Source organism: Perissodus microlepis, chromosome 13, assembly GCF_051167445.1.
Source record: "Perissodus microlepis isolate ML-2025 ecotype Zambia chromosome 13, ASM5116744v1, whole genome shotgun sequence".
In the NCBI taxonomy this organism is placed as follows: Eukaryota; Metazoa; Chordata; class Actinopteri; order Cichliformes; family Cichlidae; genus Perissodus; species Perissodus microlepis.
In genome coordinates this window covers 21,255,503-21,399,681 of record NC_140473.1, presented here as the reverse complement: position 1 = coordinate 21,399,681, position 144,179 = coordinate 21,255,503, and the positions used below count along the sequence as shown (strand labels likewise).

At 39.7% G+C, this 144,179-nt stretch overlaps 4 protein-coding genes across 15 annotated transcripts; 3 read left to right on the top strand and 1 right to left on the bottom strand.

Moving 5' to 3' along the window:
* Positions 1–6,289: 6,289 nt before the first annotated feature.
* Positions 6,290–47,926, bottom strand: phactr2 (phosphatase and actin regulator 2). Of its 4 annotated transcripts, none has more exons than XM_084948220.1 (13): positions 47,607–47,925; positions 20,683–20,868; positions 19,766–19,840; positions 19,383–19,523; positions 18,176–18,424; positions 16,313–16,844; positions 15,917–16,095; positions 15,002–15,158; positions 14,581–14,636; positions 13,154–13,215; positions 12,716–12,853; positions 11,187–11,263; positions 6,290–8,442 (listed from the first exon to the last, which is right to left on the bottom strand). In XM_084948220.1, the coding sequence occupies exons 1-13, from the start codon at positions 47,746–47,748 to the stop codon at positions 8,427–8,429; spliced, it is 2,010 nt and encodes a 669-aa protein (XP_084804346.1). In that variant the 5' UTR covers positions 47,749–47,925; the 3' UTR covers positions 6,290–8,426. The 4 variants fall into 4 exon arrangements, with proteins under 4 accessions (XP_084804346.1, XP_084804349.1, XP_084804348.1 ...); XM_084948223.1 differs by lacking the exon at positions 47,607–47,925 and adding an exon at positions 40,288–40,397; XM_084948222.1 differs by lacking the exon at positions 47,607–47,925 and adding an exon at positions 30,356–30,581.
* Positions 47,927–49,349: 1,423 nt separating this feature from the next.
* On the top strand, positions 49,350–69,557 carry LOC146375116 (pleckstrin homology domain-containing family A member 1-like). 8 transcript variants are annotated; one of them, XR_014801909.1, is made up of 15 exons: positions 49,350–49,488; positions 55,622–55,855; positions 56,932–56,988; positions 57,096–57,141; positions 60,093–60,190; positions 60,637–60,768; positions 62,355–62,495; positions 62,819–62,887; positions 63,458–63,522; positions 63,656–63,719; positions 63,923–64,012; positions 65,118–65,191; positions 65,963–66,037; positions 67,117–67,359; positions 67,488–67,600. XR_014801909.1 is itself a non-coding variant. In XM_084947817.1 (15 exons), exons 3-15 carry the CDS (start codon positions 55,715–55,717, stop codon positions 67,717–67,719), a joined length of 1,284 nt encoding a protein of 427 aa, XP_084803943.1. In that variant the 5' UTR covers positions 49,350–49,488; positions 52,174–52,252; positions 55,622–55,714; the 3' UTR covers positions 67,720–67,820. The 8 variants fall into 8 exon arrangements, 6 of the variants coding, with proteins under 6 accessions (XP_084803943.1, XP_084803944.1, XP_084803941.1 ...); XM_084947817.1 differs by lacking the exon at positions 67,117–67,359 and adding an exon at positions 52,174–52,252 and having other exon boundaries at positions 67,488–67,820; XM_084947818.1 differs by lacking the exon at positions 67,117–67,359 and adding an exon at positions 52,174–52,256 and having other exon boundaries at positions 67,488–67,820.
* A 2,280-nt stretch (positions 69,558–71,837) lies between these two features.
* On the top strand, positions 71,838–100,857 carry LOC146375115 (serine protease HTRA1A-like). The gene is made up of 9 exons (XM_084947814.1): positions 71,838–72,888; positions 81,806–81,905; positions 82,491–82,695; positions 95,824–96,018; positions 96,107–96,139; positions 96,236–96,350; positions 98,232–98,295; positions 98,434–98,529; positions 100,177–100,857. Exons 1-9 carry the CDS (start codon positions 72,429–72,431, stop codon positions 100,343–100,345), a joined length of 1,437 nt encoding a protein of 478 aa, XP_084803940.1. The 5' UTR covers positions 71,838–72,428; the 3' UTR covers positions 100,346–100,857.
* A 6,637-nt stretch (positions 100,858–107,494) lies between these two features.
* wapla (WAPL cohesin release factor a) lies at positions 107,495–125,550 on the top strand. Of its 2 annotated transcripts, none has more exons than XM_084948548.1 (20): positions 107,495–107,860; positions 108,476–108,889; positions 109,051–109,759; positions 110,838–111,136; positions 111,334–111,464; positions 112,613–112,708; positions 113,926–114,087; positions 114,639–114,775; positions 116,179–116,290; positions 117,011–117,241; positions 117,740–117,851; positions 117,975–118,072; positions 118,357–118,433; positions 118,892–119,067; positions 119,395–119,510; positions 119,630–119,845; positions 120,548–120,749; positions 122,308–122,396; positions 122,513–122,608; positions 123,577–125,550. In XM_084948548.1, exons 2-20 carry the CDS (start codon positions 108,502–108,504, stop codon positions 123,640–123,642), a joined length of 3,513 nt encoding a protein of 1,170 aa, XP_084804674.1. In that variant the 5' UTR covers positions 107,495–107,860; positions 108,476–108,501; the 3' UTR covers positions 123,643–125,550. The 2 variants fall into 2 exon arrangements, with proteins under 2 accessions (XP_084804674.1, XP_084804673.1); XM_084948547.1 differs by having other exon boundaries at positions 107,496–107,860; positions 111,331–111,464.
* The last annotated feature ends 18,629 nt before the right edge of the window (positions 125,551–144,179 follow it).

Genomic DNA, 144,179 nt, shown 5'->3' with positions numbered 1-144,179 from the left:
TGGTGTAGATTATCAAATAATTGCTTCATTTAATGCAGTTGCGCTGCATTAACTCTCTTCTTTATGGTGAGCTTCCATGCCACTGATCAATAAATGCAGGCCCACTTGAACATTTCGCAGCTAAACAGCTAATCAATTGATCGAATCTCGTGCAGCCGCTCGTTTTCGCCTCAGCTAGGTAACCTTTCGAGATCCTGCAGGGTCTAGTTGAGGCAATTAATTCTACTCCCTATGACTCTTTGCAAATCACAGTCAGAGTGGAAACTGGAAACTGGCAGCACCGTGTGTTTGCATTTACAAATGGAGCTTGACACATTGAATAGCATTTGTTAATAAACCACTTGGCCTTTCTGTGTTCATGCTGATATGAGCTCTTCGTTTGGCCACTCGTCCATATCTGCTCTCTCCTCTGATTACACACCGGTGCAAAGGTTCAGGAAGCACAATTACCCTCGTCAAATATAAATTCTCCACAAATTCAATTATCTTTGTCCACATGGCCACCCACCACCTAACCCTTGTGCTCTCCTGTTCTCCTTCACTAAACTCTTCACCCATTCTTCTTTACTGCTCGAACCTCCTCCTGCAAACCACATCGCATCCTCCCTTTCTCCTCTACTACACTCCATTTTTTTTCTTTCTTCGTCTTTACCCTCTCAGATAGGCTTACCAGTGGAGTGGAAACACAGCAACTAATGACTCTCGAGCAGTGGAAAAACACATGAATATTTTGTGTGAAGAAGGCACGAATGTGGTGCAAAATCATATTCAAAAAATAAATGCAGAACAGAATTCACCCAGAAAAATGGCACTACTAAGAAAAAAGGGGTTTCTGTATGAAGAAAATAATTAAAGATCTCTGGTCTGCACAGTTCTGGAGGCACTTTTGTGCCGTGAAAGTTCTCCTTAAAGCATCCTTTAGTTAAATGCAATTTGAAGCAAATTACAATTCACCTGTCACCCACACTTCTTACCAATCAATTACCCTTTCAAAAAGGATTGCTCATATTACTTTCAAGTCTGTAGTGATGTTTCTTTTATAACCTTTCCCTCATTTTTGAAAGGAATGGAAATACTTTGAGAAATAGAACGACTGTAATATGAACAGAATAACAGAGCAAAAAAAATAAAAAATCATATGTTTTGAAACGTCAGCGAGTGTTAGACCGATGACTAACCCACCAACTTCCAATTGAGCAGACTGCATTACAGTCAGGACCTCCAGGCGGTATGCCAGGGATAAAAGTGCCTTCCTGTCCTGGCTGGGAAACTTCATTAAAGTGGGCTGTTTGTTGTGTGTGTGTGTGTGTGTGTGTGTGTGTGTGTGTGTGTGTGTGTGTGTGTGTGTGTGTGTGTGTGTGTGTGTGTGTGTGTGTGTGTGTTTTACAGCTAGTAAAAAGTGGAAACTTTTTACTCTCAGAAAGCAGGGCTGAGTTTAGATTTATGGTTTAGGTTTAAAGTTCAGGTTGAAAAAATGCAGCTGTGGCGAATAAAGAAGTCTAAGATAAAAGCAGGGATTTTAGAGACAAGCATCAGTTCTCATGAGTAAGACAAGTGTAAGTGTAAGTGTGTGTGTGTGTGTGTGTGTGTGTGTGTGTGTGTGTGTGTCTAAGATAAAATGAGAGGAGGTTTATGATCACTGTGTACCAGGAGTATCTTTCAAACACAGGCACCAGGTGCAACAGTTTTCCTGCTGCCCTCCTGTGCTCTATAAAAATGATTATCACTTCTGTCATCCAGGTCTCTTTGACCCCAGTTTCCTTCCATCACCAGTTCTCATTTTCTTGTCCTCTTCTGCACATCCAACTTCATTACACCCACTTCATATTTAAACTCTTGAAAGCACATACTGTCGTTGAGATGGATGGGACCTTTTTGTAACCCAGTAGTTTAAGTCAGTGTAATTATGCTGTCATCTTTGACAGTTTATCCAAACAAAGCCATATAAAAGATGATGAAATGAGGTGAGCTGAGCGTTCTATATTTTTTTTCTTATATCCAAAAAAAAGCTTAATTGGCACTAATTGCCACACTTTTAGGTGCATCATAGATGGTAAATTTCTCTCAGTGCTGCTCTTTGTAGCCTTAATGGAAACGGAGGGGGGGCAGTCAGCGTTTCAATTACTTTAGGAAATCTGCCACAAATGATGTAACATATTCAAAAATAAAACCCCACTGAGTGTTGTGCTCTTTGCGTTTTGCGTCTCTGAATAGTTAATTAGGAGACGCAACCTTCGAGGGCTCTGAAAATATGCTGCCAAAAAGCACCTGCAGGGACTACAGCTGGCAAGAGGACAGCAATGCAAAATAAAGGGGCTTCAATGAAATTACATATTATCCTAATATATTTGTGAGGTATGTGCAAATGCATTGCTTTAGGATGCCTATTGCTGATGCATCTCCGAGCTCCTCTGTTCCACTTTGTATGCACAGTTTGCACAACGCTTCTTTATTCATACATTTCCCTGTAATATACAACATCCTTCCAAAAGCCTTCCCTGCAGGGCAGGCTGTCTGGGTCCAGACATCACTTAATGCTGGCGAGAAAGCTCATGGTCAGAGAGCAGGAGGCGGTTACTGACCAACAGGGTGTAATTCTCTCAGCTGGCACCACTTTGCTGTCTCTCATTTAGACTCCTATCCGGTGGATGAATTATACCTTCATTAAAAACTCTGAAACTTTTGCATGTATGAACACATACATGCTTAAATTCCAAACCTGTGACATTTATTTTCTTTCCGGCAAAGAAATTTCATATTTCTCTCAGATTAGCTTTTTTTTTTTTTAACCCTCATTCTCTGTCATCTACTGCTGAGTCACAAAAATTCACCTGCCATTTTATTAGATACAACTGCTGTCCATCTGCTTGTTACTACAAATATTTAAACAGCACATGGCAGCAGCTCAGTGCATTTAGGCAGGTACACATGGTCAAAATGACAGCTCCAACCTGATGAGTACTGCATAAGCTGTTGATCTACTGGGATTTTCCCCACACAAGTATTTCTAGGATGTAGCGAATGGTCGAAAAAAGAGAAAATATCCAGTGAGCGTCAGTTCTCTGGGTTGAAATTACTTACTGATGCCAGAGGTCAGAGGAGAACGGCCAGACTGCTTCAAGTAGTTACTGAAATAACCACTGGTTACAACCAAGATGTGCAGAAGAGTATCTCTGAAGGGAGAAGCCAGTCTTGAAACAGAAGGGCTACAGCAGCAGCAGACCTCACTGAGGGCCCTTCCTGTCAGACCAGAACAGAAAACTGAGGCAACAGTTGAAGAATGTTTCCAGCACCTTGTTACATCTATGCCACAAAGAATTAAGGCAGTGCCAAATAAATAATAGATGTACCAACTAAAGTATTGGGTGTCCCTGTTCTCAGACAAAAAACAGTTGTGATCTTACTTCAGTGATAAAATTATTCACGACAAAAAAAGACAATGACAAAAAAACCCTTTTTGTTTAACTCTTTATATACAAAAACACTATACACAGTTTGGACACAACAGTAGCTGTTTTGAGATATATAACATTGTAGTACAACTTCAAAGATGAATTATTAATGTCAAACATAGAGTAAAGGTGGTTGGAGCTCATGTGAAACATCCTCTCCTCAGCCTTTGCTGCTCTGAGCACAAAGTAAATTCATTACTCTGACAGTTTATACATTACTGTATATCAGATTTATAGCATGATATTTGCTAAACTGCAGCAAATTACAATTTATTTTCACACGGTCAAGAAAAGATTACATGTTCAAGAAAAAAAAAGGGGTTTTGACTGCAGTCTGATTGTGGCTCCAGTCTGAAGTATAGATTTACATTCGGGAAGCAATAAAGGAAGCTTCAAGCACCACCAGCAGGAGACATTCTCAATGTAAACATTTTTATGAACTGGGGGAAGTAGACAGCATTACAAATGAACAGTAGCAGCTCAGGAAAAACAAGTGCCACTATGGCTGTCAAGAGAAATACCTTCTGAAATGCAGTCTAACTATTATTACGTTTTCCACGATCACTATTAACACTGGGAAATGTGGGGTAGGCTTGCAGCGTCTTTGGGTAACGTGACTGTTTATTTTACAGCTGCCGTACAGATGAGATGAAACAGATGGCACCCATTAACGTTTTTAGATGATTCGTTCTGAATCCTGATGAATTAAGTGGTTATAGCTGAACACCCACATTCCTAATTTCGGATAGAAATATGGATTTTTGCACAATATAAATGCTGTTGATATTCCACGCAAGTATTTCGGTGTAAGCGGTTTCAATATTAAAAAGCCGTTCTAAAAGCGATAACACTAAGCTTTTGCCTGGAGAAGGTTTCTAAATATTCTCATTTGGTAATGCTTCATTTTAACCTCTATATTTAGCACTGTTATGTACACCTATCAGCCACAACATTAAAAGCTGCTAACAGGTGAAGCGAATAATACTGATCATCTTGTTATAATTCAATGTACTGCTGGGAAATATTGGACTCTGGCCTTCACAACCCACTATTGCCAGGAGCCTCTCCCAGCTGAACAATGCACCCTGCAACTCAACAAAAACTAATTACAGGAACACAACGAAGAGCTCAAGACCCCGACAGGACCTTTGTGGGGTGTGTTGTAACGAGGCACCCCCAACCTGCAACCGACAGGATCTAAAAGGATTTGCAGCCAATGTTCAGATGCCAGACAACACAAGACATCCCAAAAGGTCCCGTGTCAATACCCTGATGAGTCAGACCTGTTTTGGCAGCAGAAGGAGGTCCTACACATGATTAGACAGGAGGTTGTAATGTGATTGATGAGTGTATAAATTGCTAAAATTATGTACAACACACTATAATGTAGCTTTGAGTAAATGCTAAGAAATTCCAAGTTTTTAATTTATTTTGATAACAATTAAAACTTTTCCTAACTGGTACATAATGAGTGATAACCCTGAATAACCAGTTTAATTGTAATTTTATTTGACTGTATACAGGCTGTAAATGATTAATAACGTGGGTTAGGCTACTCAACCATGGTGGGATGGGCAGCAGTGTGCCCCTAGCGAGGTCATCACCTTGGAGATAGTCGTGAGAGTTGTTGACCCACCCTCCCATTATGCAATTTATTAAGTTCACCTGGGCCACTCACACCTTGACACACTTGTGACCCCAATGAACCACATCTTGATTCACATCTTGGCTCATGTTACCCTACCAACACCTCCGATGACAGGGTAGGTTAGATAGTATGTTCAAGCTAAAGTTGGAAAATGGAATTTCTCCTGAAGTCGGATTTCCAACTCAGAACGAATGCGTTGATCACAAATCCTGTTTTTCCGACTTTACTACTGGAACACGCTCAACTCGGGAGTGATGCAAATCCAACTTCTGAGATAAATGGAAAGCAGTAAAGACTCTCAGGACCACCTCCAAAGACGCCTCTCATGCGAGAGATAAAATATTTTTATGAATCTAGAAAAAACCAAAACATCAATTTGCCTCTAACTCAATTGGATGTGTGACTTTTAATTTGTAATAAAAGCTCAAACTTCCTGGGTATTTGACAGCAGCTTTGGCTGACGGTGTGTACCGTGTTCACCTGTGCTGGAGCCACACCCAGGCAGACTGTAAGGGATCAAACTCATATTTACTTCCTTTCTTCAGCTGCTAGTTTTTATTTCCAAACTAATTAGCATATGTAAACTCTACATATATAATACACTCTCTCTCTTTATATATAAATATCTAAAACCAAGTATGATTATTATTCCTATGTAAAGGATTTCTAGTTTGTGCCGATTAGAACTGTGGATATTTGTAGAAATAAATCCAAAACCGGATATTCCAAGAGATCATTATCTTTCTCTACGTATGAAATAGGTAGGTTATTATTAAAGACTGTGCTTGATAAATTGATTAAAAAGCACCACTTTCAGGTCAGCTGTAATCACTTCTTTATCAGTGTCTGGAGAGGGTATCAAAAAATATTTAAAAAAAAACCAACACAATTTGATTTTAAAACATTCACATAAAAGTTGTATCATATTATATTGGTAGTAAAAGTCATACCAATGTATGCACATGCTTGCTATACATTCTGTACAGTACACACACATATATATGTACATGTATATATATATACATATATATACATATATATACATATATATACATATACATACATATATATACATATACATATACATATATATACATATACATATATATACATATACATATATATACATATACATATATATACATATATATATACACATATACATATATATACATATATATATATATATGTATATATATATGAACAACAACTTAGACATCAACATGAATACTGTTGCTTCTTTTTCATTGCTATACATCTTTTCACTTTACAACCCCCGCACATTCAGAAGCGGAAACAATCAATCTGCCCTTTTCAGTTACTATTTGGAAGAATGACGAGTGTTTGTGGAGGTTGGGGCTCTATTATGAGAACACCGTCTTTTGGAGGTCAGCAAGCTCTATCTGTCAATCACTCGACAGCCAACATCTCCGCTCTTCTCGAGTAGGCATGGGACAAAAATATTACTAAAGCTCAGACAAACATTCTGGCATTCTCGGAGAAAGAAAACACTTTTAATGGATCCTCTACATTTTTCCGAAACATGCATCTCAAGTATCTGGCAGTGCACGTAAAGGCAGCAAATCCACAAATCCCCCAAAATCCAATAGTTACCAAACCACCCGAGCCAGATTGCTAAAGAAAATCACAAATCCACACACTAGATGCTTCATAGCTCCACATTTAAACAAAGGAAATCCTCTTCACTCCGTTCAATATGGGATCTATTCAACCACATGAAAGTTGAAACATTTTCCCAATGATTGACCAAAACTGTATAATGATCTAAACTGATAATTTCTTATCGAAATAATTAACATGGCTGGAGATTAACTTTCCAAAAAGTGGAACAAATCCATCGAATAAATCTGATTCATGGTTAAAAAAAAACATGTAATGACACTAGGTAATTTTGCTGGATTCAAGATGCATGTTAAAGCTAGATGTAAAGATATAATCACAAAAGTCACAAAGCACTCATGTCAACATTTCTTCTTTTTAAATGTGTTCTAAAAATAAAGTCACTTGACTAAATTGCAAAAGCATGTTCAAGGAAATGAAAATTAAAGCACTCTTTCACTCTCTGAAAGAAGAGGGCAGTTCATTACTAGTGCTGAACCTCAGTGCCTGTTCTCTACGTAGTCCACCCAACAAAATGAAACCTGTAAGTGTTCCGACACCTACATACGATCAGGTTCCTGCTTTATCTTTGGCACCAAATAAAGAGCCAAGTAAAGCACCCCAGCCAAAAGCCTGTAATAGAACTAGTAAGAAAACAATGAGTACATCTCCTAAACAGCTAGCCCAGCACTTTGTGATTAGAGGTTCATAACCCAGCAGAGAATACATGGTGATATGTTATCATCATGTATCATCAGGAAAGTGTGCTGAGGGATTAGAAGTGGCCATAATGGGATTTGCACTTCAAAATTAAAGCCTCAGGTGGCTCCCTCAGCTTTAGCAGTTTTAAATATAACACTTGTGGTTATTCTTCAGCTATGTGCACCGTTGTCTTCTGTAACTCTTAGGATACAGCGACCTCTAGTGGCAGAACTTAAAGCATGTTTTTAAAAAAATGAACTGCAGTATTTCTGATTCATCTCTGAGGGGAACATCTGAGCAGAGGAAACTGCCTCTCCTCTCCTGTGATCTGTGACATAGGCACTGACATCAGCATGAAACTATCCAATCAACCCCACTTCCTGTACTAGGAAGTTGCCCATATTTGGCCATTTGTCAGTTACTGACAAGGCAAACCCTGGCAAGGACACAAACTCTACAGTACACTCACATTCACTACTACAGGGCTGACCAAAAACATACAAAAAAAAAAAAAAGAAATACACAAAATATTTTGTGTACCAGCTGGTTCTGATACTCTACAATAAATAAATCTAATCTGAGCACAATACACGCCACTATCCTGACATTGGATATGTGCAAATGTTTTATGGCTGCCATGAAACACACACAGATGTTATGATAGACTTAAAAGTTTCATCGGGGGCAACAGAGCTTTTTTACATAAGATATTCCGATGTGGTTCAGTAGGAAAAATGCAGGTGAAGCGAGTGTCACCTTCCTATCAATCGCTCTTCTAAAGTATGAGCGCACATCCAAGGTTTTGGAACTGGTTAACCCGAACGAAACACAGCCACGTTTAAATGTTGTAAAGTACACCTGTGCTTTTCCTGCTGCGACAAGACAAAAAGTCCGCTGTGAAAAAGGTCGACTGAGTTCCAGAATGAAGTGGACTGAGCTGAGCCTGCTGGGAGATGTGGACCAGAGAGCTTGTGGCGCTGACGTCGACGGGGCATTGAGGAGACTTAGGGCCGATGAAATCTGAAAACACAGACACAAAGGTTTATTTACAACAGAAGAAACACACAGACAGTATAATAGAAATACATGAATGTATTGTCATTTATTAGCAATTTCTACTAATTTAATTTTTACCAAGAATCTGACAGACACTCCGAGGAGTGACCTGCACAGTACCTGGGAAGAAACTTGCATCTGAAATCACTTTTCAGATCTTGAAAAATTCTCAAACACTAAACCAACTGCTGTCGATATAAACCAAAGCTCAGTGAACACTAGGGCTGCCAATTTTCATGTGAATTTCAAACTTGTATTTTTCTTTTTTAACAGAAATACAAATTACTCATCCGAATTCAAAGCAACCAACACACATAACAGACCACATCTTTAACTCCAGGAGGTGGGTGTTTACAAAATGCTTTGTCAGACTACATTGTGAGTAGTTTGTGCGATCAAAGACAGTCGGTAACAGCAGTTTGTGGTGAGTTTTTTGCTGACTGTAGACACTTAATAGTAATATCTTTTTACATAGTCGAGGCATCAAATAACAGAATGAGAATGAAATGAAGACATGGCTAAGCATTAAGCTGTCAGGGCTGCACTGAGCTGCGTAATCCTTGTGGTGTCGTCGGATCAAAAATGGTCCCTAGGTGAATGGCAAACAAGCATATGGGAAGGACCACAAAGCAAAAAATAGTCATGTGAAAAAAAGGATTATGTGCAGTCTTATAGAAAAACTAACCATTCAATAAACATATCACCATCTTAAATCATCTTTAAAAGTCATTGAACTTATCTTGATGCTTACCTAGAAGCAATAACTTGAACACTTGTTTTTCTGTATGACTTTATCACTCTGTCACATCATTGTGGAGGAATTTTATGGGATCATTGTCTTGCTGCATTGACCCAATTACACTGCCAGACAGATGGTTTCACATTTGACTCCATAATGCTAACTCAATGACTGTAAGGTGCCCAGATACTGTGGCTGCAAAACAAGACCAAATTCTCACTCCTCCATCGCTGAGACGGACAGCTGGTTCAGATTCCTTTTACAAACATGTGCTGCATATGTATCCAAACATCTATGCCACTGTGCTCCCTTGCAAAAGACAGTGTGTCCTTTGGTTTGTTCAGATGCAACTTTGGAAACCTAAGCCATGTTCTTTTAGAGGCTTCCTCTTGGAAACCATTCCAAACAAGCCATACTTTTTCAGCTTTTATCTAAAGGTACTGTCATGAACTTCAACATTTAACATGCTGAGGGCTGTAGAGTCTGAGGTGTAGCTCTTGGGTCTTTTCATGTGAATCTTCAGGTGAATTTGTATGAAAGATTGTGTTATTAACACACATCTAAATGCTCCACACCAGCAAACTTCTGCTTTGTTGATGATCACTTCATCAAGTGCATTTGATTTTCAGCCTGGCTGCTCCTTACCCTCTAAATTCCTAAGGAAGCAGTAATCGTGTAGATAGTTTTCACTGGACTCTAGAAAGAAACTTATTCACATCACTGTGAGTGAGATAGATTATAATATGAACATTGTTTTATCATGTACCGTTGCTACGTTTCAGCGTGTTATCAGGCAAAAACAGTCAAACACGAGTTTCCTCTATCTTTGAGCTGCGGCTGCTGGCTTTAGAATGATAATGGTTGTGGTGCATTTTAATTGAAGTGTTTTAACAATGGATTGAAATCTTGCAGAAAAGCACAAGTCTACAGGGTTTTTTTCCCTCTTCAAAAATATGGCACAAAGGAAAAACATTTCTGGGCATCTTAGAACAAATGACGCATTTCATTGATTTCTCAAAGGAAAAGGAAAATCGTGGACCTTCCTTCAAATGTTTCCATTGTCAGACTCAAAAGAAAGGAAGCGTTCTGCTCATCTTTTTTTTTTTTTAATTTCTTTACAAAACATACTTTTGGAAAGATTTCAGTTTTAACTTTGTCTTCTTAAAGCACGTGTTCTCATTCTCATCTCATTATATTGACTTTTGTAATGAATTTGCAGGTAAGGCATCCCCTCTGAGGACTTTTGCATGTGGACTATGTTTGTGCACTAGCTGCTTTTCCTCCATTTCCAGCCCGTGTACATTTTATATCAAAGTTTTCTTGTTCCTAAATGTTATCTTGACTTCTGTGGCTCACCTTTAATAGCATTTTTAAAGTCAGACAGGGAAAATTGCACCCTGGAAGCACTTTTCTTTCTCTTTTATACTCTTCTCCATGGCATGACCTGCCCCTCAGGCCTTAACAATTTAACACAGTCTTGAGGCAAAAACATTGCTGCCACTGCTGGGTTTTTTTTTCTCATTTTCTCTAAATTCATAAAACAAAGTATAATAAGATATGAGGAAATGACGGTGACTCAATGTCTCTGTTCTGCATGAGTTGCAGTAACATCTCTTCTCTTTCAAAAACATCAACAACTATGTAATTTCACAAGTTCAGAAAGAGGATGTAAACAAATATTGAAACATTTTGCGCTAGTTGTGTTTTTATTGAAAGGTTTATTAGTTCTTTTTGGTGGGCTCGGCACAGCGATAACAAATGAGAGAGGGAACCTAACCTTTATTGTCAATTAGTGCCTGAGGTAAATAAACTGGAGTCGACCCAGGAGTATATCGTGACTTTAATGTGGGACTAGAACAATATAAATATTGATCAATGTGACTAATAAACAGCAGCATTTACTGTGATAAAGCGCTAATAAAGCTTCAGAGTCGGCTTAAATGGTCAATGCCATTGACCGCTTAAGTACCTGGTGAACTGTTTGCTGTCTTCATGAACCTCCATCTCTCGGCTTTTAAACTCATTCAGCTCCTTACGGATAGCAGCCTGGGGGGCAGAACACACACATACAAAGACACACACAGAAAATAACATCATTAGAAGACCAAGGCCAACTGTGCCCCCCACCCCAATCACCTTTTCCAAGTAAGCTCATGATGCCTTTGAGCTGTTTCAGTGTGAAATGTTCAGATGCTTAAGGGCTCTCATTTGGAGCGTTTAAGATGTTTACAGATAATTTCCATAAATCTGCACAGCTACAGACTTTGCTTCGGGGAAGTAGTCGGAACTAATAGTATATGGGTTAAAAAATACGAGCAAAGTACACAGCAGCACAAATGATTATTCTCATTCATTTTAACTTATAAAATAATGATTTTAAAGGGATTTATTGTAATGTTTATAACCAACTCTTCCCTCAAGCCTTACATGAAAAGTTAGTTTTGTCTGTCGTCAGTAACATCAAGTACATCCATTTTTTGACCTGGTTATGCAGGTGATGCTGTGAAGTCGGAGGTTTATTTTTAAAGTTGTTAAGGATTTAGTTAGACGTTGCTTGCTTTATTTGCCTGTCCATTCTTTTATTTGACAGTAATGAGTTTAGATTTGTGCGATCAGAAATAATTTATATGTCTCCAAGGCTGTCTGCGGTGTGACTGGTGATGGAGATTTCACTGTACAAATGTGCAAGCAGACAGTTTACTTTGGTTTGTCCATGCATCGTTTTCCCTGTTGCCCTCTGAATGTGAGAAGATATCCTAAAATTGAATATACTGGATGTGGGCTGCAAGTCTCAAGGTCTGTATTTATGTGCTGTGCAGTTCTGAACATCAACAGCAGAGGGAAACCTTGACATAAAAACTGCACACTTTGAGGGTCTTTATTGTCTGTGAGGATATTTTGTTAAGCCATGCTAAATATTCATACAGTGCAGATGGCACATATATGCAGTTACATACTGACTTAGTTTGAGCTAGGTGAGTTTCATGTATATCATCAAGCATAAACACACAGAGAGGTTTAAGACCATAATATGAAACACAACTGTGTACGCAGAAGGCCGTCCTGTTGAAACTAGAAAAAAACCTGCAACAAACTAAGACCCATACATAAATGGGTTTTTGAATTTTGGCCTGCACAAGCTCTGACCCCAATCCACCACCTTTGGGATGAACTGGAACAGCGACTGCAAGCCAGGAAACATTTAGTGCCTGATTTTAATAATGCTCTTACGGCCCAGTGGGTTCAAATTCCTGCAGCCAAGATCTGAAATCTTTTCTAAAGTCTTCCCAAGAAGTCGAGACCACTATAAAAGCAGATGGTTGTTCGCCATATATGTGTGATTGCATGTCCACATATATTTTAAGTCTCTAATCACCAAAGTAATCAACATCACAAATTCACAAAATGTTCACCCTGAATAGAAACTGTAAAGGTTTCATCAAGCCCTAATAAATTAAATTATATCAGGCATTACAAAGCAGTCTACAAGAGCAGTACCTTGTCAGCAGGAGTAAGCCGTGTCCAGGGTTTGTCAGCTCGTCTGTCATAATCCTTGGCGTCCGTTACCTCCACATATTCATTAAAACGAAGAATCCTCCTAGCAACGAGCTCTGCCACCGTCGGCCTCACGCTCAGCTACACACAGATGAGAAAGGAGGAGAAAGTAGACAGTCAGTCGAATCAAATATTAAACTTCAAAATGATCTTCCCAGTATTTTGGTTTATGTCTCAGTTCCAGCTGTGTCCACTAGATGGCCTGATCTCTCTATATAAAACAGTTTCTTTCTACTACCATGACTCATAAGGTGGGGCAAAACATATTAGTAGCTAAATATAGACTTGCTGTGTACTTTCTGTTCTCTTATGTATGTATATGTGTGTGTGTGTGTGTGTGTGTGTGTGTGTGTGTGTGTGTGTGTGTAAAATTTACAGTACCTTTCTCGTGAGCCTCCTTTTAATCTCTTGCTTAGCTTCTTGCTCCTCTGCTTCATTCTTTTCTGCATGTAGAGAACCAGCAGATTGATTTCACACCTACTATGTCTGCAACAAGTTACTGCATCTAATTATATACACAAGCTATAATTTGCAATATTAAGCCAAGTGCATGGCTATGCAGCAGTGTGGCTGCCATTACGTAAACAAAAGCAAAAAGGCGAAAAAAGGGAAATCAGATGAAATCTGAACGGCAAATATTCTTGTGAAATATTCATTGAATTGCACCATATACACACACACACACACACACACACACACACACACACACACACACACACACACATACATATATATAAACAGCTTGGTGAGGGGGCACTGGAGAACTCAGTGACATCTAGTGGTCTCATCCAGATTGAAACAGAAGTCATGCAGGATTTATGACACCTAATCCTTCTTTCCTAGCACAACACATACATAGTGTTACTTCTCTTCCAGTGTTTAAAGGAACACACGAGAGCCTTGCATTATTTCTCGTGTGTTATGATGAGACTGAGGCTGTGTGCTGCAGACCGAAACGTTTTAAAGTCTGCAAATCAACCTTTCAAAAAATAAATAAAATAATTAAATCAGAGGATAAAGTTACACAGATACCCAGTAAAGCTGTTGCTCTTGCTCTTGACACTTTTACATTACATTACACACACAGTATTATATAATTTTACCGAATCTATTTGTAGATAAATTCTTGCCCACAAAGGGATGAACACCAGAAACAATATTTCGTAACTTCCTTATCGCTGTTATATATGTGGATATAACCACTACATGTATGGACTATGTGTATATCTGTTCTATTGACTGGGAATACAGGCATTCTTTTCACCTACAATAAAGCAGTATCATCATTCTATAATAGGGAAAGAGGTATCATGCATTTGTGCAGTTAGACCAAGAGCAAATATACTGATTGAAGTAATGGGCAATTCTTAAAACCATAAAAGCCTGCACGAATGACAAATTTGAACTAAACAGGTGAGACCATAACCGCTAGCAGGGTTATTTTATTCATGTTCAGTAGCATGACAAGCATGCTCGTTAGTGTGCGTTGGAAAACGAATGACTCAGACCAGCTTCTATCACTTCGGTATATGATGACCAAAGAAAATCCCCTCACAGTGTGATTGAACACATCACTCCACCGTGGGAGACACAAAGCTGCTAAAAGACAGTAATTCATAATTTAGACAGACATATCTGTCTCATCCATCTGATTAATAAGACACGCAAGGTCGTATCTGAAGATCTGAAAGTGGCAGTAACAGATTGTGGCTGGGCAGCTGAAATGACATAATTCGTGCTTTAAAGTATTATGACGATCATAAAAAAAAGGTGTATCACGTCACACCTCTGTTGAAGAGTGCACTTACGCTTGAGAATGTTTCTCTGCTCCAGCTCCTCTGTGGTTGGTCTTTGGCTCAGGCGTCTAAAAAGAGAAAACTGTTTACACTCTTTTTACGAGCAGGTATGGATTTAATAATTCTGCAGGCTTGTGCAGAGAAAAATCCAAAATTATCAACACTTAAGATGTTGTTTTTTGTTTACACCTTTTGTTGCTGAGAATCTGAAGGCTGTTTTAACACCAGCCAATTTGGCTCATCTGTTAGAAAAGGCCAAACTTCAGGACACATTTTTAATGTGCATCATTTGTAACAGTATACCACCCACAGCTACACCAAAAAAATAAACAACAATCTCTGTTGTTATCCTAAAGCAATGCCAAGCTTGAGAAAAAAGTAACACCTAGCCACATTTTCACAGTCCGCTTTGTATGTGTGTGTTTGAGTGTACCTGACTAATTTGCTGCCAATCTGCTGGCGTAGCTCGTGCCTCTCCGTCTCTGAACTCCGTGGCAGAATGTTTTTCTCTTCCAGCTCTTTCTTGCTGGGTCGGTTCCCCAGTTTAATGTTCAAGGTGTCTCGTCGGCGGATCTTGCTGGCAAGAGAGGCTAGAACAGAGAGAGAACAGGCACGGCTAGTAACAGTCTTCCGGGGGATCAGCTGTGGATCATAATGAACAAGCAATGAAGAAAATGAGACGTTTAAAAACCTGAAACATCAACAGAAAGTCCATTGTAATGATAAACAGATTAAATGCTGTTTACCAGTGCTGGTTAGTTTTGCAAGCAAAAGTTGCATCTTTGACATTTTTAACAGCATGACTGCACGAAGCAAACATTGCACCGTCACAGCAAGTTGGGTGGCTTCACAGTCTGATTGCAAACGGTTCTTTCACTTCATCTTGGGAGCAATGAGCCCTTCAGCTGAGCAGGATGCAAAAGCTATGGATGTGTTTCTGCAACCATTCAAGGGTTTATACACATCTGGTGACATGACATATTCTTTTACTGGAAGTGTCTATTCAGTAGCCATGAGCTGCTGGCCTACTGGTCAGTTCTACAACTCTGAATCAGGATACGCTGTCTTATATTAAAACCAAAGGTCATGTGTCATTAGGTAAAATATATATAAAACATATTTATTTGCAAAATAAATATGTTTTAACCATAGTAGCAGGACTAGCAGGACTCTTTAGTTGTGAGGCAACAGTTCTAACCATCGACCCACTGCACTACATCCTCTTAAACACATCACACCCCGCCTGCTAACTGACATGTTGAGCTGTTTAGGTGAGCTTCTCTTTAAGTTCTGCAGCTGACGTGACTGTTGTCAAACATACTGTTTTTTTCATTGTTGTGTGACATACTGTTTGAGTCCTCGTCTTCCTCCTCCTCTTCTTCCTCCTCATCCCGGTACAGGATTGGTCCGTCAGAATCAGAGTCACTAGTTTGGCTGTCTCTCGGCCTATCGGGTATCACGGTCACCTCGGCCTGCTCTGTTTTTACCCTGGGTCGCTGCGGCTTTTCTGCTTCATCCTCTGCTGACCTGCAGGAATCAATAACACAACAGTGTGACTAAACAAATTTTAATAGTTTTATTGTCAATTATCTAATTTCATATAACAGCAAATCATATAAAGATTAATTTGTGACTCCATTAAGGTTACTGTAATGCATGCTATCAAACTTAGATACAGTCAAAGTGAACATAAGGAATTCAAGCAATCAGTAACTTGCATGTACCAACTAGATTTTTACAGTACCTCCGGCTATTTTCAACAACATTCTCTGTTTCTCCTTTCTTCGTTCCACCTCCTCCTCCCTCCTCTTTTGTCCTCTCCTGTTTATCGCTCTGTGAGCTGCCGCGCGCCTCTCCATCTGCGAATGATGTGTTTTCTGTAGCAGTGTTGACATGAGAAGACTGGCTTGTGGTTCCAGGAACCGCACCTTTATGGGTATCTTCACCTGCACGCGATGCGTCAGGTGAAGATTTAGGATCTTGGACAGAGTCCCCCTGAGCTCCCCCTGTGTCATTGCTTGAGACTTTAGATGAAATAGGTTTGTTGTCTGAGGAAAGGGGAGAAGATTTTAAGTCTCCAGGTGGGTTAAGAGTCTCTGCAGAGGCTTTTTGAAGTACAGACGATGAAGTCGGAGTGTCTGATTTCCGGTTGGCCTTTGCATCTGTCCTTTCATTCTGTGCTGCAGAGCCAGTGTCCTTTGACGCACGAGAACGAGGTGTGGAGGTGGTGGTGCTTTTTGTTGTGCATCCCGTCTTCTTTGGATGAGAGGACTTGGCTGAGGAAGACAGAAAATCAGACGTTTTTGTTTTTCTAGATGCTCTATTTTCTGAAGACATGCACAAAAACCTCCTAATAATATGCTTATACAAATTCTATGTTGTAAAAGACAAATATTTATGTGTTTTAAAGTAAAAATGTCATCAGTAATATATGTAGTTAATAACATGTGTATGATAATGTGAGAATCATCCCAAAATATAAGCAATGTTTATATTCTGTTTAATGGCTGTTGGCTACTTAACCCAGGGAACTATTGCTAGTAGTCTTACACCTTCTGTTCAAGTGAAACATTTTGATTGGCTGCATGGATAAAACTGAAGCGTATAAAATGCGATGTCTCACTTTTGCTCTCTATTTCAATCAAAGTAGTTTCACCTAAAGTATGATCGGCCTTGAATTTTATTTTTCAAATGTATCACGTTTTTTGTTTAGGCTGTGCAATGCCAGAAAACGTAACCATTTTTGATTAATACATAATCCAAGTGTATGCAGCACATATGGATTCCAATATTTACCAACTCTTAAACTTAAACATAATAGAGTAACTATCTAAACATATCTTCTCCATTAAAACTGTGACAAACACAGAATACCTAAGGATATACTGACTACTAAAGTATCTTTTCAAGTCTATGTGAAGTGTCTTTGTGTGCTGGTAAAAACACCCTTAGGAGAGGGGGTGAACTTAGGATTTCGAAGTCATTCAAACATTAATGAAGCAACGTTTGTACCACTTTCCTGAACACACCACAAAAGACACAAATATCCTCAGAAAGGACTGCATGAACATCACATGCAGTGTTCTAAGTTTCGTTTAACCATGCTATATATTGCAGCACAGACACACACGCACATATACACAGGAAGCAGGGGGATGATCATGCCCTGGCGTCATGCTAGTGAAACCACACAAGCTCGTCAGATTGCTCTCTCTCTCTTTCTTTTTAAAGTGGCGATGCTACACTGACCTCACTCACTTTTCTTGCGCAGCTCTGACACACACACACACACACTGCAGACATTTCTAGAGGTTCACAGATAAATCTTTACTTCTGCTTTCTCAGAAAACAGACAGATATTGTAAATGAAATGCTTTTTATAAGGAAAGCACATCGTGAAGAGGGAGAAAAGGGGAAATACTAACCACTTGACAGAAACTTCAATAACATTTGCACGAGTGTGCACATAAAGCCATGCTTAGAAGGAACAAACTGCTTAATAGTGACTCCTATTTTCCTTCCAACAGTGAGAGAAGGGCATTCTCCATGCGGGAAGGGATGAACACTGACAGGCCAGCTGGTTTCGGTTCTAACTATCTGAACTTACCAGTCCCGCGACCAGTCGTGTTAGTGTTCCGTGGGGGGTTAGCTTTAGCCTGTGTGGACGACCCAGTCTTGACAGTGGTTTTAGTTGTCTTTTTAGCCCCAGAGGCACCATCCTTGTGCTTTGCCGTGGCTGCGGTGCCACCGGCAGGTTTGGATGATGCGGGCGGAGTGGCGCTTGGCTGTTTTTTAGCTTGAGTCTCTCGAGGTCGCACCTGATTTGCCCGGGTGTTAGGTTTAGTATCAGACCTTTCTAAATAGATGAGAGGGGGTAGGAAGGAAAAGTGCAGCAGTTAAAGGTTAATATAAAGGCTGGAAGCAAGATAAAAGTTGCTGATCTGTGCAAACTGATGCACAAATAGAGAGGTGGACAAGCAGAGACAGAGGAGAAAATGAATGATACAGAAAGTGTATGACAGAGCTGATGATGAAGGGCTCTTGTACAGCTTTTCCAGAGAACTGATAGATAATATGTACCCATTAACCTTCCCAGGCTCCAGGGTAGGCGATAGTATGTGTGTTCAGTTGCTGTACTTACAGAGTTTGTTGCCTTTGCCTTTCTGATTATTGACAAATGAACAAACAAATGGCTACAAGTTCAATGCTAACAGGGTTGAGTTGAAAACAGCACAACACTTAAGCAGCATCAGACACAAGAACAGTGGCCTGTCTCCTCAGGGAGAGAGAGGCATTAGGAGGAGAAGATACAGCTCTGTTCAAACTGTGAATGCCTATTGCAGGCTGATATAATGGGAATATCTATCTGAACACATTAGACCCGCTCATTGATCCCACAGCGAGTTCAATGTCAACCAGAAAGCTGCTGCAGATACTAATGCATTCCACAGCCCAGAGGAAAAGACATCAAAGCACCTAAAAAAAGCTACAATATTTAGATCCAGTATATAAAAATGGAACAGTTCAAGGGCCGAAAAAGCCCCACATTCCACAAAATGTGAGTTCTCTGTAGAAGAGTAAAGTTTTCTCAGCATTTAGCAGGTCTCTAGCGACAACCGTTTCTTGCTTTAATTTTCAAACAAATAACAACAATGCATCTATATATAATTCTTCAATACATGCAGGTGGAAGACTGTTACCCTGGGCTTGTAACTTCAACTAGTACAGCAATCTGACGGTTAGAGACTCCAACCAGCCCTGGATTACAGGCCAAAGCATGACAAAGGTTATATTGTGACTGGTCCAAAGGTTACCTGGTTTCTCCTCAGTTCTGACCGGCCCAGTTGCCTGTTCCTCCCGCAGTGTTTCTTGAGACTCAATGTCGACTTTGACTTTCTCTGGCGTCAAACTGGATGTGGCATGGCCGTTCAGATTTTCACTGATGACTGGTTCATCTAGGGGAGAAGAAATAAAAGCTGCTTTTTAGTCATTTTCTCCATCTCCTGATATGACACAAACAACATGTGACAAAGTGAAAAGGCTTTGAAGTGTAAAGAACAATAAAAAACATGTTAAGATGTGTCTTACAAGGTGAATTGCTTTGCTCTGTAATAAGTAAATGTCATATTTTGGGGAAGAAGAGGTGTTACATTCAATGTGTTCTTGAGCATGGATTTGACTGAGACATAGGACAAACCTTGGTCTGGGATGAGAACTCCTTTCTTGATGAGCTCCTCCCTCGTTTGTCTAGTGGAGATTTTTCTCTCTAGAACTGAAAGACCAACAAGCTCAAGTTCAATATATTTATTCGAACACATCAACAACACAATGCCAAACCACATTTTGCACGGTTTGCAACAGCATGACGTTGAAATAAGAGACGGGGTGACAAACGGGCCTGCCTACAATCCAGACCTGTCACCCCATGTAAACATTTTGCACATTAAGAAAAGAAAAATGTGACAAAGGAGACCAAATAATGTTAAGTAAATGAAATCCTATATATAAACAACTGTGTGAATATATTTTATACTGTTTTCTAATAAATGTGGTGTTTAAATTATTTGTAAATCACCACAATCTGCTTTTACTGACATGGAAATGTGGTTGTGTACTGATCTCAGACCCCCCGCCCAGAAAACTTTGACACCAATAAATAATCTAATTATAAAGAAAGAAGTTCTACTTCCCAGTTAGCACCTTATATATCCCCTACCGTTTTCTAAACTGTCCTGAGCACTAGCATTAAAGGGACATAGAGGAACACAACTTTCATACAAACACAGGAAAAGCAAAAGATAAAACCTAGCAGCTTTCAGGAAAAGAGTCTCTGGTTTTTGTATTTACCTCTGTCTCTCTTTATTTCCCAGCCAAACCCCTGAGGAATCAATCAGCAAGAACCACAAACAAACCATTCACTCTTTTCCTTTTAAAGCTCTTCTGGGAGCAACAGTGCTCCATTTCACGCGTAATGTTCCACACAAATCCAAAAATGCAATCTGTGATATTGACCAGACACTTGATTGAGGAGAACAAATCAGAAGCGACTCATCAGCTTGTTGACACAGTGTCATTAACATACACATCCACACACGGACACACAAGACGTCCTACCTTTTGAAAGATCCTGGAACTTGTCGCTGGTCTTCTTCTTCCTCCACTTCCAGGGTTTGAAAAGTTTGCCCAGGGTTGACAGCTTGCCTCGCTGCTGCCGTGATGCATGGGCATTCTGGGCATTGGCAGAGCTGTCCACCGCCACGTCGCAGCTGGCCAGAGATGTTGATTTCTCCAGTCCCTCAACTAGAAGACACGCAAGCAGAAATGCATGTAAATAGGAGAAAAGGAATATCAGCGTGCAACCCAGGCAGGGCCCTTCTATTTGCATATTATCCATAAGCCTTTGCAGCCTTTCTCTAGGAGAGCTGGTCTCTCCTACAACGGATATGCAAAGATAATCCTGCCATCTGGGCACAGGAGATTCTTATTCTCAAGACCAACACTTCCAATTTAAATAAAAATAATAATACTGGACCTTAATTTCAGTCAAACTAGTTTCTTTTAACTCCTTCATACTGCACAATACTACAAGTATAGGCCATCTACGATGTACACATGTGTTATATGTTATAAAACAGATTTTTCTGCCTTTCTAATACTCCTTCTTCTTCTGTGATATACTGAACAGCCTGAATCCCACCCTTCAAATTACTCAACTGAAATGATCCGAGAAGGTGAAGGACCCTCTTTACTTGACGTGCTCTCAAACATATGCAATCATCTGACCCCCTTCCTCCAGGTCACAGCAACATGATGCTCAAAATAGAGTCATAGCACTTAAGATTCATTTTTATTCCTGTAGCCATTTAAAGGACGACAGGAAAAATGGCTCTCTTAACATAATGGAAGCTTCCATAAACCACAGTGCACTTTATCTGGCTCTATAGTTTGCATTTTTTATGTGCAGGATTATAGCGGTGTTTATATTTTCAGTCTGTATTTACTGGAATTGTGTTTATATTTTAATAGTGTAGTGTTATTTAGTATTATACACATCTCTTTAACAAGTGATTACTGGTGTTTACTGCTGAAGGCTTGTTCCTGTCAGTTTCCCGATAACGCCCGCCTATATTATCAGGAAACTAAAAGCTTTAAATGAAGACAGATCCACACACGTTTTTAAGACGGAGTCAGCAAGTGTTAAAAAAAAGCTGAGAAATAGTCATATTTGTCGCGCTCTACAGGTCAGTCAGGGGCGAATATTTGTTTTTAACAGTATTTGCAGTGCGTGCGCTCGTGTGTGTGTCTTGGCGAGATCCCCGTCCTCCCACAGCTCCTCCTCTTCCTGCTGAAAGATTAGAAGCGCTGTGAAACTTCTGGGATAATGTCGACAGTGTGTGCAAGTGCGTGTGTGTGTGTGTGCAGGAAGCTTACAGAGGAAAGAGAGGTGGTGTGTGCGATTCCTCAGATTTAAGCAGAGGAAGCCTTTTGTTTTTGCAGCTACATAACACTGCTGAATCACCGCTGACTCTATGGAGCCCAGCTAGCGGCAAATGTGTATCATTTTTTCCGCAAAAAACTTTTGAGTAATTTATGTCTTTTTTCATATTTGCACTCCCGAAGAAAAGGTCAAGTTATTGCTGCTTGTAGGAAATGAAGTTCAGCGATGTGGAAGTATTTGAAGGAGCTGTGTGCTTTTAGCATAGAAGTGCTCTTAAATGACAGAACAGCCCCAAAACTAATACAGAAGATAAGAATAAGTGTAATGTAAAGCAGCGGTCCCCAAACCCCGAGTCGTTTGGTACCGGGCCGCGGGAGTTGAGGCTCGGGTGTGAAATGTATGGTTTTCAGGGTTTTTATGGGTTTTTAGCGTTATTTTGTTATCGTTTTTTATCGTTAACTCTGTTTTCCTGGGTCTTTTCACGTGTGTTATGAATAAATCTTCTTTTTTTCGGTACCGGTACTGGTTTTATTTTGTTGTATTTATCCGCGACACTTTAAAGGCCGGTCCGTGAAAATATTGTCGGGCATAAACCGGTCCGTGGCGCAAAAAAGGTTGGGGACCGCTGATGTAAAGAACTTGTCCTCATTGAGGCTTGAGACGTGCTACCATTTAACATCCTTTACTCAAATTTTCAGGTTTACATTGCGCCATGCCTTTATGAACGCATGGCGCAACATAGAAGAGCCGGCTCCACGGGACAAGACTCGGCCGTCCATCTGCATCTAAAGGGAAAAGGTCACTTTTTTGAGGATGCCAATGTTCACATTTTGGACAGAGAAGACACATGGTTTAAATGAGGAGTGAAAGAAGCCATCTATGTCCACTGTGGACGACCATCTTTGAATAGAGGTGGTGGCTTATGACACCAACTGACTGCCATCTCAATCCAGTTTTGAGATCCCTTCCCAGACGCCTTGACGGCCATTCACATCCTGGGCCATTTGACCTCAGGAAATCACGTGATAGGGTGGGCTTAAGTTTCACGATGAGCTCACCCGAAACCTCGGCTGATTGTGACCTACACTCGTTTTCACACCTTGGCTCGTGTGATTAGGTCGAGGATCAATAGGGGGTCCATGACCCTCTCAGGGACACTCCCACAGAGCTTAAATCTGGGACTCTCCATCATTTGACTCTTAGAACTGAAGAAGCTTCTCGGATGAGAGGTGAAAGCAACTTAAAGAAGTCCAGACGCTTTTCTTTCCAAGCTCCTCAGACTACGATGACCTGGATGACTGAGAGCCTTCACAGACACTGTGCTGAACACTTTATTTTTATTATATTAATATATTTAAATGCAGTCAGACTAAGTAATAATAGATGTTTGGAACATTAATCAGCCATGTGCAGAAATTAAAAGTAATTACAAAACATCATACCTACAATTTGCATTACAAAAAAAAGCCTGGCTCAAGTTCAACTTCAGCTGATATGTCTACAACACAATACTTGGATGTTTTTCACATGAAGTCATGGTGGTTGTTTTCTCCAATTATGTGGACAGCTTCAATTAATTCTGAAAACAAAACTTTAAAAGATGCAAGATCAAGTGCACGATCCAGGATCCTGGTTACACTAATCCATAACAATTTGTATTCTGATTGGCAAGAGGAAATATACTCATGAGCGCAACCTACATTTGTTGACATGGCAGCAGCCTGGTTTAAAAAACTAAAAAAAATACAGAATCATCGCAAAACCTCAATAGCCGAAGGCCAGGGACTCTCATGTCATCTGCAAACTGAGATAAATGCAATTATTCAAGGGAGACGATTTAAGGGAATTCATTAATTCATTCTTTCAAGTGCATTCTTAGAGAACTCCTAAATTCGCAAATGCTAGCTACACATGGAGGGAATCACTATGCCTGCTCAATAAAAATAATAATGCATTCCCACTCAGCTCATGTCACTCTAAATACCTGCTGACAAGAAAACAATAAAAGTTGGTTGAAAACAGAACAGTGCAGTGTCAGTACTGTTTAAGATGCTTATGCAGCCCCATTGTCAGCAAAAAAAAAAATATCTGCCAGATTTCCACCAGACCAAAGCTTAAAAAACACTCAGCTTAGCTGACCAGATGATCCAGATGTTCATTGTGGCAGTAAAGAAGTTAGGTAACCATTTGCCTAACAGCAACTAAAGTCACTCAGTCAAGCATTTCCTGGCTAAGCAGATCTAGTGGGTCAAATCCATTTCATAACCTTCAGCTCAATTGAAAACTATCAATAGCCTGATGATTGGTTTGCTCTCACCAGCATTGGGAGATAGCTGATTCGCACTCTGCACAGATGGACATGGGCTAAAACTGATGAGTATAAACTATCTCTGACTGCTGCTTACTGCTGATGAAGGATCAATGCATTGTTTATTCACACGCTGTGAGTAATTAAAGTCTACATAAGTGTACATTTTTTTTCTACTAGTGTTGTTTATTTTCCACGGTGATGAGAAAGTCTCTCTTTTCCCCTGCATTACTGAAGCTAACGTAAATGTGCATCGATCAAAATATTTGTTGGAACACTGTCAATTAAATATGATTAAACCAAATTCACTCAGGTTTACAACTAACAAACTCTTAATATCTAACAAATAATATCGAATCTTCTTATTCTGTCTATAAATTTAAAGCCAGTTTTGCAGGTTTTAAAGCATTTAGTGGTCTTTAGCAGATCTAAACTGAATAAAGTAGGATTATTATAACAAAAAACTGATGTGTCATTAGCCTAAAGTGTAAAATGAGGGTCAGATAGTAAGAAGTAATATAACTAGAGCAATATAACCAGAACAAAGCACTCTGCTTTGTTAAGGAATGCTTGTAAAATCATAGTTTCATTATTGCTCCCAACAGTATTGTGATCACCTTTATCACATCGAGTGCTCAAGGACAAACATGTACATAAAAACAATGGCAGTAAAGAGTGAAGACATGGAAAAGTGCACCACAGAGCCCCCTACAACTCCCCTCAGACCAATGTAGCACCCTCTTTTTGCACACACACATACTTTGCATACACACACTCATTTCCTGTTCCTGTGTTGATATCAAATCACAACAATAGGTGCATTTCAGCAGCTACTCTGTACCGCTAACGATGGGAAAATCGGTAACAGCGATTATCATCACCATTAGGCCAACTATCAAACTTCCAGTGGGAACCAAACAGGGACAATGGATTGACTGACTACTTGCTGAGAAAAGAAAATGAAACAAAGAGGCAAAAGAAAACTCACTGCTTAGTTTAGAGGAGAAACAAAGTAAATCATCAAAAGAGATTCATCTGCTTCCCATTTTTTGGAACCGATTGTAATACAGTCTTTTCAAATTCCTGGTTTTACAGTTATGTAATTATCATAAGGAAAGGGGAAGATTTGAGATTCATGCTGTGTCGTGTAGCAATGCAGGAAATCTAAAGCCTGCATTGCTGTGACACATGCATGAGGTGCTTACACTTACACTGAATGTGCTCAACGGCAAAGATCTCACAAGTACAACAATACGTCATCTTTTCCGAGAAAATTACACCTACAGTTAATTTATTGTTCTCACCTCACTCTGCAGAAATTCCAATCATTCCGTCCCCCAAACAACTGACCAGAGACTGATGCTTGGAGGCGGGCAACCGTTAAATAACTCTTGATTTCCATCTTTATGTATACGACTATTATCGACATTTAAAGAAAAAAAAACTTGGCGATTTACTGTAGCTACATTGTGGTGGAACAGAAAATAGTGAATATACTGTCGATATTAGCTACTTTAACAATTTCTCCACAGTAATTGAACCTGCAGCTGCATGGTTGTTGTTTGTTCTTTAGTGAGAGATTGCATGATGGTTGATTGTTTTATGTTTTCACTGGGATTCAAAATGTATAGGAACCAGTCCTACGGGTGCACTGTTCCGGTTAGATGGCACTAACAAAAAGACAGAGGTGGCGCTAGAGGTGGAGCTGGACTTGGCGGTGTTGAAAATGCTAAGATTTTTACTGGGAGTGGCTAAGAGGGAAATGATTAGAAAGTAGTATATCAGAGGGACAATCCAGCTTGAGCTGTTTGCAGACAAGATGGACCTGACATGTGCAGGGAAGGGACACTGGACAAAACCTGTTGAATATGGAGCTGCCATGCAGACAGAAAAGAGGAAAACCAGAAGAGTCATGGGTGTAGTGAAGGAGGACATACAGTGTCAGTGTGACAGAAGAAGTTGCTCACTTGTGTGCGAGATGGAAGCTGGCAACTTCTAAATAAAACGGCTAAAAAAAGAGGACGATCTCATTTATCTGTACTTGTCTCATTTCAGCACAGTTTGAGAATTTCTAGGTTTGTGAACACTGTGACGGCACCTTATGGGACTAGCGATGTATACTATACTGTATACTGTAAACTGGGGAGGCAGGATTAAAAATAGTTGGAATAACCAGTCTTTGGGACTCTATCGCTTGTGTTAGTGCTGCTTTTTTTAGCTTAGCCTATGCCCCAGAAGACACAATATATATATATATAAAACTTCTTTATTGTGAAGTGACACTGGGTAAAATTAAAACAATATATGAAACAATATGAAAACTCTCCACTGCACCCACTGTATGTGCTTCTTTTGCTACTTTTTAAATGTTTGATTGTTTATTTCGCGCTTGTTCCTCTTTGTGGTGAACACCACAGTTGTCCCATTCCTGTTCAAGCCCACTGACACGTCTACATAGTCAAATATAACGGTGACAAATATAATACATTGAGGCAGACAATGTTAGTTTACTGTATGTGCAGAAATAATACTCAACGACTGCTACATCAAACACAGCAAACGTTTCAGCTGTTCATTACATTACACAAACAGATAAACACCACTGCCAATCTTATTTGCCAATAGGTCGAACACTGTCAACAAGGTAAGTACTAACAGATAACAGCTTTAAACATGTTGACTTCTTTTCAACTAAAAAAAATTTTTTTTTGTTTTTTTTTTTAAAGTCAATATTGCCAGGCCTTAATCTATTGTGTCTATTAAGAAAAATATACACCATCATAAATCAACAAAATCAGGTTTTAGGAAACCAAATCAAAGGAATTAAGATCTTCAGTTCATCAATCTGCTGTTTAACAGTAATATATTTTATGCTGTCAGTATTTGTTGTAACTGACAGTTGCTTTAAAATAGTGCTGTATTTGATCTCTTTAAATTAAACTGTGTACCTCCTCTAAATCTCAGTTTAATTCCGGGACGTTGTTACACATTACAGATGCTGACTCGACTCCATTGTTCCACAATGAATTTTACACTGAAACAGCTGAAATGCAATGTCATGCAAAATGGGTGAGTCAGGATTTGGATATTTTGCAGCTGGGTGGGATAATTAGAAACACAACTTCAGAGACAGCAGACGACCAAATAAAAGAGACTTCAGTTGCCAGTTGCCTTGACAAACTGCAAAGTCTTATATGTATCGCCTGATATAATATTTAAGGGTAAAAGAGATGTATTGTGACAGAGCCAGCAAACTCTTTTCAGACGTTATTGCCTGAACATGTGTTAAGGAGGAGGGAAAAGGGAGAGGCTTCCTTCCTTCACTCCAAGTCACCGGGGAGGGAAGAAGCAAGCGTCACAAACAGAGGAAGAGGGATGGAGGGGGAGAAAGAGGCAAAAAGAAACAAAGGGAAGAAGAAAAGATGAAAGAGAGGAAACACAGAGGAAAAGGGACACTGAAGTGGGGCATGAGAAAATGTGGGATTAAAGAAAGAAGGAACAGGGAAAGGAAGAGAAGAAGACAAGGCAACAAGAGGTGCTGGACAAGAGTGGAGGGAGGGGCGGCGCTGGGCTCTGCAGTTTTAACACTTGGGTCATTTCTTCCAAATCTTTCTCCAGCAAAGGCTGGAGAAGCATTATAGAGCTCAACTCATGATACTTGCACGACTTCAAAGCTCAGGCTAAGTCTGGAGTAACAGAGCAAAAAGCAGTCAAACAGGAAACTGACCATGTTTTAACTTCGATAGAGAAGCTCAGAGATCTCAGTATTATGTTAATGATCTTTCAATAAGACCCTGAGAGAAAGAATTCCACTTCTGCTCTTAGTGCTGTAGATTCAGCATTTAAAGCACACCACATCATTATGAAGTCGTAATGTAACCATGCAGGACGTATAGATCATTATTATAGCCACCAGGTTCCTTTGCATGTTGACTAAAGTGCATTACAGTTGAGTCTGAGTTTTAGTTTAAATGCTGACAGAGCCATAAAACAGATTTAGTTTTGTTTTCATCCAGAGTCATGTGTCTCATCCTCTACCTCACTGCCTTTAAGCCTTCCCATAAAAAGTGTGATTGAATGTAAAGTGCCTACCTTTATGGCTCAACGAACCGACCAAGGACTACAGATGGAAAAAAAAAGGCTTTGATTGTAAAAACAAAGCATTCGGGTTCAGTATTTGCCAGTGTTGCATATGAAAAAAGCTGATTAAAATGACTCTGGGAATTAGATACACAAAGAACTCCAACAGATTAACCAATGAACAATCAGTTTTGCAGTTCAGCATGCAGATGAAAGAACACAAACTACTCTTTTTGTTCAATCTGTAGGTCATAATAAGCTTCAATGTCATTATAAAGCTGATAAACACTTGATGGTTAGACTGTTTCATTTAAGAGTATTTTTTCCTTTTCTTTCTATTAACTTCAGCTTCATAATCTTTGAAATCTGCATGATTCCTAGTTTGAAATGATAAGTTCACTTTTTCAAGGCCTTTGGTGTTGCCCCTCAGACTGCTTTGAGTTGATAGGAAGGCAAAAATAACCCAAATGACCACTTGTTTTAACTTCAAGTATCTAAAAGAGCATCTCTAAAAGTACAACATATGAAACCTTGCAGCAGATGGGCTACAGCAGCACAAAACCACACGGGGTGCCACTCTTACCAGCTAAGAACAGAAAAATTAGGCTCCAGTTTGCACAAGCTCACCAAGAGAAGATCGGACACACATTAACTGGTCTGAAGACGTTTTGATTCTGATTGCAGGGTTAGAACTTAAAAACTTTGAAAGCGTGGATACAGCCTGTGTTGTATTAATAGTTCAGGCTAGTGACAGAGGTCTAATAGTGTGTGGTATAATGTCAGTCCATACTTTGGGTCTCTGAGCGCCATTTAAACGCCACAGCCTACCTGAATATAGTTGCTGACCATGTACATCCCTTTATAACAAAAGTGTAAGCATGCCCCGCTGCAAAGTTCAGATCATCTCAAGATGATTTCTTGAACATGACAATGACACTGTCAAATGGCCTCCACAGTCACTAGATCTCAACCCAACCGAGGTCCTGGGACACAGTGAAGCAGGAGATCCACATCACTGACAAATCTTCATGATGACTGCATGATGCTGTCATGTCAATATGCACCAAAGATATGTTTCCAGCACCTCGCTGAATTTATGCTACGAAGACTTAAGGTAGCTGTAAATGCAAAAGGCGGTCAAATCCAGTACTAGCATGGTGCACCTAAAAAACTAGAAAGAAATCTGAAGAAGTCTTCATTAAGGAGATAATTAACTCACTAAGGAGTTACATTAATCCATAATTTAAATAATAACAGGTTTAAACGTAGCTCAGAACTCCAGCACTTCTCATTTATCCAAAATGAATATCTTCTGTAAAATTGCATTTCCTGCTAGCTCTTCATAAAAATGACCAGGCCTACTTGTTGACTCACTGAGTGCTGCTCAACAGCTTCGTGACTGTATTTACTGTGCTCAGATAGTCATCTCGATCTGGGGTCTACTGTAGGGGGAAATGGTTACAAGTTTAATCTGCGCTCCTTCCGATCATCTCGACCAATGTCAAGTTGGCTGCTAAATACATAAAGTCTTCATTACCTAGTTACAACAAGTCAGCCTTTTAAACAGCTCTTGGGTTATACAACACTGCATCCTGTTTTAAGACAGGCTGTTTCACTAGTTTTTCTTTCTGCTATACAACAGTTGGGTGGCAGAGCCAGCGATAAATTTAGAAACCCCCTACACACACACACACACACACACACACACACACGGCGTAAAATGATGCACGAATAAAATGAACACACATCTATTTAGCAAACTTCCACTGGCGTTAACGGTATTTAGCGCAGCGCTTTGTTTGAACTGTGTCGAAGTTATGCGACAGAAATGTGAAAGAACGAAAACAAAAAACGAGAAGACTTCCTGAATAAAGATAGCGGATTGTGTGTGAGAGAGACAAGAGGAAGGGAGACTGCACACTGCACGTATACACACACACCACATGTACACACACACTCACCGCTTGCAGTCTGAGACACGGCAGACACGGCGGTCTGACCCATATTCGGCTTGAGCACCGGGCCGGACCGGGCCCCCGAACCCGCTATCACGGCTCTCTATCTCCGCATAAACTCCGTCCTCCGCCGCCAAGCGAGTTCATTTCAAAAAAAGAAGTTTTTACGCCGTGATGGCTCAGTCGCTGGAAACTTGGTTCACTCTCTCACTCACTCTCTACTACGTCGTAACGTCCCCTCCCTCCACCACCTCCTCCACCTCCTCCCCTCCTCCTGTGAGCGGCTGAAAATGCCTCTCATTCCTCTATGCAGATTAGGGACGCTGCTGGGGTCAAAGGGCGAAGGGGTCCGACACCCTCAGCCGCTGGTTTACATCGGCCCAGATCACGAAATGATGGCACTAACCTAGAACTGCGCTCCAGTGAAACTTGAGGTGAATGTGACTCAATTACATAACTGTTTTCACAAACCAATATTGTAGCCTTAGTGCATTACACAGCTTTTGTTAAAATTCATATTGTAACTATTGTATCTATCTAACTTTTGTGTATTGTCTTCTTTTTTTTTTTTAAACCACATTATGCAGTCATTTGCAGTATTATCACACATGTATCCTTGTCACACTTATATGTTTCATATCATCAAACAAATTTTAATATTAGAGAAAAAATAACGCCAGTAAATACAAAATGAAGTTTTTTTAATGGCAATTTTATAGAGTATTATAATTATTATTGGGCAGCAGAGTGGCATGGTGGTTAGCACTGTTGCATAACAAGTTCCTGGATACAATTTCACAATTTCTGTATGTTCAGCCCTTGGTCTGTTTTTCAGACATTTGTGGAAGAAGACATAGTTTTAAAGAGCTCCCTGAATTTGAGCTATCATTCTACTGTCACAACAAGTCCGTTTGTGAGATTTCTTCCATCCTAGCTATTCCGCAATCACTTGTAAGTGTTACTTTATCAAAGTGAAAGTGTTTCGGAACCATAGCAATTCAGCCACAGATTGGCATACCACGTAAAGTTACAGAGTGGGATTACCGAGAGCTGTGCGTAAAAGTTGCCAACACTGCTGACTCAATAACTATAGCGTTACAAACCTCCCTTGGCATTAACATCAGCACAAAAACTGTGCACCAGGAGCTTCATGGCATAGGTTTCCATGGACAAACAATCACGGAAACCCATTACACTTTCTTAGTCCTATAAGCTGAGCTGAATAGGTGTAAGGTGTAATGTGTAGGAGGCCCAGTACGTTTGTGTATGTTGTGTATTTGAATATAAATATTTTAACTTGTTTCTCCATCTGTGAATTCTTCACAGAGCAGGCTGGAAAACGTCTCCAGCTAATGCTAAGCTAATGACAGCAAAAGAAAGCAATTAGAGTCAGGGGTGAGAAAAGCTGGTATCATGCAAAATTATGTCTGGGCGTGCACAATAAGTTGTGTGTTGCAGCAGGACATTTACCTTAAATATTAAATCCAATTTATTTCAACCTAGAGTACTTCCCATAAATGGGTGATGTGGTGGCATGACCTCATTAGAGCCTTTCACACCCTGAAATTTGACTCCGCTGAAGGAGTCCTGTAAGTACAAAATGGTCCGAAATTCCCCCTGTGATCATCGGCCATCTCTGACCTGCAGGTTCCTCTAAAGCCTGAGGTTTGAGATTACAAAGGAGGCTGAAGCAGGTATTAAATCCAAGGGTTAAATTATCTTTTGACCTCAAATGAGTGTGCTCTATAAATATGTATAAATTGTATGTGTTAGTAACTCAAGGATCACATTTCATGATCCAATGAATCTAGAAAACCAGGTAATTCCAAAGAGTTATGACAGATTTTCTTTCTACTGGATGTGCCTGTGAATTTTAAGCAAGTACAGTGTTTCTGGAACTTGTGATGGGTATTTTACAATATTACCCAATATTAAAAATATATAACAAGAAACAAAAAGATAATAATAATTAATAAGTTGCTGCATTGATAATATGATATGTAGTGTACTTACTGCACAATACGTCATACAGTATCATTTAAAACCTGTGTGGCAGTGCATATCAGTTGTTTTTAAACCAAATTTAAGGTCCTTCTTAGCAACAAATCCACTCACATTGTATTTTATAGTCACACTCTCTAAATATTATTTTATTGACATTCCAGTAATTAAACATCTGAGAGCCTATCTCAGAAACCAGGCTTGGGAAATGACAATATATTTAGCTTACAGTCTATAATTAATACATAAATGAGCTTACAGTCCAGCTCCAGAGGAAAAGCAGTAGGCTTTACCCTGCAGGCAATTTATTATTAAAAAGGAAGATGACAGTAGTGAATCTTGAACCAACCCAGCAGTGAGTCATTCAAAAGAGCGCAAAGTCAGTCAAGTGTTGTCATTAGGTGCTCTACTTGCAGCACACACAAGTAATATCTGTTTAATATTAGACACAAGAGCACACATCACTGCTCAGTGACAACTGTGGCAAACTGAGTCAAACGCTGCCACTGACTCTCAACACGAGAGTCAACTAACGTGTGTGTGTGTGTGTGTATGCATGTGTGTGTGTGTGTGTGTGTGTGTGTGTGTGTGTGTGTGTGTGTGTGTGTGTGTGTGTGTTCATAGAAGAGAAAGCGCAAGAGAAAGAGAGATTTGGCCATCATTACTGTCAACACAGTGTCAGTTGAGACCTTGCAGAACAGGGCTTGACAGAAATAAGCCATTAGTACACACGCTCCCTCCCACTCTCTACACACACAAACACACACAGACACACACAGCAGCAGCATGAGCAAATTAAACTTGCCTGATCTGGACACGAAACGACTTACCATTTGGGCCAAGACTGCCATCTAGTGTTAAGCAAAGTAAGCATAAGCAAACTGACTTCAGGTTAACTGGGAGATGATTTGTCACAAAGTTGTTCTTGTTCCATTCATAATTCTGTTTCTATGTGGCAGTGCTGCCCTCGCTCCCTGATCCCATTTCCCCATAAGTCATTAAACATCAGGAAGCCACATGCAGTCCTGGCATTTAAGCAGCCACAGCACAGAGAACATTGTTCTTAAGGATTGTGGCAGAATGAGAAATAAAGCCAACATTGACCTTTAAACAAAACTAATTTTGGAAGTTTTGTTACAAAAATGAAGCAGTGTATGGATTTTGTGTGTGTGTGCAGACTCACTCACCACTTCTTGTCTGCTCTGATTGGATAAAACCCAATTACCTGCCCCTTGATTGTGGCTTATTTCAACCTAACTCTAACTCAGTTCTTAAGGTGACATGGATGCCATCAAGTCCAAAGAATATGTGACATTTTCTTGATCCACCATATTAACAAATGACCCCTTTCAATTGCTTTTGTGCTAGTAGCATGCAGTGTTACCATTCAATATACATTTAGCTTTGGAGCTGCCAAGTCAACCACACAGTTATGGGGCTGTCATTAGCGAATCAGATGGAAATGGATAATTGAACAGGAAGGAAGCCGGTAAAGAGGTGGGAGGATAAAAACTGAGAATGAGAATGGAAGTACTTAGAGAGGTTAACAGCAGAATATGACTATGTTAGCACTTACTGGGAGGTAATGTCATTTACACAATGTACCCGCAACACATACTGAATTTGGAGCACATTTACACGTGTTAAAGGACAGAGATAATACCACTGAGAACACACACACTGATTTCCAGACAAGACAGCTCAACATTCAGTCTCAGAGGGTATTTTCACTGGTTCCTTCAGTTCCCATAATCCAATGATTCTTATGTTTTTGCCTACACCACATTTTTTAAATTAATTATTAACAGTGAAAAAGATCCGTGTTGCATTTCAGTTAAATGTCAGCACAATAGCACGAGGTAACATTTTTCCATAGATAAATGATATTCATTGAACTTAGTATTTTCCCTTTGGTCATCCACCCACAGAGGCTCTATGCCCCACCAGTGGAGCCATCCACATAGATTCAGAATAACTGAAATAATGCACAGAGATGCACATATATGGACTCTGTCCAAAATGGATCAGAGTCAGACATGCATTAGCTAATTAGCTAAAAAAGAATGAAAACTGAGCCAAAAAAGATTTGAAGATAATGAATCCTTATCCGAAACAAGCTTGATTTCAGCTCATCCCAACAAAAAGACATGAGAGGTCTAAAAGGATAAAGATGATGTCATTTTAAACATTGACTACTGAGTTTATTGTATGTGCGTGGTTTTATGGTTACACACAAGGTTACATAGATTAATGTTAGCATGTATGGTGCGATTTTATATTTTAATGTACGCATTTATGCATTTTTATGTATAGTTATTTTTAATTCTATATTTTCAAATGGGTGTCTCTGTTCTCAGTGCAGGACAATTTTCATTTTTGAATTTCATGAGCTTTATCATTCACTGCCCATCTGCCTTAAAACACACACACACAGGCACGCACATGCGCTCACACACTACTTGGGTATCATTTATATTGATGCACAGAGCCTTGACCCTGCCTGAAACCATCAAGTACAATTAAGACACCATGATGACAAAGAGTAGAGCTTGTGTTGCCTCTAGAACCAGACAGACAAATATCAGCTGACAATAGCAGACATTATGTATGTTTCCAATAGAGATGCCCTCATGCTGATGTCACACCAGCTGGTTTATTGACTACCATGTGCACTTGAATTCTGGAGTCAGAAGTGACCGTATTTGGATAAGGTGGAGCTGGTGACCCTGGAAACCTGATTCGAAGTATATACCTTTCTTTGCAGTTTAATACACACTTACTGATGGGATTCATTTCAAAAGGATCACAAGTTCACTGAAGGAGTGAGTTCAGACAATGAGATTATATAGATTTTTTTTTTTTTTTTTTTTTTTTACATTATATTGATTTAGTGTTTCATGAAAACAGTGATTTTTATAGTGACTCTATTTCAAGGGATTGCGAGGCACCTCTGCAGGGGCTTCACTTCTCTGGCCTGGTGGCTATATTTGTACTTTTTCTGTTAATGCTAGGCCTTCAGTGCTGCCACTTTCAGTTCTTCAGCTTTAAGTGTGGGGTTTCTTTGCTTTAATGTTTGGTTTTATGCAAGTATCACTAACAAGTCAAAGTGTCAGTAACCAGATCTCAATCAGACTGAGTTCCTGTAACTTGTTTCCAAACTGCTGGCTTAATCTGAGCATCCCATAAACTCCCGCATACATACTGTTCCTTTTTTCACCCGTAGTTATTCTGCCCTAGGCCTCGTCTCCTGGGGGCTTCCCATGACACAGCGCTTCTTCCTCATCGAACTCTTTCCACTCTCTATTCATACACCACTTTGCATTTAATCATTAGTTATTATCAATCTCTTGCTCTCCTCCACAGCATGTCTTTTGTCCTGTTTCCCTCTCCTCACCCCAACTGCTTATGTCAGTTGACTGTCCCTCTGGTTCCCCTGGTGGTTTCTTCCTCTTAAAAGGGAGTTTTTCCTTCCCACTGTTGCCAATCGCTTAGTCATTGGGGATTTGTCTAATTGTTGGTGTTTTCTCTCTATTATTGTAAGGCCCTTATTTTACAATATAAAGGGCCTTGCTGTGATTTGGCACTACATAAAATGAACTGAACTGAGCAGCGAAATGACCAAAACATGCCCTGAAAGCAGCATCACCACGTTTCACACGTAAACTACCTGAAAAACAGATTACTGATCAGACGCAAGATTTTGATTAGATGAAATTAATACTTGTGCTGTAAACCTCTGCAAGATTTTTAGGGATTTATTTGAAATCAAGAGTACTCAGCTTTGAGTATGAGAATGAATCTCTCAAGGTAACACCTCAGGAAATGGACTCTGCTTGTCCTGACACTAAATAACTGAGATTAACAGAGGGAGTCTGACCAATTCTCTAACCAGAACAGCAAAAGGAGAGACAAGAGAGGTGAAGGGGGCAAGGGGCCAGAGGAAAGGAAGAGAGTCATCAAATATTAAGTAGTAGCCTCAGCAGAACAAGAGATAATAATTGTTTAAGTGCTTCTTTTCAGAGCCTTTCTCCCCTCCCCTTGATTTATTTATTAAACAAAGTTTTTTTTTCCCCAGAGCACAGTCTAAGAAAATTGTCCTAACCTAATATTATTTTGCGCTTTCATAACGCTGTATATGTGGCTGTCCTTTACATGCACAGCACAACCAGTTTAAGGAGGTCTATGTGAAGTTCACCTAATGGATTTTCTGTGTTATGAACTAACCTACTAACTAACCTTTTTAAGAGTCAGTGACGGGACTTGTCTGAACCAGGATCATGATTCAGACTGCAAACTGTCATAACAGTCAGGTGTGACTCAGCAAGGAACAGGCCCTGTTATACAAGCAAACTAAGCTGAGAAGAGAGGAACTTATTTTAAATGTTCTCAGTGTAAAACTAGTCAATCTCTGTAGTTCTGTGATGTTTCATTCATTTAAAATAGTGTCTGTAAAATATATGATCAGCAACATTTACAGTATCTTATTCATCTTTGCCAGGTTTGATAATATTCAGCAGAATTCAGTAAAACAGCATATTTTTTTTTTTTGCATAGACTAGGAGATTTTGCAGTATTAAACCACCTTAAATCATTTTCTCATTCAGCATATTACTATAGCCAGATTTTCGTGCATAATTAGAATTTTCTTTAATAAAATTTCCAGAAAAAACATGAAAGATAGTCTTAATTATTGAACAAATACTGTGCAGCTCTGCTGTATAATAATATTAAGGGTTGGGCACACTTATTTTCCAAATGGATCGTTAAAACATTACAGAAACTGACAGTGTGATAAGATCTTACTGTTGATTGAATAAGTGCCAGTCAAACCTCAAATGATGGAAAACAGTTCTCTCTAATACATCAATGTTGAAAACAAAGTAGAAGAAGTGGTTAAGAAGAAACTTGGTAATTGCGTTTGTTTCATGTAATAACTTGAGAAAGCCTTTGCCTCATCAGTTTGGTGCAGCGGAAGCTGGACTTTTGAGTCACGTGTTTCGTGTGTGTCAGCATTTACCCATTAAGACTGTTTCCATTGCACTGTAACACATTTTGATTCCGTCAATATGCCAACTTTTTGGTCAGCACCAAGTGTGGATACAGTTTTGGTGTCGGTAGAGAGAGGCCTTGAGTGAACTTTCACTTCAAACTTACTTCTTCTTTCATTAGGTTTTTACAGTACATAGCTACTTAGTACTGAGAAAGTTTTATAGGTTTTTTCCTGCTGATAATAAAAAAAAAAAATCATAGTTTAATATTGGACAAATGTAGTTCTGCTCATGATTATCTCATCTCTACACAACGGATGTAAGTCTCAATATAGTATCTGAATCTAACTAATATCCAGTCTTATAAACACAAGTTTGCCTATTCTCTCCACTCTCAACCCTCTTATGTACCTAATAAAAGCATTTTTAATTGGTAATATTAACTGTACAATATTATAATGCAACAATACAGTAAAGGCTACTGTCATCCCTCTTTCCATCTGCCAGCAGGCTTGTCTGAAATCTGATCTCTTGTTTGTTGTATTCTGTTTGGCACAACCCATAAGCCGCCATCACTGCTAAAATGTTGCCTGTATAAATCAATAGTTGACATCCTGCCAGACAGGCAGCCGGAGAGCTTAAGAGAACGTGAGCTTGAGAGAGGTGAAAGAGAGCGAGAAAGGCTGAGAAAGAGGCACAGATGAGGACCAAAAGAGCTGAAGGAAAGACCATTAATGTCCTGTGGGGTCTTTAATAATAACCATAAAATAATGGCCACCGTGGCAGGAAAATGTAAGAGCAACTGCACATAAGAGAAAATGGCAATGGCACGACTGTTTTAAAAGTGTGTGATGTGAAGGCTTAAGAGGACACAATAGTCTAACTATATAAGGCTAGATTTACCCAAGAGCTGCTGTTAATTACAAAAACAGCTGTCGTAAGCACGTCAGTCATGTTTGCTCAGTTGTGTTGTGTGGCTGTTAGTCAGGACATTGCTTCTCTTTTGAAGGCTAAACATGGTTTGTTTTAGAGTAGACTCGCTGCTTGATGATGATCCTTTGGCCATTGTCCTGCTAGCTCTTACTGACAGTAAGAGCTGTTTTGAAAAGGGTTACTTAAAAAGGTTAGATACCATAAAACAGTTTAGGTTTAAAATACAGACTAAATAATAAAACATCTTCTCCCCTATGATGATATCTTAGTGGCTCAAAGAGTGACATGAGGATCATTCTCTTTAAAAACTTAAGAGAGTTGTACTGATTTATCTGGTGTACCTGTCAAACAAGTACGTCAATCTGTCAGTCTGAAACTATGCTGTTTTACCAGGTCAAGTCTCCTCTGTAATTTAAATATTCATGTTTGAGAGAGAAACACAAACAAGCACATTGGCATTTGTGGCATAACTGAAGTTAGGTGTGTGTGGTTTTCCCCCCTCAGAAAGGTCATCACAACTTTAGCAGCTGAGTGCAGAGGTTGTTGTGTTATCAACAGTCTGTAGGAGTCTAACCTGCATCCATATAGTGCAGACTGCAGACGCAGTAGTAAATGACTCATGTTATACAAGCGTGTGCAAATCTGCAGACTGACCTTGTGTTTTCTCTAAAACACATGCATTCAAGAGTGGGCAGAGGAAATATATCCACACACTAGCACTATGACCAACTATGGTCTGTGCAAACATATGCATATGAATGCACGCACACACGCAGATGCTGCTTTGCATTGCAAAACACCGTTTTACAAATTCACCGCAGCAATAATATTTTGTGTACTCATTTGGGTCTCAGCACAAGTCTGCCAGTGAAGGCAAAATCACACAATTAAAAGAATGGTTAAAGCAGTTTATTGTAAAGCTTACCTAGGACAGCAACAATCGTCTTTGTTCAAAATTTCTGGCTTGATTTATTGACGCATGACAGCAGGGGCTTTGGCTATTAAACACTGTGATATGTTATGACAACCTCAGCAAACAGTAATTAAACTACATTAGATAACATGGGACTGATATAGCCTGCCTGCCTCCTCGTGTTGTGTGTGACACCAACCAATGTACAGACTTACCATTTTCATGTTGGCTAGCACACCCAAGATGGCTTCCAGCCAAGCACATTAGGAATTATTACCCTTAATAAGTTTTCTATTCTCTATAGAAATATTTATAACAAAGTTACAGCCATTAGATGCAGTCTTCACTCAGTCATATGAGAAACCCTAATGCTATAATGCAACTGTGAACAGACTTCAAAAGCAATCATTTCTTTTTACATTAAGTACACAACGATCGGTGCTTCATGAGCACTGCCAAAAACTCTTTCTGTCATCAACAAATCTGAACCTACCAGGACACTAGAGGTATAGTTAAGTGAAGATATGGAAACCCTTAATGTCATTTAGTCCTCTACAACACTCAATAACAATAGGATCTTATTAATATTCCAAACAGATGCTTGAGTCTTAAGTTTTCATGCATATACTGCATGACTGGGTGTTGTCACTGGTATGCGCTGCATATTTATTTTAAATAATGAAACAATGCAAAGCGTTACCAGAAAAACTGCTCGAGCCTGAAGAAAGTCAGACTCTCATACAAAAGTTGCAAAATAATTAAAGGCTTTAATAATGGGGACATTAAAGCGCTATATGACCCCCATTTATTTCCCCCACTGTGTGCTCATTTCTTTCTTCAGGCTAAACATGAGCATTTTAACCAGAGTGTTTCATAACTCAGGTGATACAGACCCAGGATTTACAGCCTATGCCTACACTTAACATGTAAAGCAATCCTAGGCTAACAGGTGACAACCAAAGCAAAGGACAGCATGTTAGGTGAAGACCCAGTAGCTTCTGCTACTGCTGCACAGACACACAAAGTCAGAGAGACACTGGATCATTTAAAAAATAGAAAGATATACAAGGAAGTACAGCTTATTATATAAGGAGGAAACTTACCGTCATGTTCCATGACTTGACCCAGGGAATATTATCAGCAGTTTGAGTTGATCCTTGCCTCTTCCAGACACACAGCCTCTCTGCCTCCAGCCCTCCCCCTTGCCAGCTCCCCCTCCCTCTTTCTCACCGTCTGCCTGCTTTTCCTATTCTTTCTCTCTCTCTCTCTGTTCCTGTATTACCCTCTCTGCCTCTCTCTCTCAGTCTCTCTACACTGTCTGCTACTCACTTGCTCCTCCTCCCTTCCTCCCTCCCATCTGCATCCCTTCGCTCCAATAAAGACCATTAAAAGTTAATGTTTGTTTCCATCTCAGGTCCTCGTTCTCTCTCCCAGTCCCATCCTGCGTTTATCTCCATCAACCTGTCAGTCAGGTTTTTCCTTCTTCTTACGGCTACCCAGTCTGGCTCCATGCTCATCTATTTTTTTTTTAACTCTACCCCATCCCCATGGGTTAAAATCCCACAGTGACGTAAAGGGGAAGGAAGAAAAAGAAGAAGCAGAAGAAAAATATGGCACAGCAGATGCAATCATTCAAACACACACTCGCATAGTAGAAAAACTACATAGAATTCATACACGCCAGTCCTAATAATCTAATGCATTTTTACTGTTGTATGCTGTTTGTTGAAATTGCTAATGCTTTGGCAGTTGCATACCTAAACTTCCATGCTAGTAAATCAAACCAATATGAACTGAATACCTGCATGGGTTTTCTCTAGGTTCCTCCTGCAGGTCAAAGACATGAACTGCAAGAGCTGAACTCAGGGGTGGGCAATTAATTTTCTCAAGGGGTCACATAAGAAACTGGGGTTGTTTTGGAGGGTGCCTATAAGTTTATAAGAGATAAAATTAGTATTAAGCAGAATAAAGCCATAACTCAAGAAATCATACAGTAAAGCCTAAAGCAAAACATTAATACACGAGAGTCACAACTGAACTCACATATGAAACCTGAAAGGGGAAAGAGGAGTCCAAACACACAAGTCTTAGGGCATAGGTGAAACTAATGAGAAATCAAAAAGGAAGCAAAAACATCAGAGATGCACAAAAAACTCTTTACCAAAATAAAACAGGAACTGAGAATGATTAAAAACAAGAAAACAAACAGACACATAAACAGAGTTAGACAAAAACCAGGAAACACACTAGGAGACATTAGGAAAATATGAAAACCAGAAACCCAAGAATGGATTTCAGTTAAATGAACAGGGACTGTGACCATGACACACTGTTATAATCCCCTTAAAAACGGAAAAAAAAAATTCCACACTATAACGGAGGAATGGAAAGACAGATGTGGTCATATTTCACAAGGTTTTCAGATACTGAATTTTTACTGTCCACCTCTTAATTTAATTAATTACTAAGTATTAAGTACACACACTGAGTCTGAAAAGACACGGACGTAAACTGCAGCTGTCTAGTGGCCTTTTTTTCCCTCCTCGTTTTAACCCCATTTATGGCTTATTGAATATTACTGCTTAATTAAGAAGACAGCTGAAGACTGTGGCCCAACGACAAGAATATAAACATAACATTTGTGAGAATCATATCTCTATAAAAATCAACAAACATACTCACACACAATGAGAGAGAGTCAGGTGAGGGCAGGTAGAATAAAAAATGCAAGAAAGATGAAGTGCCATGGCCTCTGGTCTGGTTACAAGGTTTTTGGGTGGTTTTGTTGTTTTCACTCTTGTTCTAGCGCTTTACATTTTTCATTGTGTGCTCTTGATTCTTGCTTTGATTTCTATCTAAATTCAACATTTCTTTATCTTTGTTTCATGTATTTGCTGTATTCCACTGAGGAGTCTAAGTTTTATTTCATCTAGATTATTATCGTTATTATTATTAGTAGTAGTCTCCCTAGTGTCTATGTTTATGCCTCCCTCTGTGTGCCTTTGTTCCTGACTTCTTATTAAATGTTTCTATTAAATTTTGTGTTTGGCTATTTCCTGTTTTACTTTGAAGGTTAGTTCTCTTTTTCCCTGACTGTTTGTACCTGCTGTTAATGGTTTCCTCTAGTGTTCTGCCTGCTCCCCCAATTAGTGCTCTGTGTTTATATATAGCCCTGTGTTCCTCCTTTGTCTGCTAGTTCATCTGTTATGCTCCTCAGTGTGCTCTGTCTCTGTGCTCATCATGCCACTTTGGTTCTATTTGTGCCTTTTGGGACTTTGTTAATGTTCAAGTTTCTTATCAGCCTTTTGTTGCCAAGCCTGCTTGGGTCCTTTCCTCATCGCTTTCTGTGGTACTAAGAGCCAGATAGGTGGTTATTTCCTCTCTCTTCGTCTCTCCCATTTACACACACACACAGGCGCGCGCACTAAATAATTAAATAAGTTTTATATCAACAAAAGTTAGGATTATTGCGTGTGCACGTCTACTAAGCACAGGTGATTTTTAATTTTCTGTTTATTATAAAGCATATCTATTTCACATTAAAGTCCAATCTGTGGAAAGAAAAAATGGGTCAGAGCACGATAAAATGTGCTGATGGACTGAGAATAACAGATATGCGTGTGTGCGTGTGTGCGTGTGTGCATGTGTGTATGTGTGTGTGTGCGTGTGTGCGTGTGTGTGTGCATGTGTGTGTGTGTGTGTGTGGTTTTGTGTGTGTGTAAGCCAGTGTAAACAATGTAAGTTAAGTGGACTGAGAACAAATATGGTGTCCACACACAAACATTAGTGCTACGTGTCAAGTGTCAGTATTTTCCTGTATTATTGTATTTGACTCTCTTATTATTATTTAATTCTGTTCTCAAATGATTTTTTTTATACATACATATAATTTATCTATCTTATACCTGTATTTTTTATCACTAGTGTCTCTCTTCTGCTGGATTTTTTAATTAACATACAGAGTGATTATGTAATTCCCACTTCACGCTTAAACATACACTTGCTGTATGTAAACATCATTATTAGAGGCTGTGCCGAGTAATCATCCTGCTCATTTGCAGCCGAGGCGTTTCAACATATATTAATAAAGTTAAAGGCTTATTAAGTAACTGCACAGCGTTATTGTTAGACAGATGGAGGGGGAGTAAGAAACAGAGAAAGTGAGACTCTGACTTTTGATTCAGTCCAATGAAAGGGCTCCCAATAAGCGAGAAGAACAGAAACTGGCTCATCAACTCCAGTAACACCCACCCACACAGGCACACGCATGATCACACGGAAAAGAAGCGAATAGATTAAAAAAGCATTAAAGTGCCAGTATCTAAGAAGATAATCAAAAAGAGATGCAGTCTTATTCTCTTTTTCACAGTTTAATGTGAGAGCAACACATAAAGTCCATCCAAAACCTTACCAAGGCTGAGTGTGATTATTAAAAAGGAAAGAAAATCAGTTTCTTAGAATTAGCATTCAAAGAGTGTTCATGAAGATTTCAGGAGTGTATTAAAAAACTAAGACAACAGAGCTGATCCAGAATAATTATTGGATTTGGCGTTGCCTTTTGTTTGTCTGCTGGTATAATCATGAGGTCATTTAAAATGCAGCAACAGCAGGCCAACAGGTTCTGATGAATTGCGTTCGGAATGTCCCTGTAGAGCAACACATAGGAGAGTTTACTGAACGTATGGCTTACTCACACTTCACTACTGAAAATGAAATAGGTTGTGCATCTGACACCGCTGCAGTCAAGGTTTGGTTAGATTTAAACACAAACTCAAGTTGATCAGGGATTAGGCAAGCTTGGTGATTTGGTATTAAATTATTAGTAAAAGAGGGTGGGCCAAATGTCAGTGATTGATACTGTTAAAAGCAAACACTGACTGTTAGTTAAAATAGTATGTTCTGTATCCATTCTTTGTATTGGCTTCTATGGAGAGCTTGTATATAGGCATTACAACTAGCTTCTCTTCTGCTAGCATGTTAGCTAATGTAACCTTTTATTTTTATTTTTAATATTCCAAGATTAACATTCATTGCAATCCTTGGTATGGGAGCATCGCCTATGTGACTTTTCTGAACAAATTTAAACTGTTTCACTGCTTGAACTGGATGTCACACCTGGGGGGCTTGTTGAAAATGGGTCAAAAGGCATCTTAAGTTATAAAAGATATAAATTTGTTCTTAAAAATCTGCCACTGATATCATATGTTAAAATAAAGCCTGGTTCCAGAGCTGTAGGCTAGGTTTTCAATATTTTTAAACTTTGACGCCAGAAACCAGAGTTAACCATAACCTAATGTCTTGCTTTGCTCAAAACAGGTATAATCACAATGACCCTTTGAGAGCTCGCTGACGTGTTGTTTTTAGGGGTGGAATTACTGCCTCACAGCAGGGTCATTGATAAATTCAAATGTGATGGTATTATGTAAAAAACATATATCATCATAAATGTAGCTGAAACAAGGTGGTTATATTTTGCTACATACTAGCCATAGTCAAATAAGTCAATAGATCCTAAACTGTGGTCTACATTTGGTTACAGACAGATTCCTCTGCTGCCCCATCACTTGGCACACATTTCATGACATCGCTACATCTATCCGTTGTAATTGAAATAAAAAAACAATACATTTCACATTAAAATATTTTCTTTTTAGAAGCTTTCAATTGACACAGCAAATATTAAACCAAAAATCCTTTCTCTGATTCGTCTATCTCCAGGATTTAGAAATTGAGCTCTCAACAAAATCTATTAAAAATTAATGATTTAGTGATTTCCAATTCCATTTGAGACTTTTGAAAAGAAAAAGCCGAATGTGGTTATAATAAGTGAACACTGCAACATAGTTAAAGATGGTGTTTTTATTTGCTCCAAAAACCAAAACCATAACTTTTTTGGGGTATGTCAGTGGCTGCTGCAGAAGCCACATCGGTAGCTAAAGATGTGTGGGCAGTGAAGGGGGAAGGGCAGCTCACTGCATTTCAGTACATTTTAACAAGCAGTTATCGCAGGCTAAAAGGGTCTGTAATCAATGTAATTTCGAGGCAAGTACCCGCAAGAAGCCAAGCTACCAGAAAGCTGACACTCCTCTGTTGTCTTCTTTGCTTTGGTCCTCTCCTCCTCCTTAATCATCCAGTCCTCGCATCCCTTTCTGCCTCCTCTCTGCTCTTCGCTGATTTCATAATGTTCCCTTGTCTGCATTCAAATGCCTCACTTGCTTTCCACTCTTTGGTCTGTTTGTTCACTGTTGCTCTTCTTTGTCTTAATTCGTACTTTTTGTTCTTGGCCTTTCCTTCTATCTTTCTCCTCTATTTTCTGGCCTCTTGTACCATTTTATCTCCTCCTCTACTTTATCCCTCTCTAATTAGGACAGCGAAACAGTACCCATCTGGAGGACAACATATTATTTACAAAGTACATCAAAGGCCATCTTAGCATGCGTATTATCCACATATAACCTAAGAGCCATGAAGTGCATTGGTGTACATGCTTTGTTATTCTTCTGCACATTCAGGAAGTGATAGAAAATTACACCAAAAATTTAACTGGATCTTTTGTCAGTCTTTATTCAGACCCACTTTACTCAAAAACTTTCTGCTTTTTTTTTTTGCTCCAGTTACAATTTAGCCACATAATATCTCACAAGACTGTGGTTTCTTATTCATGTTTAAAGGTAATGCTTAGAGAGTTCACTTTAACTTAAAAGAGCCTATTTTGTTTTATCATTTAATTATGCTTCCTGTTGCCTTGCATGTTCTCAAGTATGTGGGCGGCATTTCCTTTTTATTCTCATATATTTTATAAACAAACCATACTTAGCATGAAAAGAACATCCCTCCCTTCTGCCATTAATCATGCTAATATTCCCCACCGGAGCAATTTTATATTGGGAAGGGACATTTCTCAGAAGCTCGATCAACTTCATCCCTTCTAGTCAAAAAAAAAAAGAAAAGAAAAAAATATGATTCTGTAAAATGACAGATATGGTCTGTGTCATTTGCGATGTGTACTACACTATTTCTAATCTCACATCATCTCAGTCAAAATAAACCCAGCCTCCCACCATCAGTCCACACCTGGGTGACGTAATACGTTTGAGTTGATGTGTGCTGTTTTTAAGGATCATTGTTAGGAAAGGTGAAATAGCGCCCCCTGTTGCTACAAATCGTTCAGTTTACAATATAGTGTGTTTTGTACACATTGCAGTCATTGTATAGTCTAAACCGGTTGTTTGGAACCTTACATATGTTTAACAGATTTGAGTGAAGATTACATATGTAAGTCACTTATAAGAAATATTTAATAATCTTGCATCGACCCAACTGGTGAAGTTCAAAATGCAAACTGGCAGGAGACATAAATAACTTTGGGCATCTATTTTCCTAACGGCTCCACTCCACAATCATTTCCTGTAATTACAGCCTAACGGTAAACACAGGACACTTCCTGTGGCAACTGTAGACAAGCAATATAACTATTAACTATTAACGCAAATGTTATTTGTATGCTATAATGAATTGATCCAATTTAAGAAGAAAAAAAGTCCTCACCAAAAGACAGTGAATTAATAAATGTTATGTCTGCAAACTGTGTCAGAGCAGAGGGAGGCGTTTGAATTGGTCAAACAGCACGGCTCCAAGTTAAAACAGTGTAGATGACTGATAGGAAGTGGTTCAAACCACTAAAGCAGTATATAGGCCTGCAAGCCACGGGCTTCAGGCAGCAAAACCCTGACAGTGACATTTAAGAAAGTCACCGCGGACACATGGTTAACACAGTGAAAGAGGTCTCACACTGCATCATTTTAACACCCTGTCCCCGAGTATTGGTTTTACATTTTACCTCTGAGACCTTTCGATATCTAATACCCAAAGAAATAACCGCCATTGTTATTATACTGAAACTGCACACTTGCTAACTTCAGTTACTGGTGAATTAAATTATGTGTCACACCCTGACGTGACAAAGACGATCTCCATGCAATTTATTGTGTAACTTTGAGAAAAAAAATAGGTGTATCCAATATATGGTTATGAATTACAAGTGTGTCACAACAAAGCAGTGAATTACTACGGTAATTATTGTGTTCTATGAGCATTAAATGTATGAACAAGAAAGCAGAATTAAGTATAAAACAAAACAAATAAACAAAAACTGGCTTCTTTATTTGCTTTTTTTTTTTTTTTAATTCAGCCCAAAATGTGAGAGGAAGAGATACAACAACTATTTTGGGTTGGAGAACAGGAAATCAGAGGAAGCAATTTGGAGATGTTGTCTAGCAAGACGTAACTGCTATAACTTGCATAACCTTAACTGTTGATTAAAGAAAGCTAGCTGAAGCCTATTTTGTGCTTATTAAGCACCTCTGTCTCCAACTTCCTTATTCTTTTTTTTCTTGGCCCACTCGTGAGAGGTCTCTCCTACCTGAGCGGGCTCCCCGGAGCTTGAACAAAACTCTAGCTCGAAATCCGGAGGTATCACTCTGAGAGCGGCACCTGTGGCGGGGCCACAGCTGTGGAAAAAGCTTCATCTCCCGGTAGGTATCCCCCTCCTCTTCGTCGGCCATTGTCGCCTCGTTTGTCAACCCGCCAGGCGAGGGGAGTAACAAGTTCACAGTGAAGAGAAAGCGAGAAACCTCACAGGAACCTGCTGAACATCAGCACACCGCCAGCTCCTCCTCTTCAAAGTTTTCTTAGCCCGCAGACAGTACGTGTTCCTGTGTTTGTTCACGCCCATCATCTGCCGCTGCAAACAGGTTGGCTTGCTGTTATGACTAAGAACAATTGTGAAAGGCAGTGGCAGCTGCCTACCCATTATCCCACTCACTGCTGAAGCTGTTTCCATTTTGCATGACTTAAAAGAAGGAGTTTAAGCAATGCACATTATTGCATGCATTTGCGTCACACAGCTCTTAGCTGTAACTTAAGGCGGCATGCATGGAAAATAAATATCTTTAGTGCACAGAAACTCCATTACAGTCATACATAAGACATTTACCGAAACTGCATCTGGATGCAGGACCTGGGAGTTGCATGCATTTTCTCCTGCATGAGTGAACCGCATGGACAGATAGCAGCAGACAGTTATATTTATTAAAAATAAACTAAAAACAGAAAATATGAGGCACTTTTGCATAAAGAAAGGTTTCTTTTGTTGCACATCTTACGCAATAACAAATTTCTATTTATCAGGTCCCTTTATCATCGCAGGACTTGGTCGATGCAGGCTTTAAACGTAAGATGTCGCTAAATCACTACTCTGCTGATTTCCGTCTAGGTTTACACCCAGTGCTTCATTTTCACATTATTATGTAAAGACCTCTCACTCTGCACTCATTTTTCAAGCACCAAATATTTTGATAATCTTTAAATATGACTGGTTTGACAGTGTTTGTGTGGCAGAAAGTGGTACACAATGCTAGCAAATAGTCAGATATATTATATTTGACTCTAACTTTCCCAGCTCTTCCAACAATAATTGAAAAGAAAGATGTTTTGTTTTATTGTGGTTACATGTGATAATCTTTTTATGTTCCCATTTACACTGTTATTTCAGCTGCTGTACTGCCAGCTTACAGTCTCTGGGTTTCAGTACTGCCTCTTCATATTATTTATCATATTTTTCATCATTTTTACTAAAAATCTGTCAAACGTGACTTTTTTGGTACCTTGTCACTTTCCCTGTTGTGCATAGCATTAGACAGGCTGAGGCTGTAATAAAAAGCCTTCCCAACACATTGACTGGGGTAAGTGCCAACGCTTGTCCCGCAAAGCGGTCAAAATATGGGACATTGTGCCAAGATTTCTGACGAGTGGACAAGGCTTAAAAATACTGTCCAGTCCCACATAAAGAGGGACATCTGGTCACCCTGACATTTATACTAAGCAGATTGCAATTAAATCAAACCTATAAACATACACATATATTTACATGTTATTGAAAAAATACTTGCTCAAACGTCTGATGCAAACTAAGTATTTAGTGTTAGTTTTTATTTATTATTTAATCGAAATAATAATATATGACGAATTGTACTGTATTATACTCCTATTACACATGGATTCATATTAAAATTATATTATAAAAAACACAAATACAAATCTAAACGACATAGCTCTATCGATGTTTTTGTTAAGCGTCAGAGTGATCATCTTCATAATAGACGATCTGCGGTCGTCGCTCAGCAGTAGCAGTGTTGGATCCCTGTCCTGGATCGGGGGAGATGGGCTGAGGTATAGAGCACAGACCCAACAGCAACCGAGATCCACGGCGGCTCAGCGCACCACTTACAGGAGGGACGACTTGGGTAAGCCGATATGGGTCGTTAAACTAAATGAATGAAGCTACTAACTTTGTTGTTTCATACACTTGAAGTTATCCGTTTAATATTTAACGAAGCGGGCTAGCAGGAGCCGCCAGTGTTAGCTCGGGGTTAGGTTAACGTTTGTGACAAAACTTCTTTCTCCCAGCTAGTTATAAACGGTCGAGCAGTAAAGAAAAAGCAGTATTAGGGGAAATATATTGTAATTCTCCGTGTCTTGCGAATCGTTTTACAAGTTTGCGGCACGCTAAGTACAAGCTAACATGAACCATATCGTTCTCAGTTAAGTTGAGGCCAGGGAGCCACAGCTGCTGATGCTGCTAACACAGCCGTTTTCAGCGTGTTGTGGTAAGCTGGAATACCCAACGTTAGCTAACAGTTTGTGGTTGTGATGTTATATTTACGCTGGGATTATGGACTCTTGTTTCCTGAATCCTTTGGTTTAGACGCGCAGGACTCAGCTAGTAGACTAAACCCACTGAGCATCTTCGTTTTGCCTTACTTTGGAAATAGAAAAATCCAGACTAGGTATTGCTGCGGTGCAAGAAACCTGGGTGACCAAGTAACTGTTAAGGCTGAAAGCGGGCTCTATTTAAAGGTTTCTGGTGAGAAATTATTTGCTTTATTTGAACTAGAATGGCCTGACCCACAAAGAGCAAGTGAAGTCCCCTGCCCCTTTAGTTAATTACCTTTAATCCCTTACCATTGTTTTCTCTCCCTTTTATTTATTTCATTTGTTGCGTTTTTTCAATCCACATGCTGACACAAGCAGCATAAACTTTTACTCTGCAGTTACTATTTCCAGCTGCTGTGGTACTTTAGATGTTACAGCAGCAGTTTAGGACCATGAAAACAAAATACTGACTGTCCAGTCCTAAATGTTGACTTATGACTTGGGTATCTTGTGACAGTGTTTGTGCTAGTGAGGCCTTCCAGCAAATGTAAAGAGTCAGTCTACCTGGGAAATGTTTGACCTAGAAAGAAGTGGGCTGTTATCACCATCTTATCTTAAGAGGTTGACCTTTAAACTTGTAAATCTTCACTGTAGTCTGGTTAGCACTTTCGACAATTTATTGTAATGTTTCCTTGTATCTTTCCTTCGTTCAATTTACAGTGAAAACCGTGCTGTGTGATCCCAGACAGAATTTTTGCGTTTCTAAGTATCCTGGTAGTGATCTGTTTTGAATCCTTACTAGAGAAACCCAGATATGCTACTCAAATAGAGGCTGGGTTACTGATCACTGCTTGCCATGTGTGGATTGCTTTCCTTGGCACAATTATGCGTGTCCTGTAAGGAAAATTTTCAAAGATTTACTTGCGAGGGAGCTGAATTATCGTAAGGATATTATGACCATTGATCCTGGACACAAAAATACCTACTTGTGCAAAAACTGCACTCTGTCCATTCTGTATTTGCTCTTCCCTAAGCACAAGAGGTAGCTTGCACACATAGTAGCTTACAGCCACCTCGGGTGAGTTAATATGAACTCATATTTGTTATTTTGACAGTTGAATTACTGATGTGCTGTTATGTTCTATATATGTCCTGTATACCGGTAATCCCCCAGCGGGGGATTATATAGCCCCACATGCAGACCTACTCACTGTGATGAGCCCCTTTGACAAGGGAGCAGCTGAAAGTAGAAAGGGGTACAATATATTTGACCATATTAAATCCAGCTCTTCATCACAGATTCATCAAGATCTTTGTAACGGTCAGTCATCACTGCTTCTGGGGAATGCCTTCTTTGGGAAACACTTGGCTCGGGAGCTGCCACCAGTCCTCACCGAGGCCTTCCCCAAACCGCAGTCTCGGACCTAGATCTAGCTCTCTGCATTCTCTTTTAAGAAACATTGTCAATCGAATTCAAGATGTGATAACTATTAATGAAAAGAAGTCAAACACAAACTTTAAATGAAACTGAAGTAAAAAAAAAAAAAGTATATTGTCTACATTAACAAATTTCTTCTGGGGGCCCAGATAGTTCAGATTCAGTCCCATAAATGTGTCTTCGTTGTCATGTGCTCAAAGCAAGTGTTGGTGTAAATAATTTTCCTCTGCAGGAGATGTTAGGGATGTAGCTATCTTCAGTCCGAGCCCTGTCTGATAGTGCTACCTTTGCTACACCACCTCTATTACTTGTCTACAGACCTCATGTGAACTTGGGTTAACAGCATTGGAATTTAGTCTGTGTTGTCATTGTGTGTGCGTTTTTGTGGTTTTTTTTGTTTTGTTTTTAAATGTTGACCCACTAGATTGACAGGTGACCTGTGACATATACATGTTTTTAATCAGCCATTTTACAAAACAGTCTTTTTTGGGGGGTCATGCTTACTGCTATGCACCAAAATACAGTTTTTATTTCATATACGATGTGATTAGTTGAACTGATAAAATGTCCACTGTTGCTTCAATGTTTGATGTTAAGAGTATAGAGATGGGCATGTATGTTGACTTTAAAAACCGTGGTAGTGAAAAACTTTTTAAAAAAAAGAACTATAAACACTTAAACAGTTGACCTTGAGGCACAGCTTCTCTGTCCTGAGCAAAATCTTTTTATCGATGGAAGTGCAATTTTGTAAACTACCATAAAGTTCAAAGTTGTTAATTGATCATGAGAACTGGATATTTGCTGTGTTTACTGAGGATATGATCTCATTGGTTTCAAGGTTGTCTCACCTGATCCAACAAGAGATAAACCAATAGATAACAGGAAGAGTGGGTGCATTCAGGTCCCTCCTGCTTTCAGTGAGTAAGTTTTAATATGCCTTGGTATTACTCACCTTCTTGATGTGAACTGAAGTGACACCTAGATATATGCTTCCTCTACACTGTTTATTTAATCAACAATATTGCTGTTTATTTACACTTCTTAGTGAAATGCGAACTGTAAATGAAATGTAGATTTCTCAATACTGAGTGTAAGGCATGATTTAAACCAATATGAAATGTTTTTGCAGTATATTTAAAGGCTTGACTACAAGCTCTGCAGTCTTTCTCATGTCTTAAAATGACATATATTTCTCAGGCCTTTTTTATGGGATGGCAATGGCTCAGGACATAGATCAGGTCACCTGCTAATTGGAAGATGGTGGTTGGCCAACGTATCCTTGGGCAAGATATAGAACCCTAAGTTCCTCCTCATGTGTTCACCGGAGTGTGAATGTCAGAAAGCACTTGGACATGTGTGTCTGGAAAGTATTCTCTGCGCTTCACTTGTTCCACATTTTGTCATGTTGCAATGTTATTGCAAAATGGACTAAATTCATTTTTCACTTTAAAATTCTGCACACATTACCCATAATGGCAAAGTGAAAAGGGTTTGCTTGAGATTCTTGCAGATGTATTAAAAAATAAAAAAAAACCTGTGCTGTGAATACACGTCCACTGTCGAAAAAAAAGTACTGTTATAAATGTGTGTGAATGAGACATGTTGTATAAAGCACTTCGAGGGCTCAAGTAGAGTAAATGAGCACCATAGAAGAACCAGTCCATTTACCATTTACATCATCGCACACAGATGGAACATCATTGATGCCCAAGCTGAATAACAGTGCCCTAATATTGATCCTTGCACGACCCCCGTGTTACAAGTTCTTGTGTGTGTTGGAATTAAAATAATATTATCTGTGTCATAGACTTTATGTAGATCCAGAAGCAATCATCTCACTACCCCACCTTTTTCTAAATTTGCCCTAACAACTATGGTTGTTAGAATTCAAATAGGGTAGAGTAGGCTGTGCTTTTCAGGTGTTCTACCAACTGGTCATTTGCAAACTTTTCAGCAACTTTGCAAACAGAAGCAAGTGCACAGGTCTAATTGTTTACTTCCTGTCTGTCACCTGCCTTGTATATAGGAGTTCCCACAGCAATTTTTAGAATGGAAGGAAATGCTGTATTTCACAGAGTTATTTATAATATAAAACATATACAATTATTTATCTAGTCCCTTATGAGCTTTTACATTTCATTAGGGGTTAAATAAATGTATTAACCTTGGACTCACCTGATTGATTGAAAGTTAATCCTGTGATGATATTTGAGAAAGCATGGAAATTAGATTCTCTCAAATATCTACCTGATTCTTCCAAAAACTAAACAAAACAATGCTGCGAACTTAAGCTGCATACACAGTCTATATTTTCTTTGTATGTTTCATGTTCCCACATCTATACCAGCATCAGCCATACTGATGCAGATCCACTTCGGCTGTTTGGATTCCCCAAGTAATTGTGAGGAAATGAAATGCTAGCAAAGCTTTTGTTTGACGAGTCAAAATTGGTTTGCTTTTTGTTGGTCATATGTGGCTGATAAATTATTTTGGACTTTACTGCACTTTTTTTGTTTTTATATCTGTAATCTTTCGGCTGCTGATTACATGTTTTTAATGGTACTTGTCATGGGTTCATCAGTCAGTGTTTTCTTACATCTTTTTGCAGAGGATATCTATGTTCAAGTAGGAGCTAAAGGAGGATGCCAAAAATGGGTTTTTAAAAAAAGTATTACTAGTGTAAAATAAAAACAAAAAAACAACCCTGTTCAGCAGAAGCTAGGAACTAAGAATAATGAAAAGCATTTTTCTACCTGATGCTGTGATGACAAAATAAATCCACATGATGTATTTAAATATGTTAAAACCCCCATTGAAAGGCACTTTGGGTCAAACAAAGTCTAGGGGAGTGATCTTTTTTTTAATATTATATTGTTATAGTATGGAGGAAAAAAAACATACATTTTTAAAATTTTCCCTTATTCCCTACTTAGTACATATCTTGGCTAACAAAGCTGTTATCCATATTTAATTTTATTATTATTCTATATTTCATGTGTTTTTGTTAAAAATTGAATTCTGGTACAGTGTTGATCTAGTTTGCATTAAGACTTTTGATATAATCCTCCTTTTCTCTTCCCTATCTTTAAGTGTATTTAATTTCATCTTTTGTCAAATTCTTTTCTGGATCACGAAAATGGATGAGCATGCTTTCAGCTGAACTTTTGCAAAGTACTTTATTTACAGTGTCGCCAGTCTCCACAGAAACGTCTCTCACTTGACGTTCGGTGTGTACGTAGCGTTAAGATGGTCGTCTCTGACACTGCTGCTCCTTTCTGTAGCCTGTGTGTGAAATAGGATGACTCAGAAGCTGACTTTTATGGGTAGATGCATATTTTACGGGTAGATCCAGAAACTAACTGAGATGCTAACAGCCTAGACTCCATGCACAACAAGCGGGCCTTTTGTCCCCTCCTTGCCCTCATCCACCCACACAGTGCTCATAATGTTCTGGAAAAAGAGCGCCTTTATCTCGGCCTTCCACAGACTCATCTTACATATTGTAGGATTGGTTCAGAAAGACAGCAGCTTAAACAGGCTAATGTGACAATATCCCCACAGTAACACTGCTCCCACCCACGCGAGTGCTGACATTGAGATGCGCACATTCAGACGTGTTGGTCTAAACATTTACTTTTCAGTTCATTAAAGGAGAGCAGCAGGGATGTGGCAGCACTCAGCAGGTTAAATATTGCACACTCTCTCCTGCGTGGGTCCTTTGGGTGTTTTTGTTTTTTTTTTTTTTTCCTCTCGTCTCTCCTTTGTGTCGAACATGACTGAGCTCACTGGTATTTTTTTGGCAATACTCAAGGGGTGCTTAGCTGCAGAGGCAGGGAGGCGGGTTGAAGGGAGGGGATAGAAGGGGCTGGCCAGAGGCTTGCCAAATCGGATGAGAGAGAATTTGGGAGGAGATGACTGAGAAAGTGAGAAAAGAGAGACTCCAAGGGAAGAGGGATAAGGGGTGGGGTGGGGTGGGGGGGGGAGCTAGGCTGGGTGGAAGAGAGAGTGACAGTGTCGAGTATGTTTTACAGGGGAAAAAAGAGGAAGAGAGAGCGGGTGAGGCTGATATAAAAGGATAAAGGCGGGGTTGTGGTTTGTGTCACATGATCCCCTCACTGGTTGTAGCCTAGTGAGATCCAGGTGGCAGAGACACCATAGATGCAGTAGATGAAGACAGCAAAAGAAAGAGAGAGCAAGACTCTGCACAAAGAAAACTTAAAATTCCCCATTCACCACGCACCCTCTTCACTCATTTTTCTTTCCTCTCTTTTCAATGTGTCCTTAAGGAATTCCTCCCAGTCCCGCTTTTCCCTTCTCTTCTCCCGCTCCTCTCTCTCCCTTCCCGGCCTAAGCGGGCCAGGGAATGTCCCGGTGGCGCGATGCCTTACGTGGACCGACAGAACCGCATCTGTGGCTTTCTGGACATCGAAGAGAATGAGAACAGCGGCAAATTCCTGCGCCGTTACTTCATACTGGACACACAACAGGGAAGCTTGGTGTGGTACATGGACAACCCACAGGTAAATACAGAGATGCGTTAGCTTAGCTCTTAGCTTTACTGGAGGGTGTCCTCAGGGCAACCGTACAGGCAAACTGGGAAACTACATGCTGCAAATTTTAGTTATCATATAGATGATTAGCTTTCATGCAGGTGTATCTTGACTGTGAGCCACTGATAGCAGAGCCGCCTCTATAAATTATGTTTTTTAAAAATTACATTCTAACATGCTTGGAAAGCACATTTTACAGACAAAGGAGGATCTCAGATCTAAATGCGGTGTCTGTGTTGTAACTATTGGCAGACACTCCTGTAAATCATGTCAGAAAGGGCTGTCTGTGGACTGCAACACAGGGGAGTAACTTGTAGCTGGAGGTGTGTTTGGTGCTTTTCTTACCTGCAGCAGAAGCTGTGTGGCTCACACATGCCCAGCTCAAGCCTAACTGATGTTAACCAGCACGCATGTGCAGCATCAGTATCAGCATGTTTTGAGGTTGGTGTGTTTTTCAGCAGTCGTGCAGGCTGCAGGTATTCATCCATTTAAATAGGGAATAGAATGTACTCATGTTGTTGAGAGGGGCCCAAAGAGACTACAGTAATATTTGCACTGACCGTAGTGGTTGGCCATCAGTGTCTACTCTGTGCCCCATAGTGTCACTTTTTATATAGTGTAATATGTCCTCTGTTGGCACATAATCTGATTTAGATTTGCAGTATTTGTTAAGTGCCCTGTTACATCAAGTATTCATAAATGATGTAGAGCAGGAAAAAAATTGTAAATAATTGAATAAGTCTCTTTCTTTTTATAGATTGAAAAAAGTTAAATTTTAATGACGTTAAATCTGGATCTCCCAGTTTCAGAGACACAGGAAGGCACTGACATTAACTGGATGGAGTGCAGCCAACACATACTGTACTTACTCTATAATATCGACTGGCTTTGCAGAACTTCACCCCCAGACCAGATCACATTTGATCTTCTACGGCTAAAGGCCCGCCTTACTGGCACTTGTATTGTGTATTGTATTGCGTAATTGCATCATTAGCTTGAGCTTCCTTTTTATTGCAAGTATTTTTCTTCTCCACCTTCTCCCACAGAACTTGCCTGTTGGTACGGTCTGTGTTGGTTCCCTCAAGCTCACATACATCTCTAAGGTAAGCTAGATCATCACTGGAGCTACAAGATTATATACAACTGGAAGACTTCACATTTTTTTAGTTGAGCTTGAACACTAACGTCTGTGGGATTTGTTCTTATTTAGGTCAGCGATGCCACCAAGCTGAGGCCTAAAGCAGAATTCTGCTTCGGTAAGAAAATGCACGTCATCAAATCTGTTCTTCCAGTCAGGATATTAGCATAATAAAAGCATACGTTTTTGACAGAAGACTTCACTCTTGTTTTTAACATCTTGCATTTCAAATATTATTTTGAACACATTTTCCAATGATGTCACTAATGAGCCTTGGATAATATGATTCATAGTATTATTCATACTAAACAGGAAAACATCTTGCGTCTTTATAAAAATACAACTTGACAAATGTCTGAACTGCTTTGAAAACATGAGCAATGATGGTGAGTTTAACCACATGTTGACTAAGCTGGATACCCTTAATATAACCTAAGGGAGGACTATTTTTTGTCCTTGTCTGCTCTCTCAACATGGTCAAGCGCAGCTTTTCTCAGGTTTTTTCCACCACTGATCAAGCAGCATTCTTCAGCGTTGCGTGGTTTGTTAACGTAGAAAAATGCACGATGCTCCAGCAGTTAATGGCCTGGGTTTTTGTTGACCACGTTTAACTATTCTATAAGTAGAATTTATTATCTGTCCAATTTTAAAACAGTCTTTCGTGTATTGCTAAGGTTTTAATCTCATTCTTCTCACCTACTAGTTAATAAGGATATCCTGGGGCATTACCTATTGCTGACTACAATAAGTAAAACATTTTATAAAGGCATAATTTGCTGGTGTCTTCTTCTGGTGCGTTGTTAGCTAATCTTGATGCACATTGATTCTGCAGTCTTTAGAAATGAGTTGCATTACTCTGTACTTGTGGGTCCCTGTGATTAGAAAACTGACTCTGATACAAGAACTTTCTTACTTATTATCTTTAAAATGGACCTACTGTGCTCTTTTCCAACTCCATAGTTTTATTTTTTGACTTCACAAGAGTAGCTTTAGCAGCTCCATAGTGTAGTGGGTAACACGTTTGTCTAGAAATCCCTGGGAGGGTTGTGTTAGGAAGGGCATCCAGCGTAAACATCTGTGCCAAATCAAAAATGTGGATCCATCCGCTGTGGCGACCCCTTGTGAATATGCAGCAGCAGAGTTGTTTTGCATGATTTATAGTACAAAATATTCTTTATTTGTCTAATTCTGGGCTTCCGTACAACTCCAGAGTTATTCCATTTCTATCCTTTTGCTTTAAAGCCATCCTTCCTTTAAGCAAGCTGATTGGCTGCTTCTTGCAGGCAGAAGGTTTTAACAGTGAATGTGTGGGGCTTCAGTGCTCAGTTTAGTGATTGAGATGACCCTGTTTGGAATAACTTCACAAAAAAAAACTGAAAATGAGCGTATAGAGCAGTCTGTAGCCTGAGCTTTTACTTCTCCATACGTTGACCTCATTAATTGAAACTTTGTGTAATATGAACACTTCTGGTAATGCTATACAGTAATTAATTTTATATGTTAAAATAAAAGGATAATAAGGACACTCATTTTGTATGAGTGAATTATATAATTATATAATGTTGATAGCTTTTTAATATTGTTTGATGTCCTCTTTGCAATGTCTTTCAACAAAGAAATGCGTAGAGCCCTATTTGTACTTGTCTTCTTACCTCATGTGGCCAAGATGGAAAAAAATATTTAATAAAAACTATTAACTACTGTCAGATGTATTTATTTTTTAAGAGTAAACCTTCATCGCAGTGTTTGTTTACTAGCCTAACTCTTCATCTGTCCAGTTCAATAGCAGGAAATACTAGTGTGTGACAATATGTTCACACTGCATGTGTATATCTGGCTGTGTACACAGCAGTTGCCTTGTTGAAGTTATGACAGGATGCCGACATCCTAATCAGAACCTGATTCGCAGACGTGAGAAGCTATTTTTAAAATTTTGTCTGATATCCATGAATCGTGCTCCTCCCCTTTTCCTGTGTCCAGCAAGCCAAGGCATGATATAGGGTGAAGCAATGTTGACATTTAATTTATAGTTTAAAAAAACTCAAACAGACTTTTGTTTGCAGCTCATATGCGATGGAGAAAGATTAAGAGCAACTGTGTGAACTTTGGCTTTTGTCTGCATTTTCCAGCAGCATGCATTGTTTTGTTATGTGTAACTATGAGTCAGATCTGATACCCCTTCTCCCAGATTTCATTCCAGCGCCAAAGATACCACTGCAATTCCAATACTGCCAAGTAGTTTACCTCTCCCACAAACAGTGGACAGATTTTAGCTCAAGACTGTTGGACAATTTCCTCCTGGTCATCTGCTTGAGGCCAGATAGACAGAATTATTTTGCAGGAAAGTAGTGGAATAATGTATTGAGGTGTCCAAGATCTGGACTAAATACACAGAACGGGGAAGAATGATCTTCATTGTGCCACAGAGTTTGCCTTTTCACAGCTCTCCCCCGCCTGATTTACCAAGCCAGCTTTAATGTAATTTATTGCGATGGTGTCAGAAGGAAATAGAGGAGACACAGGGACGGTTTGAGCTGCAGAACTGAAGGATTTATGGCAAAGCCAGAGAGAAAAGAGACTTTAGTTCTTTCAGCATCTAAATCCTGATCCATAGCTAATCAGCATTTGACCCAAAAATTTCTTCATGATTGAAATGCAGTTTTCTCATGTTCATATGGCTGTAAAACCGTGTGAGAATATTTGGTTGTTGGTGGCTGTGAGCCCCCCCCCCACGTCATGGTTAGACGTGGGTAGGTGGTGGCAGACGGAGACAGCTGAGTCTAGCTGGGTCATCATCGCCATGCAGAGAAAATGCTGCTGGGTGTGTGTGGGAGAGTCCCTTGGCTCAGTTGTTTTTCACTTCCAGAGAAATCTGTGGCGGTGGATGTGTTCTGACACTGATACAAGACAGGGCTGAAAACACACTTCAGTCCTGTGTAATATGTCTTTGTATGTGTATTTGTTTGTAATTCAGAGGGTGTATTGTAGCCTGATTGTGACAGAAGAATGTACTTTCACTTTTTCTTTTGTTCCCAATGCTCTTTTTTTTTTTTTTTTGTCACCTGTAAGTCATCAATGCTGGGATGAGGAAGTTCTTCCTGCAGGCCAATGATCAGCAGGACCTTGTCGACTGGGTCAACGCTCTCAATAAAGCCACCAAGATCACTGTGAGATGATAAACAAAAGACACACACACACCCATCTCAGATTCAGCTTTTCTAATCTGCTCTTTCTGGTTTATGTTTTATCACTTGGAAAAACTTTTATTTCTTCCTCTTTCAAGGAACTAGATGCAAGTTAGTCAGAGCATGACTAACAGGATGCTGCTTTGTACAGAGTTCTGGGATAAAGGACAATGAAGTTTTAGGCATGTGGAGGGGAAATGGGGATAAAAGGCTTGTCAGAGTTTGCATGCATAAAGTTTCATGAAGCTTGGCTTGAAGTTTGTAAAAAAAAAAAAAAAAAAAAAAAGAGGCTATTTATACCTAAAGCTTTTGTGTGTGTGTGTGTGTGTGTGTGTGTGTGTGTGTGTGTGTGTGTGTGTGTGTGTGTGTGTGTGTGTGTGTGTGTGTGTGTGTGTGTGTGTGTGTGTGTGTGTGTGTGTGTTTTTAAGGTTCCAAAGTTGTCTGATGGCCAGCAGAACTCGGAGAACCAAAAGGCTTTGCCAGATGTTGCAGGGCCCAAAAAACAAGTCTCCTATAAGACTGAGATAATTGGAGGAGTGCCCATAGTCACCCAAACACAGGTAAACTTTACCCGTGAATGCAGTGAACCACATATTGTATTTGATTACATTTGCATGTATACATATGATAACATGTACTTTATTTATCCCACCTTTGGGAAATCCTTCAAAAGAAAATGTGTAAATTTGTTTTTAAACTAGACTATTCCCAAAATGCTGCTTTTATATTGTATCTGATTTAGTCAAGCTATTTCCAACTTTTAGATCATTAGTTTTCACCTAGCAAAAGTGCCCAAAGAGAGCTGCGTTCAGGCTCTCAAACGTGTGAAATTTTCTGCTTCAAACACAGAACAGTTTTTCTACAGTTTTAACCTGTCAGATAAATCGACCAATTTAAAGACCTCACTTTGATCTTGGAGAAACTGATATCTCTATGTTCTAAAGTGCAAAACTATTGTTGAACCAATAAATGATTAATAACATTTGATAACTACTTTAATCCATAATTTATTGATAAAGGAAAGGATCCTTAATTTCTGATGTTGAAACTACTGCTGTATCTTAATATCTGTGCAACAGTCGTCGTAATGTTAATCACAGGTTGTTGTTTTATTAACAGTGATTATGCACTCACCAGTCAGGTCACCAAATACACCATGCTAGTACAACTTTAGATGCCCTTTTACCTTCAAAACTGCTTTAATTCTTTGTGTTAGAGATTTAACATGGTGCTGGAAACATTCCTCAGAGGTTTTCATTGACGTGATAGGATCAAAGATGCAGATTTGTCTGCTACACATCCGTGATACGAATCTCCCATTGCACCACATCCCAAGGGTGCTCTGTTGGATTGTGATTTGGGGACTTTGGAGTTGATTTGAGTACAGTGAACTCGTTGGCATATTCAAAAAATGTTATCTTAGAAGTAACCATTAAAAGATAAAGGGATGCACATGGTCAGCCAAAATACTCAGGTAGGCTGTGATATGAAAATGCTGGAACCCAAAATAGGGCAATAAAATATCACCCACACCATTACACCGCCAGAAGCATCCTGGATCATTGATGTAAAATGGGATGAATCCATGACTACTTCTGCTGCTTTAGCACACCTGCTTTATGGTTAGATGAGCTAAGTATTCACAGCAGGCCTTGGTTGTAACAAGTGGTTATTTAATTTACTGTTGCCTTCCTATCAGCTCCAGGCACTCTGGCCATTGTCCTCTGAGAAATGTCACTCACTGGATATTTTCTCTTTTCTGATCATTCTATGTAAACCCTATAGAGGTGGTTGTGTGGGAAAATCTCAGTAGATAAGCACTTTCTAAAACACTCAGACCAGCCTGTCAAAGCCACATTCAAAGTTACTTAAATCTGATGCTCGATTTGACCGTGTCTTCAGGACTAAATGCATGCTGCCATGTAACTGGCTGATTAGATATGAGTGTTAACAGTTGAACAGGTGTACCTAACAAAGTGACTGGTGAATATTTTTATTTCTTGACCAATGTCTTTTTCTCAAAATTCAGTTAACTAGGATCATTGTCTGATCGTTTGTCATCACAGAATCCAAAGTGGCAATTTGTGGTGTTTGCTTTTCACAATGAACTTCAAATTGACATTATTTTATGTCCTTCGCCCTCCAGCACGAAGGAGGTGATGGCGCAGATAGAGCTGAGCGTGAGGCCATGCAGCGTTCCCACAGCCAGCTGCCTTACTTCCTGGGGAGGCCAGCTCAGGACCACAATGTCATCAAGTCAGGCTACTGCGTCAAGCAAGGAGCTGTGGTGAGCACTGACACAACCACTGACACTGTTTTTGGTTATTTATTTTTTTTGCTTAAAATCAGTTAATTTCATTTGTCCTTGTGTTGGTGTTCAGATGGGTTCCCCTGTGCAGTAGTTCTGCTCAGGGACCCAATTAAAAAATAAAGTAGGTAAGCTCCATTACAATTAATATAATGATAATCTAAGAAAATTCAGCTCCTCCTATGTGTACAATTCTATACTTTTAGAAAGACCCAACAGTAAAGTAAAATGTGTAAGAAGTATAAAAAGCTGTGCTTCTGTAATCTGAATCTTGTTTTTTTAATCTTTTTTTTTCTCCCCAGATGAGGAACTGGAAACGGCGATATTTTCTTCTCGAAGAGAATTCAATGAGTTACTTTAAGTCAGATTTGGTAATTAACTGTGATTAAGTTACATGAAGCTTTTATGGAATGTTTAGATTTGTAGTACACACACATTTGATTCTCCTCCAGAATCCGAGGGGGAAGTATCTGCAAACACAACCCCGAGTTCCAACATGCTTTATTCATAGCCTGTGGAATTCAATGCCTTCACTGTACATGTCCGATCATGCCTTCTTCCCTCCGGGTTTTCTTACTTGCACACACTCGCGCGCGCACACACACACACACACAGACTGTCCTCTGGATAATACTGTACGTCCCTTACCCTGTCCTTGTCTAGGTCTGCCCTTATTTGACAACTTTATCTGTCTATTTGGCTATCAACAGGCCTCAAGGACACAGACTCTCTGTCTGCTGTATCAAAGTGCTGTGTCAAGAAAGTTGCAATCATTAGTGTTTGCAGTTTGCTACTTCTTGGAAAGTTAACCTCCTTCTTCCCCTGTGAACCAGAAACTCTGCACCTTTTTTAGCCATCCCATTAGATACAGCATTTTAAATGTGAATGCATTATAAATAATATTTGTCCTGTGTTATGAAAAGTTAATTCTTTGTTTTTAGGAGAAAGAGCCTCTCAGAATGATCCCACTAAAAGAAGTTCACAAAGTCCAGGAGTGCAAGCAGAGGTATCTAACAAGTCCCAACATTTTTCCATTGTACAGAAAAATGTCTTTGTCTCGGTGGTTTGTGCTTACCTTTTCTGATAAAGATAGAGATGAGATAAATTTGATCCTGTTTTTTTTTTCTGCTTCATTGTAGTGACATTATGATGAGAGATAATCTATTTGAAGTTGTCACCACATCAAGGACGTTTTACATACAGGTATGCGACTCTCTGTGATGAAAAGAATGGCTCAGACGTGAGTGCTTACTAATGTTGATGAATCTGGTATTCAGTCTTGTCTGTCTGCATCTTTACCAACTACATGTTACCCTTCCCGCCACTTCTGATCCTGATTTCCACTCCTTATGTTCTCATTCTTTCCTTCATTCCGTTCTGCCTCTTTTCATGTCTGTCTCCACTAGGCGGACAGTCCAGAGGAGATGCACAGCTGGATCAAGGCTGTGTCGGGGGCCATTGTGGCCCAGCGGGGCCCTGGGAGGTCAGCTGCCACGGTAAGTATCTTCTACTGCGGTACAACGCAAATCCACCATGGGAGGGAACATAAGTCACTGCAATTAGATTAAAGTTTAACATCGAAAGTAACGTCAGCCCTGAATTTTACTTGCATGAGTAGAGTGGGAGACTTACTGAGTGACGTGGTTTGTAGTAGTCAAGATGATATGGTTGATTTGTGTGTTGTTTCACTTGTGCCGCTTGTTTTTTCTTATTCTTACACGTCCTCATGCAATTTCAGTGGCAATCTTTTTCTTTTTTTTCTTTTACTTCTTTGTAAACAAATGCATAATAGGAGAATTGGCTGTGCCGTTTTTTCCGCATGAATTTGGTTCATCCTATAATAGTATTTTAACAATATTGTGTTGTAGTTGCATAGTACAGAATGACATAGACTTGTAATTTCTAACTCCTGAGCTATGGACCTGTAAAGGGGATTGTGATGTTTATAATCAGGGGGGCAAATTATAGCTTGAACTTTGCTCAAAACGGTTCTGAATGTTCCTCAAGCCTCTTCATTACCACCTACAAACGGGATTGATTTTTATTTTTAATACTACTTTTTTGAAATTATTTTCTTTAAATGTATTTGCATCAAAGTGAGAGCGATAGAGAGACTGATGGCATGCAAAAAGTCTTCAGTTGGAAACAAACTGTGGACACTGAAGTTCATGGCTCCAGTCCCATTGGGTTGCCCCTGAACTGATTTAGCTAAAGTGGGTAATGGATAACCAGCTGTCACCACTTGTTGAGCATTAGTTACTTTTCAGAAGTCTACGTGCAGGGAGTCGGGCAGCTTGACCCGGTAGGTGAGCAGTAAAATAAACCACTTCCATTGTCCTCACTGCAGATGAAAACCAGCCTCCGCCACATTTGGGCCCTTTTGGTTAGACTGAAGTCATTATCCGCAAGCGTCTGTTTCTCTGTGGTTTCCTTTCTTGCCTTCTGTGTCTTTCTCTCTAGCTTGTCTTTCCTTCCCTGTGCCTCTTTTCTCGATCCGTTTCTCCCTTTCTTCCTTTCACATTCTTTCCACCTCTTCTTCTCCTTTCCCAGTGGGCAGATGGCCCATCTGCTCTAATCCTGCTTTGCACTGTGTTGTTGCAGATGCGGCAGGCCAGACGGCTGTCGAACCCTTGTATACAGAGGTATACGTCCCGAATCGGGGAGTGCAGCAGCACGTATGTCAGCTCGTCTAAATCCCACTCCCTCCCCCTTTTTTAAGCTCTGGGTTCAGCTTTTTAATACTTTTTTTTTTTCACTTATTGGCTGGTCCTTTTGTTTGTGGACGAAGGGGAACAGATCAGATCCGACTGCACATCTGATGCGCTTTTCTTTTTTGTTGCTTTGAACCAACCACACCCTACGTATGGCTGTGATTACCCAACAACTGCTCCTCCTCCCTTCACATCCTCATTCTCGCTGCTTATCGTCACCCCTCAATCTCCTTTGCTTTTTTTTTATTGTTTGTTTTGTTTTGCAGCTCTCTGATATCAAGCTTAGCATAAAGTTTAGGGGTTTTGCATTTAGAATATTTGCAGCTAAAGGGATGCAATTTGTGCGTCAGGTGTTTTAAGAGTCGAGGTGTGCTTGCTTCTCTTGCATGTGATGGCTGTTGTCACAGGCATGGCAGTGCAAATCAAGCATACTTCAAGTCTTTCAAATGCTAAAAATGAAGGGTTTTTTTCTGCCACAGTACAAAATGACTCTAAACTGACCATCACAAGGCCCTGCAGCCTTCATCTTCATCCACAGCTTTCCCATGTTTTCATTGTTGCTGATGACATTTCAGTGCAAAGTTGGAAGTATTCATGCACAAATATGCTCTGACTGCATGAACTGTCTGACCAGCTTAGCTATGAATAGTTTAAGCCTGATTGTATCTGTGTCTTTATTACTGCATCTTTCACACCTTCTGTTTCTCTTCCCTCCGTGCTCTGTTATCTCTGCAGTCTGCTGCAGCTGTGTACCTGTCTTAGATGTGTGACATCCTGCTTGTCTCTTCTCCTCCCTCCTGTTCGCTGCCTGTATGTTTATTTTATCTTTCTCATATGTTCCCATACAATAAAATCCTTGTTTTCATCTTGACTTCCGAAAGCACATCTCTGAATGTTGTGAATGTGTAACAACAACTCACCAAAGCTGAATCCACAGGTCCAGAGTCACAAACTCAGTTTTCATAGTGACATGTTGGGGCTTTTTTCTTAAACAGCTATCGGTTGGGCTGATATATTGGCCTATATTAGCTATTTGTTGATATATCAGTATTGGCATTTGTGACTGTTGATGAAAACAAGGGAAGTAATGAAGGGACAGAAGGAAACACCCTTCAACTGTGGCGTGTTGTTACATAGTTTGTCCACCAGAAGGCACTCTGCAACTTCCCAGTAGGCAAAGCAGATTTACACAAACACAGGTCAACCAACACTTGTTGCAATGATGCCGTTTAAAAATAATCTTGTTTTATTATGTTGGTATGTAATCATAAATAATGACACATAAAAGAATAAATAATGTTTGTTTTGTGTGTCTGAATGAAAAGAAAATATCGGCGGCTATATTGAATTTTTAAATCACAAAACATCAGGCTTTAATATCCTGTTTCGGTTGGGCTCGACTCTTAACAACTGGCAACTGGCACTGCAGTAAAGGTTTGGGTTTTCCCAACCCTTCATACTGTTAGATTGTCTAATCTTTCCCCTCCCACTGTTCGCTAAATTTCCACATGAGCTTGATTTTGGACATTTGGATTCAACGACGAGAACAAAAAATAACTTTTAATACACTTGTGACGCTTACTGTGGTTTTCTGTCATGTTTGTGCTACAATCTTACTCTTAAATTTTGTGACGCGTAAGTGATAGTTAGGAAGTTGCACAGGCCTGCAATGTCATATGGTGTTACCGTGAATAAGCATCTTGGTGAAGAGGCTATGTTTAAAAATATACAGCCATAAAGGTGGCGCTTTCATGTGCACATTTTGGTGCATTACAGAGCATTGCAGAGTGTTTGTCTAACCTACATTTCACCTCCTGCTGCCTAACCCTTTTTTTCCCTACCTGTACTGAGTTTTTTTCTTTCTTCTGATACATCTTTTTTTTTCTCAGAGATTGAAATCTGAAAAGCTGTGAAATAATGAGCAACAACCAACCACTGCACTCTGTTTGAACTTCTACTGCAACCTATTGAGACTACCAAAACTAAAACCTCCTGACACTACTTTTCCTGCTACCTCTACTTCTACTGCTACCACTCCTACTGCCGTCATCTCCATACTCTAGCAATGCTTCATTCTTGAGCACCTACAACTTCAAGCTGCATCAGGCCTCAAATGCGGCCGCTAATTCCAAGTCTGTAACTAACTTTGGCTCTTCTCACATGAAGTACACACGTCAGGATTTGACTCATCTCACTAACAACAACTCCTCTTGTCTCCTTCATTCTTGCTCTTTCTTTCCTCGTGCTTTTTCTGCTGCAGGAACACGGCAGCCGTTCCACTTTCTACCGCACCCCCACGGGTCCCCCCGTCCCTCGCTCGCCCATATCTGCAGTGCCACCATGCTACCCAGAGTGGGGGAGTGCTGTCACGTGCGGCACACGCTCACAGTCTGGCATGGGACAGCGAGCACTTCATGAGCCTGCTGCCACGCCCCAGTCACAGCCACACGCCAGCACGCCTGTCCCTGCAGGAAACACGCCTGGCAAAGTGACCTGCGACGCTCCTGTGACCAACGTCGCCAGCTCTGAGGAGTCACCGTGGCGCCGGCGGAGCAGCTTTGAGCCCCACATGCCTGAAACACCCCTGAACCTAGAGGATGCTGTTCTGCCAGTGAGTGAGGTCTAACCCGTTTAACTGGACATTAAAAGTCAACCAGAAGTTGACTGAGATCCTCAGATAAAGAAGAAATCCTGTGAGCAACAATAATTTTTTTTTTCCCAGTCAAAGCTCTGTCACAAACTCTTTGGAACTACTCCATCGGTGTACAGGAGAAACAAGTTGGCTCACCTCTGAACTGCACTCTTGTGCCAAAGTCAACCCAGCCCCCTGCCCCCCCCTTCCCGCCTGCTGTCATAGTTCAAATGATGTTATTATTTACCAAGAGTTAATTTACACCTTCTACTTAACTTGTGTCAATTAGTACTCAATAACAGCTTTATTTTAATCTGTACAGGCATAAAGAGGTGTTAAAAGCATTTACGTGTTGAGGAATTTTGCAAACCACTTTGTGCCAAGAAAATAAGGGAGCTTTTAAGGGTGCTAGCTAATTCCTCACATCTGAAAAGAGTGTTCAAAGTGAGGACTGGCATTTTGTCACCTCTCAGATCTACTTGTACTAAACTGTGTGATCCATTCATACTCATTATTGTAACACTGGATTTGTGTACTATCGCCAGTGTTTATTTTTTGGAGCAGGCCAAGTCAGAGATCAAATCCTCACTTTAATGCAAATTAAAAGTCGACAATTCTGGACTGGGCTAGACTTAAAAAAATATATATATATATAAAAAATGGAAATAGTTATGTACAATCCGATGTGTGTAATTATGCAAGGTGAAATGTATTTAGTCTTCTTTTTTTTTTTTTTTTTTTTTTTTTTTTAACAGTGGCCAAGCCACTGACTTGAATCTGTTTTTAAATATACAGGGAGGGTTAAGGTCTGTTCTTTTTGCAACTGTTTCCTCAACAACGTTTTGGTTGATTGAGTTGATGTTACTGACAAAATAAAGTAGTCTTCTGTGTACTACTACTACTACGACAGTAAATAGTTTTAACCAATAATCCACTTGTGGTAGTAAAGTCAAAGTGCCGTGCAGATGAAAAAAGAAAAACTGAAAGCTTTCACAGCGTGTGCACCATGTCACAACCCAAGTCACTCTTTCTGGTGAATCATATTTCTCTGTATTATTGGAGTCTTGATGACGGCTTAAAGTAGCAAGTGAACAAGAAGACGATGAGGACTATGCTTCTATGCATTTTGTAATTAATATTGATTTAAAAAGAAAAGCAACAACAATATGGCAGAGTGAGCTTTAGCTCGGTCCTGAAAGACATTATTTGCTTAAACCTGTGTTTACTAGTTTGAAGATAATACTGAATTGATCAAGTGCATACGTTTTAATTCATAGTTTAACAGAAAAAGTATTCAAGCTCAGCCACTTATGTTGCATGCTAAGGTTTTAATAATACCTAAAATTGTATTATTATTTTTTAATCTACAGATGTTTTGGTTGTTGCGTGTTTGCAGACTAGAAACAGATTTATTTTTTATATGCTTTTAGGCATGTCCTGTTCCTGTTCACTTTTGTGTTGACAGCCTAGTAGCAGGAAGCTGCCTCATGGTGTTATTTTAAAAAAAAAAAAAAAAAAAAAAAAAAAGTCCCACTGTAATCCTTCTAAATAATACACACTAATCTTTTTTAAGTGCCTGCCGCATTAGAGCCTAGCAAAGCCAAGCTATTTCACCCTCTTTTCAGTCTAGTGTAATTGGTTTGAATTGTCTCTATTTATTATGTGGATGACTTGAAAGAAATAAACACTGAAAATGTGCTCATGTTTCAGTATTGTGCTTATCTTTATCCAGGAGAGCACGATGAGTCTGGTGGAATATAAGAGGTTTACAAAGTCTGCAAAGAGAGAAACTTTTGGCAGCATCCGCAGTTTGATTTGAGTCTTTGATGTGATTGCAGAGAGTTTCCTCTGCCCTCTTGTGGCGAGAGAAAAATCTTCACTTTGTCATTGAAAACATTCCTGTGCTCTATAAACCACCAGTTATGTTTTCATCACGGATGACTGCAAAGGTTTCAGTTGATGGAGTGCAAAGCACCACACACGAGAAGCATGAAACAGATGTTTCAGCACAGACCCAGCCAAGAATCATAACAAGAATCATGTAAGAAGCATGCAAAAAGCCACATTAACAAAAGAGGGTGTGTCTGTGAGCTTCCCCTGATTCCATGTTTACAGAAATATTAGCCTCAACCAGAACAAGCCATCAAAATAATTACAATAAATAAGAAACTGACCATTTTTGGATCCTCGAATAAAAGCCATCAACTCCACACTCCATTTAAAAGCCCTGCATTAACAATTTATATAATAAAATATAAATACACAAAGTATCAGAACTATTACAAACATAATTCAACTTTATTTTGTTATAATTCTATAAAATGTGTTTGCCGTTATATCTGACTAAGGTGGGCCTTTCCTATTTGCTAGTTAAAGTTGAATTTGAAATTGTGCGTGATATTTAAATTCTTCCTCACGGCTTGATGATAAAACCTAATCTACACTACAGCTGAGTAAAAAGAGGCAATCATCTTCATCGAGGAGCAAAAGTATGAATGGAAACTGTACAAGTAAGCCAACTTGGCACTGTAGAACAGTCGGTGTACATGGAGCAAGTATTTCCACTCCAACATCGATGATAAAGCGTATGTATGAGTATCGTTTGTCATCTCTTAATGAGGTGCTCCTTACATATTCAGCCTTGAGCTTGATATGGTACGTGTGGACTGAATATTTAAAGCCTCTTTAATCAGCTGGATAATGAGTTATGGCATATTCAGGGGCTTCGTCTCTATGTGTGCAGTTAATTGTGAATGCTGCATGTGTGGACATTTTACGGTACATGTGGATGGTGTCATTGGAAGAAGCAAAATCATTTATAATTAGCTGGTGTGTTTGAGTATGAGCTTGAATGTACAGCTCTTTGATATTCCATATATACCATAGCTCCTATGCTCATTGGAGGATGCCAGACTTTGGTGTGGCTTCAGATGTGGAAGTACAGCTCCATTTTGGTCCTTCAATGGCCTCACTCACAGCCTGGACAAACTTGGGAGGCGAGATCACACAGACCTCAGTGGCGTCCATCATTGGCTACGTTCACTGTCCTCGGCTGGAGGATGGGTGTTCCTTATAAATGAGGTTGCTTTCATCTGCAAGTTTTCCCACCGTTTCTCGCCTACGTAGTGCCACATAATGGAGCTGATGATGTTGCGTGGGTTTCGGCCGTTTTTGCATCAGCCAACAATGTGTGTTGTCTTGGACTGAAATTAAAGAGCGTTCAGCTTCAGCTCTGTTTTTTTTTGTTTTTGTTTTTTCTGCGAAAAAAATGAATGAACCCTGTCATTTAACTCTTAACATCAGCTCTGGGTTACAGTCTACATTGTAGACTCTAACTGTTTCCTGTGCTATACAAGAGTCCAGTCTGTTTCCGTTATGCCCCCCTTCTAATTGCCCCAAAGATACAAGAGATTTGGGTTTCCTGAGCCCCAGCACACCACAGGGTCCCAAGCAGGGGCATGGAGAAATATTCTGCTGTATTTGTCGACCACATTTAAACCAAGAGGCACAGTCTATCAAACTGTGTTGGGTATTTTATGAGGCTGATTTATAGAGTTTACTGGACTCTTACAGCTCACCACAGACATCTTAATCTAACAAAGGTTTGCTGTTTGCCAAAATTAAAATGTGCTACTCTGATGCTGGAAATGTGTCAAGAGTTGATGTTTACAAATATTTGGAGTGATTAGTTGTACAAAACAATATTGATTGATCTTGAATTGACTGCATTCTTTATTTATGCCCCTACTTGCTGGGTGCTTAACCCTGCATCATGATAAACAGGCCTAGATAAGTTATGTCCTCATGCAGTCTTCCAACTGGAGCAAAGTTGGCTGTTTATTAAGTGTACATGAACGCATAAAACCCACAATCCACGCCATTATTGTTCCACCACTGATTTTTTTAATTAGCCATGAGGCTTGTGCGGGTGCCAGGAGTGACTCACAAGGAAGCATTAAAACAGGAAAATAAATAACTACAGCATAAGGAAATAGTGACGCTGGATGTGTGGAAGGCTGTATAGCGTAAAACATCTGGGCTACATGCATCCTTATTCTGCTATTATTCATTTCATCAGTCATCGACAGGAAACACTGGTGGACTAAAATAGTCTCGATATTCTCAATATTCTTGCTTGTTTTCAAGTTGACCTTGATATTTAAAGTTTTGTAATAGGTTGAAATAAATGTAATATATTTAAAATCACTTCCTCCCACCAGTCATGGCAATTTTCTGCTCTTTCCTCTGATTATTTATCTTCACGCTTTTGGAGACATGTCAGTAATTTAACTCTTCCGGTCAGTACGTCACGTAAAGCCACCAATCACCCTGCTTGTTGTTATTATCTAGAAAGTGAGTTGCATGTTTGATGCGGTGCCAGCAAAAACGTAAAATCGCGTAATTGGTTACGCAGTGGAGTTTCTGTTAAATGCCTCTCCAGCTGGGATGACTCCCCCCCTCAGCACTGAGCTCTGTCATCCCATAACACTGCTAGCACAGAGCGACTTTTTAGAACTCTTTAAAAGTTTCTGGTGAATTTTTAGGGGAGCTTCTTTTTCAGTCTGAAACATGTTTTGGTTGCTGTTGTGCGCAATCGTAGCCTTTGCAGCCGTGCCGGCGGATGCGCAAATCTCCAGCCGTTATGTTGTCGGATGTCCTTCCCGGTGTGATAAGTCGATGTGTCCTCGGCTACCAGCGGACTGTCCGACAGGACAAACCCTCGACGCCTGCCACTGCTGCCCGGTGTGCGCCTCCGGTGAAGGCGAAGCCTGCGGCGGCAGTGGGAAGCTCGGCGACCCAGTGTGCGGAGAGGAGCTGGAGTGCTCGGTCTCCGGCGGGATTGCATACACTGTGACGGTGAGGAGGAGAAGCAAGAGTGGGATTTGCGTGTGCAAAACCACCGAAGCGGTTTGTGGAAGCGATGGGGTGTCCTACCGGAATATCTGCGAGCTGAAGAGGGTCAGTCGACGGGCGCAGAAATTGCAACAGCCACCTGTTCTTTTCATTCAGCGGGGAGCCTGCGGGAAAGGTAGAACTCACACTGTTTTGATCAAGACACCCTTAACCCAAAACACACTGAGATATTGATAATAAATAGGAGGGAGTAGATTCGACGTTTAAAGTTAATTGATTACAGTGTAGTGTCAAGAATCATGAATAGGCTACTCTCTTTTGAGCGTTGTGAGCCAAAAACATTAGTTTTGCAGCTGAAATCAATCGTTAAACTTTTACTGTAACATGGTGTCATATTTTTTTTGGCCGTTTTACCTTCATTATTTACAACTTGTTGTTGAACGTGATTCCATCATTCCTCACTGGGCATTTATTGTCTCAAGGTCGCACAGATGTTGTAGCTCAGCGCTGCATTCAGTGGCACACAATCCCCATGTGTCTGGAACCACAAGAGCAGCCATTCAAGTGGGTTTCCCCCTTGATCCTGCATTACAATTAGACTTGATCAGAGAGGGCTTTTCTTTTCTTTTCTTTTGTTTTCTTTTTTCCCCCCATGGCTGAATGAAGCCACGAGTTATGCCCTGTTGTAAAGCTTGATGTGAACTTTAGGATTACTCTGGCATGCATGACCAGCAGTCACATGACTATAATCTGGTTGATTCCTTTATGCCATGTGGTCTTTGCCTGAAATATGTGCATTAGCTGAATAGAATGGAATGTCAAAACCTGATATGTATGATATAAACTGTTATTAAATATAACTGGAGATATATTTATAATGATAAATGGAAGTGTTTCAGTATGGACCTGCATTTTGTCATAGTGTCATGTAACAGGTATTTCGTGCTAATCAGTGAAGCTCACTTATAATGAGACTTCACTCTTTGCATCTGCTGCTCTGTGAAACAGCACAGCCCAAATGAGAATGCACATTCTGTACAAAATGAATCAATGAGTCATATATCATCATTGGTAGTGTAATTGTTTACAACTTATGCATGACATAAAACATCCAGGAATGAAAAAATGATCGCTAGTGATGCTGCAGGTGGTAAAAACATTGTGTCCTTTACGGTTTTTACTGTTACTGTGTACGTACTTTTTTCCCCCTCAAATTTGGCAACATATGTGCACTTAAAAACACAGGAATGACCACGTTGAACACCTGTTGCATCAAAGATCTATAACTTACCTCAAGGCTTGGAAACTTACTGAATTCACCCTGCCACAGCCCTCCACCACCACCCCAGCTTCTTCCTCTCTTCTCTTTTTGACTGTGGAAGTGTCTTTCACTCCTGGTCTGTGTTGTTACTCATAAATCACACTTAACAGTCACATGAAGGAATTCCTGGCTCTGATTCAAAGCCAAAATTCCACCTCTGTTGAAGACTGTTTAAAACAGGCAGGAGACATTGAGGAAAACACAAAATTAGCAACCCATATTTTCGGGAAAGTTTTACATGTACATCAAAAACCATGTGGGCACAGTGGAAGGGCAGACTGCATCGCCACATTTGTTTGTCAGTCATGTAAGCAGCTTAAATGGTTAAGTCATTCCCGAGCAGCTAACCATGTCTGAAACTGAGCAAGACTGTGGTGAGTGCTATTGATTTTCCAAGACACCCTGTGAGAATTTCCATAGCTGGAAGTTGCATTTTATTTCGTGCATTAGATGTGTCCCTGTCCAGGCTGGTGCTGACTAAGACTGTAGCAGAAGCACATATTTAAAAAAATGTCAACTTTAACATAAATTGTGAACAGGTCTGTTGACTCAGAATGTCAAGAGCTGACACTGAAAAGAAACTTAAACCCCTCTGAGTGCCTTGAAATACACCGCAACCTGGCCTCATGTTAAGAAAAAACATGTGAGCGCAGTTGCATGATGTCATTTCGTGTCTGGACAGTAAAGGCGTAGCTCATTTTGGGGAAAAAAGAAAGAAAAAACTAGGCCAAAATTTGACTGTGACCTTGGTGTCATAGTTGTTAAAAATGATCTATTTATTTTTTTTAAAAAGTGCAGAAAAAACCTTTTTGGCAGTTTAAAAGCATTAATGTGACACAGACTGACAGGAAAAGTGCTGAAGAGTATTGGAGATCAGAACTGAATCACTTGGTGCCTCTCAAACTGTGAACCAGAACTATGGAGGGGTTGCATGAAGGTGTGAACGTGAAGATGAGGCTGACTTTCTTATAATCTGTTTAGACTTTAATCCAGTTGAAAACCCGACACAGTTTGCGCTGCTCTTTAATTCAGAGCTGATGTTGCAGAATGTACTCTGTGACTCCAGCGAGTGACATCTGCTGAATACGCACATTCTTCGGCAACTTGTCTCAGCCACTCATGATGTTAAAACATCATTTTTGGGCACATGCACGTGACTTGTTTTTGTTGTTCTACTTGTCAGTGTCTGCTTTTGGTTCTGAAAGTCTGCCTGTCTGCTTTTCTCATCTGTTCTTTTTCCTGTTTGATGTCTGTAATTCTCCTGCTTCCTTCATTCCTCTCTCTGCTAAACTATATTTGCTGCAGCCTCTTCCTTGCTTAGCCTCTTTTTAATGTCATCTAATACTGACCGCAACATAAGCACATTTGTGTATGTCCGAATTGCCTAAATTGCACTAATTAGAGAAATGTGATGCTTTTGCACCACACCAAATTGCTGTACCTCCATTCTTGTCTATGGGCCATGATAAGTGCTATTAAACACTGTACTGAATATTGCATTGGTTTAATATCTTTTAAAGGGTTAAAACCTGCTCTTGCAGCTGCTGTACTGATCGACATACATCATTTTCTAACAATAAAATGTGACATGGTTTTGAATGGGTTCTCCATGCTGCTCTAACTGCCCTGTTACTAACTCAGTGTGAGTGTTTCTGGTTGTATTATGTGCTTTCAACCTTAGATGGAGTTCACAATGGAAAAAATTAAGTTCACTGGATGAAAATAGGGTAAATTGAATCAATATTGGGAATGGAAAAATTGGGTTAATTATAATCACTCAGTGAGTCATTTGAAACAGCTGCCAGTGTCATTGTAGTATTATAAACAGCGGCAAAGCTCAACTGTATGCTTTCATAACTGGGAAAAAAGCTCCATTGAAACAAAATGATTCATGGTCTTAACACTGTAGCAAGCTCATATGTTCTGAATCATTGAAGAAGTACAGTGAGCCAAAATCAATGACCTACTGGAAGTAATTTTATAATAACATATGCACTAAGGCGCATACTTGCCATACTTTTTAAGGCCAAAGAGGGGTCATACTATTTACATTTTATTTGCTTTTTTTAAACAATCAGTACTGTCCTTTGACAACAACCCATTTGACGTAGCTTACTTGCTGACCTGACTTTCTTTTCACTGACTGGTTCCTTTAATCCTCTATTCCACCTGGCACACCTTATATACAGGCTATACACCCTTCCCCTCACTATTCTCATGCTAATGTGGAGTGAAAAGAGTTAATTTATTAAATATTTCTATCTTTAAGTTAATGATTTACTCTAAACTTATTTTGGCTCTTTCAGAGCTTATATGAGTTTCCCCTTTGATTAGTTAAATCACCTTTGATCTAAAGGAAAACAAACCTAAAATTCCGGAGAATAACTGATGGCTGTGCTCTTTGCATTCCGACCGGATGTCCATGCTGATAACGATCCTTTCCTTTGCCCCTCCTTCTTAACATATCTGAAAGATTTGCTAGTGCATTAGCTTAATTCCAGCTGGACTGAATCCATTTTGTTCACATCTATGTTTTTCCATTTCTTAAGGTTTTTTCTTGGGAGAACACAAATCGTCTTTTAGTCTGCAGGAACCAATAAAACGAAGGGTCCTATGCATGGGAAAGCTGAAGAAGAAAAGACACCCTGACCTGTAGCTCGTGTGTTGAGTGGGGAGGGGTAATGGATGTACGGGGTTGTGAGGTTAGGGGGGCTTTGAGTGTGTATGTTGGGAGGGGAGAGTACTTTTAAATTAGGTTCCTTTTAACAAATGTTGTTTTTGAATGGTTTTCCCACATTTAATGCTTGAACTGACTCCAAAAAACTCTTTCAGACATCTGATTATTGTTAATAGATACTTAAATATAATGAGGCTTTCATTAGCAGTTACCACACTTCTCAATATGTCTTGCATATGGGCGAAATCTTAACTTCATCAGGTCACAGAAACTTAAAGCAGGTTTATTACTGTTTTTATGTCAGTATATCATTTAAATTGTGTCGTGTGAGTGTGTATACGCTTCTCTGTCAGGATAAGTTACTGCTTAGTAGGAATGCCGCCCTCCCACATAAGAACAATTTTGTTTTTGGACTGCTTAAAAATCTAAACACCACATCCACTCTATATTACATGCAACTCACTTGACCCATCCCTACTTTTACCTTAAGTGCCATCTCCAAAATATCTGCTGAATAGCAGCGTAATGTCTGTGATATTGACAAGACTGTTCATAAGTCTCAGTCTGCCATTGCCCTGAAACTCAAGTGATATTTTGTGGTGTGCTGCTAATCATTAACATTTACAGTATTACTGTTTATCATATTATCATACTACTTTTATAGTCAGTAGTTATTTCTGCTAATGCTTTCCTATAAACCGAAGCAATTAGATTAAGTATCTGACAGGGTGAGTCGGAGTAACAAGAGTGTGTACTTGTTATTACACCAAATATATCACTTCTTAATTTACCAAGTGTGAAATACTCCACTTCCAGTTTACTTTCTATAAAGTTGTTTATGCGTCTTTGGTGCACACAGATATACTCACCAGCCACTTTATTACACTTGTTAGTACAAGTTTGGGCCTCATTTTGCTTTAAGAACTGCCTAAACTCTTTGTGGCACAGACTCAACAAGGTGCTGTAAACATTCCTCGGTTTTTTGGCATCACATAGTTGCTGCATATTTGTAGGCTGCACATCAATAATGTTGCATCACATTGCGAAGGTGCTCTATTGGACTGAGATCTAGTGACTGTGGAGGCCATTTGAGTACAGTGAACTCATTGTCATGTTCAAGAAGTCACTTTGAAGTGATTTGAGCTTTGTGACATGGCACATTATCCCGCCGGAAGCGCCTGGAACAAAAATGGATACACTGTGGGCATAAAGGGCTGGACATAGTCAGCAGTAATACTCAAATAGTGTGTGGCAATTAAACAATGCCCCCTTGGTATGAAGGGGGCCAAAGTGTGTCTAGAAAATATCCCCCACACCATTACATCATCAGCCTGAACTACTGATGGAAAGCAGGGTAGATACATGATTTCATGGTATTTACACCAAATTCTGACCCTACCATCCACATGTTGAAATCATGTCATCAGACAAGGAAACATTTTTACAATTTTCAGTGTCCAATTTTGAAGACCCAATTTCAACTGTAGACTCAAGTTTCCTGTTCTTAGCTTAGGAGTGGCACCCGGTGTGGTCTTCTGTTGCTCTAGTCCATCTGCTACATCAAGGTTCAATCTGCTGTGCATTCAGAGATGCTCTTCTGCATACTCTGTTTGTAGTAAGTGGCTATTTGAGTTATTGTTGACTTATCTATCAGCTCAAAGTAGTCCGGCCATTCTCCTCTGTGCTTTGCCCCCCCCCCCATTTTTATACTCAAGTTGAATTACTTTCAGCTGGTATCACCATGTGCACGTGACATGTGACCGACTGGTTAGATATTTGCATTAACAAGTACTTAAACAGGTATACCTAATAAAGTGGCAAGTGAGTATATATCTGTATATGATCAATCTGCATGAAAAATGCTTTTCAGTCTATTATTGGTCATTCTGTTATTATATGCATATTATATGTATTTATGTTGGTTTTGTCGCCTACGAGAAAAACGCTATGTTACTTGGATTTCTAGTTCAATCTGCTTTTTGAACTAAAAAGCCATTTGCCTTGTTTATTAGTGACCTACAGCTTACTTTTACATTAGCTTCTAAATGATTGCCTATAGGTAATCTCCAAATAGCTCCTGCGGGCAAATTATGCTAATTAAATTTGCATGCAGTTATTTTGAAACTGCATGCAGTTTCTGAGTCTATTATAATGTACTCTGTGACACCTTAAACAAGCCCATTTTCAAAAAAAGTTGAACGCACCACTTCTCACACCATCAAAAGTATGTCCTCTTTTCTTTCCTTATAATGACTCTAATTAAATGTATAAATGTCACACACACATAAGCTGTTTAGAAAATTACCTTGCAATCACAGATCCCATCTTACTATAGCAGCAGTTCAGCAGATGGAGAGGTTTTTTGTGAGCAATACTTAGATGAGACAGTGATCAGAAGCCTTTAAATCCCACTTTCTCTCCACATATCAAGATGAATCAGTCACGTTTTGGCATCTAGACGCTTCTTTTCAGTTTCGCTCATAAGTCAACTTAATTTTCCAACAGTAAAGTCTTTCTAAGCTTCAGCTGTAAGCTCAGTTGAGCAATGAAATGATCTATCTCACTATATAACTCAGGAGAAAATGGCTGATTCATGACATCCCGTCTCTACCAAATCACCACCACTAGGCCTATAAGTCTGCTATCATCACACTGGCATTGTAGTGGCAGCAGAGTGTTCCTGGTTTCCGCATGTGTGCAAGGAGGCCTCACTCATTATAACATGGTGAAGTGGAAGAGACTGGGAGCCTGTTTGTGCACTCCAGAAACAACACAGATTCTGGACCCCGGGCCCTGCTTTCTCTCACAGTAATCCTATCAGAGCTGACCACGAAACCCCCCGGGTTTGAAGCTAGCAGGGAGGAAATTACTCCAACATTTCCATCTTTTCTTCATACTATTGCAAGAGGGTTGTTTGGCCTTTATAATGTTTAATACTTGATTTAAAGTTCAGGAAAATATATGTCAGGGTTGGGGAAAAGAAAGTGGTTACATTTATTTATGAGCAACTTGGTTTTCTTTTTTCTTCCAGTGGCTTTTAGCTCTAAGAATAGCATTTGGTACACCGTATACCCAGAAATAATCATCAACTATTTGATGGATTATAGTAAAATTCTGCACAGGCAATCTTAATCGGCAGATGCCCAGAAACCTGCTAACTTTGGTGAGCCCCTCGTTTGTCCTTTCATTACATTATGAGGTGGGCATCTGATTTTTTTTAGAGAAATAGCTTGACAATTATTAGCAGGACTGAAATGGATTTCAGTACATACATCCATGAGGTGAAAAACTCCACAACTCAAAAAATTTCTAGTAAAATTATTGATTTGGAAAACATTCATGATGCTCAAAGGGTTTATCTTGAAGGAATTTTCACTCCACAATGTACTTTATATGTTTTCCTCCAGACTGTAGCACTGTTCATTCATCTAGACTGTTTTGGTGTCCAGTTTTTTGGCGCCTCACTTTAATTTATTAGAAATAAATGATATTCCTTGTGCTTAACTCAACAACAGTGTCTCTTTCCAAAAAGCATGACCTTACTGCCGTTGTTAATATTTAATAACATGAGCAAAAAATCCATAAACCTTACAGCAAGTAAATTCATGTAGAACTGTTTTCTGTCTACATCCAGTGTAAAGGAATTTGAATTACATTACAGCTCAGCTGAGGGAAGGTGGGAGGACAATATTACCAGAATCACTACTACTGTGAGCTTCTTGTCGCAGGTGTGCATGCATGCATCTGTCTGTGTTTATGATTCAGTTAAAAACATAACAGTTTATAACCAAGGCCCACTTTTTCCTGAGCTACCATTGTGAAGTGTCTGAGCATTTTAGCTTTTAGAACTGGAAGTGCTGGAAGGGGTGGGTCCAACATGGAAACCACATACTCATCAGGAAAGTGTTAATCCAAGTAATTTTCCTTATGACTTCTTCCAGCAGGGGTTGGTAATTAGTTTTCCCAAGGGGCCTCATGAGAAACTGTTGTGAACTGTAGTGAAGGGCCTCTCCGATAAGTTAAACTCAGTTCTGCTCATTGTTAATTTTATGTCTTCATTAACTTTTCAGTGTGGCCCACTGCAACAGTCCACTAGAAGGAGATCTGGTTTAAGTCACTTCTGAATTGGTGTTTCTTTTCAGATACAGAACTGATCTGTATCCATCTTTTATCTTCAGTTTATAATGACGGTTGCTAGCTAACAGAACACTCTCACAGCTAACAAACTCCCGCTAAACAAATTTTGGTGCTTCACTGCGACCACCAAGACTTCAACCACATGCAGAAGAATTTACTTCCTGCAGTTTGTCAAATGTTTGTGGACTGTACTTTTTAATGGTGTTCCATACAGCAGCATGATGCTCATTAAATGCTGGTGTTAGCTTAAGTGCAACTCAAGTGTCTCTTTGTTGTTCCTTTACTCTTCAGTGCAATCACTGATATCCAGGGGATTATACTTTTGCAATTTCTGTCATCTAGGAGAAAGTAATGACTGAAAATTGTTCTTGTGAGACAAAATAGTTCAAAGTACGTGGCAAAATAACAGCTTATGGATGGAAGGATGAAAAGCAAAGAGGGAAAGGTTGGGGGCGTCTTGATTCATAGCCTTGCTTAAACTGTCATTTGAGTAGGATTTAATGAGCAGGTAAGTCAGTCAGCATTTCCTGACTTAGCCAAAGCTGGATGGGTGATTCAGTGAATTTGGCAGTCCCTTAACATACAGTGTCACACTGTCTGTGTGTTATACTTGACAAAAGAGCTGTGGATGGTTTTAGAACTGCTCTGTTTTCACCCTTAACCATGGGGTAAGATAAGGGTAAATGTCAGTGTGAAGTGTTTATTTGTAAGGTTTATTACCAGACTCTGTAAATGAGTGAGTACATGTGTGTCAGACCTAGACCTAGACAGTCTCAACCGCAGATGAACTGTCATCTGTTCTTTTCCCAGATGTGTTATGATGAAGGGTAGTTTAATTTGTTGGTTCTCTATCCTCACACAGCTCTTACATCATGCAGTATTTCCATGCATCTTTTGTTTGTTTTTACCAGGCTGACATCCTATTTGTGTATTTGTGTGTGCATGATGTATTTCCAGCTCAAGACAATCCAGACAGCCCGAGGCACAAATACAACTTCATTGCCGACGTGGTGGAGAAAATTGCTCCGTCTGTGGTTCACATTGAACTTTACCGCAAGTATGAGCCGCGTACCTGTGTGTCTGTGCTCGGTGCTGGGGAGGGGCAGACTGAAAAACCCTAGAATTTACAACCTACCTGTGTACTTAAACACACTGCACCAGTTGATAGAGCACCTTATTCTCAAGTTTAGTCTTTCATCTTCTTTTTAAAAATCATCCGACCAGATTTTTGTGCTTTTTAATCTCTGCTTCTTGTTCTTTGACACTTTGATTCTTCATCTCTCTCATCTCTCTTCTGTCTGTCACCATCACTTGTGAAGTGGTTTGTTTGAAGGTCAAAACCCTCTGATTTTCAGATTTCTGTCTCTCCTTCTTCCGTCTTTGTTTCACTTAGATCTGTCTCTTGTTTTATTCATCTCTCCAGCTTAGCTTTATATACTCACATTCTTACTGTTTATATATATATAGTTAGTATATATACTCAGATTCTTTAAACTTTTTTGGTTTACATTTAACACTTCTATTACACCATGTACAGCTTTATTTTACTATTCTGGAAAACTGTTAAAGGGGAGAGGAAAGAATACCAGTAGTCTAACCTTTTCCTACTCTTTCCTAATGTCTCTCTTTCTTCCCTCCACAGGATGACTTATTCCAAGCGTGAAGTGGCAGTGGCCAGTGGTTCTGGTTTTGTTGTGTCTGAAGATGGCCAAATTGTGACCAATGCCCACGTGGTGGCCAATAAACACAGAGTGAAAGTGGAGCTAAAGAGCGGCGCCTCCTATGATGCCAAAATCAAAGACGTGGATGAGAAATCAGACATCGCCCTCATTAAGATCGATGCACCGGTTAGTTAAAGTGTCAAACTTCTAGAAATCTTGCAAAATATAGAAGATGTGGTAGTTAGAGGTGTTCTGAGTGAACACCATTAATTTTTTGTTCGCGTTTGTTTTTCTTGCTTCGTATCTAAGCAAGCACACCATAAAAGGAATAGTTTTAAATACTAGAAATAGTCCCCATTCACTGTCTTGCCAAGAGTGAGATAAGAAGATCAATAAGACCATACATCTGTCTACATTAAACATTAAGCAAGAGCCAGATGTGCTGATTAGCTTTGTTTTCAGTGTAAAGACTTAGCAGTAGAGACTCAAAGCAGGCATGCACTTGGCTTCTGTTCACCAAGAAATAATATGAGCATTTAACTACTTGTTTATAGTTATTTGACATTTCTATTTATGTACTGATTAAACAAACGAGACAAAGGTATGCTTTCAGTATTTCTCTGACAGTCTTTATGCACATCTAAGCTAATTGCCTTTTGGCTTTTATTCTTAGCTAGCATGCAGACTTGAGGGTATTATTGAACTTCTAACAATATCTAATTTTCAGCTATAGAAGTATTTTCTAAAATTTCATGGTAAGTTTTTAATGATTTCTTTGAACTATCTGTTTTGCAGGGTGCAATGACTGTACATGTACATGTTTAATGACTTTAAATTTGTTGCACAAGTTTGAATTTATTTGGGATTTTATGTCATCCACACAGGGTCAGAATTATACAGGCTCAACTATATACAAACACCCCTATTAATATGTGGTTAATTTCCCTTAGCAAGTTTCACCTCGTTCTCTTGCTGGTGTGGCCAAATATCAGTCTTTGTCTCGTCTGACTGTAAAACTTTTCTCTAGAAGACATGTGGTTAGTGCATGTTGGCAGCTGCAAATTTTAGTCATGCTTACTGTTGTTGCAGGGCCTTCTTTCCTGATCAGCCCCCTATTGGTCCATGGTGGTGTAAAACTTTCTTTTCTATGTACAGTAAAGCTGGTGTTTCCAGTTCATGGCAGGCTTGTGTCTTGGTATTTCCTGGGTTGTTTTTAAGCATTTTAACCAATTTTCTCTCATCTGAAGGTGACACTTTGGCTCTTCTTGCAGACTTTGGCAAAGTTGTCACAATTCTGATTAACTTATACATTTGTTTGAACTGATGATCTTTGAATATTCAGTATTTTAGAAATGGCTCCAAGACACCTTCATAACTTGTGTAAAGCTACAATTCGTCTTCTTACATCTTTGCTGAATTCGTTGGACTCTCCCGTTGTTCTTTTTTTGTTTTGTTTTTTGTTCTGAGTATTGGTCAGTATTGATCATTGAGTCAAACAAATCCTTTTTATCCTGACAAAGACAAACTACCAGCTGCAATGAATCATGATCACTGAGAAGTTAGTAGACCTTGGCCTTTTCAAGTTAATAGATCCCGCAGAACCTTCAGAGTCACTTATTAAATGATTTAAGTAAATGTATGTATGTATATATTTGACTTTTGACTGTAGTGATAAAATCTGAACCAATTCTTGTTTTTTAAAATGCTGTACAATTATTCCACCATTATATTAGCATGTTTTCCATGCCCTTGATGACTGTACATAAATGTCCCACCACATCTGTTTGTCTAGTCCCATACTGCAGTGACTGTAAAGGGAAACAGCTTTTACAAAATTACAGACATACCTTTGTGTGTCTATTGCCATGTATGTACAAGTCTCTGAATTGGTTTCACTGAGTACTGTACTGAGTTCATTTGGCCAAATTTAGGCTTGACAAATAAGCATTTATCCAAAGAGTCCTGAGTTAGTTGAAGTGAGAAAGTCTGCAAAGGTATTTTTGACCAAGCTTTCTGAAGTCACAGCCAGCACAACCGAATAAAAATATTAACTCACGGTTTTGTAATTCTCCCGTTAAACTGCTGTTAAAAAACTATTTTGTTGGTTTGGCGATTCAAGTCTGCAATGAAAGTGTTCCAAATTTAGCCTAGTACTCAGAGTGCAAGTGAAGCAAAGTGAGCATGCAGGTGCAACCAGATGGGTCTTTAAAACACAGCTGGCTTGCAGTCAGTCCAGATCTTGTTAGTGTTCATACACAACAAGCTGCAAAAACAACTGACAGATACTACAATGCTCGTTTCACAACCAATTTGCAGAGACACTCACTTATTCCTGGCAGGTAAAAATCTTTGGACGGTGTTGATATTTAAAGGAAAACGCATTGCTTTGTAGCACATATGTTTATTGCATTTTCTCTTCAGTTCTCTCAATGTCCCTATCTGTCTGCGTTTTTGTCTGTCTACTGGACCAGAGGGATCCACGTTGCATGTTAATCACAGCCAGTCATGTGAAGGAATGTGTGGCAGAGAGCCACGGCCTATTGACTGCGAATCATAGCAGAGCTGCATTAGGGAGCTCACTCTCATGGCTCTGTGACACAGCTGAAAAGTTGGTCACGATTGCAGAGTGAGGTGTGTTACAAAGACCCCCCCAACCACCCTTAAGTCTGAAGAGGTTGAAGCGTTCAGGTTTTGTTCGGTCCACAATGTGAGCAAGGAGTGCAGAAAAGAGCAGTGACATGTGCTTTGTGTTTGTTCATTCTATGATAAAACCTGTTCAGTCTGTTGATGACAGTCTGGTCTTTATTGAGGGGGATTTCCCCTGTTTGTTTGCAGCACATGGTCAGTGGCTGTGCAGATTCAGGAATGACTGGTACTTATAACATGTAGTAACATAAAGATATAGGCCGTTTAAGAATCTTCATCATCATAGAAACCTTTCACTGCACATGCATTTGAAACATTTCGATGCATCAGACTTTTTCTTGATAAACAGCAAACCTGCTTTACTAAAAATTGCCTGCAAAATAAGAAGCAGGTAATTTGAGTAGGTTTGCTGTAATTCAAGACATTCAACACTATGAGTATGAAGTGTTTGTTTTATATGAAGCCAGAATGAGTTATCCAGACCATGTGTCAGCGATGAAGCCCCAGAAGACCTGTGGTCACTTTGCAAAGGCACCATTATTTAGATTTTCATTTGGAACTCGGATTTCTGTTAATGTGCAGAACTTAGTGTGTGGAACTAGTGAGAGTTATTAGATGGAAAATTAGACGATGAGTCTGTTATAATGTGAGGGCAGGAGGGCAAGCAAAGTTGGTTTGCATTAAAAGGGACATTAAAACCATGCAGAATAATTACCTCGGGTTGTTTAATTATAGCACCTAAAGTGTAATAACCACATATTTCAACTTCATAATAGTCTTCTTTTATTACCACAGTTTTAGATGACAGAGTAATGTCAACATAAAATCTGAGGTATGAATAGGAAGACTTCAAATAAGCCATCGTGATAGTAGCCAAAGGTTAGTGAAGCCTCCAGCACAGCAATATAACCATCAGCATCTTAGTGTTTTCAAACTGGATGTTATGAGTAAAGGGGCAGTTCTGACCGTGAAACCAAAGACTTCCCACTCATACTGTTGAATATCCTACTTTATACTACATTTTACTGTAAAGGTGAGTCTGTGCTCACAGACTAAGTAGCCAAAGGATCGTTTTCCCCTAGACTCCTCTGAAAGCACGCATTTTTGTAACTAGAGGATCATCCACTGCTGGCTATTTAAAAATAAGATTTAAAGGGACGTTAGGGATGGTTTGACTTTCAGATCCAAAAGCTACATCCATCTTTTATATACAGTCTGTAATCCATATCATTAAAATGACACGATCTTTTAGTTTTGAAGATGTTAATAGCTGTATTTGGCAGAGAATAATTCATTCAATGCCTATTCACTGTCTATGAATAAATCAACAAAAAGTGATGTTGGCTATATCTATATCATATTAATTTTCAGAGTAAGTAAGAAAAAGCAAATATTCTCTTGTTTAAGCTTTCTATTTTTTGTGTTCAGAAAGATTTGAGGGATTTTAATTTTTTAAAGTTACAGAGGTCAGTTTTCAGCTGTTTTGTTGCTGAAAGTCTTCCATTGTCCCCTCCATCAGTCATCATTTGCCTTTGCTTACCAGCCCCAAAAGTGTTCTTCCAGTTAAATAAAAGCTAATTGTTTACAATGTCAGCAGTATAGAAGCAGCCAAAAATAATCAATAAAACTCCACAATGGTACAATTGTTTATGAGTGAGAAAGTTTAAAGTTAAGTTTTCCCTGACTGTATAATGAATCTCTTCTCTTTTCTTTCTCTCTCTTTTTCTATGTGAAACTAGAGTTTATTGGTAGCAGGGCCCAGTCTGTTCCTGGGGCTGTGGTCTGCCCCTCAGCTCTGGGGAACACATTAGTCTGTCTACAGCAGCTGGAACTTCAGAGGGGGACGAAAGAGGGGGAAAAAGTGCTGTGCTCACTTGTTCCTGTGTAGAGAGTATGGGGGGAAAGAGAAAGCAAGAGGGACAGAGAATGAGAGGGTGATGTGGCCAAGGCCTGGAAAATGGATCCTCATGTCTGAAGGACTTTGTGAGCTAATAGGTTAATGATTGCACTGTGTGATGCGCGTGATAGAGCCCATCAAGCTTCAGGTTTTTAAGTCTTTCAGACCCCTGTTCACTTGTACCTGTAGGTGATTCCAAAGCCTGTTGGACATTTGTTTACTTAGGGTGATAGAGAGCAACACAGACTACCTCGGAAGAACTTCAAAATGTTCCAAATGTCCCGTGCAGTATGTCATATTTTTTAATGTTTCAGTTTATGGCTTAATCCGAGCAGTTATTAAAAAATGATTTGGTTGCTTTAATAAAATGCAAATGTACTGCCATGCATTATCTTTGACTCTGCAGCTTAAAGGTGCCTCTTACCTCTTTCAAAGTCCCTTAACACTGCAGCTTTGTATAGTAATCCAGTGCGAGAGCTCTACTTGACCACAGGAAGGCTGTGGTGTGTGATGTGTGTTAGGAACATCCATACATCCATCCATCCATTGGGGCAGGAACTCGTCCCTGACCCAGAGTGGGCAACCTTTTCCAGCTGAGGACCATGGCCTCAGATTTGGAGGTGCTGATTCTCATTCCCAGAGGTACCGCCCCTGATCTCCACTCAACATTGGAGAGGTGTGTCAACCAGGACAGCCCAACAACATCCAGAGCCTTCAGGAACTCAGGGCAGACCTCATCCACTCCAGGGGCTCTGCCACCAAGGCATTGTTTAACTGCCTCAGTGACCTCACCTCCGGAGATTGGCAGATCACCCCCTCGCCCCCAGACTCTGCTTCCTCCACAGAAGATGTGCCAGTGGGTTTAAGGAGGTCCTTGAAGTATTCCAGCAAGCCGAGGGGTTACTAGGATACCTACCCCAGCCTGCCGCCTCTCACCAGGGGCAACTCCAGATTGAGACAGAGTCCAGTCCCTCTCCAGAAGACTGGTTCCAGAGCCCAAGGCATGCGTTGAGGAGAGCCCGACTATATCTAGCTGGTACCTCCCAACCTCATCACTCAGGCTCCTTCCCCACCAGAGAGGTGATATTCCATGTCCCTATTGCCAGTCTTGGTAGCTGGGGATCGGTCTGCCAGGGCATCCACTCCTGGCCGCCAACCGGCAAACAATGCGCCCAACCCCTACGGCGCCTCCTGTGGGTGATGGGCCTGCAGGAGGATGGGTCCATGTCCCTTTTTCGGGCTGTGCCCGACCGGGCCCCATGGACTAAGGCCTGGCCAACAGACGCTCCCTAGCCCTGGCTCCAGGCTGGGGCCCTGGTAACCCTATCCCGAGCAGAGTGAACTGTTCCCTTGGTGTTCTACTCATGGGGGTGTTCTGAATTGCTCTTTGTCTGGTCCCTCACCCAGGACCAATTTGCCATGGGAGACCCTACCAGGGGGCAGAAGCCCCTGGACAACATAGCCCCTGGGATCCCTGAGGCACACAAACCCCTCCACCACGATAAGGTAGTGATTTGCGTAGGGGGTGGAATAGTGAGGACAAAATGTTAAAATTACCAAACTCTACCTTACTTTCAATGATAGTCATCTTCTAAATATATTGTGAAAGTGATTGAGCTTTTTATTCAGGTATATTAAAATTTAAACTGCAATTGTTAACAATGGCGAGGGCATGAAAGTCTTGGCGGGATATTCATTATCCCCTATCTGGATATCCTAGGCCTTGAAAAATAGGCCACTACCTCCAGAGAAGTGAACAAAGTAGCTCAATCTGGCCATCACATTTTGTATTATTTGTAGGCAACAGAGCAAGCAGCCATGATTTTAGATAGTGCAAACTGACCCCTGCATACTAAATTAAAATCTGCTTTTGCCCACTTACATCTGAAATCACCGAGAGGCTAAATGCTGAGCTATAAATGTGCCATCAATATCACTGTAAGTGTATATCCTAGAATGGGTGAAAAAAAGCTTTGTGAAGATAAGGTGACTCAAAAAGATTCAAAGTTAATGAGTCATTAACTTTTTCTCAGCTTTACAAGTGCTGTATTGTGGTAAAACAAGTCTTTTATTCTCCATGTGTTCTCATGCAACAATAGAACTGTTTTTACTGGCGATCAACATTTTTAACCAGTCTCTCTGGGAAATTTGCCTGGTGTTGGTTTGGACAGGGCTGGATTTTGTGTGCGTCTGTGTTATGTGAATGTCCATAAAGCAGCCTGCACTGATCTGTTTATTTTGTCTGTTTATATTAGTAACACTGGGTAAATATTTCTGCAGAAGATGCCCACATTTCATTTGAAATCCCTCAATTAACAGAGGTGATAGACAAAAGCAGTTATTCAAACCATTATGAAAGTGTATGAGTCCGCATTTGTCCACATGGGTGTAAGACAGCTCACTGCGGGGACGTGGAGGTCACGCTCCTCTGCCAGTGGAAAGACACTGTGTGTCACCTTTGGAGACAGGCAAAAAGGAAATGAATCACTTCCTCCTCCCTTCCTGAGCCATCTATTCTCCTTCATCTCTCTCCTCTGTAACCAAAAAGGTTCCCAGGCCTAAAGATGCAGTAGTATGGGGAAAAGAGCCAAGGAAAATGGACACATAGACACACATAGTTTTACCCGACTGGGTGTTGATACTCATTGTCTTGGCCTACTTTGTTGATGTGTAATTGTTTTCTTGGCAACAGCCTTGCCCACGGGATTACCGGCATATTTGACTCAGTGCTGATTATCAATAACCTTTATTGTTTCCCTAATGACACAAGGTATGATGCATCTTCAGCTATGTAAGTATGAGACAACTGCAAGCTATTTTAAAGGCAGCTGAGTGAACCCGTGTTTTAAGGTTAGTCCACTCAGATTTTTTTTTAAAAAGTCACATTTGCTCCAATGGCATATAAACAAGGACACAGGCTTTTGGCCCTGTTTAAAACCCTGCTCTGAAACCAAGCACACTCGCTACTTATGTTTAAGTGTAATTAGAGTTTTTACATTCATAAATCAGCAGTGACACATCTTCCGGGAAACAAATGAATCTACAGATTGCATTTTGAATCTTTTTTACAAGTTTTATTAGTTTCATTTCCTCAGATATATCAGGCAATTAATAAGAAGCCCGAAATTGTAGGAAAATGCATAGCTTTCGGTTCTCTCCACTAACACAGAGATGTAACATGTAATGTCAGACTGATTGTGCTGATTTGTGTTGTCACCTGACAAAGGCCCTCTCTGAACCAGAAAGAAAATGTTTTAAAAGTGCACTGTTATAGGCTCCAAAATTTAAACACCACTCATATTTATTGCATTATCGGAGACAGATATCTCAAATCCAGTACAAAATTAGGCTAAGGCATCATATATCTAGGTATAACTGTTTGGTTCTTAATCTGGATAGATGACACGTTACCTTTAGCCAGTTTTTCCTGGCTTTTATTATCTGTTAACTTATTGCAGCTGTCATACTCAACAATTTGGGTGCGTGCTTAAAGAAAGTATAACACACCAGAAACATCTGGTTCCTGAACAGGGAGAATTGTGCTACTCCACCATATAAAGACAGGTAAACGATAATAACCTCCTGAGATATACAGCATAATTCCTATAGGCATATTAGTGTTACTGTCACAGGTTTTCGCTTTTTGTCAAAATTACCTCTACAATGGCAAAGAAGCTATTCATCTGAAATTAGATGGAGACTAGGAGAATGAGTAGTTTTAGCAAATGCCCCTAAATGACACATTTATGTTCTAGTGAAGTAGTTCTTTTAATAATAATAATGGATTGCATTTATATAGCGCTTTTCGGGACCCCTCAAAGTGCTTTACAATACCACAATTCATTCACTCTAACATTCATACACTGGTGGAGGCAGCTACAGTTGTAGCCACAACTGTACGAGACTGTCCGAGCCGGGGCTCGAACCGGCAACCTTCTGATTACAAGACGAACACCACGATCGCCACAATAATAGGTCTAATAATTGGCATGAAAGGCAAACAGGAAGTAAAGTGACCTCTTTTTCATTGGAACCATTTCCATGCACTGCTAGCACCTGCACGTTACCATCAAACGGGTGAGCCCAAAGTTGGAAACACTGATGTCAGTGGCTCTGGATTAACTATGATGGGTGCCATCATAGTTAATTTGCCAATGACCTGCAGATTCTTCTTGCCATGATTTTTTTCCTGTCTTTTTTACCCCAGCTTTTGATACATAATGCTACATAATGTTGCTTGTCGATCTAATCAAACGGTAGATTGCTTCTCCAAAGACAAAAGGCAAAACTGGCACCAGAGCCGTAACAGTAACAACACGGACACGGTGTCGGAAAATGTGGAAAGAGTCAGGGAGAATGTTAGGGGCAGATAGATGGTTAAAAAAAAATGAAGCTTGAGGACTTGATCCATTTTTTATATCTCCTGTTATACTCAGGGTCAGCACAAGTATGGCATATTCCAGCACATATTGGCCAAGAGGTTGGCTCAACCCCAAAGTAGCTACCAGCCTTAAAAGAACAGAAACATCTTGAGCGCCATGTAAATACTTCAAGTAAAAGCGAAATGAACCATATTATGCTGTCAGATCTCTCCCCTGGAGCAAACGAACCCACTAGACCTCCTCTGCTCTCATCACTGTGATTTGCACAGTTCGAAGTTTTGCGGTGCCTAGCCAGAACTGAGATGTCCTTTAGTGCTCGTAAGCGTTCATGCTACAGAGTGAAATGTGTCCAAATCTCGCAGACATATGTTTGCTCTTATTCTCAAGAACATATGGAACCTATAGTGGAGTGGTTTCCGCACTGGTGTCAGCAAGGATATGGTTTCACCCAGTGTGACGTGGACACCTACAAAGTGGGAAATGCCTATTTTATGTGCTGATTGTGACTTTACATACTTCTACAAAATTTTCTCAAATTATAAATAGTGAAGTAATTACCTATTTACTTATTTTGTACTTGTGCTATCATTCATGTAAATGAGTCCATTGTACACCGTGCAACCACTCAGGCTCACAAGCACACAAACACAGTCAGCATAGCCTCTTTCAGTCTCCTGAGCCTGATCTTCTTATTCCCTTATTTGATGTTATGTACTGCATGAGCATGCTGAATCCTGCCACATTTTAACTGCATCAGCACAACCTTGAGGGCAAGTTCAGCAGTAAAACCCTATACCTTAGTGTACTTATGAATTTTGTAAAGTAGAGCTTTGTAAAATATGCCCCCCTTGCTTTGAAGACACCTGCACGAAGGAAACATTAGAGGCCATGTGACTGCATATGAGCTTTAATACAGTTCAGGTCATGCACTGACCCAACCCGAGCTTCTGTTTCTGAATATGTGTATTTTGACGTGGTCTAGCTGTATATCTAAGCAGTGCCAGGTGTGTGGGATTTAATTTACAGACTTCAGTTTGTGAGGGTTCATGCTTAGGCGACCTCCTCCCTTTCTCTGAGTGATTATATGTGTGTCCACATGTGCCTTAGACACTATTAAGCCTCAGTCCATCTTAGTTTGCCTGGAGTTAAAGTTTGCACCTGGTCTAGTCATAAAAAGGTAGTTAGTGTAATGGCTTTTAAATGAGGCTCCAAACGACCCAAGCTTTAACATCAAACATTGATAAATCCCTTTATAGCAACTCTACAGCTATTTTCAAGTCTTTCTGTGGGGTTGTCAACCAGAATATTCTTCTCACTGTCCTTTCGCCAAACCTCTCTGTGTGCAGGCGGTTGAACAAATACTCTGCTAGGCGACAACAGATTTTACGAAAGCTTTGAATTTTTCTCAGTAATGTGTCGCTTACAGCTGCCTCTTTGGGTAACATAAACAAAGCTGTTTAAATCTCCTTTCCTCAATCTGATGGCCCACTTCTCTCTATTATCTAAACACTCAAGAATGTGGAAAACACAGATTCTTTTGGGCAAGAAAAGAGAGGATAATCTATGGCATCATTGCCATAATATGAGGTAATGAAACGGTCTCAAGCCTAACAAAACAAGAGCCCTTTATTTAAGAAGAAAAAAAAAATCTATCCTCATAGACCTCATCAGATCAGACTTTTTTTTTTGTTCTATAAATGTTACCGTGGCTGTCGTTTTTTTTTTTTTTCTACATCTTAAGCCAAAAATATTTTTGGGGGCAATAAGCTGGCTCCTGACGTAACTTTCATTCACTCTTTCGTCTCACATTCTCAGACTCTCTTCCTGTGGTTTGTGGTGTTTGTTGTTCCCTTCTTTCACCTTGCCTCTTTCCTTTAAGTGCGGCTATAGTGTCTTTGGGTAAAGTACCAGTGCATCTGAAATAGCACGGTGAGTCACTTGGGTGGTCAGACGAGGCAGACTCACATGGCGAGATGATTTTCCACAAGTGATTCCAGATTGCTGACTAGTAACAATTAGTAAGTGATATGTAAGCTAGGGGTCTCTCGAAACTTTGGGGAGTCCACTCGCTCTGTGTTTGCTCTGCCCTCTCACCTAGGTGCTGTTTGCATGTCAGCCAACTTCTGCATTTTGCCCTGCATGTGCATGCTTTTTGTGAATACAGTGTGATTTTTGCATGAGTGTGTGTGAGACCCAGGGTTAGGTAGAAACTTTTAAGCCGCAAACTGCTTGCATTTAATAAAGTCAGATCAGGTAGTAAGGTAGCAACAGTCACCATGGCACAACCAGTATCACTAACTGTTATCAGAATCATGGTGACAGGCAGTGGGTAAATGCCTTGGCAGGGACTTGAATCCACCTGATGTCCTCTCTCTCTCTCAGCAGCGTGTGTGTTTCTTTTTCTTCCTGTCTCCATCTGGTTATACTCTTATCTCACATGGAGTGTGACGGGAGGGGGGAGCTGGAGTGATTAAACAGACTGCTACTCCTGTGTCAGGTGTCTTTCTGTATGTGCCTGTGCATGCCAAATGCTTGTTTGCTGGATTGTGCGTACAGTTATGTAGCTTGTGCGTGTGTGCCATATTTTTTGGTAACAAACCCTACAATGTTGAAACAAACTCACACTAATTGGGAACTAATCCTGCGACATTTGTAGTAGTTGTGTTTGTATTTCTATATCTGTGTCTCTGTCAGCATGTGAGGTAAGATTGAAAGGTTCTCATCCTCACTATCTTTGTCATGTTCTAATAATAACTTCACCATGAGCACTGAGATCATTTACAGAAAGCTTTAACACGGTATCACTGAAAAGATTTGTCTCTGACATTTTCCCTGCAGCTCAGTTTTCTAAATGCATTTCAATTCGCTTATGAGTCGCATGTCTTTGTTTAATCTACATCTGCAAACATGCATCGATCAGAGAAAGTGTTTGCATGCGTTGGCAGTTAGGTATCCCCGATATAGTGCTGGGAATGATATAATTTTGCAAATTACTTCCTACATGATCCCTTTGTCTGTGTACACTAACATGTGCTACTGTCCCTGTGAACATTCACCCTCCTACGCCACCTATTTATAACCCTGAGTAAACAAAATGGATTCACAAGAGGAACTCTTGGGATAGGTACTTTTTTTCCCCTCTAAGAAAGTTGCCTCCCTGCAGGTTATTGGGTACAACTGTATACAGACCCATGTGGATGTGGCATTAAATATGCTTTGACTATGGACTATCCAGCAGAGATGATTTCATATAAAGAAGGAAATTGTCACTGTGGATGGATAAATATATTCTTTCGGTGTCTGAGGCAAGCACTCAGCAGCCTGGTTTCTACCACCCAGTGTAACAGGCCCAACCATAGCTTAAGGTACTCATTATTGACTGTAATATCTATCCATTTTCCAGCATCTGTGGTCTGTTGGCACCCATTTGCCATTAGGAATCATTTCTCAGCCGAGCTGCACTTTCAAATAAGCCTTTCATCGTGATTATCAGTATTTTAGGTTGTTTGGCATAAATTTCCCTTCCCCCTGTGGTTTTAAAGTGGTAATTGTTTTTGTGTGGGAGCAGGACCATGCTGCATTGAGTGGGTTATGTTTAGAAGACTTGCAGTTTAGCTGTAATTCTTTTTCTGCTGTCCACTTATAAAACACATGATCACGAGAAATGCTGCGACTGCAAATGAAGCAACACTGAACTTGTGATTTTCTTTCAGAGGTACTTTTTTACATATTTCTCAACTTTACTTGGAGGATGTCGAGGGAGCAAAGAAAATATAGTTTAGTTTTAAAGTGAATGCATTAAGTTAGTATAAGAATAGCTGAATAAGTTTAACTGCATCACTTGTTTTGTTTTCTGTTATTCTGTGCATAACTTGTACCTGAAAAGATGCAAAGATAAAAGTTAAAAATAGCAGATGACAGAGTAGCGTAGGCTAAATGTAGATGCTAGTTTCACAAATGATTCCCTATTCCTTTTATGGAGTCTGTCAAATGGCTAGAAAAATATCTGTGTGTGTGTGTGTGTGTGTGTTGGGGGGAGGGGGGTTCAAGTCTACAACTCTACAGTAAGCTTATTGCGCAGAGAGACTGGAGAGAAACGTTAGCATGTTTACGTTTGCTGCTAAAATGCTAATAAGCATATTAGCACAAAACACAAAAGGTAATGGAAGTGTTATTAGTTTTTGCAGCATATTTGGTCATAAAGTCAGGTAATCACTAAAAGGAATGCAAATTATTCTGAGACATGAGTGGACTAGTTTGCAGACCATACTGTTGAGCTGACATTGCTCCTCTAAACCCTATCCTATCAATGCTAAAGAAATGCTTTCTTTACCTGCAAGCCTTGGATTCCAAATATAAACATACTGACCCTCTGTGTCCCACTTGCAGACCAAGCTTCCTGTACTTCTGCTGGGCCGTTCATCAGATTTGAGGCCAGGAGAGTTTGTGGTTGCTATTGGCAGCCCATTTTCCCTCCAGAATACGGTTACTACAGGAATTGTCAGCACTACTCAGCGAGGGGGCAGAGAGCTAGGCCTTCGCAACTCTGACATGGACTACATTCAAACTGATGCCATCATCAACGTAAATAAATAAAGCTGAATTATCATTTCTCGCTGAATTTCTTTTCTCGGATTACTACAGATAAGTTATTTACTTTTTTGGTTCACAGTACGGCAACTCTGGAGGGCCTCTGGTCAATCTGGTAAACCAGAATTATATATATGTTTTTATGCTTCTGCAATTTTTAAATAATATAAGTCACCATTTACAGTCACTGAGTTGAGGTTTACTGGCATAGGATGGTGAAGTGATTGGGATCAACACGCTGAAGGTGACAGCGGGCATCTCCTTTGCCATACCCTCGGACAAGATTCGACAGTTCCTGGCCGAGTCATACGACAGGCAGTCCAGAGGTATGAGCTCTCACTGACACATTATTAATGTTCTCATTTTACTGGCTCTCTTCAATCACTCTTAGTATTGAAGCCAAGAGAGCTGGACCGTGATATCAGTTAAATGAGCTATAATTCAGCTCACTAGTTCAGCAGTTTTTTTTGTTTTCATCTTTGTGTGATCTCTTGCGATATGTTCACTATATTGAGAGCTATGTGAATCCATGCCCAGCATTACCTAATAGAATTTTGACATTACAATAAACTAAAAAGAATAATCTGTGCCAGTGCATATTGGTTTGTTTGTTTTTATTTTATGCTTTTTGCCCTTTTCATTGAGTAGTGTTTCATAAGAAATGAAATTCAGAAACTTACCTATATAAAGCAGACTTCACCTGATCCATGCAAATCAAAAAGGAAAATGCAAGTTGGTGTTTTCAAAAGCTTTTATCGACCAGCACTATAATACATATATAGTAAGTACATTTGATAGTACAGCTATTCCTCTGACAGCAGTTGCCTGTCTGCACAAGTGTCCTGATATGCTGTTGAGAAATTGTTCACCTTTCCCGGATGTGTGCAGCCTGCAGCTGTGCAGTGGACATGAAGACCCAGCCTGTCTCAGACATGTTTAGTAGGAGACCTATCAGGACTAAATGTTTGCCAAGAAAGTGTATTTATATCCTCCTGATCCAGAAAGTCCTGCACTACTCTGTCAGTGTCAGACATTGTTCTACTAACAGGGTGGACAGCTTATCTCAGCATCTCTGTCCAGATTTCCAGAAAGACCAATCAGATCAGAGTTGATGCTCATATGGAGATGCAAGGCTGCAGCAATAACTCAGACATGCATGCCAGCATCCACCATGCCAGCATCCCTGCCTTGGTCACAGGTGCAGCATGGTGGCACTGATGACAGTATTGAGCATATGCTGTTCTGAGGCCACTGGCTTGAGAATGCAATACCCTGAACCAATTCTGAGGTGGACAAGTGAGTTCATGTAATTGTTTGTTACACAAATGACTAATGCCTCCGCTAAGTAAAACCAGTGAACCAGAACAGAAAGCTACTCACAGATGATCTTTGGGTTTTCTAAATGATGTACTGAGAAAAGGATCTCAAACAAAGATTCGAAACATATTTCACAGCACAAAACCTGCATTTCTTATTTTCTTTATACCCTTTGAGATTGTTCACAGATTCGGCTGTTTGAATCGCTCTCTAGAAGTCCTGTTGTGACACTCACTTGTAATGTATGCTGGCTGTCCCTCACTTTGTCAAAAACAGTGAACCTTCTAGTTGGATGAAAGGGACAAAGACACTGGGAGCTAAATATGGCTCAAGTAGGGCTGGTGAAAGGTGAAGATTGTCTCAGTCCTTCTGAAAATCTGCTGTCTTTTCAATAAAGTGCATATGCTACAGTTTTGGGAAAGTCCCTGCTACTTTGTTTCCCCTCTGAGGCCCCAGGATGTTGCAGTATAACTCCAACTTGACAGTCTTAGCCTCGAGGTCGAGCTGAATTCACAGTGCACATCCCATTGAATGCTTGAAAAAATCATGAGGATTCCCCTGGTCATATTCCTTTACTAAAGCACTGCCTTTGGGCAATGAAACTGCAGACTCCAACACAGAAAAGTGCTGTTTGGTCTCTGGTTTGTAGCTAGAGACCCAACTCCCATCACCAGTGATGATCCTCGAAATGTTTGATCACTATGGTGAAATCACAGGAGTGCACGTACAAATGGTTATAACGGAACTGTTAGAAGCATTCAGAGAAGCCGTGTGTGTGTGTGTGTGTGTGTGTGTGTGTGTGTGTGTGTGCGCGCGCATTGGGGAAGGGGGGTGTTCCAATATGGTTCCTAAATATGAGGTTAGAAGATAACTGAATATTCTATGTCCAGCCTTAGGGAGAACAGAAGCAAAGAAGAAGTATATTGGTGTGAGGATGATGACTCTCACTCCAGGGTAAGTTGCACACTTTTATGTACATAGCCATTGTGTTCAATCCCCAGAATGCAATAAATGAAACATTATATTATACCCAGGTCACAGGGAATTGCAGAATTTTGTGTTTAACTCTCTCCTTTTTTTTCCTACCATTAGGCTAGCCAAAGAGCTGAAGACTCGACTCCGCGACTTCCCTGACATCACCTCGGGAGCTTATGTTATGGAGGTCATTGCAAAGACACCAGCTGCAATGTAAGCAATATATTATAAGTTTCCAAAGACACTGGCTCTGTAGAAGCTAACTTGATTGTAACTTTATGGATCTCAGTGAAGTGCAAATGGAGGTTCTATCTGACTCTAGCTATGGGATATTGTCTTTGGCTCGTAATACAATACATCTGCACTAAATTCACACAAGACTCTCATCACTCTCCACGCAGCCCCTGCTCGCCTCTCGAAATGCAAATAGATAGTATATTTCATTTCCTTTCTTAATTTTCTTTTCCTAGTTTAACCATCAAGAGGTTGCACACATGCCCAGAGCTTCCTACATAGCTGTCCTACTAGGATGTGAATTAATGGCTCACTCTAGCATGCCTAGAGTGCCTGGCCCTCTAAAATATCCCCCTCCTCCCACAATCGCGGCCCACTCCAATCAGCCACCACCACAACTCCAGCAGAGTAGGGCGCGGGAGACGCTGAGGTCAGCTATTTCCTTCAAACCTCATGCAGGGAGGTTAGTAGCTGAACTGTGGTTTTCCTGCGCCTGCTCACCCATCCCACTATATAGTGGTCTGTCCTACAAGGTTTCATCAGTGTTTACTCATTGCTTAAATAACCCACCCTTTTGCATTATAGCATTTCTGTGGTTCCTTTTATATTCTCTGTTTTGTTTTTTCTAGGCTCTGCTTTTTTCACTTTTGATCTCACTCTGTGTTATATTGGTTTATGGACTTTGGAATCTTGATCCTTCTGTAGGGAAGGGATTGTTTCTGTCGCGACCGAGTGCACTGAAATCCCAGTTTCAGCTCCGTTAATTGATGCTGTTGCAAGTGAAGGTGTGGTGGTCTATGTTTACATGTGGCTATGATTAAGCGGTTGTTTTAAGAGTCTGCTTTTAATATCACTGCTGGTTACTGCCTCAGTCTGTGCGTGATCCCCATTTTACTAGTTTGTTTTTTACATTGGAAGTGGGCTTTTAGTCAATGGGTTTTTATTTTTGTCAACAGATGTTGATTTAGAGGCTCACAGACCTGGAAACAACCCTACCAATAGTTGATTATGGCTATATAAAATGAAGAGTATTTCACCTCTATATTTTCTTTCCACTGAAATCTAAAGAGGGAACTATAGTTAAATTACATAAGAAGATGTATAAATTGTCATAAAACTAAACCACTAATGTGTTAAGGCATCTACACCCATGAACGTTGATTTCATTTGATCATACAGATTACTTTAATAGCTTATTTCATTTAAAAACATCACAGATTTTCTTAAAATGTAACACAATGGAGGATGACCAAATATAAGCTTCAGTTCATATATGTGGAAATAAAGAATAACAATCAGTTCAGTGATTGGTATGGGATTTATTAACAATAGGATAAAACCAGTGGACTGACATTTTTATTTCCTACGTTCCTATGATTTTACAGTATTTTGTGCTCTGTTAGTCAACATACAAAAAAATAGTGTATACAGTGATAGAAGGTGACATGGAACAGCTGGACTTGATAAACATCTGTACACCTCCTCAGAGGCTAAAACTGTGCCCTGATGTCATAAAACTCAACTAGAATAGCCAGGCCCAGAAAACAAAGATTACTTTTCATCCTATTCACACATGTTTTTCCATTTATGAACCCCTCAATCATCCTTTCTTCTTCTGTCCTCCAGCGCTGGACTCAAAGAGCATGATGTCATCATCTCGATCAACGGCCACAGGATTTCAACAGCAACCGATGTCAGCGCCGCCATCAAGAGAGATGACACCTTAAAAGTGGTTGTGCGCCGTGGCAATGAAGACGCCATCCTCACTGTTGTTCCCATTGAAATTGACCCTTGACCCTCCAGAAATCACACCACAGTTTCTGGAGCTAGCTTTTACTTATCACCAGTGGACCTTATATCGGAGGGGGCTTTTACTGACACGCCCTCTCCCTGTGGCCAAAGGCCGGTGGTGCCTCACATCCAGGAAAATTCTGGCATTGCCTTGAAAGGAATGACTGTACGGATGCTTTAAAAGCAGCGCTGTACTTTGTTTTCCCTGTGTGTTCTCATGTTTAGACTTTAATGCTTTGATCAAAGCTACTACTGTGTGTTCTTAAACCTTAAAAAAATAGTCATTGGCATAGTGTTTTCACCTGCTTTCTTGTTTTGTTGTTGTTGTTGTTTTTTTAATGGACTGTTACTCAGTCAGGCTGACTGAAATTTGAAGCAATTTTAAGCGACTTGCTGAGCAAATCATATTTGTAAAATTGTTGTTTTCTAAACTCCCCCTTTTTTAAAGTACTGTAGAAATACTTTGTTGTTTATGTGATGTATACTTGAGAAGAAAATAAAGGTTTTTTACCTCCATTTGCTTTGACACTCTGCTTACTGCCTTTTAAAAAATGCTATTTCCAGCTCTCTTTCATTCAGTTTAAATGGTAAATGGTCTGTATTTGTATAGCGCTTTACTTGGTCCTAAGGACCCCAAAGCGCTTTACACAATCATCCACCTACTGGTGATGGCAAGCTACATTGTAGCCACAGCCACCCTGGGGCGCACTGACAGAGGCGAGGCTGCCGGACATTGGCGCCACCGGGCCCTCTGACCACCACCAGTAGGCAACGGGTGAAGTGTCTTGCCCAAGGGCACAACGACCGAGACTGTCGGAGCCGGGGCTCGAACCGGCAACCTTCCGATTACAAGACGAACGCCCAACTCTTGAGCCACAATCGCCCCTAAATATTGTGTGTTTAATACACACGTAAACAGTGTTGGTCAAGCTACTTGAAAAAAGTAATCAGTAACTAATTACTGATTACTTCCCCAAAAAAGTAATCCCGTTACTTTACTGATTACTTATTTTCAAAGGTAATTAATTAATTAGTTACTTTTTAAAAACACGATTTACAACCTGAATAGGTGATAAAGCAATAGATCTTTCAGCCCAATTCTACTTTTTCTGCATAATCCATCCATCAAACTTGTTTTATTAGTTTTAATCTTTTAACTTTATGCATTGAACAAAAATATGATAAATAAATATATGCAACATTCTCTGACTGGAAGAAATTTGTCTAACATTTGAACCTATTTTCTGCACATTCCAGCACATAAAATAAAATATTGTTTTGTGTTTACACTCACTCTTTCAAATAGATGCAAGTAAAACACAGCAGAAAATAAATAAAATCAAAGACTCAGCTGTCCTGTTGCTCTATTTTCACCTGTAAAGCAGGGGTAGGCGGAGGTTTGCCCTGGTGCAGGTGTGCCGCGGCGGTCAGTGGAAGAATCCGCGAGTTTCTCTGTGAATTTCCAATTACGTCGTTGCGCACTCGGTGCTTGCTCGGAAGTTTAGGGGTTTTTTCGCTGTAAAAAGAAGTTTTCTTCCCACGCACAACGGACGCTAATGTTTTTGTCACTTTTTATGGAATCAAACTCAAAATAAGATCAGTTCTTACACGCTTTAAACGCTGCACGCTCATACTCTCTCATATATTATCCATTGTTGATCTGCACACAGCTGTTGCCAAGAACGTGGCACTCGCTTACATCACTGTCACGAGACATACTTGCAAAAAAATCATGGTTTTAGTAACGCAGTAACGCTACGTGCTTTCGGGAAAGTAACGGTAATCTAATTATCGTTTTTGCAATAGTAATCCCTTACTTTACTCGTTACTTGAAAAAGTAATCTGATTACACTAACGTGCCCATCTCTGCACGTAAATAAACACATACATTTGGAGAAGAACTGCACCCAGGATGGTACTACAGTATTTTATTTGTGTGTGTGTGTGTGTGTGTGTGTGTGTGTGCAGAGATGATTTAACCTTCTCTCGTGCATATGCACACAGAAAGAGGGACATAGAGCCTGTTGGGATCTGGTTTAAATTTGCTTTTATTGCCTTCATATGGGCTTGATAGTGGTCTGGTGTGATTGTTGGGACAGGGTCTCCACAGACTGACCTCAGAGACAGGAGTGCGAGCCAAACTGAGATCCGACCCATGATGCAGTGGTCACAGATGTGGGGATCGCATAAATACATTTAATGTTTTGGTGGAGATTTTTGTTTACCACATATAGTGAAGTAAACCTCATGAGACCTGCAACTGCAGCTTCAAGCTATACAAAACAAAGTCTTTGACCAAAAAGTCAAACGCACCGTCTATTATGCTACATGTATCAGAAGATAAAATTGCACTTCAACAGCTTTACGAGTAAGTCTAAATGACAGTGGAACATATTTTGTCATGCAGTGGTCGGCTTCCTAGTTTTTACTTTTAAATTGCAGACCATGTGTCCAATAGCTAGTGGAGCTTTATCTCTCCAACTGCCCAATTTTTCCAGTTACACAAAGCACATGGAAGCTATATTACAAAGTCATCCTTTCAAATGTCAAGTAGCCCAAAGGTGTATAATGCAATTAAACATTATTTAAATGACATAACGGACATTTTAATACATTTGATAATGACATATATTGCATTTATAAGCACTAAGCAGTGTTGCTGCCATCTCATGGATTTGTCTCAGTGTTGCAGTCTGTCGTTCTAGTTCAAAAATCCAACTTTGCTGTGAACATTTTGGACAGATGTTACACTCAGCATTGGAATTCAATGTCTGCATTTCACTTGGCGATGCCACAGGTTTGTGACTCACTTGCTCCAAGATTGCAAAACATCCAGAGGTTACAGAATACATACGGTGCATTTGAATGAGCTGTAAAGTTTGCTCGTTAATGAAGTCATGACTGCCAGAGTGCCAAGACCTGAGCTCAGAACCATCAGTCAAACAGGGCATGGTCGTATTACCTCACCACCTCTGGGCTTTTGATGTGGACTGACTGTCTCTTTTCTGGCCCAAATACATACAAATGTTTGTATGTTTAACTGTGATTACGTTTCATCTATCAGCCTCTTAATGATCAACCATGTTATGTTTGTCCAAATGTTACAAAAATAATCACAGAAACAAAGTGACTAAACATTTGGCTAATTGTGGTCTATGAATCCTCTGATAAACTAAAAAATATGTCAGTGTATTATGTTGACAGTTTACTGTTTATATCAGGAGATTAATTAGTGTGACAGCTGTTTCCCAATCACAATATTAAATTAACACTATTTGTGTTTTTTACTTTTTTCATTAGGTGAAATGGATGAGATCCATCTGAAATTCAAACATTTCAGGCGGATCCTGTGGGAAATTAGTGTCTTGCTGTTTCTGAACTGAGGCCAACTATTTCCACAAAAGATTTTCATGCTTTTAAGGAGATGTTGTGAGGTTTGTTCTGGATGAGTAATGCTCATTTCAGTGTTGATACAGTTGGCACCACTTGGCCCTGAAGACCCAGGCTGTTGGAACGAACTATGTATTCATTTGACACCATCTGTGCCCCAGGCTAGTGCCAGCGTGGGTGATATATACATGATTTCTGTTTACAGTATGTTGGATGTGTTTAAAAATTCACTCCACTGGGTATAGAACAATCAGATTTGGTAGCATACAACAACATTTATATTGATCGTGTAAGATATTATGTTATGCTAAGAAAACAACTAGAAGAATTTAAGTAACATAACACTCTTCCATGTGTCTGATATGAAAATCAAGATAAATATTCTGTGAAAATCAGAATTCTTCTTGCTTGCATGTATTACCTTAAGTATCCTAATTTGAAGTAATTACAGAAGATTGTTTTTCCTGGATTAAAGCATTGGCTCTTTCAAATATATATATATATTTTTAATTTTCTCATTTAAGTGAGTGTAGCCATCATGTGCCTTTTTGTTTGAGACATAATTGCAAGTGGCCCCATTAAAACACATCCTCAACACACCGAACTGTTACATTTGGGTCCAAAAAATAAAATTAAAAAGGCTCAGCAGTGCTGTGCAAAAGTCTCGAGCCACTACACTTTTCTTCATGAGTTCTTCAGGCTATTTGAAGGTCTTTAAAACATAAAAAGGGCAGGGAACAGCCAGTGTTTATCTTCATATATTAGACAATTTTGCTAAGACATAATTTTAAACTGTAACTTTAGGCATTTTGTTACGAGCAACGGGTCACAAAAACATCTTTTGTTTCCCATTTTTTTTATAGAACCTTTAAAAATTGTGAAAGATAATACAGTTTGACAGACATAAAACTGTATTTTTGAACCAAAACGTTCATTTTCAAAGAGCTATTTGCTGAAAACTTGGCATATCTCAACATGATGTCAAGGGTGTCCTAAAAAATTGAGAAAGCTGGACAAGTGGAGGACAAAAGAAATGGCTGGCCTAAAAACTGCCTACATTAAATGAACAGTAACTGAAAGTCATGTCCTTAAGAAATAGGAAACAATATTTTTTTTATTTTAATTTTTTTTTTTTTTTTTCACAAATCATGGTCACAATACATAATGAAAACGTTGCCATTATGCAAAAAATAAATAAATAACAAAAACCAAAACAAAACAAACAAAAATAAAAAATAAAAAAAAGAAGAGAAACCCCCCCTCCCTCCCCACCCGAGGCTCATGTAAAGAGAAACAAAACAAAACAAACAAAAAATGTATGTCACACATCTGGAAAATACGTTTTTATATAGTCAATAAATGGGTTCCAAGTCGCAGAGAATTTTTGTTGTGATGAGAGAACTCTGTATCTAAGTTTTTCCAGTGGTAAAAAGAAAAGCACCTTCTTTAACCATTGTATGTATGAAGGAGCCTTATCAGACTTCCAGTGGAATAGAATAAGTCTACGGGCAAGCAATGTAGCAAATGCTATGGCATTTTCCTGAGATTTACTAATTTTGTATTGAGATGGCATAACTCCAAAAATGCCAATGCGGAAATCAAGCACTAAATTCTGCGCACTGATATGAGATAATACTTTAAATATATTTCCCCAGTAATTATCCAGGTTCGGACAAGACCACATCATGTGACCCTCATTTGCTGGATTATGTCCACACCTGGGACAGGCAGGATCGGCTTCTGGGAAAAATTTTGAAAGCCTCTCTCTTGTATAATGAAGACGATGGAGAATTTTAAACTGAATTAAACCATGGCGAATGCAAAGGGAGGAAGTATGTATACGATTCAAACAAGATCTCCACTCATCATCAGATAAATCCACCCCAATGTCTTTTTCCCAATTATTTTTAGTTTTTTCCCAAGTAATAGGCCTTAAGCTCTGTATCAGTTTGTATATGACGGAGATTTTCCTTTTGCCAAAAGGATCCATTTCCAAAATGGTATCCACTTGATTTTTAGGAGGTAGGTAGGGGAAAGAAGGAAACAATGTTTTTGCAAAACTTCGTATTTGCAGGTATCTAAACATATGTGAGGTTAGTATATTGTAATCTCTCATCAGAGCGTCAAAGGTGTTAAAAGTTTCTCCTGAAAATAAATTGTAAAAAAACTTCAAACCATTATTATGCCAAATTTGGAATGCTTTATCTGAAATGGATGGCAAAAAAAAAGGGTTAAAAGCAACAGGGAAAAAATTACTAACCTGTTGCAAACAGAAGTGCCTTCTGAATTGAAGGCATATTTTAATAGATATTCTTACAACTGGATTTGTTATTTTCTGTTTTTGATTTAGAGCTAGGGATGAGGTTAGGAGGGGAAGTGGATTCGACATCAGTTCCATTTTTACCCAAGCCTCACCCTCGCTGTTCTCATAAACATATTTCCAGTGCAATATTTTGGTGATATTAGCCACCCAGTAGTAAAAGATAAAATTTGGCAACCCTAGCCCACCAGCCTCTTTTGGTACTTCCAAATATGTTTTTTCTATTCTGGGATTTGAATTTTTCCAAATAAATGTTGCTATTAATCTGTCTAAATCTTTGAAACTTGATTTGGTTATAAAAACAGGAACCATTTGGAAAACATAGAGAAACTTTGGTAAGACTGCCATTTTAACTATATTTATTCTGCCTGCTAATGAGATTGGAAGTGTTGCCCATTTTTTAAAATCTTGTGATGTTTGTTCTAACAAAGTGTCAAAATTATGAATCCGCAACTCGTTCATTGTACGGGTTATATTTATTCCCAAATATTTAAACGTTTCTTTTTCTAATTTAAAAGGGAAGGCAGAGAAATCTTGCTCTATGTTATTAATACGGAACAGTAGGCTTTTTGAATAGTTCAATTTGTATCCAGATATGCGTCCGAAGTGGTCTAATACCTTAAGCAATTTAGGGATTGATGCTGTTGGATTAGATATATACAGCAATAAATCGTCTGCATACAATGATACTTTGTGCACTGTCCCGTCCCTAGAGATTCCGGCAACCTGACCGTCCTCCCTAAGAGCGATAGCTAAAGGTTCAATTACTAAATTGAAAAGATAGGGAGATAAACTACAGCCTTGCCTGCAGCCTCTACCAAGCTGAAAAATGTCAGAGGTTACATTATTTGTCCTCACTGCTGCAACTGGAGAGGAATACAGAAATAGGAAACAATATATATGCAAAGACCAGACACAGCAACCCGGCGGTGTTGATGATCTTGTCAAAGTGTATCACATTATGAATGCAGACCTGCCTTGCAATACTGAAAAGCATATGTTTAATGAAAAATAACTGTTTAATTTTGCAGCATAAAAACAATCCAAACTCACTGCTAATGTAGTAAAACATACTTGCATGGAAAAACACACAAATATAAATGAGAGGTGGAATTTGACGACATTTGTACAGTATTGCACGTGTAAAGGGTTTCATTAGAAGAAGATTAGATTCGGAAATTAGACCCTTTAAGCTGTTCACAAATGTTGTATAAATTGAGTGGACCGACGCGAATATTGAGTGGACCTTTTTTTAAATTTTGCATCTGTTCTTTCCCATAGAAGGTCTATGGATAGACCTAATGCCGATCACGGCCGTTCATTTAGCTTCTCTTTGGCACGTCTTCAAGTTCAACCCAACTAATGTGGTCCTCTTGCGCCCCCTATTGTTTGTTTTGGTTTAATTTTTAAACCAATCGAAGTCGCGTTTGCTCACAAAGTCTCAACGCACAGGAAACCATTCCCGTTGCTGGTTGGTCGATTGCCTTCGACCAGCCCTCTACATGAGGGTCTTGCCAAGCATCGAGGAGGGAGGGGATATTTTAATGGCCGTCCGTAGCACTACAAAATGCAAAAAGTCCGGATTATCTACCATATATAGACTGTTACAGGCACCGATGCGTTAAGTACGCATTTCTGTGTTGATAAGCATCGCTGCGTGGACATATTCGGAATAGAGATGTCTTTGTAATGGTGTTTGTACTCTGCTGAGCGGACTTTACCCGCTTGATTTGTGTGCGAGTGGGAAATCAGGCCTAGCCGGCTGGCTAAAAAACAAGCGAACGGTTAGCCTTTCGCTGGAGTTAAAAGGTAACACTGCATTATTACTAATTTGTAATTACGGACGATTTCTGCACCATAGTATTTCCATTCAGACCATTACGTTAAAAGACTAAAACTTGTTTCAAACGCAAGGTTTCCGACATTTGAGGCAGCCAGGTGAGAAATGTAAACAGACTTACGTTAGCATAGTTAGCCATGTTAAGCTAATGGCTAGTGGCTAACTTTATAGTAGTTAACTTTACAAACAGGGGCTGACTGAGCTAGAGTTAACACAGCACTTAGCTGTCCTGTCAGTATGTGCTGATAGGTAAAGAGTTTCAAATTGTATTAAAGTTGCTCTAAATCGTTCAAGCTTTCTGTCGTGTTGCTCACATTTACCGATGATGGTTTGGAAAGCTATACCGCTTGAGCTAGCTATGCTAACTTTGTGCGCTACCAGCCAACAGCTGAAACATAACTTAGCCGGATTAATATAAATAACATTCCCCAAACCACTCATGACGATTACAGCCTGTTTTTGTTTTATGTTTTTTAAACCCTCCTTTGCTAAGTCATTCGTATTAATTTAAGTGTGCAGATTATAATGTTCTTGATGTTCTATTGGTATAGTAAATGTTTTATTGTCTCTGCTGCTGTTCACAGGGAATATGTAACATAGAGCAGCCAACATGACATCCAGATTCGGCAAAACGTACAACCGCAAAGGTGGGGAGGCTAACTCGAAATTTGAGGAGGTCTTTTCCAATAAAAAGCCCACTCTGACCACCAAATGGGGGGAGACCACCTACAAGGCTCAGCTCGGAGCCAAACGGCCTTTGTTAAAACCTGACGTTTCTGAGGTCCCCAAAAGGCCCAGGCTTGAGGACAGTGATAGTGAGGAAGACCCGTTTGGCTTTGACAGTGATGAAGAGTCCAAGACTGTAACCTCCCACAACGTGTCGCAGGCAAAAGTTGCTGAAGGGGAGGTGACGAAGACCACCACAGTGCAAAGCACTGGGACAGCCGCTGTTGTGACTTATGCACAGTCCTCTGCATGTTCAACAGCCACATTCACGAGTAAGTTTTCAGTTTTTCCATGCATTTTTTTTAACTCCTTATCCAAATTTATTTTAACCTGCTTATTTAAGTTTTACAGTGATTTCTAACTATTATAGAAGCATAGTAGTTTCTGTCTTTTGTTTAAACAAACCTGCATTTATCTTCTCTTTTGTTCAAAGGCAAACAAAAAACAGAGGAGAAAGTAGGTAAAAATAACCAGCCGTGGTACAAAAGTGAATCACAGAGCAGCCAGAAACCTGCATGGGGGACCTCTTTGTCAAGTACAGTCCTCTCTGATGATCAGAACTTCTCCCAGAGGTCCACCTCCTCCTCTCCTAATATAGACACATCTGTTAAACTGTTCACTGATGTGCCAGGTGGTAGCAGGGACTTCCAATCCTCATCTTCTTGTGATGGCTTGCTGTCAGATGAAATGAAAGGTGCAGAGGTGGAGCCTTCAGCGGAGGCCCCACCAGAGCCAGTGGACAACATTCCCCCTTCCCCATTTACCCTGAGGGCCTCAAATTGCAAAAAATACCAGCGGCCAGGCCGTCCTGACAAATCATCGTCTGAACTTGCAGAAAGTAACAGCAGCAAGTCCACTGATGGTGCAAGTGCCCAAGATAAGCCCAACAGTGCCCTTTCTGCTGGTGCAAGTAGTACTGCTGCCAGTGCTAAAACAGCAGCCAAGCCTGCGGGAAGGGGTGGTGGGAGGGTACGGGACTACACGGTTCTCCACCCTTCCTGCCTGTCAGTGTGCAATGTCACCATCCAGGACTCAATGGAGCGGAGCATCGACGAACTGGTCAGCCTCGCTCCCCCGGCTGACCTTGGAGAAGCAGGGCAGATGAAGAAGAAATCAGATGCACCACCACCCAAACCTACTAGGTAAGGCTGATAGTTCTGTGTCTTAAAGGCCACATTGCAGGGAGAATTCTCAAAATACTATGTTCTGAATTCTTATTTAAACAATTGTAGCCTATCCACCATTGCTAATTACATGGATGGGTGACTTGAGTATATTTTCTTGTGTCATTCAAGATTTTGTTTTTGTAGTAAATATTTTCAGGTTAAATATTTATTACCGTGTATACACGATACCATAAGGCAGCCATCATGTGGTAGGTCAGTAATTTAAATATAATAATACATACTACCTTATATCTTACTTCATTGCGTGCTCATACACACTTTGCTTGATCTCTCACTAGTACTGGGTCTTATAAAAATGTCATTCATTCATATTCTGAGGAACAAAGTGCAGACCCTACTGAAGTTCAGGTTTAATAAAGATTTCGTCGGCACTTAGATTATGCTTTCATGTATCGTATTGTTATACAGTATTGGCCAGACTTTTGTTCTGAAAGAATGTGCTTTACCTTGATGTGTCCCTGGCTTTAAAATTCAAAGTTTCAGGTCATACTTTGAAGTTTGATATGTTCTTGCGCTTTCATTTCATTGCTTTTGAGAGGCAGGTCAGATTGAATCACCAGTGGCAAGAGAGGCAGCAGGGAGTGAACCTTTAGTTTGTTAGATTAATGTTAAATCCCCCTCTAACAAGTCAAAATGGCAGATGGTGGCAAAAATGTGTGCTCTGTCTGTGTCATTGTGTGTGATCTCATCTCATGTCAGCCATTTATATGGAATTAACTTGAAAAGAATTATTTTTAAACTAAGCTATTGACATCAACTATTTGGAGAAACGTGCATTAGTTTTTGTTCTATATTGTAGAGTCTACAGTTTTTAGATATCTCTAAACAGTAACATTTATTGACAAAAAAAGCTTTCTATTCACTCAGCTAAGTAATTTTAGGCACCCACTTTGAAATCCTATTTTCTTTTCTTTGTTTCTACAAAATTGTTTTTTCTTTGTCCTGCTTCAGTTTCCATCTCCTTTGAAAAATCCCATAAGGCACAATACTTCAAAACAAAATAATCTAAAAAAAATATTCTTCTTGTTTGTAGGTTCAGACCCACACAGACAAAGACCAAGAAGACCAAGACCGAGACCAAGCTAGAGTTCTTTGGCTTTGAGGACAAAGAGGACCAGGAGGGGGAGGAGGGTTCAGAAGCTGGCAAGAGTAGCTACAAGATCAAGTACTTTGGCTTTGATGACCTGAGTGAGAGTGACAGTGATGATGAGAGCTCCCAAGCCAAAGAAAAGAAGGCCAAGAAGGCAGCCGCAGCCTTAGCTGCTTTGAGCTCCAGCGTGGATAGCCCTCATACCAGTGACTCTCAAGACAGTCATGCTAGCAGTAATACAGGTAAAAGCAGTCCTTAAAAACAGATCTGGTGTTGGTGTAATTGGCATTTTATTGCATGATCCAATGTAACGACATAAACTTCAAACCTCTCTTTAAATTACAAGTGCTTGGATGACCCACTTTGGTTAATATTCCACCCATTTACAAACTCATGCTTTTTTTCCCTTTAATCATCAACAATCTGGTTTATCCAGCAGATGCCTTTGACTTTTCCGATGACTCAAGTCCTGGTGGCACCGAGGGCCAGAAAGCACGCTCAGGGAAGCAAAGTGACAAATCCAAGGACGTTGGCAGTGGACTGAAAAAGATTTTCAGTGGACCCAAAAAGGTATTTGAGCATGTTTTAAAATTGGCCGTGTGTTTCTTGGCTCGCTTTCAACCAAATGTTTTCTTTGTCCTGTGCCATCCAGTGTCTTTGAATATTTGCCCATGAGACTTTTTTTTGTTTGTTTGTTACTGCATAGACGAGGGATAGGCACAAACCTTTTAACTACAGTCTGATCAATCTAAGTGTCTCAGTACAAGTCATCTAGCACTTTTGATGACCTTACTCCTGACCAGGGTTTAAAGCAGGTCTGACACGTCTTGGCTTATTGATGTTTAGATGACATTTACATAACAGAATGCCCAGCTTGTCTGAAAATAGCCTGAGATAACGAGAGTGAGGAGAGCATCAGAGAAAAATAGAGCAAGTGGGCGGGTAAGAGGCTCAACTGAAAACTAAATTTATATGGTTGTCATTTTATGTAATCCAATTCTGTGATTCAGCAGTGATGCAGGTTAGAACTACAGTCGGAGACTTAAGGCATTGAACTGTGATGCCCAGGAAATAACTTTTGACAGCAGTCTCATTTGAATCCCATAAATGTGCGTTCAGTAGCATGCATGGGTTTCCACATTGAAGGGGATTTGGATATTACCTCTTCATCAGGCACATATTTTCTCATAACTCTACTTTGATTTGTAATGCTGTGCTGTTTTGTGTAATGCCCACATTTTCTCTCTTTATCTAGATCATGTTTTGAAGTGGCTTTGGGTTATTTGTAGTCTGTCTTACTAATTCTGTGTATTTATTCCTTCTACATCCTCAGCAAAACTTCCTACATTGTCTTTGTACGATATAATTGAGTTTCACAATCTGTCATTTTCAGGAAATGTTTTGTGCTGCTTGGGGACTGTTGTGTTCTACACTGAGGCTGCTGTTGTCTTAGTCTATCAACATGAATTCAGCATGCAGTGTTTATGGGTTCAGTTCTGCTCATTTACAGCTGGAACGTGGTAATCTTTAGAGAATTAAATATTGGCATATAGGTTGTTGTTGTAATTTTTTTAATTTCTTTTTTTTAAACTGTCGTCACTGAAATGCACCAATCTGAAAGCACCATCAGTATTTTCTTATGCTAGCCGTTAGTAATCACTAAATATGTGTATCCGTTTAGTTAACTGACTAATTTTTAAGTTCTTGCTGTGTTTCAGTCTCCTGCTAAAGCTGTGTATAATGCTCGCCACTGGAACCAGCCCGAACCTGAAGAAATGCCTGTGCCTCCACTCTCTCGATCTCAGACTGCTCCGGTAAGATACTGTATTTTGCCTGTAGACTGTTAGTAAAAGATGGACAGAATGTGGAATCATGTATTAGCTTCTTAAACCTGCATTTTGAAACCATAATATTTGTGTTTTAGCTGCTGGTGTGTTGACTTTGTTGATGTAGAGACCATATTTAGGCCAGTTGGTGGGGTGCTAAATCATCAGCTGATCGTAGCAAAGCACAAACACGGGTATCTGCTTATTAACAGAATTATAATACTTGAATTTCAGTCACTGAAACTGAATATCAAACTTTTCGGATGGGCTGTGCCACCTGGCAAGCCATATTACTTATCAGATAAGTACATTAAAAATGCTTCAAAAGTTCAGTCTAGTCCAGTTGAGTACTGGAGGTAAAGTATTGCACAAAATCCACTGTAGCTAATGTTAGCACGCCTTTCAGTTTTAAGCTATAATAAAATGTCAATGTGAGCTATAAAAAAAATCAGATGTTGTGGGGGAGGAAGTTGGCTATGTAGACTAAATCTGTTCTTTGTGCCAGGTGTTCTTTTCATGGCTGAAGCTAGGCATTTTAAAATACCACAAGTCAATCACACATTGATTAATTTTGGAGCCAAACTCAAATTGCTATAAGAGAAGCCACAGTTTTTTCCCTCGTCTTAATTTTTCAGCAAGGTTACTGCTTGGTTTGCTTGTCAGGAACTGGAACAAAAATGTAAATCTGTCATTGTGAGTAAAGAGTGTATTTGTATGTTTAAAGTTCTCATTAGGGTGTATACATTCATTTTGCACAGAGAAGGTAAACATTATTACTGGGTTATTATGTAAAGCAAATGCTATTAACTAGCGCCATTTATTTGTGTTCTTAATGTCCACATATTAGGATACTGTTTACTGGTCTCTTAGTAGTCAACAATTTCTGTATTAATTGCTCTAATTAGTCTTGCTGTTCAAGTGAAATTACTTTTCCAGGCAAGTGAAGTTTGCTTGTATGTTTTGTATTGAATTACCCCAATGGAAATAATGTTTGTTTAGAGACTAGCTAATCAGAGTCTGGTGACTGGGATTTAAAAGTTATTGTTAACTCTGCACTACCTCGTCTGACATCTGTTAACAGCACTTGTTAAAGACTTGTGTGGTTAACAGACTGTTCAGCTGTGGTAAATCTTGTGGACATGTCATTAAACAGATTTTGTTGCTTTGGTATGAGCCCCGTTTTTCAGCTTCTTTTTTGTCCTTAGGCTATTTTATCGAGCAGCAGCAAGGACAGCAACTCCCATAAAGATGACGGCTTGTTCAAAGCTCCTCCACCGCCACCCAAAGTCATTAAGTCAGAGACCATCCCCACACGACTCAACCAGGATATTGTCACAGCACTCAAATGCAGAAAAGAAGACAAGGAGGTGAGTCCAGGTTACACAGATTTGCTGAGTAACAGCAGTTGTTAGATTAATATTTCTGATCAGTTTTTACTTCACATTTTGTTTGCTTGCCAGTATGAATTACCCCTAGCCCCCCCTTTTTTCCCCCTTCCTTTTTAAACACTCAGCCAGTGAAGGGTTGGCATTCATTTGATGTGTGCCAGTGCTACTCCCATACAGCTTGTGTCATTTACAGATGGGCCTTCTGGCCCCAGATCAGGCTGTTAGCCACAGATCCCCTGAGGTTAAATGGCTTCAGCTACACTAAGCTGTCACCACACACTGATTCTGTTATAAACCCAGGTCCTCCATCCTGTGTCATGCTGAGCCCACTCACAGTGTGACTGCTGATATAGATATACATACAGTGTCAACTGCTGATCATATTGACCTGAAGCTTTTGCTGGCTGTGAAACCAATAGAGGAATTTAGAAATATGAGCAATTTGCTGTGTGTGTGTGAGCAATTTGAGGGTCAGGACAGATGCAGTGCTTCTCAATTAGCTACAATTAACCCCATTTCCCTTCTACCAGCTGTATACTGTGGTGCAGCATGTGAAACACTTCAACGATGTGGTGGAGTTTGGAGAGAATCAAGAGTTCACAGATGATTTTGAGTACCTGGAGACGGGGCTCAAGAGTAGTCAGCCGCTCAACACAAGATGCCTTAGGTAAGTTTAATAACCAGCTGGGAAGTTTTCCTTGTTGTGTTGTAGAGGAACATTTATATATTTGGTCTGATTTTGATTTCTTTGTTGTGACTTGCTAAATGTTACTTAGTTTACAAAGTTCAGTGACTGGTACAAGCATATGCCAGTTAATATTTCATAAAAGTACCTAAAACCAAAATTCATAAAGTAAGTTATTATTCTTGCAACAAAGTAGTAGGAGGTAGAAAACGCAGAGTTAATACTTTAAAAACAAGCACAGATGATCAATTTTAATTGAATTGCACTCCAGCCCAGAGACTTCATGTGTAGCTAAAGTTCTCAATCATTTCTGTCCCTTTGCATTTGCTCGCCTCCCTTCCACCGTTGTGCCTCAGCCTGTTAATCACATTTTACTTCCAATTGTGATTTTTCACTTAAAGCGTTTATGAATAAAAAAAAAAAAACAACTAAAAAAAATCCAAGATTAAACTAATATTGTTCTGCGTTCATTTTCACAGCATTGCTCTCATTGAAACATGAAAAAATAATTATTGATCATGTGTCACTGATTAACTAAATGTGATAACAAAATCACATTTAGTTAAAACATTGAAACTATGATGTAAATCACACTTCTTATCCAATGTTTTCATAGGATTTAAGTGATTTTATTCATAATTCAAACTAGAAATGCAGTACAGGTAGTTAATGTGTGGCCATACACCACACCCAATCCTATATTTACATTATGTCTGGGCTAATATATGTAAAACATTAGCACTTCTGAAGGTGTCTCACACCTGGGACACCAACAGGTTTTCACTGTATGTTTACAATGTTGTACATCAAACTGGTCAAGTAATGACTGAAGAGCTTCAAATAACTGTCATAATGAGTTGAAATGATGATGATGATGATGATAATAATAAAATTATAATTAAATATAATAAACTAAATCAGTTTTACATTGTATTTTTTTTGTTCTATAGTCTTTTTTTTATATTTATTTGTTTTTACTTATTGCTACCTATTGAATAAATTGGACATTTTTATTTGTGATATATGAAGTTACAGAATTAGAAAGGTGATGTTTAAGTCAACACTGACTTTTCCTTACACATAAAAGAATCATTCCCAGTCTCTTTCTCACACTGAGAAAAACAGCTTAATAATTTAATGCTTGCATTAGATCCATACTGTGCATCAGCAGAAAGCCAAAGTCAGACTGTTGTTGTTTCATACCATTAGAACGTTGGATTGATGCATAGCATGGGCAACATTGAGGCCTTAGTCTTTAAATCTTTCCCTATATTTCTTTAGTTTGCCATTTGTGACATTTTAATTTAAAAGTAGGCTGATTTCATTGTCATAAATCTATCTTTAACATTCCCTCTATTCTCCGCTTTTATCCCTCATTTCTCTAGTATAATCAGCCTGGCCACACGGTGTGCCATGCCCAGTTTCAGGATGCACCTGAGGGCAAGAGGAAAAGTCGCACAGGTCTTCAAAATGCTCAACGATGCTCCACAGCACCCGGTCAGTGAAAGTTTTGTTTTTAATTATTTTTTGTCACCTCCTGCTAGAATCTCTTTCTATCATCTCCCTTGTAGTTTTGACAGATGGTAATACAACTTTTGAATAACTGGTGCTTTCACAATTTATTTTGTGACATGAACCATTACTTTTCCATCTAAGATGAAGTGTTGAATCACGAGCCCTGTTTCTTCGGTATTAAATTATCAAAATGCAAGAAGAGTGCAAGGAGACCTCCGTAGTTATTCAAATGACATCCCAGGGTTAGATATGCACACGTATAAATAGGTTTGTGATTTTTATTTTTTGCTCAACAAGTAGGTTTTCTGTTTTTAATGTAGTGCCTTAAAATATATTAGTCTTTCCTTTAAATAAGCGAAGAGCTTGTGGTGGGTATTATGTTTTTATAATATGGCAGTATTTTTGACCGGATGGACCTTTTTTGATGTCAGTTTATTTTATTATTTTTTTGTGTGTATTTTCTGTTTTTCTCTTGGTGCTGTTTTACCATATTCTTTGTGTTCTGGTTGTAATCCTTGACTGAATAGCACTGTGAATCAACTCCTGTTGTTTTTATATATATCTAAATATAAATTTTGTAATTTTGAGAACTATGTAGTGAAAGTGACACACAATAAGATTTTTCTTACTGATCCAGAGCTTTCTCCATATGATCTACACTGCCTGCACCCCTTTGTAAAACCTGATCTGTCATTTTATCAGAACCTCGCTCTGTGCACGGCTGCACTGATGTACATTTTGAGCCGGGATCGTCTTAACATGGATCTGGACAGGGCATGTCTGGAGCTAATGATCAAGCTGCTGGAACTAGACCAGGACTACTCGGGTCACCAGGATCAGCTCACAGCAAAGGAGATGGCAAAGGTCAAAGAGAAGATCAGGAAACTGTGCGAGACTGTGCACAACAAGCACCTTGACTTAGAAAACATCACGGTGGGTTGTCCATCAATAAAGAAGTCATAACAGAAATCTGGTGAATCTTGGATTTAATCAGTAACCACAGTCTCTTGTTCATATATTTATTGAATAAGCAACACTACGTACATTTTTAAACTACTTTAATGGAAAGGTTTTTCATAAAAATATAATATGTCAGTCTGAGCTGTTTGTATGCACCCCCTTCTGCATGTAAATACACTAATCTTACAGCAGCTCAGCTGTCAGTTTTGACCTGTCACAACTGATCGACAATATTTCAGTCAGAAAATTTGCTGATTTGATAACATGACAGCATTAATATTACATATGCTTTACTACCTAGTAATGTTTTCTTGGTGAACTGGTTTATATTTCTTCTTATCAAGCTTAATTAGGGGGGAAAATGTGTATTTTAGTGTAGATGACTTTTACAATAGTGGGTTTGGAATACAAGCATACATAAAATTCCAGTGATGTTTTTTTTAAACATGCTTCTGTCCTCTATCCCCGCAGACAGGGCACCTTGCCATGGAGACACTTCTGTCGTTAACCTCCAAGAGAGCTGGTGATTGGTTCAAAGAGGAGCTCCGGCTACTGGGAGGCCTGGACCATATTGTTGACAAAGGTGGGTGTTGGATACTAATGTGCTCAAAGCCATGCTGTACAGTGCATATGTGTATACCTATGCAAAGATTTTGTTTGTCACGGTTTGTAATTGCCACATGTCGTGTGTGTTGCATTGCCACAGTGAAAGAGTGTGTTGACAACCTGAGCCAAGAGGATGACAAGGAGAACCTTGTAGCATCTTTATGGGGGGCTGAGAGGTGTCTGAGAGTGCTTGAAAGTGTAAGTACAGTTCTGTCAAGTTGGATTCTCTCTTGCACCAAAGTCACACTAGAGTGAGCCTCAAGGACAACAGTAATTGAGTACTAAGCTGTGAATTGGCTGGTGACTTTTGTTACCCGATTAAATGCCTCTGCTTAAAGCACTGAATGTGTCTTTATCAGCTATATCTTAAAACGCCATTCAGCTTTCCGAGCTAAACATAAAGGGTCTCCCTTAATTTTGTGTTTCTTGTCTTGTTTTCAAGGTTCTTGGTGTATTATTTCTCTTTCATCTCCTGCCAACAGGTTACAGTGCAGAACCCTGAAAATCAGAGTTACTTGATTGCCTACAAAGACTCTCAGCTTATTGTCTCCTCTGCCAGGTGAGCACCAGCTACTGCTTACAGCTATTATTGACTGTCTACAGACATACTGGGACACAGTGGCTATCGTGACAACAGGTGTCCTTTTCACTTTGTCTCTTTTACTTTTTGTAAGATCATTTTACTCATCACCTCGGGGCAATTCTAAAGCTTCTCATGCCCATCAAAAACAACATTAGGGCAAATAAAAATAATCCTAGGATAATAGATTTGGATAAACCGATAACCAGGTCTGTGGTTTCTAAAAATGATAGCAAAAGTTAGATCTTAGTTTTAACCATGGATTCTTCTTAGTTTGCATTCATGAACACAGTATATTGAAGATCAATTGTGCTCAAGCTCGTTGCACTTTCTGCATTTAGGATTATCTTTCCACTCTGCACTTTAATATTTTTCTTTATTTCTGTTATGTCACTTTTTACTTTCTGTCAACAATATCTTTTTCTTACTTTTATCAGAGCTTTGCGATACTGTGAGGATATGATCCAGCGATACAGCAGGGCATTAAACAACACCTCTCTGTCTTCATCGGGTGCTGCACTGCCTCACTGCAGCTTCACAAATGTGGGAAAGGCGGTGGAGGACTGTATGAGGGCTGTTATTGGAGTGCTGCTCAACCTTACCCATGACAATGGTATTCTCATTTATAACCTTACAGAAAAACATTATTAATTATAATTTCCTTTTTCTTTTCTTATACTATTTATGGAAAACTGCAAAAACTCAATTTACTGTAGTTTTTTTGTTTGGATTGTAGTTCTATAAATATACAAAGATGAAATGGCTCATTGTGTACTTCTGTACAAAATGAATATATTCGTGTTAATGTGGTCAGCTAGAATTCAGTTGTATCTTGTATGATTATAGTCTGTACCGTGAGCTATAATATTCAGGTGCTTAGCAGGGAATCATGTTGACATGTGTGAGCAGAGGTTAATATTAAGGTTATTTTTGTCTACAGAGTGGGGAAGCACTAAGACGGGTGAACAGGATCAGCTAATAGTGACTGCTCTAAATTGCGTCCTTCAAGTCCCACGCTACATTCCCCAGGAGCAGCGATTTGACGTGCGTGTGCTGGTAAGGTTCTCTTCAACAACAGAAAACATCTTCGCAACGGCACAGTTGCTGACACGCTGTTTGGTAAGTTTATGTATGTATGCGAATGTCTCATTTGTGTATTCTGTGGTGTATACCAGGGTCTGGGTCTACTAATTAACCTTGTGGAGTACAGCTCCAGAAACCGCCACTGTCTGGTGGACATGGAGTACAATGTCGACGACACCTGTCTGGAAGACAGCCTCATGCAGCCTGCTGACCCAACGCAATCTGACACATCGGCAGAGTCAGCTGAGACTCAGGCAGATACGGCTGACAAGCCCAAGTCCTGCGGTGCTTTGGCTGCCCTGGTGAAGGTAGGAACTGTGCCAGAACTCATACATCAATATTTTAGCAGTCACTGGATGTGGCTCTCCTTTGTCTTTTTGTTTAAAAAAAACAAAAACAAACCAAACCCCCACAAAACAATAGTTTAATACAGTTTAAAGAGCTGAATACATCTTTACTATTCTTAATTTAAGCAGAAACAAAGTGATTGGGTGTTGCAATCTTTTTTTTGTCTGTATCATAGAACACGTGAACCACTCATTTACCTGGTAACACATCTTTCTCGGGAGTGTTAAACATCTCTTCACTGCTTTAAATGCACACCTCTATGTTTGCTCACAGTATTAAGTAATAAGCAAGTGTAAGTAAATGCTTGCTTGTTTGTGGATTAAAATTTCAAAATTAGGTTTTTATTTAGGTTTTTCTTTTTTAATCAATGTCACCTCAGCCAGAGTTCTTGCAGATTTTCAAAAAGTCTGGAAACTTTTAAAGGAAAAATTGTCAATTAACCTCAAAATTACTTTTCATGCCCAAGTATTACAGGCTAGTTTCACAGTATTTGGCATGCCTATTTGCTTCCTAACTTTGCCAAGATGAAATACCTTTGCTGTCAAGCTAAACTGCCACTCTTTTATTCCCTTTGAATTATGAAAAATTTGCTGTGTTACTTGGCTCCTGTTTTTTGGCTTGTGTTTGGAGTTCACATCTGTTTATTTCCCCTGGAATCCCAGCTCTTCCTTGAGAGGGAGCGTGCTGCCATCCTGGCTGAGGCAAAGACTGACGACCTCATCAGTGAGGCCCCCAAACCGGCACTAGACCAAAGCGGAGAGTGGCAAGAGACATCAGGAGAGATCCAGTGGGTGGCATCCGAAACAAATGACAGCCAACCTGAGAAGAAAGAGGAGGAGGATGAAGAGTTGGACCTAAATAAAGGTAGATATTTTGGGGTTTTAAAAGTGGGGGTTGTGCATATAAAAGGAGCTGTTTGTAGCTTTGAGTAAAATTACAATCCAAATAAATGCTGACTCAATTTAAGCGTAATTTAATGTCTGCAATAAGAATGAAGATACCAGTAACTGTAAAGCTTTGAAAAATATCCCTATTAAGAATTCAGTAACCGAATCTCTAATAAGGATGTTAAGGGAGACCAGACTTGTCTTCAATAACAAAGACAAGTTTTTAAAATGAATTTATCCAACAATGCTTAGTTCTGGCTTTCCAAATGACATTCTCACTGAATGTCGCTGGGGTGAGGGGGTAGATTCACAACATTTATCCATAACGGAAATAATTTCATTTATTAATCAATTCATCTTAAAATTCTGAGTTTTGTGTATAAGCTGTGTAAGAAATTGTGCAGACAAAGGAAGGGCAGAGTTTCCTTTGAGATGGTATTTCCAGTTTTTCTTTTTAACGTTTCCCAAAGTTTCAAAACTTCCATATCGACATGCAGAAACCTTTTTCTTTTTTTGAACTCGTAGATTCCTGATCTTTAAATTACTATGGGTTAGGATGGCCAGGTCGCACCCCTATTGACACGTGTGTGTGTGTGTGTGTGTGTGTGTGCCGAGTGGGGTTTTCCCCACCCAGCACACCCACATCCACCCAATATTTTAAAAATATGTCATTGATTATTCTCTGTCTGTGTCTTTGGTAAAATTTTAATTCGCTGCATCACTTTTTTTTTTTCCAAAGAAAAGAAAATTGTTAACGAAATGAAAATTGACAGAGGGTGTTTTTGTTTTCTTATCTGCAAGACTATTAAAATCACAGATCAAAGTGCTGTCTTCACCTTCCTTGCAGTCAACTAGAAGTTAAGCTTGTTTATAAAAGCCTGAATATAACACTTCATTTTCAAATTGCTTGCTCTTAGTTTTTATTTATTTATGCCATTTAAAAAAACAAAACAATGATTTTTATTGAAAATAACATGGGAACCCTGTAAGTACAGCTGAGGGGGATTGTTACAAGTCTCCACCATACTCTCTCTGGTCATTGAGTGATATTGTGTCAGTTTGTCATGCAAGATCAACAGCTCTTGTTGTTTTGCCTTCAATGTTCTTCTCAGGCTTTGATGTAGAGGTCTGCCACGATTTTTGGCAAATTGACTTCTACACTTTAATCTGTTTAGCTTTAGCCTTGATGCTTTTCTCAGCTGCGTCGTTAGTTTCTGCCACAGCGCATGCTTTGCATCATAACAGGCTTTGCTAATGAATAATGAAACCTGTGTCCAGCTATTGTTACAGTTGATTCGTTTTTGCAGCTCCATTGAAGTTTAGGTTGCGAAATACAAACCTTTGTTCTTTAGTATTTGCTAGTCCTTTGAATGTGACCTCCATGAGCACTGTAAAATAGGAATTAATGTTACTCTTGTGAACATCATGGACTCATTGTTTTTAATGCTGTGTAGAAGTGTTGGGTGAGCTGATCAGTGAATTACAGCTAAATATATATTGGGAAACCTTGTCTTTCTCCTTTGTGCTTACTGCAGCTCTGCAGCACGCAGGCAAGCATATGGAGGACAGCATTGTTGCTTCATACACAGCCCTGCTGCTGGGCTGCCTCTGTCAGGGCAGCCAGGTAAGAACCGGTGCAGATTTATACATTTTGTTTTGTCCAGATCTTTAAAAAATAAAATAAAATAAAAAATCTATAATATGTGTTGTTGCTCACTTCCTTTTTTTTGCCATCCTCAGATTAATGTGACTACTGTGAGAGAAAATCTACCTAAAGGAGATTTCTCCATCATGACAGAAATGCTGAAGAAGTTCTTGAGCTTCATGAACCTCACTGTGAGTGACTATCCAGATCAGCTCTCTGTTATCAGTGTTACGTGATGATGCATGTTGACATTGACGAAGTTTAAAATGATCTACAGTTATGCAAATACATGATGAATTATACAGGCTCAACAAATCAAAGTGTTTTTCTTAAAAAACAAACAAACAAAAAAATACTTATATTTTAGTGACAGTGTAGTGAAAATACTGACACTGAAGGTCTTCATCCTTTTCCCCCCTCCTCCTAACGCCTCTGAGTGTTGATGCAATCCTTGGCTTCAGGCAAATTAAACTGAAGATACAAAAAGCCGTTTAATTGGACCCATTGAGCAAAAGCACATTTTTGTGCAGTGAAGTGGCTTGGATGAAATAAACATTCTTGAGGCCCAGTAATTCTGTACAATACCACATTTTCCCTTTTAGTTTCAAATAATTGCAGTTTTTCTATAGCTCAGTTCAGCTCCTTTCAGAACCCCCTAGAAAGTGAGTGAAATGCTGAGCCTTTATTTCTGTTTATTAATGAAATGACTTAGGAATTCAAAACATTTGAAAGATGAATAAATGAAAGCCTTTCTGATTGTTGCTCATCTTCCAAAAAATAAAAAGCTTATAGTAGCACTTGGCTTTTATGAAGTACTACTTCTTTATAATACTAAATGTATTCAACAGATTATTAACAATTCAATATTTTTTATGTCCAAGAGGCATAATTGAAATGATAAAATTTGCAAAACATAATTTTCAAATAATTCAAGGATTCCTGTGATGCTAGCACTGCCACGCCACAGATGTGTGTTTTGCAGCAGCTTTGATTGTGACACATCCTGTCAGAGCTGAAGATTGGAACCATCTGTTTCATAAACATCCCCTTTGAACAGAAGCATCCTGTTATCATCAGTGTTTGCATCGAGACCTCACAAGTAAAGTTGTTGGCATCCTCACACACTTCTTTTTGTTTTTCCTGTTCTGTCTCCACACAGTGTGCAATGGGCACCACAGGACAGAAGTCCATCTCACGGGTCATCGACTACCTGGAGCACTGTTAACAGACAGCAAACTATCGAGCTCTTACTCCAGCTGCACATTAAACGGTTTCCAGGTTACTCTTGTTCTCCACTACCCATTAGAAGCCACAAGGGGCCATTGGAGTCTTAGCAGCATTCTCTTGACTTCACCTGATCAGCAGATGTTGCGATCACTCTAAACTCTGAGGAAAAAAGGCATACACTGACATGTGCGTAAACACACGCACACAGATATACACAAGTTTCACTCCCTGTCTGGAGCACAACCCGAACCAAAGCCCTGCTAGCTGACAGACATGCAGACAACTTCAGTTCCACTCGGCTAACAGCCCATTTAGAGTCAGATCCAGATTCATCCTCAGGTGAGAATCGGGCAGACGCGAGGCTACATCTCCGTAATCCGCGGAAAGTTAAACGAAGCAGACGTCTTCACGCATCGTCCCGAGATATGTGACGGTAGCAGGCCACTGAGGAGTCTCCCGTTTGCTGCCGGGTCTTGATTTCTGGCTGCTTAGCTGGAGTGTGAACCACTGAATCAAATTTTATGGATCATTACATTTTCTTCTGTGCGTGTCCACGTCCAAGCCAAGGGTGAAATCATAGATTAGCATGAAATCATTTTCACAGACGTTTGAATGATGTCTCTGTACGTAAAACCTGTATGGAATGATTTTTGAATGCAAAATCCCATTGACTTACACGTTTGCAATTGGCTTGAATGTTTAAGGGAAATCGAATTTCTAGCTTATTTTCTAAGCTTTTCATTTTGTGCCGAGTAATTTTTGGGAGCTTGATTTTTGTAGGCTTTGGCTCATTATATTTTTAGATTTTTCTTTTTGCCTTGAGGGCATTTCTCTACCAAAATTATGAGTTACTGTTAAAGAAATCAGGACTGCGTGACATACTGACTTTTAATAGGATGTCCGTTATTTGACTGGTGACGGCACTCGGAAAATTACGAGCTTTTCTGAAAGTTAGAATTCTTCTCAGCCATTGTCTGTTTGCTCATATTTTAGTTTGTTTAGATTATTTAAAGTTCATTTAATTCAGCCGTGTGTAATTAGAGTATGCATTTAAACTCACTGGTATAACGTGATGGATTACTCAAAATTATGATTGTTGTGCTTCCTTTATGTTTGTAATGAAGTTATTTTTAATGTATTTAATTTAATGCGTTCTCCTCTTGTGTAAAATGCAAAGCCTACGTAATGAGATCCCAGTTGTGTCCAACATTGGCTCATTATAATCCACCCCTTGTGATACAGCTGTGTGGCTGGGCACAGCACATCTATGTGTGGCTAAATTTATGCTTAAATTGTAGTTTTTAAACATCAATCACTAAAATATTATGCACATGTTGATCAACATGAGTGGGATGGGGTTAGGGGAGTCTAATATTTTTCCGTGTCCAGCCACAAGCAGCTTCATGTTTTTGCTCATGATATGTTTGCATTGGATAACATGCATTAAGCTCCCATTTATTTATTCTATATTGGTGTCATTTAAGCCTTGATGATGATGTTGACCTGATCCTTGGAAAAGCCTCTGTCTTGTACTGCTCACATGTACGATCACTGATTTGAACGACAGCCATACCTGTAAAAACGTTAGTTTTATCTGCTTTGTAGGGCTGCAGTGAACAGAACTGCAACTGCATTTTACTGTTAATCACTTTGAAAGAAAAAAAAATTCTGGTCTGAATGTAAATACTCCTGTACATACCAGTTAATGGACATTTCAGATGCTTAGACTACTTTTTTCCCCTGAAGCTGATATTTTTATTTTATACAATATTTCTGAGTTGTTTTAAAAACAAAAATTGCAGGAAGAGGAAAAAAATGTTTGTACCCCTTTCAAGGACATTGTCTTTGGTTACATGTAAATAGTTGTATCTCAAAAAAGAAAAAAAAAGTTGCTACTTTCAGTACACTCCCTATGTGGTTTCTTCCTTCGATTGTTTTCTTTCATTCTGAGCAAGTTAAAAAATTTTATGTATTCAGAGCTACAGGAGGTGAACACTTTACTAAACACAAGTGGTGTTTAGCTTCCTTTTTGTATTCATGTATGTGTAGCAGCTGCTGAATGCTTAACTTTGTATCCCAGTTTGTGCCTGTGCGCGCGTGGATGTGCAAACCCCCTGGATCTCGCTCATCCCTGACAAACTGGCTGGGATAGAGTGAGAGTCCAAAGCATGGTCACTATACTTAACAGCACTCAGCGGTGACAGTTTGTGAACGCGGCCCCTCAGCTTGACTGACTGCTGCATAATGGAAACAAAAGATTCTTGTTGCAGTTGCTAGCCAAGAGTCAAACTTAGAAATAGCTTGGGGAACGAGGGGAATGTAGTGATATACTATCTGACAACACTGATTTCATACAGGCGACAGCTGTGTCAACCACGATTCAACAAACGCTGCCTCGAAATGTGAAGCATCAGGAATTGTCAAGACAGGGAAACATGTTGAGTAAACATTGCACAGATAACATGTAATTATGTCTTTATGTTTTGTTGCCCAACATGCAAATACATGATTAGACGCAGGCAGAAGAGCAGATTAAAATTCTAAAACGCATGATTGCAGACAACGGGCACCTCTGCCTTTCATCCGCCTGCTGTACATTATAGCTTTCATGGCAGTTTCTCAGTAGTGGGAGGTCAGAGGCAGAGAGAGCATTCCCTCTGTGATGATCGATGTGGCAAGGAAGTGGATGAGTAAACAAAGAGGAAAAACGCAGCATTTCCAATAGCTTAACAAGATTCGTAGGATGTCCTCCGCTGTTGGTGAATGTGAGGGAGGAGAAAAGTGGGGAAAAGGAGAATGCAGAGGCATGAGATTAACGTTTCCAACCTGTCAGTCCAAACCCTCTCAGTGAGGCTGCGCAGCCTACGGCGAGCAACTACAACTGTTTTTTGTGTTTGTGTTTTTTTTCCCTTCCCAGCATTCATTCTTTCATCTCTCTCCATATCTGGCCACATTTCCTCCTGGCTTGACTCGTTTGTCTTTTCAGCATCTCCCCTTGCGCACAGGCTGCTTTAGATTTTCAGAAACCGCTGTGTTCTGGTTTCTGCAGTTTTAATTATGGGAATTACTTCGGCAAAATGCAGCTTTTTATTTATTTATTTTTATTTATTTATTTTTTGACTCCTTGCGGCTCCATTTGATGCTTTATCTCACAGTTTGTTGTATGTGGAGGGACTGAATAGGTGATTAGCTTGCAGGTGCAAGAATTGTTTTGTTTTTACAACTTCTTGACAAAAAGCAAAACCAAAAGGATTCAAGGCCGTAATGCCACTAGGTGGTGTGAGTACTCAGCCTCTGACCGCAGTGTCTGAATGGTTGAAGTAAAGTGCACACACCCACACGCACAAGTATCTTCTCATCGGTGGTGTTGTCTAAGGATTTTCCCCTCGAGCTGTAAGAACTCTGCTGTCTTTGGAGAGAGCAACGCGCTGGTCTCACTGGTGCAGTCACGTGCATGCGCGCTTGCCCCGGAGAGAGGTGAAACATTTATGAAGAGGCTCTGTTGATGCTTTGCTGACCATTAGCGCCCCTGTTCACTTAAATCAAGCTGTCACATGAAGAAATCATCGTACCACCTGTGCACCAACACCTGAAACTCCGATGGGAACGTGCAGACTCGTTCGTCTCCTCAGTCTGTGCAGCTGCAAGTGCTCCTCATGACAGTTATGTGGGTGAAGAAATGTTTTTAGAAAGACTCCTGCTTTCAGAGGTTTTATATATTTATTAATTTCGGTACAGCATTTCTAATGCGTGTTTTCACAGCTTTAATTCTTCAAGGATACAAACTAACTCACCCTACCTTTGTCTGAAGATTAACTGAGGCGTTTGGGCAAAGAGGAAATACTTGAAGTGTTTTAATCCAAAAACAAAAGTTTAGCCTTCAAACATTTCCTTAAGAAGTAGTACAAGAGTAATGTCATTGAGATGTAATTAAAGGATAAGACTGGCAATAAATCTTTTTTTTTTTTTTTTTTTTTTTTAATGAGTTCATGGAAAAAAAAAAAGATTCATCTTCTGAGTGCTCACCTCACAGAAAAAAGTCAGGGCGTTAATAGATAACACTATGTAGCGAGTTTTACTTTAATTACCCCAAATGGGGTACTTGGTGAGGCATCTGTGACAGGCTTTCACACAGTTCCGCAGTTTTAAAGTTTTAAGTTGGAGTTTCCGAAAACTCAGAGTTTCCCAGTTGTAATTACAACTTGGAAGCTGGCGGGAATGTTATTTAGAGCTTAGAAACTCAATATAGTATTAATGTGGCATAAGCCCCAAGACAAATGGTTCCTACTGAAGATCTACATATTTAAAAATTACTCACTTTTTTTTAAAAGTCTTGAGTAATTTACTTAACTGGCACTGTAGTTTTTTCTTTTTTCAGCAGATATTAGTCTGCAAACTAAACTGCACTGAAACAGAATTTTTAGGGTAGTATATTGCAGGTCTGGTTCTCTGGTACAGCTGGGTCCATAATTTTTTGGGCAAAAGCTGAAGTTTTGCACCTTCAATCAAGATGTGATTAAAGGGCAGACTGAGTTTTAATTTAAAGGGTTTTACAAATATTTTTGCATTAACTGTTACCGTTACTGTCCCCCCCCCTTTCATGGGCTCAAAATGAACTGGACAACAAACTGAACAATGTTTTAATATTTTAAAATCATGCTGGGTTTTAAACTCATGGACGAAACTCTGCATTTCGTCCCCTCCCTCGAGGTGCTCTGCTAAGTCGTTACTACAGCCATGTTCAGTTGCTGTTGGTTTTTTAAAATTCTTTCTTCATTGAGTTTTGTATTTAATAACTGAGAAGCACTCTCTGTTGGGCTTTCTTTGCCTTGAGAAACTCTTGGGTTGCTTTTGCTATACGCTTTGGATCATTATTCATTTGCAGGGTGAAGTTTTGTCCTGTCAGTTTTTGAGTATTTGGTTCAGTCTGAACGTCAGGTCGAGCAGAGAGCAGCTGTATATGCTTATAATACTGCCTTCACCATGTTTAGTAGATAATGGTGGCATGCTTTGGATCATAAGCAGTTCCTTTTATCTGTCCGTAGTTTTCCATCATTCTAGTACAAGTTAATCTTAGTTTCATCTGTTCAAAGATTATTTTTATTACGTTTTTAATTTAATTAAACCGTGCAGACTCTTGTAGATGTTTTCCAATCTGATCTCAGCGGGCCTTGTTTATTCAGTAGTTCACATGATGTTTCTTTGCTTTTTGAATTTTCATTTCCATGATGGCATCTCTTGGTTGTAGACCTTGACAATGATACGCCTCCCTCTTCCAGACTGTTCTTGACTTGGTAAGATGCTGTAAAAAAAGTTCCTTCTTAACTTTTGAAATATTTCTGCTATCGTGCACTTTAATTCTCTTCTGTTGTTTTTCAGGCCCTTTGGTGTTGCTCAGCTGGCCAGAGCTGGCCTGAGGTATATTAATTATTTTGAAGAGCGGACTAGACTGTTGATTTAAGCAAAATTTTTGTCTCTGTCTCTAACAATATTATTTAGTTTTTTCAGCCCAATGATGGGCTCCCTCACGTACACTGACATGTCCCCGGGCTACATATTTGAAATTAAAATGAAAAGAATATATAAATTCAACACTTTGAATCAACTTCAGATATTATGTCTGCTTCATTTGTCATGAGGTAACAAGGGAACAGACCTCACCTGGCCATGAAACTGCTTGTCAGTCAATTGTGCAATTGATTTTTGGCCTCTGGGGGTTCATAAAAATGGCTGTAATTACTAAACAGTTATTATTTTAATTTAATTTTATTGGTACGACCTCCCTGATTTTAAAGCTGCATGTCTGCCAATTTAAAATCCACAGTGGAGGTTCACCAAAGTACAAAAAAACTGTTTCTTTGTCCATCAAATTCTGGACTCTGGCTAACCGTTGTGTGCTTTTATTGTGGAGGTCTGTGTCACATTTTATGTTGCTTTACTGGATTATTCTTACAAAACATTTCAGGAGTCAGTCATTTGTTACAGTCAAGTTAGATATAACATGTGTCTATAAATGCGGAAAAATAGTAGGAAGTAGAAATGGAGTGAACTGGAGTGCAAGTATGTCCGAGCTGTACTTAAGGACAGTGTTGGAGTTAATGTATTTTGTTCTGCCACTGCTGTTAAAACCAACTCCCTCTCTCTTGTGCTCTCCAATTTGTATGTCAAGACAGATTAAGTCAGAGGCTAAACACTGAAGCTGAACAGAGCGCATTATCTTGAAACTGCAGGGGAACCAAGAATCAACCCTGAGCATCACACTGTCAACTGAATGAGGAATTTTGCATTGGCCACAAAGCTGAGCCAGCACGCACTGATTTCTGTACAAGCCTGGGATTATTTAGCTTTCGCTACAAAGAATTTATTCAAACAGTTTGTCCACTAGTGCCGCCCTATTGTGCTGCCACAGCAAACTGTGCTCTACAGCCTAAATGAATGCTTTCACCGGTGTCTTGTTTACTCACACGCACATTTGAAGGTACACACACCGTCAGCCAGGCACATGAAAGAATACACACACCCCTGCAAACACCTCGCAGTATAAGCACTGAACAAAGAGCCATCACTACGGCACATGTGCTGCATAACAAATGTGTAAACACAAATACATTCACATTTTGTCCAAACAAACGCAGCACACAGATCACTCTCTGCTCATTCATAGCCAGGTTCTCTTGTCTAATCTCACCCCTTAAATCATTGAGTGGCAGGGCAGAAAGACTCACCAGCCCATCTGTATTCCTGGGTGTGCGTGACCTGCACTCTAACGGATGGGCTTTGACCACAGGCGAGCCAGATGAGGAGCAGAGCAGAGTAGTAGTATTACTATCCCACACTGGCTCTGCCTTTTGCTATTCTCCACCTCCGGGCTCAGCCTTCTTTCTCTCTGTGCCGGCAGGGTGGAGCCTGATGAGTGTTGTGTGAGGTCGGCTGGGTTCCTGTTTGTGCGTTTATGGCAGTCCATCTGTGTTAATGCGTTAGGGCAAGAAACAGTTTGTGTGTATGTGTGTGGATATAAAGAGGGCATGAAGTTCTTCATCTGAAATGGCCATCACTGCAAGTTTCTTCAGGGTTTTGCATTAGCAATGGAGATTCTGCCTTTCTTTCTTTTTCGCACACATTATATAATAAGCAGACAGATATTAATTATTGATCATCATTTTTACTTTGGTTTATGTTGATTCACATTTTTGCAAACACATTTGTCTTCAAATCTGAGGAGATTCGGAGGAGAGGCAAAGCATGTGGGTTGAGTTGCAAGAACGCTCTCTGAAGCCCAGTGTCTGTGCAACTGCATCAGATCTGAGATCATAAGGTCAGGGGAAAGGAATTTGTACAAAAATAGCAACTGGCAATTAACTTTCCCACAGTGAAAAACTGGCATCGGCCCGGCTATTTGTTTTTTTATCATCACCCTATTATTACAGCTGTATTTTTGGCTTCATTTTTCAAGGCTGATGAAAGATGGGCAAAGAGGCAGAAAAGATCCCAGGGCACTCAGATTTGAATCAGGCATTGGCAATTATCAGTGTGTCTTATCTGAAATGTCATTATATTAGCAGAATCTTAGATTCCTAAATCTCCAATCTGCAGTGCTGTACTTATAATTTGTCATATGACGTACTACAGCACATTCATTTTCACTGTAGATAGTAGATAATAAGGTAGAACAGAGTTCTGTGTTTCCTTCAGCGGATCATGATTTGTGTCAGGTATTGCTGCAGTTTTTTTAAAACCCACTCCTGTGATCCTGTTGCACTAATGTAAAGCTGAGACCTTTAAAACATGTATGCATTAAGCTCCAAAAACGGCAAGTGCAATAGTTAAAAGCTGCAACCAGAGACTCAAGCAGATACTGGGATATTATAACCAGCAGTGTCTTTATTTCAGCACTTCAACAAAAACCCAGCGCACACTTTGCACTCTCTGCCACCATCATTTTCCATTGAATACCTGTATGGTGCTCTCTCTCTCTCTTTCTCCTAAAAACAGCTAGCATTTTTCTTATAAACTATATATAAATGTAGTTCACCATAAGTTACATCAGTACATCTTGCATTGTATCTTGCATGGAAATAAAATGATTGTCCTGTAAAAATCAGGACAATAAAGTAATTCTGATTAAACAGACAAATATAAAATGTATTGTAGAGTTGATGACAACAAAAACAAAACTGTTAAAAGTGGAAATTACCCACAATAAGAAATAAAAATGATTTTATATATATCTGTATCTCTATATCTGTATCTCTATATCTGTATCTCTATATCTCTGTATCTCTAGAGAGAGAGAGAGAGAGATAGATATCTATATACATCTCATTTTAGGCCTTTTTATTTTCACTTCACTTTCTTTACTCTCCCCTAGTGGCTCCATGATGTAGCGGTTAACACGATGACGTTCCAGTTCAAGACTGGGAAGAAATAAAAACCCAGCCTCAGGGAGTCACAAGCTACTGTACTCCAGTGCTGGTCCCAAACCTGGATAAATGGCAGGGTTGCATCAGGAAGGGCATCCGGCATCAAGTCTCTGCCAAATCAAACATGCAGTTCCATCTGCTGTGGCAATCCCTTGGGAAATAAACCAGTAGCTGAATGTACCTTTTGTTGTTTGCTCTGTCCTGGCATTTTATTCTCAGGAATTTTCATCAGCCAAAAAGGTTTGCAGGCTTGTTAGCTTTTCTGCCAACAGGACTGTGAGTTGGTTCGAAAGATCTACGAGTACCGTGTATGACTTTCTCATAGTTATTTTTGAAAATTCTATTTTTAACAATTAACTATGCTGAAACACTGTTCTGTTTCTCAAGCTGGGATTAGTCATAAAAGGCTGTGTCTTGCTAGGTAGAACTATTCATGCATCTCTAGCAAAACGGTGCAATGCAGCTTGTTTTTTGCGCTCAAAACACAGCTGCAGTAGGTTCATGGATGGAGGCTTGTCAGTGCTCTGCGTATGGCTTATTTAGGCAGTCATGAAGACAAAACAGTGGCAGTGCAGATTACAAGTTTTACAGTTTTACTGTTTACATGCACTGCTGTCATCTTACATTGTGAAGTCGGTAGGGCTGCGCTGACTTTGTGAGTTGGGAGTTTGGCTTCCAGACTTCCAGAAAATTCTGACTGGGAACACAGAAATGAAAACTTTCAACATCAAATGGAATGCACCAAAAGTGACCCCCAATAGTCAACAACCCATAGCCAAGGAGTCATGAAAGTAATCTGTGCTGTTTCATTAAAATGCAAATATATATATACAGACTGGGACAATTGGCATGTTTCACAGCAGCCATTTTTTACATCAAATAGCAGTTAATAGTGTTACTAATGAAATTCATGAAGATTCTGTAAGTTCCATCTGTCCATTTTCTTCCTATTATCCAGTTCAGGGTTGCAGGGGGGTTTTGAGCCTATCCAAGCTGTCATGGGCTGAGAGGCAGGGTACACCCTGGACAAATCACCAATCTGTGACAGTGCTAACACATAGAACAGACAACCATTCACACTCTGACCTAAGGTCAGTTGAGAATCACCAATAGATCCAACCCCAAGCATGTCTTTGGACTGTGGGAGGATGCCAGAGTAACTGGAGAAAACCCATTCAGACATGGGGAGAATTTGCAAACTGCACACAGAAAGGCCCCACACTGGATTCAATCCCAGGACCTTCTTGCTGTGAGGTGGTAAGAGTTCACCAAGAGTTTATGTGATTAGTTACACCTAATCTGGGGCAATCGTGGCTCAAGAGTTGGGAGTTCGCATTGTAATTGGAAGGTTGCCGGTTCGAGCCCCGGCTCAGACTGTCTCGGTCGTTGTGTCCTTGGGCAAGACACTTCACCCGTTGCCTACTGGTGGTGGTCAGAGGACCTGGTGACGCCAGTGTCCGGCAGCCTCGCCTCTGTCAGTGCGCCCCAGGGCGGTGTAGGTTGCCATCACCAGTGTGTGGATGACTGGGTGTGTAAAGCGCTTTGGGGTCCTTAGGGACTAGTAAAGCGCTATACAAATATAGGCCATTTACCATTTAAATTTTATATCAAGTGGATGTAGTTGTAGTTGTTGTTTTCACCATTTGACATGATTGAGACACAAAGGGGAAAATCTGTCATGGAATCATTTCAACGCTCCTGCTACTGCATAGCTTGGCTTATTAACCATTCAGCTAGAGAAATATTTGACTTAGCCACAAGTCCTTGAATCTGAAGATTTGTTTTTCCCGTAAAGGTCCCTGGCCCCCTAACATTTTTGGACAAATGGACAAACTGGATGACGTGTTGATATTATAACAATCTGTGTTCAGAGATGCTGGTTTGTAGAGATCTAAATGGTGTTGTGACAACTTCAGTCGAGAGGTCGGTAAACATGCTCTCATCTTAGATGCTGTAAAGCCTGTGAAATAGTGTCTGTGATTTGCAGGGTTTTAAAGGGATTGACTGTTGTTTTTATCTGCTAGTTCAAAGCAGGGGACTTAGTCTGAAGGTGCTTAAACAAGAAGCTGGTCCAATGCCAGCAGCGTGGTGTACGGTTTTTGTTGTTTTGAGACTCACTATGTCCTGATCTCCTTATTGAAGGCATGCTGTAATGTTTGTACTAATGAAAAGTAGTTTTTTATATTGGGAAATATGTATCACAAAAACAGAAAATAAAATGTAGAAGGTCTGGCTACTTGCAATAACAATATTTACCTTTTTCTTTTGTGCAGTATTTCTTTCCTTGTAGACTGTGTGTCTATTCTCAGTCATGCCCTTTCTGCTCTTTTATGTATTTCTTTCTTACTTTGCCTGGTTGGTTTTGTTGCTGAGATCTAAGTGATTAACTGCCAGTGTGAAACATTTCAGGGCATGCCAGCCCAACTAGCAGAGACCCTTGTGGCTTCAAAAAAGCAAACCGAAACATCAGCAGCACAAGGCTCTAAATGGAGCTTGAAGACCTCTTTTTTTTTTCTTCTTGGTCTAATGGTCCCTGTGATACTTCCCCGGAGGCTGACATTCAGCTAGGCAAAACTTTGTGCAGCGCTGAGCAGAGGCGGAGGCAGACATTTGATACACCCGGGGCTTAGAGTTTTGTTCAAAAAAGAATGACTTCATATAGGGAAAATATATATATCACATATGCAGGACACCTTAAACTAGTTTTTTAATTAAGCAGCAAGGCAGAACAAAGGCTACGTTCACACTGCAGGTCTTGATGCTCAATTCCGATTTTTTGATCAAATCTGATTTTTTTGTCTGCTTGTTCACACTACAAATAAAATGCGACAGCAAACGCGCTCTAGTATGAACGCTCAAAGCGGCCCGCATGCGCAAAAGAAGACGTCACACACAACGCGCTCTGTTTAGACCCAGAGCAAACAATATTGTTTGACTGATGGCCCTTAATATAAAGACTTCGGACTTTACGTTTCCCAATTTTTGCTTGAAGTTATTTTGTTATTTACATAATAATGTACATAACCTAATAATTATCCTTATTGCTGTTTTAGAGGAGCGGTGCTTCAAAGGATAGTTGCAGATTTCTGTCAGAATCTGCAGATTATACAGTACAAATAAAATGTTCACGTTGTCTTCCCAACAGTTTGACTAACATCTACACTGGATGGCCAGGAAGTGTTCGCGATGTCTTCTCGGGCGCTGATAATTGGCGTCTGTTTTGTGTCAGTGGCGTAAAAGACGGATTTAATGCGACATGACCGTTCAAACAGCAGTCGCTTTCTAAAACATCGGATATGTATCGGATTCAGTACCACATTCGAAAGTGACCCAGATCGGATTTGAAAATATCGGATTTGTGCCGTTCACACTGTCATACCATGATCGGATATGGGTCGCATAGGGTCAAAAAAATCGGATTTGATGCGCTTTCGCCTGCAGTGTGAACGTAGCCAAAGTCGGGGCTGTATCAAGACACGAGGACTAAACCCCAATTCAACCAGACCGAGAACTGATCCGGAATTAAAACAGGACTACAACAGTTCAAAATCAGGACTACTTAGGACTTAACCAAGACAGAACCAGAATCAAAACTAGATGATAGTAGCACTAAAAATAATCATAGACCTGCATTACACTTATTTTTTAATTCTACCAAAGTCCACTATTTAGATTCAGAAAAGTTTATATAATTATTTAGCCTTGTTGTGCAAACAAGCCTGCATAACTTAATAAATGTAGAATTTGAAAAATAAAAAACCTAAAAAGAAACACTAGGTACGAGATACATGAGTACCTATGATACGGTGATACTTTTGGTAAACAACCATTTGACTAACATGTCTGTCTCACCTGCTCTTGTTCATCTCTGTTCTGTCCTCTCTCTCTCTCTCTCTCTCTCTCTCTCTCTCTCTCTCTCTCTCTCTCTCTCTCTCACTCTCTCTCTCCCTCTCTGCTCCTCTCTCTCTCTCTCTCTGCTCCTCTCTCTCTCTCTCTCTCTCTCTCTGCTTCTCTCTCTCTCTCTCTGCTTCTCTCTCTCTCTCTCTGCTCCTCTCTCTCTCTCTGCTCCTCTCTCCCTCTCTCTCTCTGCTCCTCTCTCTCTCTCTGCTCCTCTCTCTCTCTCTGCTCCTCTCTCCCTCTCTCTCTCTGCTCCTCTCTCTCTCTCTGCTCCTCTCTCTCTCTCTGCTCCTCTCTCCCTCTCTCTCTCTCTCTCTGCTCCTCTCTCTCTCTCTCTCTCTCTGCTCCTCTCTCTCTCTGCTCCTCTCTCTCTCCCTCTCTCTCTCTCTCTCTCTCTCTCTCTCTCTGCTCCTCTCTCTCTCTCTCTCTGCTCCTCTCTCTCTCTGCTCCTCTCTCTCTCTCTCTCTCTCTCTGCTCCTCTCTCTCTCTCTCTCTGCTCCTCTCTCTCTCTCTCCCTCTCTGCTCCTCTCTCTCTCTCTCTGCTCCTCTCTCTCCCTCTTCGTGCTGACAATCAAGCCAAACACCAACATCATCAAATATACAGTTGAAACCAGATATTTACAAACTCTTCAGATAAAAACACAAACACTTTTTTAATTGTAACATCAAATCAGACTAAATGATTATTTTTTTAGATTGGTAAATATAAAAACATAGTTTCTCTCTTTACTCTTAAAGTTAACAAATATCTGTATTTCTTAATTGTAAATGGCACCAAATCGTATTCAAAATTGAGCCACACTTATGGAGGTCCACAATTTTTTTTTTTTCCTGGTGTTTTGGTTGATATCTCTTGATTTTCCCATTTCAAAGAAACAGGTTCTGTGTGTTGCCTTATATGCATCCACACATGTGCCACCAATTTACTCACATGGACTCTACTAACCTATCAGAAGCTTCTTCAGCTCAGATTGGAATCGTCTGGAGTTTTCTTATTAATCAACAATAAACTTAGTGTATATGTGCTCCTAAATTTGATGAAAGTGATAAAAAATAGACAGCTCTCTTTATTCTGACATTTAACTAATTCAAAAGATATTTCAATATTTATTTATCCAAAACAAAACAAGTTTACTCTAAATTGATGTTGTACAGTAAAAAAATGTTCTTGTGTTTTCCATAAAGTGTATGTAAATATCTGGTTTAAACTGTGAATATACTGCTGTGTATTGAAATTCCTCTTGTTTTGCATAGAAATATACTGAACAACATACAAAACATAATATATAAAATAACATCTACCAGAGTTTTCTCTTTGAAAGAAGCTCCTTATGTCCATTCTTGTATATCAGTACATTACTGAAACCGATTTATTTAGCCGTGGAGGGAAACAACTGAAAATATGAAATAAACACACATGTAAGCTAAGACTCTCTAAAGAAACAGCATTGTTGTTGTTCGGCTTTTCATTTCGCCATTTGTTGATTCACTCAAAGAGTAAGTAACGTAATATGGGTCAAGTGATCAGTTTGATATCAATCTTTTGTGATTCATCGTCATATTTACATTCTTTGTACAGTACGAATGATTTGCTTTGGTACCTGGTCAAACTCCAGTTCTCCTCTGTCTGCCTGGCTGCGTTTCTCCAACAGCGCACTCGCAGGCAGCAGCTCCCCCGCCCCCTCATGTCTGAGCTCGGATCATACCAATATTAGGGGGGATTTACGCACAGTCGTAAATTCCCACAGTGTGCACTATGTGCTTCGAATATTGTGTATAGTTTTTGTTTTATACAGTTGTCAGCCAGGCATCTAACTATGAAAAAATTACACTCCAAAAGACCCCGGCTTCCGAAAAAACAACTCGGGCTTAAGCCCAGTAAGCCGCCCCCCTCCTCCCGCTCCGCCTCTGGCGCTGAGAGGTGTCAAGTAAAAAAAGCTCTATCAATACTGAAGTTTTGTTTGATGACAGATTCATGGTGAAGTTTTAGTTGTATTATACATTAACAGTGGCATTATTTCCCAGATGTGATTACCCTTACACTCAGATGTTTCACCAGCACAGACAAAGCTCTCTCGCCAAAGGTGCACACAAGCAGAAAGGGAAAGAAAATCGCTGCGTCAAACAATCCTGCTCCAAATGGCAGATTTTGGCTTTGTGTTTGTGTGTAGGAAGTAAAACAGACCTGAAAGACTCACTATTTGCATTATCTTGCGTAATTGAATCTCTGAGTAATTGGAAAGGAATTAATATTAATCCTTTCCTGTGGCACGGTGCCCCATAAAGCTGTTGTGCCTAAGGCAGAACACAGAGACAATGCAGAGAACATGCCAAGATCCTCTTCAAGTAAAACATGCAGCATCACTGGATGGGGTGGCTGAACTGTGCTTTGCCAGGGTTTGACTAAAGAGCCCTTGAATGCGTGGGCTTCATAGGGGGGAGGTAATACGGAAGAACCTCACACCAACCTTTAAATCCTGACTTGGTTGGGTTACATTCACACAACTGACTGCTTCACAGCAGCTCAGGAAACAGTCGGAGTAAGTGTGAGTTTCCACATGACAGGGAAAGTGATACTTGTTCACAGTGAAATGTAGACTATAAAGTTTTACTTGCCACATACAGTAGAGCCAATTTAATGAACATCGCACTCCTGGGACCCTTTAGCACTTTGCAGTGTAGTTTGCAGAGGGAATTTGCTGAATGCAGAAACGTGTGGAGGAAATGAGAGGTTGTCAGTGTCACAAGCCCGAAGGCTCAGCACATGATGATTATTTTTTTCTTTTCTGATGCGTTCTGTTAAAATCAGCTTTTCACACACACTTTATTTTAACCTTGCCAATTAGCGCTTCATACTTCAATGTACACAGATGGGGAATTTACAAGTGTTTTTGTCAGTAATTAGAAATTCTCCTATAAACATCAAAAATCAGCAGTTAGTGGACATTCAGTGTGGGCACTCATCTCGTCTTGACCATAGACTACATATATTACAGTAACATCAACCACTGGTTAGTGAAGTCACCTTGTGAAGTCTCAAGGAGAGAGTTTTCTCCTTCATCATTTTGGTGTTAAGAAACTGGATGTGATGACGAGCGTGGTGGAACTAACTGAGGAACTAAGGGACACTGAACGTTACAATGTACTTTAGGCTTACCAGAACACAAAGCCTGCTTTATTGTCCTTTTTTTACTCTAATTGGGGCTGTAATTTACACAATAAATATCACACTATATTTAAACCAGATCTGAAATTATAAACCATAAATATATAGTTCTATAGAAAACGATGTCTTTTTGAAACCAGAGGAGTTGCTTTGGGAACCACTACTAACATTTTGGTGCTTCTGGTATAGCAAGCAGAAAGCCCAACCACAACTTCCTGTTGTTTATATAAATAATGTAAATTAAATCTGCAAGCAGCAATGATATGGCATTTGCACCTTGGCACACTCAAGCATGCTGCAGTGTGGCTATCTAGGATTGTGATTGGCTGTTGCACAAACTAGTTATCACTTCCTATGCACACGAGGTGTTTTTTTTCCTCGAGCAAACGCACAGAATAATATGCCATGTTGCTGCATACCATGTGTGGAACCCACAATTAAAATTTCAGCATGATGTGTATTACCACTTGCTGATTTCCTGTTGCTACTAGATGGCGCTATAACATTGACTAAATATTCGCAATTTAGCATTGGCAAGGTTTACTATCATTAATTGCAATGTAATAGAGGGTGATATAGAACTATTCTGGAATAATCATGTTTGTGTCCCAAAAAATATGTATTTATCACCAGTCCTGATGCATATGCTAACTATAACCCAAAAAAGACAGTTAATTTGCACAAAGAACCAGAACTTCTCACAGTCAGTGCTCACACCCTATCAACTTTTTTATATGCTAAGAAGACAGGCTTTGACAAACAGGCAAAAATAGAATATTGGAAGGGAAATCTAAAACAAATTCACTTATATTAACTGCTTTTTTTCAGTAAAAAAACAAAGATGTAAAAGAATATTCAGTGGTTTTATATTAATAGAATGTATGTCTGTAAAGTGTTATCCCAGGGGTCCCCAATCCCAGTCCACGAGGGCCGGTGTCCCTGCAGGTTTTAGATGTGTCCTTGATCCATCACAGCTGATTTAAATGGATAAATTACCTTCTCAACATGTCTTGAAGTTCTTCAGAGGCCTGGTAATGAACTAATCATGTGATTCAGGTGTGTTGACCCAGGGTGAGATCTAAAACCTGCAGGGACACCGGCCCTCGCGGACTAGGATTGGGGACCCCTGTGTTATCCTTTTCCTACAGATTCTGTATATCTTCTTTTGAAAATATCTGTTTATAGAGATTATAGAGATGTAACACCAACTATATCACATTTGAAACATGAGCTTTTGTGATTTTTTTTGAGAAGTTTACATCTCCCCCTGATTCTCCCCCTGAGAAACCTTTGAATTGCACAATAAATTTTAAAGAAATAAACTGCAAACAAAATCAAATAATTAAGTAAATAAATAAATGAACACTATTAAAAAGGAGAATTTTCTGGAATTTACTTGATGGTTCAGGGTTTAAAGTGTTAGAAGGTTGTTTAAACATGTTTAGACTTATGTCTACAAGCAATGCGGACATGTACACATATTTTTTAGAAAAAGTATTTTAATACAAACGTTTCACCTCCAGGTCCAGCTGTATTATTTCTTCCAGAACTTTCAGCTACATCTCACCCTCATTAGTGGAAGAATTTTTTTTTTTTTTTTATACAAGACCCCAATTATCTATTGTATTTTAGCAAAAGCTGCTCTTCTGGGGTTCTCCAGAATAATTTTAAGAATGCTTCAATAGCATCCGTGCATGGATGTTATTGACGCCGTGAGTGCTGCGACTCAACAAAGAACGACGCTAATAAACCTGCCTAACACAAAGCTTCATACACCAATTTCATCCTATAAAATAACTGGTGCCATTTTAATAACTCTTCCACTAAATCACAGTTCAAAATGGGAGAGATTGCTCTCTAAAAAAATCTTTATAATATTAATTAACAAACAAATACATTTTTTAAATATAGCGTATTACATTTTGGATTTAAGTGCCATCTGTCCAAACAACAATAAATAGGGGGTGAACCTGTTAGTTAGCAGTTGGTGTTTTACACATCCAGCAGGTACATAGTAACATTTTATTTGTTTGGTGTCAGTTGTCATGCCCTCTGCTTGTTGTTAAGATCATTTTCTTACTTTAAATTCTGTTCCAGTCTGTCTGCATGTTGGATGAGTTTGAGATATTTGTGCAGGTGTCTGCTGCATCTAAAAGAAATGCCAATTATGACAGCAGTGAGAAGAAATCAAAAACAGCTGGACTCTGAAAACCCAGAGCAACACGCTAGAGCTGAGTACTAATATCTAATGTGCTCATCACAGTGACCAACGTCTTACACATGTACAAGGTGTCATGCCATTGCTCGTGGTGTATGTCATAGCTGTCTGGTTGTCATAAAGCACACTTTGTTTCCTGTGAGTAGATTTTTTTTAAATGGAGTTTTTAAACGTTGTGAAAACTAGGTAAGCCGCCTTTGGAAAATATAGGTAACCCTATTCCCTGTTGTTGAAGGAGAGTCTTACTCCTGAGATGCATCTAGTCTGCTACCAAGATAGAAAAACAAGAAAGACGGGGGGAAAGCAAAGAACTTTTAAACTTTTTCATAGTCAAAAAATGAAATAAAAACAGTTTCACCCCCGAGGGGAAGGAAAAGTTTGTGGTTGCGCATTTAACAAAGGAAAGCATTGATTTGGGACTGTTTTACCTCCGCGGTCGCTAAATGGAACATGCTTTGCATTTTGATTGAAATGATTCATTGCTGGACTGCTTATCATTTTCTTAACACACTAAACAGAACAAATCTGCGAACAGCATTTAAACAGTGAAACCTTTACTGTCAGAGCCTGTTTTAGATTTTGCATGTTTCCTTTTAGCAGAGGAAGCTTCCATACGTGCATTTAATTCCCCATGAGAGTGTTAACAGTTTAGTGTGAGGCAATCATTCGGGCCGGCATGTCCCAAGAGTTGCCTTTCGCTTCTTGCCTTACTGACTACAACTTCTAGCTGCGCGACAGTGCTGGAACATATATGAGTGTTTCTAACCAAGTTGCATTGTGTTATAACCTTCATCTGTTCGCATTCATCATTAAAATTCATCTATTTTTCAAATGTATAATAATGAATCCAGGGAGCAGGTGCAGTGATTTTTAAGTGAGCTCGTATTCACTGAGGTTCTTATCATAACTGTCAACACAAAGACTTTTACATAAAGTAAAAGACAGCTCTGTTCAGCAGAGTCTGAAAAGACTGAAGAGATGAAAACCCCTTTAGGCATGTTATACCACTCAGTCCAGCACTGGTACATTATGTGTCTTCAGGTAACTGATTTTCTAGTCTTCCCTGCTTGGTCAGGAGCACATTATGAGGAAATCTGAAATTCAGTATTCGCTGCAGAAAGCTTCTTCACTATCCAAATTAAAGCACAGATTCATTATAAATAAGACTGACTCATGTTTATTTTATGACCCTGTGCAGCTGTAATTCAAATGTGTAAACATGACTGACTTTTCACAGGGATACAAATGAAACATTAAGCATTTTAAATGTGTTGTGATTTACAGTCATCAAAGGAGACAAAATTATGAAATTATAAATACAGTTATTAATGCAAAGTAACACTGAGACTCCTTGATGTAGATTGTAGATCTTAAGAAAATACCAAAACAAAATGGCACGGAATCTGTACTCGTAGAAAATCTTGAAATTGATGAAATGAAACTGTTGGTCATGTGGTTACACTTTTGAGTCCTTTCTCAGTTTTAATGCAATGCGAAACATTTTGTTTGCAGCCTTTGTACTGATGACAATGACACATAATAATAGGCTTTTAGGGTTTGCACTGACATTTAGCAATCGAAATCCACAGCAGCACCTCTGATAGACCATGATGCAATTGAAAAGACATGCAGTGCTTGAGTAAAACACGTATCCTTTCTTTTAGGAAAAAAAAGCCGTCGCTATCTTTGTCTCATTATGCTATTGCTATACCTGTCTGTATCACTACTTCTCTCGCTGCCATAACCCACAGAGAAATTCTCCAAAGTTGTTGAAAGTAATTCGAGGAAATATGGAAAGTCTGTGTGAGGTAACTGTAGACAAGATTTTTTTTGAGAAAGTCAGAAGGAAAGCTATAAGTACAAAGGATCATTGGTCCTTTCTGTACATCCTACACAGCAAGTAGGGGAACTAACGTACTAATGTTAGTACTACAAAAATGCTGTGAAAGTTATTTCCAGTGTGTTAACTGTTGTATATTATTATCCTTGTGATTATGTTAGATATAAATGTGAAATTAAGCATTGATATATTTGTGTTTGTTGTTATTTTAATACATCTATAAACTGTGTTAAGTTAAATGCCAAAGTCTTCCTAGGGCCAATATTTTGGTTGGAGCCCTGTTTGTGTTCTCAGTTTCACCCCTGCGCCATGTCACACAGCATCCGCCCACTATACATACTGAAACTGCTGACAGGTGAGGTGAATAAGATCGCTAATTTCCATAACAATGCAATATTTTGCTCCGAAATGTTTGGACCCAGCATTTATATGGATGGCACTCTGACACATACCACCCACCTGAATATTGCTGCAGATCAATCACACCTCCATGGCTACAGCACTCACAATATGTACTCCATCACCCTGCAAAAAACAAAACAAAAAAATCCCCCAAAAAGCATCCAGAATGGCTGGAGTAACATGACAAAGAGGCCAAAATGCCAGTCAAGTAACCATTTTAGCAAGTATTTTCCTCAAACGTTACAGATCATCATCTGCTCAGTTAAGAATCAGAGGTTTTGGATCAGTTTCATTTGCTTTGGTGTTCATGAAATGAACAACAGATGCACTAGAGAGGCAACAATAAGACAACCCCCAAAATAGGAAATCTACAGGTGAAGGCCACTGACATTATTTTCCACCTCATCTTTTCTCTTTTACATTTGGTTAGGGACAATTCACTGCTGGTAACATATGAATACATGAACCCTACAGAGGTTGTACATGTATGTATGATGGCATACGTGAAGATTTGCTGTGACTCATAGACTCAAGAACACAGAGGAGATTCCAGGAGACAGGTCGTTGCTCTAGGAGAGCTTGTCAGGGTTGT

What these genes read in the sequence shown, in the direction of transcription:
- phactr2 (XM_084948220.1), bottom strand. Translation starts at nt 47,748, where the DNA reads ATGGCCGACGAAGAGGAGGGGGATACCTACCGGGAGATGAAGCTTTTT. An exon ending in AGTTCTCATCCCAGACCAAG is followed by an intron (nt 19,524 to 19,765) that starts GTTTGTCCTATG and finishes CTTCTCCCCTAG; the next exon opens with ATGAACCAGTCATCAGTGAA. An exon ending in AAAGGAGGCTCACGAGAAAG is followed by an intron (nt 12,854 to 13,153) that starts GTACTGTAAATT and finishes ATCTGTGTGTAG; the next exon opens with CTGAGCGTGAGGCCGACGGT.
- LOC146375116 (XM_084947815.1), top strand. Translation starts at nt 55,715, where the DNA reads ATGCCTTACGTGGACCGACAGAACCGCATCTGTGGCTTTCTGGACATC. An exon ending in CCATAGTCACCCAAACACAG is followed by an intron (nt 60,769 to 62,354) that starts GTAAACTTTACC and finishes TTCGCCCTCCAG; the next exon opens with CACGAAGGAGGTGATGGCGC. An exon ending in GTCCAGGAGTGCAAGCAGAG is followed by an intron (nt 63,523 to 63,655) that starts GTATCTAACAAG and finishes GCTTCATTGTAG; the next exon opens with TGACATTATGATGAGAGATA.
- LOC146375115 (XM_084947814.1), top strand. Translation starts at nt 72,429, where the DNA reads ATGTTTTGGTTGCTGTTGTGCGCAATCGTAGCCTTTGCAGCCGTGCCG. An exon ending in TCATTAAGATCGATGCACCG is followed by an intron (nt 82,696 to 95,823) that starts GTTAGTTAAAGT and finishes TCCCACTTGCAG; the next exon opens with ACCAAGCTTCCTGTACTTCT. An exon ending in GAGGGCCTCTGGTCAATCTG is followed by an intron (nt 96,140 to 96,235) that starts GTAAACCAGAAT and finishes TTACTGGCATAG; the next exon opens with GATGGTGAAGTGATTGGGAT.
- wapla (XM_084948547.1), top strand. Translation starts at nt 108,502, where the DNA reads ATGACATCCAGATTCGGCAAAACGTACAACCGCAAAGGTGGGGAGGCT. An exon ending in CTCAACACAAGATGCCTTAG is followed by an intron (nt 114,776 to 116,178) that starts GTAAGTTTAATA and finishes TCATTTCTCTAG; the next exon opens with TATAATCAGCCTGGCCACAC. An exon ending in CAACCTTACCCATGACAATG is followed by an intron (nt 119,068 to 119,394) that starts GTATTCTCATTT and finishes TTTTGTCTACAG; the next exon opens with AGTGGGGAAGCACTAAGACG.